The 141,370-nt window shown below is 38.8% G+C and overlaps 6 protein-coding genes and 1 long non-coding RNA gene across 10 annotated transcripts in view; 5 read left to right on the forward strand and 2 right to left on the reverse strand.

Moving 5' to 3' along the window:
• Positions 1-29,478: 29,478 nt before the first annotated feature.
• Positions 29,479-37,317, forward strand: dipk2b (divergent protein kinase domain 2B). 2 transcript variants are annotated; one of them, XM_079464825.1, is made up of 5 exons: positions 29,479-29,862; positions 35,103-35,367; positions 35,608-35,781; positions 35,970-36,258; positions 36,447-37,317. In XM_079464825.1, the coding sequence occupies exons 1-5, from the start codon at positions 29,624-29,626 to the stop codon at positions 36,791-36,793; spliced, it is 1,314 nt and encodes a 437-aa protein (XP_079320951.1). In that variant the 5' UTR covers positions 29,479-29,623; the 3' UTR covers positions 36,794-37,317. The 2 variants fall into 2 exon arrangements, with proteins under 2 accessions (XP_079320951.1, XP_079320950.1); XM_079464824.1 differs by having other exon boundaries at positions 29,542-29,862; positions 35,103-35,361.
• On the reverse strand, positions 36,975-75,393 carry kdm6a (lysine (K)-specific demethylase 6A). Of its 3 annotated transcripts, XM_079464820.1 has the most exons (31): positions 74,916-75,393; positions 74,715-74,778; positions 66,210-66,318; positions 66,080-66,129; positions 64,629-64,687; positions 61,839-61,883; positions 57,026-57,146; positions 53,548-53,602; positions 53,085-53,119; positions 51,529-51,622; positions 50,348-50,474; positions 49,958-50,056; positions 48,572-48,791; positions 48,174-48,308; positions 47,488-47,625; positions 47,322-47,399; positions 47,108-47,212; positions 45,662-46,045; positions 44,793-45,532; positions 43,283-43,412; positions 43,062-43,167; positions 41,145-41,350; positions 40,971-41,032; positions 40,810-40,884; positions 39,995-40,143; positions 39,783-39,897; positions 39,462-39,649; positions 38,745-38,886; positions 38,526-38,652; positions 38,132-38,302; positions 36,975-37,946 (listed from the first exon to the last, which is right to left on the reverse strand). In XM_079464820.1, the coding sequence occupies exons 1-31, from the start codon at positions 75,074-75,076 to the stop codon at positions 37,917-37,919; spliced, it is 4,320 nt and encodes a 1,439-aa protein (XP_079320946.1). In that variant the 5' UTR covers positions 75,077-75,393; the 3' UTR covers positions 36,975-37,916. The 3 variants fall into 3 exon arrangements, with proteins under 3 accessions (XP_079320946.1, XP_079320947.1, XP_079320948.1); XM_079464821.1 differs by lacking the exon at positions 61,839-61,883 and having other exon boundaries at positions 74,916-75,382; XM_079464822.1 differs by lacking the exon at positions 48,174-48,308 and having other exon boundaries at positions 74,916-75,363.
• Positions 75,394-75,616: 223 nt separating this feature from the next.
• Positions 75,617-77,909, forward strand: fundc1 (FUN14 domain containing 1). Its single transcript, XM_079464826.1, has 5 exons — positions 75,617-76,070; positions 76,402-76,564; positions 76,722-76,797; positions 76,877-77,005; positions 77,168-77,909. The coding sequence occupies exons 1-5, from the start codon at positions 76,052-76,054 to the stop codon at positions 77,243-77,245; spliced, it is 465 nt and encodes a 154-aa protein (XP_079320952.1). The 5' UTR covers positions 75,617-76,051; the 3' UTR covers positions 77,246-77,909.
• A 1,175-nt stretch (positions 77,910-79,084) lies between these two features.
• On the forward strand, positions 79,085-90,233 carry efhc2 (EF-hand domain (C-terminal) containing 2; the record flags this gene model as incomplete). The annotated part of the gene is made up of 15 exons (XM_079464467.1): positions 79,085-79,126; positions 79,237-79,425; positions 79,511-79,661; positions 79,748-79,971; positions 80,052-80,303; positions 81,042-81,149; positions 81,739-81,877; positions 82,970-83,135; positions 84,239-84,381; positions 84,511-84,707; positions 84,783-84,916; positions 85,303-85,497; positions 86,807-86,899; positions 86,992-87,094; positions 88,983-90,233. The coding sequence occupies 15 exons, from the start codon at positions 79,085-79,087 to the stop codon at positions 89,133-89,135; spliced, it is 2,289 nt and encodes a 762-aa protein (XP_079320593.1). The 3' UTR covers positions 89,136-90,233.
• Positions 90,234-97,361: 7,128 nt separating this feature from the next.
• On the forward strand, positions 97,362-102,581 carry ndp (norrin cystine knot growth factor NDP). The gene is made up of 2 exons (XM_079464734.1): positions 97,362-97,580; positions 101,467-102,581. Exons 1-2 carry the CDS (start codon positions 97,389-97,391, stop codon positions 101,689-101,691), a joined length of 417 nt encoding a protein of 138 aa, XP_079320860.1. The 5' UTR covers positions 97,362-97,388; the 3' UTR covers positions 101,692-102,581.
• Positions 102,582-105,454: 2,873 nt separating this feature from the next.
• mao (monoamine oxidase) lies at positions 105,455-128,736 on the forward strand. The gene is made up of 15 exons (XM_079464733.1): positions 105,455-105,661; positions 114,180-114,274; positions 114,896-115,033; positions 122,903-123,007; positions 123,218-123,309; positions 123,387-123,528; positions 124,972-125,121; positions 126,506-126,665; positions 126,743-126,839; positions 126,937-126,990; positions 127,097-127,154; positions 127,328-127,425; positions 127,508-127,619; positions 128,153-128,215; positions 128,329-128,736. The coding sequence occupies exons 1-15, from the start codon at positions 105,613-105,615 to the stop codon at positions 128,494-128,496; spliced, it is 1,581 nt and encodes a 526-aa protein (XP_079320859.1). The 5' UTR covers positions 105,455-105,612; the 3' UTR covers positions 128,497-128,736.
• A 10,539-nt stretch (positions 128,737-139,275) lies between these two features.
• LOC306898979 overlaps positions 139,276-141,370 on the reverse strand; it is a 2,331-nt gene continuing 236 nt past the window's right edge. The window contains exons 2-4 of the long non-coding RNA XR_013787159.1: positions 140,234-140,556; positions 140,015-140,140; positions 139,276-139,904 (exon numbers count right to left, since the gene is read on the reverse strand). This is a non-coding gene — a long non-coding RNA (uncharacterized lncRNA). The remainder of the gene's footprint in view (positions 139,905-140,014; positions 140,141-140,233; positions 140,557-141,370) is intronic.

Here is a 141,370-nt window from a genome sequence, read left to right on the forward strand (position 1 = left end):
CTCTCCAGCTCTGAGATAATTGAAGGTGGTACTCCAGGAAGCCCTGAAAGAACTCATGTCTGGGCCAGGGGAGGCCGAGCGCAGAAGGTGGGCGCAGGAGGGCGGAGGGCCTGGGTGTGAGAGCAGGAAACCCCTTTTGGCGTGGAATGGAATGTTTCAAAAGAACACATTCGGAACTTCCAGGGCGTCTGCCTCTGCGCTGCTGGTCACTCTTGCTCTGGAGAGGGGGGCGGAAAAGGGAAGCAGCGGCTCTCCTCTCGCACCCTTTCGCTCGTCGATGGGACAGCCCACACGATATACGTGTGGGGAGGAGCGGATGGGGTCACCGCGGCACAAGGCGGGGGTCCTGCATCCTGAGTTTAGAGGCACAACCCGAGGCGGCAGGCTGGGGTTGACGAGGGCCTGGGTGTGTGTCAGTGCGAGTGAGTAGGGAGTGTGTGGGCAGATGAGGAGAAAATAAAAGACGTGGGCGTTGAGGGGGCGAGCGTAGGCAGAAGAATGCTACAGAGCAACAGACGACCCAGCGGAGGGGGGTGGAGAGAGAGAGAGCGACAATCTTTGCTGCATCTGACACCTTTAAAGGGCCAGCCAAGGTTTTAAGGCTTTAATGGCGTCTTAACCTTTTTCTCACTGTTTCCCACCCCAACATCACCCAAAGCCCTGTAGCATGGGACCGGAAAGCTTAAGATCGTGCTTATCACCAGATTGGTTTATCACTTACGTGATCTCAGATAGAAAATGTTTTCATATTATGTCATACAAACCAGCTTTTTTGTTTGAATTTTTATTCATTAAATGTGTCTTTTACACCCAATTGAAATGCAGTTCAATCCTAGGACAGACAATGGAGAGCGTCGCTTGCATTATTAAAAAGTCGTTGAAGTAAGGTTGTCAACGTTACGGGTTAATTCAGTACAATTTATATTTGAGAAAAATAGCATGATTTGTAAACTCAATGACCTATGGATAAATTTAACATTCGTCTGCACTGTTACCAAAAATGGCCTTTGTGAACATGCCCTCATTAACTCCGTGTTAAAATTTTAATTCAAGATATTTGTAAATGAGTCTTAAAGGGACAAGGAAGTCAATGGCGTCCGATGTTGTTTGGTTACCAATGTTCTTCAAAAGATCTTTTTTTGTTGTTCTGCAGAAGTAAGAAAGTCATACAGGGTTTGAAGGACATGAGAGTGAGTAAATGATAAAATAACTGCTCTATAAAACGTGTTGTGGGAGGCTGAAAAACAGGAGGATGACACAATGGCCAAGTATTACAAAGGCAAAAAAAGTGTTTGATCATATTTTTTAACCAGTTGACAGCCCTATATAAGTATAGCATTTTTTAAGCATCATGTCTCATATTAGCTGCTAAGTCAGACTGGAGTAAAATGTAACACTGTTGGAGAGCGATACCTCTGCATACGGTCAAAACAATTGTCACACAGTTATAAACCACGATTGTACAACTAATCATTAAGAGACCGTCGGTTTCCTCAATAGGAATGTTTCGCATTCCTGAATCAGGGTCAGATTCGCCTCCACTCACCGGCTCAATCCCTCATTGTCTTGTCAGCTATGTCAATCAGATGGTTGGCATGGTTACAAAGTGTCTGGGCGCAAAGTCTTGTGCCTTTTAAAAGCCGCGTCCGCACGCTGGTGAAATGACAGAGGGAGAGCGTGTGTGAGGCAGAATGCAACACAAGCACGCAGCGCTATCTGCAGGCCTATAAAGTCATGCCTCAACTGCATGACAATGACATCACAGCTGCATGTTTTTCTCTGCCTGCCGGCAGCTGGCTGCCACCTAATATAGCCATCTTGTGCCTGGGGCAAGACTTGTAGAAACCATCAGGGTGAGACCTGGCAGGCATGCACACAATCCGCAGAACTACGCTCGAGGAGGAGGGACAGGGTGGCAGCAGTACGTCAACCTGACGTCTCTCACCAGCAGACTAACCAAATTCCATCGTGGCCCAAACTAGCTGAGCACAGTCATGTGGTTTAGGCTCGCTCGCACAAACGAGGGCTATCTGAGCTCACTGTCACCATAAGATCCAGTGTGTCTTTCGATTGATGTGGTCACCTGATGTTGGCCGCTGCTGGAGCCGTTATGTGAATGACCCTGAATGAATCTGAACAGCATGGGTCGTTTTTAATCCACACAGAGTCTGGAGATGCTTTTGTCACTGTTGAGATGATACATAATGAACATTTGTGCATATACGGTTTTGTAAAATATATTTCTGTTTGCGGTGAGTTAAGTATGTCATGCTTTTAAAAATGTAAATACGATTATTTTTAGGGTATTATTTTTAAGTATAATGTCTTATAAACGGTGTGTTTCAATTACATTTGTATTAGAATACTCGTTTTATATACTCATTAAGTGTATAGCTCTGTCTACATTTATTATAATCTCTTTAACTTTTTTAGCTCCGTTTGGATTCTGGTCAAACAGAAATAATTGATTGTGTCTTGAATGCTACGGTATGCTTCACATTCTCACAGACATAAATATTCATATGAAAAATGCAACCTAAGATATAAATTCTTGGCATGAAGATACAGTATCTTGAGGCAAAGTATTCCAATACTTTCAAATATTCGTTTTTTTTCTCCCACCCTTACCATAAAGTGGGAATTGCACTGTTATTCTGAGGCAAGGAGTAATACAATTGATTTGAAACCAGATTGATCTTTCAAAGTGTTTGGCTCATGAATAATTCCAGTCTCTCAGCAGTTGGGGTCAATCATTTCTAAATCTGTCTTGACCCCTATCCTGCATTAGGTTGTAGTTTATCAGACTTTTATCTTAACATTCATGGTGCTGATTTCAGCTATAGCCTACACCTTTTATACAAATGTAATGTGAAGAATTTAAAGTAATTTCTATATTCTGTCTGGTTTCGAAGTCTTTATTATGTGCTTAAGTAATACGCATGTAAGGCGTGACTGTGTGGCTGAAACACACAAGAACATACTTCGTTTTTATAGATTTAGATGACTAAAGAGGTGTTGTTTGTATTTTTTCAAATTATTAGCTTAGTGTAGTTGTTTATGTATTTTGGGTTATTTTCACGTCATTGATAACAGTCTGTGGAAACTGTGGTGAGGTTTTTCCAAATGAGTATTTTTCCACTTCAATGGTTCAGAATTATATACTATGACTATGATTACTTATTCATTCATTTATTACTTAGATTTCTCAGAAAGAAATCCATTAAATAAACTCTATAGTAATAGGTGATCTTGCGCTTTAGAGTTTCTTCAATAAAATATTAAAAACAACTGCATTTTAAAGATTAGAATCGGTTATTCAAATTATTAAAACATTATAATTTGCAAAGTTTAACTCAATTTATAATGTTCAAGAAATGTAATAATTTCCTTGCAATGTTTACAAAATGATAACCTTACTACCCACTTGAATATACTGTATCACAGAGCTGTTGCTCAATCCCAAATTGAGCAGTTTTGTTTATCTAATATGTAAGGTAGCAGTTAAGATCATTCCTTAAGTAGGAGAAGCGTTGTTAAATTCCTCTCTCAAATGTTAGGAGTGGGAAGCACATGGTTGCAACAACAACAAAAATCGCCTCTGCTTGCCCTGTGGTTTCATTTGTGATGCTCCTCCTGAGTCATAAGCTTTCAGCCCACTGACAACAATATGTTTGAGACCAATTTACACAGTTAAATAAAAATGTCAAAGTACATTAACGTGTTCTGATGTGTGAATCAGCATCCTCTTCTATCGGAACACACGCTGTCTGCCCTTTGGTCAAGCTCGGTTTCACCCTGTAGACAGACACAGCTGGAGCTTAAACACACACTGAATGTTGTGTACAGATTGAAGTTAAGAGATGAGCAATATAGGTGTGAAATTTGTACTATAGACAATTCATTTATACAACTGTTCTCACCTTGAGAATGAATCAAATCACAGATCTTTAAGGCTTACGTTTTGACCTTATAGAGATGTGAAAATCTCTAAATAAAATATTAAAACCAATGGGCATCTCAAAGCTTGAGACTACTAATGGAAATACATTTTTCATTTTCCTAATTTGAGAAAATTATACTAGCATATGAATTATAGTGAAAAGTGAAAGTAATGACTATAATTTTCAGAATTCAACAGTATTTGGCAAGTCTCCTTTTTGCTTTGATAACAGCATGCGTCCAAGCTGATATGGACTTCACACGTTGAAGTAAAACCTGTTAATGATATGTGTTATACCAGCATGATATATAAGAAGTTTCAAATAGTAGTTCAAAAAAGCTCATTTGAAACAAAACAAAATCTATATAATATCAATATCAAATTGGTTATCTAAAAATAGAGAAAATTCTAATACTTCTACGGTTTATCATTATACAAAAAATATATTCATTTTCTAAACCACAAAACGTAATTACTTAAAACTGGATTTTTGTCTATAGAGCGAATATCTAGGAAAAATGTAACATTACATCTTACAGTGTTTAAATATAATTTCTAGAACGTAAAACATATTTATAACATATTTTATATATAAATTTAGCTTTAATTGTTGTTTTTTGGCAGATCAAACCACAGCAATGAATCGCCAGATTTAATCTTTCCCATTTTAATAGCATGACTAAGAAATATTTCTCTGAGTCACAGGGGACTTATTCACTTTTCGATTCGTCGTCCTTTCACTGCTCATGACTGAGCCTCATTTGAGCATCCTGTAAAAATCAGTGGTTGAGGAGGCAGTGCGCTGTTGGAGGGGCGACAGCGCTGGCCGACCAGCCGGTGTTTGTGTATTGTAAGGTGGGCAGTAGAGAAGCACAGAGCTGCGCTGTATTACTCAGACGGCGGGGGTAAAATACAGGGCTTGTACGAGCTCCACGCGGTGCGGTCCAGAGCACACGGAGATGACTCACTATTCTTTGGTGACTAACAACTAAAATATGGCAGTTAAAAAGAAGTTTCAGCGGTGCTCTGGTTCCATAGAACTGTAAAGAGTGAGAGGGGCAGGTAGAGATGTCGTTTCTGTCAGCTTTCTATATAGGTCTCTCTTTGGTCTGTCTTTTATTTCATTGGAAAGGTGAAGCTTTGAAATATTAAACAGATGAGTGTCCCTCTGCGGTTTAGGGTTTCCCAAAGCCAAAGAGAATTCAGGTACTTTCTCCTAGATGGAGAGTTGGGGTAGGTGTGTCACAATATATTGATATCGTCAGTAACCGTGTTATTAAAAACCACGATTGATCAATTCCGTTTTCATTTTACACATTCAGGATGATAATATCATACACATTTAATCATTTTTCAAAACAATTTTAACCGATACCGTGATATGCCACCGCGCAGAGCCTTTGTCCATGACGTAAAAATAGGATATTGTGACAGCCCTAGTTTATGGGGATGAAGCAGAATGAGGTGTTGAATTGGACGTAAAACAGACCAATTGCTTGTCTCCTTTTTTATCAGTTTCTATCAAATACAAGCACAGTGTCTAGTAGGAAGATATTTTACTTTGGAACCTGGTATTTTTTATCAAATTGTTTCGTAGTGTTAAATCATAATATTGCCAGCTGTGGGATTTTTTTTATATATACAGTATAATTTTAGAGATTCTCAAACGTTAAAAAGAACATAAATATAAAAAAATTGTTGTATATGCTTAATTATTAGGTATCAAAAATGGTCATCATATTATTAATAAAGTATCTTATAAGTGTTAGATTGGGGTCTCTGAGTAAAGGTTAAAAATCCCTGATTTAGGGTAGCTAAACGGACCAGTTTATGACCATCTTTCATACTGTCACAATACACGTTTGACAGTCTTGAACGAGTTTGGGGAAAATAGTTTTTAGACGGTTTAGTAGAGCAGAATCGGACAGAAATCTTTATTAAAGGACACTGGCTGTTCCTCGGTCACATACGTTTTCTGCTTCTAAAGATCCGAGGAACAGCCCAGGCGTTTTTCACCACGACTGCCGGCATTTCTCTCTCTTCCTCCCTTTCGCTCTCCCCCTGCTTTTTTTCTGAATGGGTGTCCTCTCACTAACCTCTCAATTCACAGCAGCAATGAAATAGGACCTGTCCTGAACACTGATAGGCTGCAGGCGAATCGCTCAGCCCCTCACACCCGACACTATAAGAACTGCGGCAGTCTGACTCCTGTGTATGACTGACTGTTTAGACAGAGAGAGAGACGGTTGCTCGGGGAGAGAGAGAGAGAGAATGAGAGAGTTAGAGATTGTGTGGGAGGGGACGGTAGAGTTTAAAGGCAGCGACTGTGATAACTGATATTATTCGGTCTCTGCTGAAACGGGGAAGCACCTACCACGCGCTTCCTACGTCTCTGTCACTTTAAGACTGTTACTGATTAGTCGCCGAAGAATGCGGGTGGAAAGCGAAAAAACGTGTGGAACTCGTATGGAGAAGACCGATAATGCTGTTGAGCTCAGTGGAGTTTTGTTTTATTTTCCAGCAGTGAGACGTTAGAGAACAGACTACAGCTTCTCTCGACCAGTTCTTTCTCGGCTCCCGAAGAGGCTGGATGAGGGGGAAGTTGGGGACCCCGCACATGCAGGCAGCGCTCAGCCATCAGGAAATGCTCTTTTCACCCAGACTGAGTAAGTCAATGAGAAGGGAAAAAAAGAGCTGTACTAATGAATATCATATGTGGGCTTTAAAACTGAGAAATTGTTTGCAGGTTCTCGATAAGTAGGCTGAGATATTCAGAGGCTTAAATTGACAAAAAAATTAAAAAGTTGTTGAATTTTTAAAGTTATTGTGTGTTTTGAGGGTTTAATGTATAAAAAAATAGCCTACATTTGTGATAAGTGTGTGTGTGTTTTGTGGGTTGGTCTGCCATTCATTAAATGTGCTTTCCTTTTCTATCTGTGTCACATGAATGACTTAAGTTGATGGTTTTTAGACCAGACGAAACGAATTGTTGAGCCGATATTGAAAATACAGTATATTTATATTATATATTAGTGAGATCAATGGGAGAGAATTGCCAATGTGCCTTATGGAGGCTGGGAACATATATTTTGGGGGTTCCCCTGGGACAGCGGTTGTTATGTTCCGTTTTTTTCCCCCCGGAGCGTCCACCAATGAGTGAACACTCTGTTGCGGTTATGGCTAGTGAACACAGAAAGAGGAAGAATTTATAGAGTACCCGCACAATGCTGCTTCTTATGAATGGAGTGTGTGAGTATCTCTTCTGATTGGCCGGCTGCTCTTAGGTAATCAGAGGACACATTCTCTGGTTTGCTGGCTGGCCCACTATTGGCCAGACGGTGGGTGGAATTACCGGTGTTAAGCTTTACCTTTTCTGTCTATTCCACCAGCTGTTACTGCAACATCGGCCAGAGTGCTTGTTTGCGTTAGGATATTTGTCAGTTTTGGGGGCTGATCGGTGTTAAGGAAGTGTAGGTTTCATACACTTAGTCATGAGCCAATCAGAATGGGGTACAGAGAGACACACTGAATTCGGCTCTGTGCCCAGCTGTTGTCCTTGAGGATCTAGTGTACATGTGCGTAGATGACCTTCAAACGCAAAACTTTTGAGTTATGATTGTGACTAGGAAAAAGAGTATTTTTGAAACAGTTCAAAATAAATGTATTTTATTATACAATAGACTTATTTTATAGAGCTAATAAATGTATTGTTGAATATAAAGTGAATAGGTTAATAAAAGGAACAGAATACCTTTCATTTTATTGTGGCTTAACTGTACCTGTGAATGCATCCATTTTCTTGCAAATGAATACAAAAAATGTAATGTAAAATAAAATACAATTTTAATGAAATCCCTTCTAAGTCTGTGGATCAACAGCACACCTCTAACTGAAATACAGTTGGGTAATGCATACACAGGCAGTGTTAAAGTCCCTGAAACCGTCACCTCACACACTAACCTAATTATTTTATTGCCGACTATGCACAGGCGCCTTCCAGAAACTACTGCAAACAATAGCCGCCCTAAATTTAAATCTCAATGCTACCTGCCACCACGTGAGTCTCGCATAGGAAGTTAAAGGATGTTGGGTGTGGAGAGGGTGTGTGCGTGTGCGTGCAAGACTGACGCCTCATACAGCCAAAGGAATGTGCCGGTCACACATTGACCCCTGTGCTTGCTGAAGGGTGCGGCAATAGAACCTACGCCCACCAACATGCTCGTGCATCCTCCATCTCTTTGTTTTCTAAAAGTATACAAAATATACCCCTCCCAGTTCAGCTCTCAGCGGGTGAGTTCTCATGCCCACCCAAGGAAGTTCGGCATAAACTTTATTTTCAGAGTTTGTTGTGAATGTGAAATGCTATGATATAATCCGTTGTGTTCCTCAGACTTGATACTGTTGTCTATTGCATAGGATAGGTTGAAAGACCAGCATTATATATGTGTTTTATATGTAAATATTACATGGCTATACTGGTCCGTAAACTCGACTAGTATCAAACCAGCATGGAAATTCATACTATTCTTGGCTAGTGTTTTCAGCAGGGCGGCAAAAAAGTCTCAACTCATCGAAAGCGCTGTTTTACAGGGAATCAATTGTGAAGTCAACCCTAAAATCAATGCTTTGGTTCGGGTGTGACACTGCTTTGATTTTCTAGGTCAGGCTTTTACAGTAGTTAGGGTTTCAGTGGCAGTTGTGAATCATCAAGTCACTTTTTTTAAAGAATGGAATACTCATTTTTGCACTTGTGCTGTTCGAGACGTCAGACTTACACTCCCTGTGCAGGGAGGGGTGGGAGCGACTCGCTTCAGGATGGAAGGAGAAGGAGCCGCTGGCACGTTTCACTCGTGTCGAGAGTGTTTGGGTAATGAGAGCACTTCAGTATCCATGGGTGTGTACCGGGAAAAGTTATGTCACCACGTGGGACGTTGCCGTGATATAGCCTACCTGCCATAAATGTGCCACAGGGTCAGGTTGCGCAAGCTCCCGCCACAACCCTCGCTCTGCATCTTGTCTTTAATACCAGTTAAATGTTTAGGATCGCTTGACTGAAACGTTTCTCATGATCTTGAAAATCTTCTCTTCTGAAGGTGTATAAGTAGCTCAAATATTCGTTAACCTAAATATTAAAAAAAACGTTTTATTAAATATTCTGCTAAAATACATCATTGTTTTTGGTTAAAAAAAATAAGAAATGATGTAATACAAATTATTATTATACTAGTGTAATTGGTTCATTTTATACAAAAATAAGTATTGATAGAATACTTATTGTTATTATATTATTATAATTAAATGAATACATTATCCTTTAGTTCCAGTTGTGTTAATCTATTATTTTGATGAGTTCACTATAATTGTAAAAACACTTTTGTTTGAGCTAAAAATCTGGTCTTCCTGTGAGAAACTTGCTTTTGTTTCCATGCCCCCCTGCTCCTGATGTAATGAAAGTCGAAGAGTACAGGGAGACAAAATGAGAGGTGTGTGCGTGACGTCCACGCTCAGGTAACGGCGGAACACACACCCAGACCTTTGAGTTCACCGTGCCCATATATGGGCACTGTTTCCTTACCTGGGCAGAGTGCATGCACCACATTGAATTCCAATAAGCAAAGAGTAGTGTACGTGCGCTAACACGTCATGGAAAATGAATATCAATGTAGATCAAACGTTTCCTCTCTTTTAACTCTTTAGGTGAAATTGTTGTTCTGTGTTTATTCTACAATGGCTTTCATAACACGCTCAGTCGATGTTAAGAAACCCAGATCCTGCTGTAGAAAACCTGTGGCCTGACTCTTTGCAATCTGGGATGGAGGTAGTTGGCATATCAGTGGGGCAGTTCACTCTCAAACAGAGTGAATATTTTAGCTATTTTAAGAGCGTTGTGTCGCTCTAATGAAAACACATTTCTTTTATTTAGGTATAACGCTATATTTCTGTGTGCGTCGAGAGTTGAACCCATGGCAGTGGCGGAAAATCAAACATTTGTCTCTCCAGGCCAGCGAGTGTGAGTGGGTGTGCTATGAGCCAGACTTCTTCGTTCTCTCTTGATCCTTCTCACTTTAGTTTGCACTTCTGCCAAAGCCTTGAAAAGCGTCCGTAGGCTCTGTTGTGTGCCAGCTCTTTCCCATCAATACAACCCTCTGGAAAGAGTCTCTCGCCTGTCCTACACAGAGTCCAGCACAGACCTTCCAGTAGGCAGAACGGTCTCTGAATGGCAGAAAAGTGCGTGCATACTTTAAGCTCGGCGTGAGACTTGACCATCCTCATCAGAGCGGTGAGGGATCACCTTTCACTTCAAACCTGACCCATCTGTAGGGCTTCTCTCTAATAAGGACCCCATTACAAAACTCATGAAGAAAATGGACTTCCCAGCTCAGCAGTCAGTCAGAATTTGGCAAACGGAAGACCGCTAGCACGATGGCAGCATGGCAGAAACCTCTCACTTTTCCCGAACTCTTGGAGCCTCTTATTCTGATCCGGCCTCTCGCCGGTTAGCAACGCTTTAGAAGTCGCTAGGAACCAATTACGCTCGCCCTTCTGACGGCCTTATCTGATCTGCCAGCAGCAGGCTAATGGAATTAAACGTTGATTCGGAGAAAGTTGGTCGGGAGATCGCACTCTTCCCTACTCCTGTTAGGGGTGAGCAGGCTTAGGGCAATGAAATGATTAACACTAGGCTTCCCAGATGCTCTCCTTCATCGCATGCGGCTCACCGTGGTTACTTATTCTAAATCGAATTAGACTTAAAAACCAAACTTCATGCTTTCTTAATGACATGAGACCACCTCTTTGTGAAAGTGATAGCTGCTCGCCGCTTGTTGGCTGTATTCACTGGCAGTATTGACAGAAAGCAGTCCAGACTTCTTTAGAAACTTGTAGGTAGAAGGTCAAAGGCAGCGAGCACAAAACGTGGCCAGAGAGTTTAGTAGGAAATAGATTTTACAGTAATTGCGTAAAAAAGATACTCTTTTAGATGATACTTCAAAAATGTCAGCGATTCTCAATTCCCTCTTCAACAAAGTAGTCCTCAGTGGAATTCGTCCAGAACTGATATGTGTGCATGATCCATCACATTTTTTCATCATAGATTCCCCCTGTTCATGACAAAAACGTTTTCTCCCCAAAAACAGAATTTGTATGCACAAATAGAAACGCACACACTTGATCTGGGTTCCCCTCCTCCCCCCGGCTGCCCCACCTCCTATGCTCGAGGCTGGTGTGGGTAATGATTCAGTTCCTGTTTGGTGGCCGACCACGTTGACAGCATTCTGGTCAGGGGCTCGGCTGCTGCTCCTCTCAAAATCTGGATGTGGTCAGTCCAGTCATCTCTCAGGCAGCCAGGAGGAAACCCACATCAACTGAAACTTAATGGGGCTCCAGGAATAGCCCAGCTCGGGGAACCTACCCTGCCAGCTTCCTCTCTTCTCTTTCTCCTCCTCTCCCATCTTCAACCCCCAGATCTGACAGCTCTGGCCCACATATTGTAAACAGTGAGTAGTACAAGAAGGGGCTCATCAGTTCTGGTTTTGGACGTGACTGATATCTGGATCGGCATCAATAAACACAGAGCTTGCTGTGATCTGGGCTTGGTCTGCAGTGAAAGTCTTCATTAGAGATGATTGATAGTTATCATTAATGTTACCGAACATTTGTCATCAAAAAGGAGCTTTTCATTACGGTGCCGAGAGAGGAATTGCTCTCGCTTAAAATATTCCTCTGGAGTTCCCCGCAAGGCTCTGACAAGTCATAACTTTGTTGTCTGTTCAGAAGGCAACCTAAAGGCTCTTGATTTTAAAACAACGTCATGAATTTACCTGTCATGCTTTTAATGTTTGTGTCTTTGATTGATGGCAAAATTATTTCCAAAGCTTGGTTATGTGGCACGCAATATGAGCCTTAGACAACAGGTTTTTAACTCAATCTGTGGTATACATTTTCCTTTTAATATAATTCTAGTTTTGGAGTTCAATGACAGCTATGTTTAAGATATGAATAAAGGGTTCATAAGAGTCTCGGGTTGAAAGACTAGTAGCTCTTTTTTCTGCATTTGGATTATTATGGCCACATTGCTTTACAGCCTTATGGATGTGACATAAAACACTCAAAGAATCTATTTGTTACCAATATACGGAACCATTTGTTTATATTTTACTAAACCCTTGTTGGTAATGTTTAAACATCAGAAAAATATTAGTTTATGGACAAGTTTTCTCTTTTAAAAAAAAGGTAAATAAATGTGCCAAAAAAGGAGAAAGAGGACAAGCTTTGTAGGATATTCTGTCGATTTAAATGCCCAAATCTGAGGCAATAATACCCAGCAAATGCAGAAGGGATGCCTCTTCATAGAACATAATATAGTTGCTTAATAAAAAAAATTCATGTGCCGATTAATGAGGAATATGTACTGTTATGCATGTGACAAACCTGAAAATTTCACTTACCTGACAAGGGAAAATCATGCGCTAAAAATAAAACAAATGCTTTAAAAACCTGAAGAAAGTCGTCACATGGGTATTTGAACCACCAAATGTTAATATCTGTCGTCTTAGTATAGTAAACACCTTTGGTCAAAACTAAAAAAAATTCATGGTAAGGTTTACATTTTCACGGAAGTGCTCAAACAAAGATTCATAAACTCCATTTTTTTCTGCTTACAGGTTTGTTCAAATGGGCTGTTCAGATCCTACAATTCTCCAAATCTTCAGTTCAGGTAGGCACATCTCATGCTTTTGTATCATTTAACACACAAAATGTAGTAGGCCTACATTTTATACATGATGGCATTTGCCAACTTTCTCTGAGTCTTCTCATGTTCAGTCTTGTGGATGCATAAAAGTATTGTGAGAAAATAAAAAAACAAACTCAGTATAACACATTTTAGAGTTGTCAGAACAAGTAAGCGTTAGAATAGATTGAATGCCACAGAGTGTCTAAGTTTCACACAGCGCCTCGGATTCCACAGCAGTATCGACTGCAAAGCTGTTACACTTTAACCGTCAAAATGCACTTTCGGCTGCAGTTGTACAAGAATCTCAGCTCAGAGCGATTTCGAAAGAAGTCTTTTGTGCTGACTAGCAGGCGCATGAGAGAGAAGTAGCTGTGGAAGGTTATGAATGGAATGTGCTGGAATTCTCCTAATGTTTACAGGTCATTCATGTGAAGACTCAGGCTAGGGCTTCTCCTCGGGGGCAGACAATAGAGTTGAAGCAGGAACACATACCTCCCTGAAAAGCTTGCCGGCACAGACAAGAACAGAAAATGATGATGGCGTTAGAACAGAGCTGCGTCACATGAATTGTTTGGTTTACTTAAAGGCGGCTTTAGTGATTGACGTCTTTACAAAGTCTCCATTCGTGCATCCACGCATTTAAGTTTCAAACACAGTTTTCGGTGCTGCCAGATGAAATACAATGAGAGTGGAACAAAACCCGACGGGCCGGAGACACAATATAGCCGTCAATGTCAGCTGTCACTGCCGTAATTAAATACCACCTTTTGACGCAGTTTTAATACATGGAATCCGCTTTATGGCCACCATGGCCGACAAATGCATTGACGTGAATAACATTTTGCGGGTGCTTTATGTAAAATCAGACGCTTATTTCAGCTGCATAATAATAACTCGGCCTACACATATGAGAAAAAACAACTTGGAAATCTTTTAGGGCCCTTATCCGATGACAACTGACTGTTACTATACAGCCAATAAAGCACTCAAAAGACAAATATATATCAGTGACACAGTTCTGATATCAGACCGCCCCAGTCCCATGGCCCGATCACACACAAAAACTGGTGGCAGGAACATAGCACTGGAATTTAGAGAAGGGGAGAGGCCGGGAATTAATTCCCTTAAATGGAAACAAATTGGAATCAAGTGACCATCAGCTGGTCAAAAGTATGTTTGATCAATACAGTCACAAGGTCTACGGTATGCAAAGCTGAAGCTTTTACAGCAGGGTTTAAAAAGAGCCGAAATCATCTCTGGGTGCTCCTGTCAGTCAGAGGCAATAATTCTCTTGTTTTTAATTGTTAAGATAATGCATGTTGTTGCTAAATGGCCTCACGCTCTCCGCATCCTCGTTGGGTTCAAATGGATTCCTGTGGGATGTGTTTTGGCGCTCTGTGTCACTCTCTATTGTGTTAATTTGTTTATCTAGCTGACAATAATTTATTCTAGTCATACTGCGCCTTTCTATCGGCAATCACAACAAATGGCTAATGGTTTTAACAAGCCCGCCACTTCTAATTGATAAGATCTCTCTTATAAAATGGGGATTTCAGAGGAGATCTGAACGATGTCATTGAAATGCACAGCAGTTACAGTGAGAGGAAATATTTTGTGGTCATTCCAGTACAGTGTCTGTTGAATTTTAACACAGTCAAACCTCAGGAGTAACATACGGTCATCCAACAGCAACGTGAAAGACTGACAGCATGACGAAAAAACTATGATAAAAATCGAGAAAGAAAATATTTTTTATATATTTGTACAAATGCGACTGTTGTATTGCTTAAAAACATGTTTTCTTTGCGGTATTTGAGGTCTGAACAAATACAGAGCATCTTTTTCTGTTATTTTGATAATTTTCTGCAAATAAATGCAAATTTGGGAAAAATATTGTTAGTAGTTCACAGAATGAAACAAAAATCATAATTTTACCTAAACATATACCTATAAAAAGTTAATGAGAATCATTTTGAAATATTTTTTCAAGATGAAAAACTGGTAATATTCTACCAGACGTTTTATAGACATTTCCATCAACACTAAAACACATTGCAGTTCAAAATTAACAATAAACTTGAAACAGCTGTTAAAAAAAATACACCTTAACATGAACAAAAATGAAGTGAGTTTCGCTTAAAATAGAAACAAAACCTCAATCGGCTGTATGTACCATTTTTCAATATTTGCACCAATACAATATTATCTTTTGGTATCGCTGAATAAGAGAGGTGCGTGCATTTACATGCGTGCCAAACCTCTAAGTGGATTTGGAGAATCTTAAACCAGGGCATACACTGCCATGATATTTTATGGCATCGACGTGAACCTCAGGATTGCTGTAGCGCTTGTCCTTTTATTCGAGAAAAAACAAAAATCAGGTCTTGTTTGGTTAAAAGGGTGTGATGAGAACACAGATGCCGTTAAAATGCGCTGGAGCCGTGGCTTCTGTCTGCCTGCCGTCTTGCCTGCAGGCTAATGGGAAAGAATGAGAAATATTCGCAAGTGCTAAAGCCAAGCTTAAAAATGCCCATCAGGAGATAAGCTTCCCCTCCCCAGTGCCGCGAGCAAAAAGAAGGCTTGTCGTCGTGTGCAGTCACTTTGATTTTGGGTTGTCTAACTGCTCGCTTCTCTCTCTGTCTTCCTCAGGAAGTGATGGCGGTGACAAACCGAGGATGGCTCAAGTGGACAACGGCTTGTTATTAGGGTGCCCATGAGGTGCTCAGTAGTCAGTGTAGATCCTGTGTTGCAATCAGCAGCTACATCTGGCTACTGGGTCTCTGATGGCATTTTCCACTTCCTGTTGGCACATTCCTTTCATATTGTGTGGTATGTTATCACAATTCGTGCTTCATCCTGTCAGAATGAGACCCGGTCAGTGTCATGAACGTTAAAGAGGGCCGTCGTCTCCTTTCTTACAGACCGTTTCTGCTCTTCATTTATTTTTTTAGACTATTCAAACTACTGTTCTTTGAAAGGATCGGCACGTTGTTTTTTGTTTGACTGCCGAAGATTCAATTTAAGTGATTAGGAAAGAAAGGACAAGGCGAGATGTCATTCTCTTTGTGATTTGTCTGTCACTGTGACTATCTTTGTGCGAATGTTTTCAAGTTGCTGAAGGCTGACAAATAATGAGAGTTAAATTTGAGGACTCTGGAATCTCATTGGCTTTCAAGCATGAAGGATGAATTCTTTTGTGTTGTCATGAACCTGGCATACAATGTAGATTTCTGTGTGGTACAATCTACAGCTACATTGTCTGCTGGGTTTCAAGCCAGCTAAAAAATCTGCTCCGCTCATAAATTGAATAGGTAAGTTATTCGTTTTTTAAATGTCTATGCATGCTTTAAATACTGCATCAAAAATAAAAATAAAAGCACTTCAAATATACATTTGTCGGATTTATTCTTGTAGCCAAAGCATATTCATTGTAGTATTGGTGTTTATTCTGGTTAGGGGTTCAGCTGGATATTTGCAGGGCTGCACTGATTCCATCCAATGAGAGACTGTCAAATTTCACCAGGGATTAAAAAGGCATCCAAGATATTCACAGTACACCCAGAAGAGTGTCTTATCACTATTACCCATCTGTGTCTGAATGCACCCAGCCACAACACACAAACAGTGGAAAAGTCGGGCGAAGAATCAGTATACATATTCAAACAATCCAAAATCACATTTCTACCTGAAATCTACGGTAGTAATATTGCGTACAGTAATATCTTTAGGGACTCGGTCGCATAGACGAACTAATGAAGAACCCAAGAAAACCTAACGCCCTCAGAGAACTCAGTTTATTAAATCTTCACACAATCTGTCTGCAATATTGACAGAAATTGCTCTCAGGAACGCGGTACTGCATTTCTCTCAGTCATGACTTTGTATAGTGTGTTTTTGTAATGCGACAACTGCCCACCACCAGCATATTCCATATTACGGTATAATTATCAATACAGTTAGAGTAATGAAGTCCAGCGAGTAGCTGATTATCCTGAGGTTGCATGTTAATTCCATTCAATTTGATAGAGAAAAATATTCATTATGCTTAAAAGATTCATTATGCATCAAAACTTAACAGCAGGACACAACTCCAGTTTGCACAAAATTATCTTGCAGTAGCTCCTGTAACTGGTAAGCAACGCATGGGTCATGTGTTCGATCCTCAAGGTGTAGACATAATGTAAAGTTCTTTTTTTTTTACCAAAAACATCTGCCAAATCCATAAATATCTTGTTAGACTTAGGTCACAGCGAACAAAGAGTGGAAAGATCGGACTGCAGTTGGGCATACTGTTGGCTGGGCACAGGTCTTCCCGATGATGTCATTTCCCGTTGCACTACTGTTTGGACAACAGGAATATGGAGGCAGGTGGTCATGATCTGCTGTATGTGCTCTATACTGCAAGCGGCTGCCAAAGCAGCGGATACTGGAATCACAACAGGAACAGCGCGAACACACTCGAGCTGCTCCAGGAACAGTCACTTCCCATCTGTCTGCTCAACCCATGAGGAGACAGTCATCATGTGACTGTATTTGCTCTTTATGAAGTGCTAAATTCACACCACTCGGAGGAGGGATGAAACCATTCATTTCACAACACCGCAAAAAAAATCAGTCTTCAGCCTTGTTTTCCAATAAAAGATCAATTAAGATCAGTGTGAAAGCAAATAAATTAATAAGTTGCTGTTGGCAACATGTTTATTGCATCATTTTAAAGCATTTCATTTAGGCAGTGTTAAACGCTCTCATTTGTAAGTCGCTTTGGATAAATTCGTTCGTTTTCAAACTTTTAAATGCCAACGACCACCCCAATTTTTTGCGAGGGACCCCTTTCTAAAACACATATGCTTTTTTTTAAAAGCATCAATGGCCATTTTAAAGAAGCATTTAAACTGTTAGACAAATAGCAAGTGTGATATTATTAAAACAACATATTGTTTGTAGAAATGAAACTGTAATCATCTTTAGCAACCCTTGCTGCCTTTGTTTTGTTTTTTTGATTGGGGGATCCGTTTGAAAAGCCCCTGGGCTAAACAGAGCCGGGTCTAGGGGGGGTGCAAAAATCCAGCTGACAAATTAAATAAATACAAGTTTAATACTTATAATTAAATACTTCCAAAATACTTATTGTATTGTCTATTAAACAATAATCTGTCAATTTAATCACAGAAAAAAATTACAAATTATACATGCAATAATCTATCTTTATATGTCTGCCCAACCAGAATATGTGATAACCCCCCCAGTCGAACCAGCCAAGTATCAGCCTGGTGCTAAATGTAAATTTCTTGGTGTTGATTCAGAAAAACTGAAAATATATACTCTCTATACTCTTATCTGTGTAAACTAACAGCCTTTAAAAAAGCTTTTTTCCACACACAGGAACGCTTCTCTACTTTAAAGGCTGATACTCTGACGTCGTCGTCATTCAGCAAACAAGTTTTCGGAACGAACATTTCCGGGGGGAAAGAGTCCAGCGTGAAAGTATTTCAGTAATGTAAACCTCTGAATGGCGGGTAGTGGAAGTAAAACGCTTCTTTGATATCTTGTGATGACATCAGCGGGGGTCCTTAGGGGGCTCTTGCGGAATGCTAATTGATGCTCTGTCAGGACTTCCCTTGGGTGAAAGCAAGGGCCGATTGGCACGATTAACCACACAAAGCTGTCCACGCATTTATCTTGCCATCGAGATGCCTAGCCTAGCCTCAATACACGTTAACACGGCCAGGATGGGGCAGTTTGCTTTTCCTTAATGGGTTAAAATTGAAGGGCTCAGTAAGGGGTGAGGAGCACGCACAAGTATAAACGGCAGCACTGACGTCATTCATTCATTCATGATATCTCAGATGCGTAGCTATAACATCGACACGCGGCTTTCTGAATAAATAAACACATCGCTTCCACTGAACCTTCACTGCTTTCTCTTGTGTGGCATCACTGGTCATAAATGAGATAGAAATTTTACCGTGACTATAAAAGTACTCAGACAAATTCAGATCTTAAAATTCTCCGCAATTCGGTAGCTTGACAGATCTCTCTTCCGTGAGAAAAACTTTCTTGTATGATGTTTTCTCATGTTTTCGTTAGTCTCGCTGACTCAAAAGTCAAATATAAAGTGCTCAATACCAACTCAAACATTTATCATGATGTTACAGTAAACTATAGCTATACCCTATTCTAATATTTATAGCTCTATAATGCATCGTTTACATTCAGAGAATATATTATCATATATTAATCACAATAAATTGGCTGTGGGCAACATGTTTATTGCATTATTTTACAACATTTAATTCAGACACAATATTAAATGCTCTTATTTAATAAAGGCATCTGCCAAATGAAGGCATTTACTATTATTCATTATATTTAATAGGCCTACGTGTCCGAAGAAACACATCACATCTCAGTTGTTTCATTTTAGTCTCCTCTAAAACATGCGCACACGCCCTAGTGTTGTTGATCTAAAAAGTGTAATACCACATAACCTGCACAGATCATAAAATGAAATGAATCTCAGTCAGCTCTGACCTTTTCAGCCCTCAGACACTGGACTTGGGCAACACAAGAGCTGATCATTTCAGATGTATTAAATTCGCTTCCCACAGTTATTTCCCCTTACAGTGAATTATAATATTGGACTGTAATACAATATGGAAATGCTACAAAAGACTAGGCAAAGCAGGGAGTCGCAAATACAGCCTTGACATCTTATATGGGGTTTTTTTGCACTCGCAAATGTCTTTGCGTTATACGAGACATAAAATGTAGCGTGGAAATTTTCTTCTGCCCTGTGAATGCATTTGCAATAAAACACTGCAGGAGTGCTCGCAGAAGTGCCGTATTCTCTCTTAATACCTGAGTGACTCATAGCAAATCTCTTAATATCAGCACATGAACCTCAGTGCCAGGGGCAGATTAGAAACTGACGAAAGTTTCTGCATTTCACTTAGCGGCATAGATTCGATTCCATCTGCTCACTCGGGTGCCATGGAGACGGGGCCTTGTCTCGAATGTGAGGATTGCTGGACGGAGAGTGTTTGGTGTGAAAACTGCTTCTCTCCAAATTCTCCAAGATATGAGCCAATAACAATTATATAGGCAAATAAATCCTATTTATTAAGAAATGTGTTAAAGCTCCAAAGGTTGTTGTTCATTAGGGGGAAAATCCTCTTAAGATGAAAGTTTTAGAAATACAGCAGCCAATTTGAAACTACTGCAATAAACATAACCGGGTTTGGTAAAACATTGTATGAACATAATCAAGCAAACAAAAGCGTAAATTAAATTTGACGACGTAGATCATTCGCTACGTTTTAAAAACCGTAATCCCAATGTCATCCAACACCAAATCTCAGTGTTATTATTAATGTAGCCCATTGATATCCAAATCCCGGTTTGACGCACCTTCACGTATTGAGCTACGAGTGCGGGTTTGGTGTGACCGTTTGGCACCTCTGGCGGCCCCCTTGTGTGGGTGGGAGCACATTCTGTCAGCATTACTCAGTACTAAGTACCTGTGAATCTTTAACAACATGATACACACCAGCAGCGTGCTGCAAGTCCTGTCCTGCTTTAGGGTTTATGCTTCTCTCCTGTAGGTAACAATGGCTACCTCACGCAGGGTGTACAATACATGCATGTGCTGGTCTCATGATCATGGGAGAATGGGTGGGTGGTGGGTGGAGACTGGGAATGTAAGTAAAGACCACCCAGAGAGCCAAATATGAAGATGCTAAGGGTCATTATCGTGCAAGTGTCAAAACTGTCTTATACTTACAAAGCTATACAGCAATTTGCTAAAATGGTCTGTTCTGCACGACTGACATAAATGAATCTTAAATTAAATTCTTTTCAGAATTTAGCATTGTTCAGCAGCTTTACATACATAAAGATCACAGGAACGCAAGAAATACATAGAAAAACATAGAATACACCGTATTTTTCCAATTGTCTAATAATACAATCAAGTGTTAACCTTTTAGAAGGCACAGCACAGGCATAAGTACCTGTCATCACAATAAAATAATACATTTCATTTTGAGTCAATGTTAAAGTTGTTATTCACAACATTTAACATTATAATCTGCTATATTTTATCCAAAAGATTGCATTTACGTAAGTGCCTCATAAAAGGAAACTATCAGTGCCTTATAAACTAATAAAAGCAGTGCATGATATATAATTTCAGATACAACACATTTAGTCAATTAGTATTATAAGGTTTTAGGTCAAATTTTATAATTGGTAAATACATTTTTGGAGGCAAATTAACTACACTCAAAATGCAGAATAACCAATAATTATTTGTTTTGTTTGTTTATAATATTTCAACAAAGGACATTTTGATTTTCCTCTGCTTCCTTCTTATTTTTTCTGGTTAAAATTATTTATTATGGTCACTTTGGACATGAACTGTTGGGTGCAAAAAAAATGCATTATGAACTGTATATCCCACCTGTTCATAGTGATTCGACACAAGCATCCTGGTCATTTCTCTCCGTCCACGTGTAAACCATAAGCCAAGGAAAATCCCATAAGTCCAGATGCACACAACGGATAGGCTTCTCTTCCTGTTTCCCTCCCTTCCTTCCTTCGCTTTCTGCAACGACCCAAGGTGTGCACATTCCTCACGGCATCCTGCCGATGGAACAAGGTGATGTTAAAAAGATAAACATGGACGTCAAGAAAGATGATCCCTTCATGCAGTCAAATACATTTGATTGTTCAGAACATCCTTATGCACTTGACATAGTTGACTTGATGTTTGCAGTGAGGGGTAAGCAGTATTTCATACGTACTGGTGTGTCTTTTCACTGTTATCATGGTCTTTCTGTGCTGTCTAACCACAGTGTTTCTTCTGATTGAATCATCATTTAAATAAAAAAAACAGTTTTAGGGGAATTTATACTATAATGCAGAACATGTATTTAGCAGCATTATATTGTTTGGATCATAAAAAGCATATGAAAAAAATATATAGTGACAAGATTAGTTTTTCAATTGCTAAACTAGTTGATTTTAATATAATATGTATTTTATATTCAGAAATCAGAGAGTATGAAGACTATTTAATAAGAAATAAATAGAATGTAAGCTAATAAAATATGTTGTTTAACCTGAGGATGACAATGAACATTAATTCCATCTTTCATTCACTTTACGTTTAAAAGAAATGACTTTATTTTGTATCCTAACGTCCTATCTTAAAATAATGTTTAAACATCCATAAAAAAGACTTGTAAAACAAAACATACTGAAGTTAAGTTACTGAGCAAAGTTTTAATTTGCTTTGTCAACTAAAGATTTAGAAAACATCAATGACAAAAGTATCCTAAATGTTTTTCTTTACATAAATACTTTTGAAAAGTGATGTTTAAAAAGGAGGAGAGGAAGTTGTAATGGCCAAACCAGAATGAAACAGAATTCATTCACCTAAAAATAAAAGGTCTGTGATGATTTACTCGTCATATCATTCCATGCTGTTGTTTTCCAATAGAACACAAAAAAGAGGAATTTTAACATTTTCACATAAAGCTCTTTTCAATAGTGTCAAGCTCTTAAAACAAAACAAAAAAACTTCTAAAGCTTTCAATGATGATCAGACTAGATTTTTTTGTGATTTACTAAAAAGCACAAAAGGGAAGATCACTGCATCAGTGAGTAATAACTTAATAACTTAACAAGACTGACATATGGATTTCATTTATGGTACTTTTCTAGTGTGTTTTCTTCAGCCTTTGTGGCCATGATCTGGTGTTGTACAAAAGGAGACTCTAAAAATGTGCACTTTTCCACAGAAAAAAGGTTTAGAACAACGTTTCAAAAAAACGTTTCATTAAATGTTCCAACATATTGGTGACCCGCTCCACAGCAGCACAGTGACAAGACAGTGTGAAACAAGATAAAGCCCTTGTTCACAGCTATGTCTGACCGCATGACCAGTTGCTCTCCCTGATGATCCCAGACACTAGCTCACAAAACCTGGCAGGTCCCTGCACGAGCTTCCGAAGCTCAGCAGACATTAAGCATCCGACCCCGACCAGTGGCATGTGACACGGGTTAGACTTTCACTCATACCCTGAGCCCTGCAGAAAGGAAGCTGTTGTGCAATATGAGGAGGAGGGGAGAGAAGCCATCATTGATAGAAAAAGAGGAAGTGAGCATGACACAAACGAACATCACATGATGGGAGGCCACCATAAGGATATTACAAGGTTTTATTTTTACCATCCACTGAATTCATCTGGCTAGAATTACAGGGCACTGCCTTGCTAATGCCCTCATTGGTCTAATTATATTAAAGAGCACCTGATGCAAGAAAATGCATGAAACAATGGGTGTTTTAAAGGCGCCTGAATCTATGATTTGGAGCTTCTCGCACTTTTACTGTTAGTGAAGAGACCCTCTCCAACTCAGCACACAGCAAGATTTTAAGTGTGTCCTTTTGTTTCAAGTAGCTTAAAAGTAACACTGTTGCCTAGCGACCCCTCTGCAATACAGCATTGCAACACGCACTTTTGTATAAATGTGTCTGTGTTCACATGTATAGGTACTGTATGTACAGCTGATATACCCATTTTTAAGGGTTAATCTATTGATTATCGATTGATTATTGTTTCTCTCAACACACTCACGTAAACATGGGAGACTTTGGACATTACAGCATCTCCAGAACGGAAGGGGGAATTTAAAACATGTTGGACATACTGGACAGATGCCCAGCTTTTCCTAACGAACAAATACTGTAAATATAATACATAGTAAATATTTCATAATGGATATATAATTATCTTTAGTCTTCAAAAAGGTATTTAACATGTATATTATTAAACTGCTTTGAACTAATTGTTTCAATAAAGTTCTGACTACACATGCAAAAGTAAAAGCGCTTCTATGCCACAGAACAACAATTTTTGGCTCTATGGATCCATAAATAACTTTCAACATCCACATAACCTTTCTGCTTCACCAAAGGTTCTTTGGAGTGGAAAAGGGTTTAATAGATCTTGAAAAGGTAAGAAAGAAACGGTTCTTTTAGGTTCTTCTATTGAATTGCTGTAAAAAGGGTGCATTTCATTATTTTACCAAAATTAAAAACCAGAGACATCATGATTAAAGGAAAAGTTCCCTTAAAACTGAAAGTCTTCATTTACTCCAAAACAAAAAAGCTTAACCAGACAGTTCTTGGTCACCATTGAACAATTTGCTTTATACATTTATTTGTTCTGTTGAGCCTAAAAGAAGATATATTGAAGAATGGAGGAGAGCAAGCAATTCTGGGGCACTCTTTGAAAACAACATCTCAAAAATTGCACTTGTGTCACACTTTCGTCATTTGCAGAACCAACTTCCCAATCAATAATTTTGCTCATATTGGCCAACAATTAAAAAAAAGATCACAGCGTGGAATAAGATGTTAAAACATGACATCCCTCCTTTTGTCATACAGTTCTTATTGATAACCAAGACAAACTGGACTTTAAAAGGTTAAAATCTTTGAAACCCGAGATCTGATGAGGAAGAGGAAAGAGAGGGCACGAGAGGAACTTAAGGGGGAAAAAGGGTGAATTTCTTTCTACCCTTCTATCCTTCTAACAGAACTTTAACTTTCAGATGCTCCACAAAAACTTTGCAAAAATGGCATTGGTCATCGTCAACATTGCTGGACTGACAGCGCAACGGCTGCTACACGCCACCCGGCGCAGCAAGACCACAAAGAGATCGGTGTCACTTTCTTGGCATTAAAACTACTTTGAAGACCCCATTTCCTTGGCAAAGCTGAATCAGCCTTGAAAAATGCTACACGGCTGAGTCATACTTCCTCCTGGATATGACAGCGCTTCCTCACAAACCGATCTGTCCTCCCTCCGCTCTCCATATTTCAAACGTTAAAGGGGAACATGGAAGAAGTGAGCCGCGCAATGAGTCCGCTTCAGTCTCGAACGTACGATGAATGATGACAAACCACACCAAATAAGAGACACTGTGGACACTCCAAAACAAAATAACTGACTCAGTCCGCATTTGATTTATATGCACTTCAAAATGTTAAGAATACAATGGGGTTCACATTGAAAGTATGGGTGTTTTCCAGTTCTGGAAATGACCAGAAGGTTTTGGGATTGCCACATTTAAAACAACGTTATAACGTTAAAAAAGAGAGAAACAAAGATTTTGCTCTATTCCTAGTTTAACAATTTAATGTAAGTATTTTGTGACAAAGTTTTCATTGACGCAAACAAGACACTCTTTTTAAGATTTTAAAATGATATTGTAGACCGGTTTTGCCAACACAGAGCAAAGTCTTTAAGGCAAAAATTCTCAATATCATGTACATTATTTCAATTTTAATTTTACTCGAAGTGCTATACTAACAATATGATTTTTTATATTAAATACAAATATATGAAACCGTGCAAAATAGAAGCAGGTTCATTAGTGGTTTCAGACTTCTGCCACCCCCTGTATGCGTGTCTACATGCAGTTGAGGGGGAATTCCATAGATTGATGGAGAATGTTGTACTTCTGCAAAAACACAATCGACCGCAGCTGTCTAAATATGAACAATCATTCAATGATTACAGTATATATTTAACTAACTTAAGCGAAGGGGAAAGTTAATCAGAACATGTGTCTATGAGTAAACAAACACAGTCCCCATACGTCTAACAAACACACACCCTGGTCAAATTATACGTCATTTCTGCAGGTGTCACATATGAGAAGCAGGATCTGTACTCTCTGGTGTGTTGACACAACAGCACAGCCATAAAAGACAACGACAATCGTCAGGTAAGTGACGTTCACATAGTGGATCAACCTTTACCAGATTGTGCCATTGATGTCATTTGGTCATTACTTTACCAGCTTGTTGCTATAATGCAAACTGGCCAGTGAACAAACGATCCACAGCTAGAGCAAATTTAGTTTTCCATTGACACAGAGACACTTGATTCGAACAGGGTCCCAGTTACACCTTTGTGAACTCCACCTACTGTAAGCTTAAAATTCATAAAAGAATTCTGCTCGGATTCAATCTTCTTCCTACAAAAGCCCGAAGCTTTCGTTTTCCTTGAACTCTATCAGGGGGCATTCTAGAAAGAGTGAAAAAGAAATGACTCATATGGAGAGCCGAGGGGAGCCTGGTCGGAAGAAAACAGAAAATATATTTGGGCTTTCGATAACTTGATAGACAACGAGAACGGATTGGGCAGACCTGGACTAGACCGTGAGACCACACTGGAGCCCAGAGGGACCCTGAAGGTGTTTTGTCTGCATGCCAACATTGCCATGCTGATTCATTCACCATGCACCTAAATCCTCTTCCAAATATCAGCATTTCAGTCATGGAGGAAACTATCACCCCAAAGATCAGATTCCTTCCAGATGACGCATCAACCCAGACAAACATTATGATTTTTATATCTGTGCTTTAACATCTATTTATATTTATACATTTGAAATAAAGTTGGTGCATACAAAACAGATGGCAGTAATTCTTAAGGCAGTAATTCATTTTCATATTTTTAGTTAACACATGACAGAAAAATAAAGCTAGAGAGTATTAAACACTGTAAGGGTATATATAAACAAATCTCAATCGTTTTACAATATTTGTACAACTTGAATAGCATCAATTCTACGCTTTGGTTCAGCTTGACCTTTCACCCACCTTTACTTCCTGCCGGTTGATGCATAAGAAACGTCGAAAAGAAAAGTGCCTGAGTAAATATTTGTTCTTTGTTTAAAGTAGCGCAATTGTGTATTGTTAAATTGGGGTAAAACATAATTTGCGATATCATTGTGACGAATAATGGTTCCGCAAAAATACTCGTGTCTGTGTTTGTTCAGCTGTCCAAATTCAGTTGGAGTTGTAAACACCGCCATCGCGTGGCTTTCAAATCCACAAGCCTCAATGTTCTCATTACTATGTTTGGAATATTCGAGTATTGTATTAAATTGTATTTTTGCTTTTACATTGAAATCAGCCAGAACCGCATGAACACCATTCGACTTAAATACGGAAGCCGCGTTCATCATCTTGCGTACCTGACGTACACACGGACGCACAACAGGACGCACGAGGTGTCATCATGACTCCGATGTATTCGTTTTCAACCACAACCAACAAGCTTGACTCCAACAGTATTGTTTTTCTGGCTTGTAACAGGTATCTTATTCAGGAAATCCAAACATCTATTCTGTGCTTTGTAACAGATGTTTTGATTTCTAGAAATTTAAGATATGCATTTAAAGGCAATGAACGCCTGCGAGCATTGTGTGTTATGATAACGTGTGCTCTTTGACATCACAGTGGAGATATAACCTGATTTTACATATGAGTAACATCATCAGTATGAACACTAACACAACTGGTATTTGGGGGAATTTGGTTCTCTGGGGCCATACTGTCCATGCTTATTTCTAAGGTCATTCCGCTAAAGAAAGGAATGTTTTAGTTATATATACACCGAAATATACAGGCAATCTGGCGTTTAATTTGTCGTAGGCTAATTGGTAATATGATGCGATTTATTAACTCAGACGGTGCAATCGTAAGCCTACACTTCCAGATGCAAGCATGCACGAGGTCTTTATTTGTCATAATAAAGCCAACAAGTGTAACCGTTTAGTAAGAGTTGGCTTAGTCACTTAATAAAATGCGTTTCCTCTTGTCCCGGTACTCCACCGAAACAGTGATGATTAACGCGCTGAGTCAAAGGCGCAGTGCACTATTTATGTGCATTATAGAGTCATACGCCATCACTCTCAGTGCAGGGCAAGACAGCTCTTGATTTTATTCCTACGCACAAAATGTAATTTCGTTTATTCATTGATATTTGAACGTTTATGTTTTTTATTTAACAGATTTTTGAGGTAAAAAAATATGAGCCCAGAAAAAGAACACAAAATCAGATATTTTGAAGAATGTTGTCATCAGCCCCCCATTCACTTGCATATAAACGCGAATGAGGGGCTGCTGTTTTGTTGCCAACATTTTTCGAATATATTTTCTAATCATTGTGTGTTCTGCCGAAGAAAGAAACTCATGCAGGTTTAAAATGACAAGTGGGCGTAAATGATGAAAGAATTCCCATTTGAAGGTGAACTACTCCTTTAATACATATCATATTTAATATTCCGAATAAAAAAAACGAGTATTACAATAATAATAAATAACTATTTTAATTTAATTCGAAAAGGGTTAAATAGTTCGCACAATGTGCCTTACATGTCATTGACTTGTATTGACTAATCATAATAAAGTTTTAGAAAATGATTCATAGTCGACTTCAATTTTCTCCACTTCCGACAATAATTGGAGGGTGTTTTCTCTGCGGTCTGGTGACTAGTCCAAAGAAAACTTCCAGAGTTTACTCCAGCATATTAATAATTTCCTCTATTTTTAAATAAACTGTGGTGTTTTCATAAACTCCCTTTACAGTTGTGAATCAGCGTGAGTAAAAACACAGGCATGTTGAACATGTACCATGAATCACGCGCGTGACTAACGCTACAGGAATAAACTTTAATCGTTCAGTGTTTCGAGTCGACTCACCCGCAGAAGTCTCACGACTGACATCTATTGCATGTTTTGTGTCAAACCTCGTCAGTGCGTGCAGTGTCATAGGCAACTGCAGTAGGGTACAATTCTACATCTACACTCTTGATCTTTGTCAGGCTGCATGGTTTTTATAAAATAAAACATTTAACAGACTTATTGACATGCGAACATACTCCTTGAAAGAATAAAAATGACATCAATTTATCATAGAAATAAGCATTGTAGTCATTCAATATTTGCTTGGTTATCTTGGTGAAGGCTTGATTGACTTGAGATGTTTATAGATATGAGGTTTGTAAGCTTCCTTTTAGAGATGCTTGCATATACGAAAACAGTCTGCAAGGCTGCCTCGTGTTTCTGACAAAGACTATAAGTCAAAAATAAAATACACTGTGGTCTTTTGATCTTCACTGGAAATTGAAGGTCATGTTGAGCACATTGCATTGTGGGATACACTATTCAGCACAGTGCTCTGTTGAATAGCACATATTTTGTCTACTTTGGTATAGTAAGGTCATTCTGTGCATGGAAAAAGTATTCCTTCTGTGCACAGTGTACATATTACATATTGCACTCTGTTTTAGACATTTTTCAAGGTTATGTTTATCTCGTGTTATTGTGTTAGTTATCTGTATTTTTGAGTTATTATAGCTTAAATCAAAACAAAGCAACTGCAGTTTGATGAATGAATTAACACGTCAATGTATACTTACTTTAAAATATTTTAATATTGGATTGCAAACGTGTCATTAAGAATTGTCTCTCCATTAACAATAGTCACACTATCTACAAAATAGCTTACAACTTTTTTTGTAAAAATGCATAACCTGAAATGGTAAATCGATATTCTCTTTTAGTCTCTATAAAATACAATCTCCATTGAGTTTGCAGAGGAATCTGAGCCTGAAGGTCTAAAATAAAGTGTGTGAACTGATGCATACTGATTCATAAATATTAAAGGTGTCTTTTGATAAGTAGTTATTAACTGTGTCCTTTGGACAATAAATACAACATGTTGATTGTATACCAGTGTCTCTATACACGTATACACATAAAACATCAGAAAAATTAACCAGCTGCATCCAATATTTCTGTGTAAATTAGTCTCCATAATAACTAAATGAAATTGGATGTCCAGCCTTTGCGTGCATGCATAGCTTTGAAATTAGGCTCTATGCTGGAGGAAGTGTAACCATGACGACAAGGGTTATCTTTGTTTTACATGTGTTTCCTGTCTTAGTGAGAGGTTTAGTGCTGAGGTGTGGGGATGTAATAGGCTACATATCAGCTTACTACCGTAAACATGAGTTGGTACTTCATTGTTTAATATGCTGGTGTGCTTGCGAGGTTTGGAGTTCACGTCTCTCACTCCTGGAGGTTTATGAGCTGTACTGGGGTGTCACTATGGTGCTGTGATCCGAGGGTTAAGGGTACAGCAATGGCAGGGATTTGGTTGAAGGCCTGGACACTGTATCTCATTGTAGCACTTGGTATTTCAGACCCATCACCTTTACCCCAAGGAAAATCCTATGAGTTTAGAAGGAATCTCTTGGGTTTGGATAAATGCAATGCCTGCATTGGAACTTCCATTTGCAAGAAGTTTTTCAAGGATGAAATCAGGTAAACTAGTTTTATTTATTTATTTGTTTCGATGAGCAAATGCTTTTCAAATGTAAATTTAGGAAAAATATATAGTTGCTATGTAAACTAACCAACTAACTCTTCCGGCTTCGCTACTATTCGGACGCTTTTACCTGCGCTCCGTACTAAAAGCGCAACTGCTTTTATGCTTTATCTTATTTAAACAACAGCAGTTCAGCACAGTGCTCAGACTAAACAATAAGGCACTAAAAGTAAAGAATCTTGGAATTACTTCAAAACCTTTGGAATATTCATCAGCCAGGAATTTTTGCGATAGTGGTCTACCAGCCTACTGCCGACAGTTGACATTCTTAAGGATAACACAGCTGCCCACACTGAAACAGGCGAGAAAATGGCTTCTTTTGGACCAACAGCCACCTGCTGCTCAAACTGTGCCACAAATTTCTACAAAAGATTGCAGTTCTCGAAACAAAGTTACTTGCGGGACTGCCGTCCCTGACGGAACACACAGCTGAGCCTCGCTGTGGACCATCTGAGCATAAAGCCGGTGAGTACTGTGAATCTAGTGCTTCTCAACAGATTATAGTGAGCTCGGACAAACCTGCTGTACAAATGCAAACGAATGAAACTGAGGACACAAACCGATGGTATACACAGGGCGCAAGACCTAAAGGTGCTCGTAACATCAGACTGCCACGAGTTTCACAAATTGCTGTAGCCTCAACTACCCCGGATATGACTATAACTCGACTAACCAATGTTGGTGTTCTATCACCCCCTGTGCATCTTGAAAATAGATTTGAGGCACTAATGAGTGTGGATAAAGAATCCCCACCTAAATGTGGTCAGGCAAAAATCAAAGTGGACACTGCAGCTGGCAGATGCTCTGTGTCAAACAGGCTACACCGCTTCGCTCAGAAAGCCGCCAAGCCAAACACTCTGATAGTGGGGAATCTATAATAAGAAACAGTCGTAGCAGGGCTACAAAACATACAGTTTTTCTCAAGCAATGATTGACACAACATAAGTCTGTAAATCGGATTGTCGTTCATATGGGGGAAAATGATATTCGAAAAGAGCAGTCAGAGCTCCTTAAAAGGGATTTTTATGCACTCTTTGAAATGCTTGGAAAGCTGAAAGTTCAGTCATTCATCAGTGGATCTCTTGAGAAACAAATGTTTCCTCGGCTATTCAGTCTGAATACATGGCAGCAAAACACCTGCAACCTGAGAGGACTGAACTTCATTGACAATTTCAATCTCTTCTGGAGTCAAAGACAACAAGAGTGTGCCAGTCCACTCCTGAATGGCACATATACACCTGGCCTCTGTGACCACAGGATTTCACATCAGCAGTTGGACGGACACTTGGATAACACCACTCAGCCACAACAACCATTGCTCACGGTCACCGCTCAGCCACAACAACCACTGCTCACGGTCACCACTCACCCTTGCCCAGTGACATCACATCAGTTGTACTGTGACGCAGACTTAACACCCAAGGACGTTTCTGTGGAAAACAACCGGCAAAGGCAAGACAACATACTTCAGGCTCCAGAAACACCAGACTCACAGTCCCTCTCTCTACCTATTCTCCCCCTCTCTCCGACATCACCTCTTTTGAGCTTCTCAGAGAAAATGGAGGAACTAGTGTTTGCTGGAACAAAGCTCTCCCACTCCATTGTTGCGAGTCCTCAAGTTTCAACTAAAAAACAACGGGCCCTACAACCACCAACGCCTCTGGGTCCAGCTCGCCCACAATTTCGTCTGAGAGACCTCTGGATCACACCAACCCCCATGTGCTAGAGGTGAACAACATAAGACTGGTAACTGATATGCATTGTGTCCCCGCTTGATAGCAGCAACAACCACAAATGTTTAAAGAACAAGTGGGAACCCAACGTTCCTTTAGCTTTCCCTATAGCTGTCCTGATATGTAAGACAAAAACAAATGCCCTTTCCAGTCGTATGGCAGTTGTTCAGCGTGACAAAAATGATGCGATATTGATGAGCGCATGCCCAATGGAGGAAGTTGTATCCCTTCTCCCAAACTTTACTTTTTTAAATGTCTGCAGACGTATTAGGATAGGTGGAGGAGACGTATTAGGATAGGTGGAGGAAGCTGCTCTATTTAAAGATCTCTTTCAATGCAAAGAAGTGTTCATTTGCCGATTGCTCATCCTTTGAATACTTGAATCTTGCCTTTACCCATTAATGCACCCCTTCTAATGCACAACGTGGGTCTAAAAGTATCCATATTCAGTTTCTATATTTTTTCATGCATGGCTGGGTGTTTATTTTGTTTCATCTTTTGAAATTAAAATATTTCACCATTTATTATTCCATGCTCTATGAAATCCATGATTGATTAATATTAGAATATTTATATTAATATTAGAATTTTTCCCAGGATTTTGTGTTTCATCAAGTTTGAACACAAATGACAAAAATGACCCATCGATAGAACAACGATAAAACATAAAGGCAACATTTTGTTAAAACATTCATTTTAGTTATGTAGGCCAACACATTAAACACTTGAAATATATTTATTTGCTACTTTTCACACTTAACTGCTTTTGTGCTCCTGCATCAGGACTAAGAATGACCTTATTTTCCTCATCCTGTTCATCACACAACACCATTTGAGCATTTAATCTAGAATGACTGGGACCAGCCATAATAAAATAAATCACAAGAATATTTTTGAAGGCACATCAAACAGTTGTTCAAGTATACTACTGTTAGACAGAAACCTTGTATGTTGAAAACTGTTACTTTTCAGGAACACTGACAGACATAATAGGTGACATATTGCATTCATTTATGATAAAATAAAAATAAAGAAATATGGAGAGACAAGGCCCAAATTCAACAATATATACTATTCTATTCTGTTTTGTTTGTACAATAGAATATATCAACGGTAAGCTATGTATTTGGATCTCTTTCTCATTTAGTAATAGATTTCAAGGTCAACAAAATCTTAGCCTAACATTCAAATATGATTTCAAGCTATCTTTAAGAATATATGAAATATTTGCTGTGGTTATAAAACATGCATTCATTAAACAAAAGTGTCGAAATGTGTGAGGGGTGAGGCGAAAATATACAAATATCAAAAGTTCCTATATCAGCAATATTTGTAAAATTACAAAAACTGTAGGTAAGAAAGGTAAAGTAAGAAATGAAAAATAAATAATGTCACCTCGGAATTATCACTTTGGAAGGTTCTATACTACATTTTTGTCAAAACAGTCATTCACGTGTTCTTATTCTGTACTTATTTTCACTGTGGTGTTTTTTCTTTCTTTCGTAAATTTTTAATAAAACAAATCATTTCTATCTACGAGGTCAAATTAAATACAAAATCTTTTAATCTCAATATCTCAAAGCTGCTCAGAATGCAGATAGAACCTTATCATTCTAATGTGGCTTAAATTATTGGAAATCAAAATCAAGATATTTAATTAATTCCTGGAATATTAAATGATGACATTTTTCTTTCAAAGATTCAGCAAAGAAATACTCAGCCATGACTGAAATAACGTAAGAAATTAATACGGGTCATTTTAGACCTATGTTGTGCATTAGAAGGGTAGTGTTACAAAACTATTTTTATTTAAGAAAAGTAATAAAGGAAAAATGAAATTAGCAATGTGCGATTATGAAAAACAAGTTAATTGAGGAATACCTGAATAAAACTAAATTATAAAATTAATTCCTTGCTAAAGAAAAGAATCGATCTGGTCATTTTAAGACCCATGCTGTACATCAAAGGCTTAAAAGATGCCCCGCGCATTCTCTTTACATTATTTACAGACCTCCCAAATTCTGCTTGACTTTTCAGAACTACTATCAGCTATTTCTTCTGAATTTCACTGCTTTGTTATAACTGGAGATTTACAAGTGAACGGTTTTAAACTCTTCTGATCTGACCCAGCATGTGCACGGCCCTACACACAATCGTGGACAAACTGGATCTGCTCACTAGCAAAGGTCTAAACATTTCATCCACCTCTGTTAAAGATGTCGCGCTGTCTGATCATTTCTGTATTTTCTTTGACATATCAAATCTGTCCTGCCACTAAAGATAGACCTGTCTCTGAAAAAAAGATTCAGGTTCATAAATGAGAACACCAAGTACAGTATACATGCAGACTCTGTTGATGTTCTCCTCGATAGCTTTAATGCAAAAGTAAAAAATGCTTTTTATGACATTGCTCCAGGAAAGGTCAAGACGATAACTGGCAGGTGTAAAGCACACCGGAGAAACACACCAGCAGTACAAAGCGTGAAAAGAACATGCAGAAAAGCTGTGGATAATGGGCGAAAAACACAACTTGAAGTTCACTATGACACCTATAAACATTTATATTAATAAAGACAGCCTGCATGCCTTTAATGTCAAATTGGCAAAGCTAGACAGACTTTTTTCCTCAAACATTATCACTGCAACATAAACAACACCCGCACTCTTTTTGCTACTGTAGAGCGAATAACAAACACACCAAGTCAAGTTCCCAGGGAAATGCTGTCTGATAGCAAAAAAGTTTGCAACTTTTTTCCTTGAGAAGATAGATTCTATCAGAATGGCACTCAGCAACGCCCCATATAGCACTCAAGTCGGTCTGACTTCATTTCAACAACCTCAATTCCTAAACTCATATGGCTACCAATTATCAGTCAGGATTCCGTCAGCTTCACAGCACAGAGACAGTGCTCATAATGACAATACGATATTCGATTCAATTCTGATTCAGGCAAGGTATCAGTTCTTGTATATTACTAGATCTCAGGGCTGACTTTGACGATAGATCACACATACTCCTTCATAGGCAGGGTGGGGCTTTCTGGTTTGGTCCTTTTTCAATAATTAAATAGGATGTTTTAAAAGTTTTATCTATAGTTTTTTGCTTAATAATTTGCAGAACTCATAGACAGATGTGACTATTAGTAGTTATTTATGCAAAAAACAATAATTATGAAAATGGACATATGAGGTTTCAGTCTGACAGCCTCAAATTAAATCATAGTAGAGTAGATATTTGTTTATTTTTCACTACTAGTACTTGTATGTCTATCTATATGAGACCATTGATGCATAAAAGACCATTGCCTGTTGTAAGAAAAGTAATTTAAGTACCGTTTCAGATCTATCTAAAATGTTTAACCTACAAATTGTTATCGTTGATTTCAATGATCATCTGTAGTCATTTTAAAAGCGAAAGGAAACAACGTTTTGTTGTACCGCAGGTTTGAAGGATGGCTGACACCGCAGTCTAATCTCTCTGTAGCAGACGTGCAGTCAAACGAGGGAAATTACACAGACATCACAGCAGGCTGGAGGTCAGTGGTGCTGTCCCGCTTGATGTCTCCTCACCTACACAAGATATCAGACAATAGCATCTGCAGCTCAGCAGGCAAAGGGAAATCCTGTAGCATTGAAACCGTCCTCAGGGCCACTCCACGCTTCCAAAGTTGCGTCCGTTCCAACCTGCTGCTCCCCAACATGGTGAAGGTCTGCATTTTGTCTCTATATTCTGACATTTTCGAAGCTTTCGAGACTGATGTCTGCAGAGGCTTAGATTTTAAGACCTGAATTGAAATTGGATGCATTTTTGCATTCAAGGTGGCAGATTTCTAATGGTTTTCAGCCTTAATTCTCACTATTTCTTTTAGGTTTTATATATGCACCTCTGTTACGTAAATGCCTGTAATGATTAATTATCCTGTATTATTCATCGAAACCCTTCTCAAGGGTCTGTCCGCCCCAATGCTGCGCTGCCCGTCTCAAAGGCTGCTGGACCGTATTGTGCGACGCTACTTTGAAGTGATTGACGTGGGCAGCGTGCAGATGAAGCACTTCACTGAAAAGGACAAGCTCAGACTTCTTTATACCCTGGCCGTCAATCAACACGCCCTCATACCGCAGGTATAATGACAAGTGAACTGACACAATTATTACAGAATCGCAGTCGCTAAGCATTTCAGAAATTACAATATTATTGTTCCCACATACAGGAATTGGGACCACAAAATCAATATCAAGAATATCTAAACGCACACTTGTGCTCCCTTGCTTCCTGTTTCTCTCCCCTAACTTCAACCTCTCGTCTACAGATGTTTCCAGGCACTGAGGGCTGGCCCTTCCTGCGCTATCACGGCTCCTGTGGAAGGGTGATGGTGTGGGCAGGCAGCACTCCCATAAGGAGATTGTTTTCCTCTTCGTTGGAGCGCCGTGCTGATGTAGCTCATCAGCTCCTTCACATCACACAGAGTCTGAGCTCTAATAGCCTCCAGTTCAACCTCTTCTACACCAAAGTCTCAGAGGATATGTTCGGCACCTTGGATGACAGCAGGGTCTTCATTGTCAACAGTAGTACCATCGGGATCATTGACTTAAAGGAAGGTTAGTTTTGGACGGGGTGAAGAATGCTGAATGCTTATCAGTGAAGCAATGAGAAAGAAAAACAAATTGTGTTTGGTTACAGTAAAGCATTTAAAGTTTCTTTTACTTACCCACATGTATTTTCACTAGACAAAGTGGTCTATAATGTTTTTTTTTAATAATTTTTATTATTAAACTCTATCCTGCAGGATATCCTCCTGATGAAGGTTTACAGACCGAACACACCGATGTCTTCTCCTGTCTCAGTGGATCTTGTGAACAACCTCCCCCATGCGAAACTGTCCGAGGAGCACAGAGTTTTATCCTTCTTTGTCAACATGTGCTCCATAAGCTGCTTGGTCCTAATGATGTCCAGTCTGGTTGGCTTCCCAAAACAGCACTCAGTGAGCTTGCGATCTGCGCTGACCAAACTCAGTCTGACCGGAGAATAATCAGTGCTGCCCAAACCCTGAAAGACATTCTACAGTCTCTAAGACCGTGCAGTTCTCTCTATGGATACAGGTACCCTGAATGCCTCTACAGTGACAAATTCTAAACCACCACAACTAAGACTCATAACTGTATGATGGTTAGAGATTCGTGAGCGGCACATCAGAGGTGCCACTGAAGTGGACAAAAAAAGGATTTTATCAGTGCATATCAAATAAATGGCATATCGCATAAGTAGTTTATATTAACCAAGTACAGGTGGTAAAAATACACAACACAAAACAAGTGTCTGTTCTTTGGAATTATAATTCACTTCTGAGACAAGAATTTGCATCACAAAGGTGGATTTTTTTTAATTACAAAGACAACTGTGATTAGTAACCCATAAACCATATCAATCTTTACGTTTCTGTACAATGCTTGCAAAGCAATTTTATTCTCGTATAGAAAATGTAAAAAGAGCAATGTTCAAAATGACACTACTCCATAAAATTTAATGGCAGGAACTCTGGAAAAAATAACAGCATTCCATCAACAAATATTTTCAAGCAATAAATATTTATAAATAGTGTGAATTTACAACACGATTAGAAAAAACACAAATTAAAGTTTATTCCTCAGTCTATGTGCAACCCATATTTCTTGGTGACTTTGCTACCCCACCCCTAACTTTTTCCTTAAGAAAAAGACAAAACTATTAAAAAACAAAACAACAATATAATAATTCACATTACAATAATCCTTTTACTTTTTTGTTACCTAGAGACGTTTATAACAAAAAAGCCCAGCTACTGTAGTACTTTAAATGAAATGAGATTGAAACAAATATTCATGTATCAGCCCATACATGACATCAAATAGAACAAAAAGTAAAGCAACAGAAAAAAAGGAAATAAAGAATCAGTAGTTTTTGAGTGATTTTGCCATTTGTGGTATATACACAAAATTAGTTTTCCTCAGCAAGTAGTCCATTTGTTATAGTTTGTGTTTCAAAGAGAAGTGGTGCTGAACAAGCTCAAACAGTCCTGAAGATGAAGACAATCCCACTTCATTCCAGTGGGCCGACACTCCATACTTGGCAAGGTTGCATAGACAAACAGCTTCGAACCAGCAGCCTTGTGGGCTTTGCTACAGAAACAAGTGATATGGAACTGGGTCAGATTTCCTGAATATCAGAAAGGGATGTGTTGTGTTCCAGGGTGTTATCCGAAGAACCGTTAATGTTAACGTCAAGATGAAGAGGAGGGCAGGGGCGGGGCCTGTCAAGAAAATGAAAGCAAAGCATGTCAACCATACATCTTTTAAATAAACCATAAGTCTCACACTTGTTGACCTAATAAATACCAGCCTAATCCACACAAATGAGGACGTACCCACAATATGGTTAAGCGGGTACATGTAGACACAAATCTAAAGAAGGTCAATGTAATGATTGATGACTTACTAATGTGAACTGGTCATACACGTGCGTGAGGTGTTCTATTTTGTCCTGCTCTAAAACCACAAAGTTTTCAAAGTTAGGGCTGCATCTTCTAGCGCAGTCCTGGCAGTGCACCACATAAGTCTTGCGCGTGTTGCTCTCACTGGTGACAAACAGCAGGTCAAAGACCTCCACCTGAAGTAGCAAATGGATTCAAGAAAAAATAACAACTGTGCATGAATGGAAAGGCCTTGAACAACAAGAATGTGGCATGCTTCGAAGCTAATTATTTTATATCAAGATTTATGTGCTTATTTATCTATCAAATTCCTCAACCAGTTTTAGTTAACCCACCTTTAAATACTATGTCAAAAAGTTCCCATTTCGAATACAAAATGCTTCCAAGCACTGATCATACCTCACAGATGCTACAGTAATGAGCAGGCTCGTCCTTGGTCCTTCCGTGCCACACCAACTCTTTTCCAGCAGCGAGGAGAGTTTCCCTCAACGTCTGACACTGCTTTAGTGTCCTCAACAGACAGTACCTGAGGAGCAGGACAGAAGAACACGTGTTCAACATCTCCATTTACAAGCATAAAAGAAAACCACAAGCATAAGTGTGTTGCCATACACTCACTTGATCATCTCAAAGAGTTTGTGGTCTGACACTTTGAGGTTCCTGGCCATGTTCCAAGAGAGGTGAATCATGGGAACAATGGATTTGACGCTCTGAAGTTTGTTCCACTCATAGCGCTCGACAGCCAGCTTGTACTGATGCACTAAAAACAAGTCGTTATGATTACACACTTCAGCAGGTTAAAAAATTAAGCTGAATGAATAAAAACTCAACACGACTAGAAAACAGCCTTGTTAATGGTTTCAAACCTTGCAAAGACCACAAGAAAATACGCAGGGTGGTGACAAGGTAATGGAGGAATAGGATAATTATGCAGGTGAGATCTGAAGCTATGTTTAAGGTAAAGCAATCCCAGTCAAAAGCATCCAAGATGGTAGACCTATATGGTCAACTTGGAAAATGTTTAAATGTTAAGAATATAAGGTAACTTCTGGTCGATTAGGACACTTTTTGACATCAAGATGGGTTTCAAACTTCCGAAATCTATTTTACATTCCATATGCTAATGTAAATGGGAATTAATTTTATGTGAAGACTCCTGTTTATTAAATGTCGCTCTGAACAGCACATTTGACAAAGCCGACTGAGCCGCTTGTTAGATATTAGGATGGTTAAGTTGCTGACTTAAGTCATGTGGACTTGAAGTCATGTGGGCAGTAAACAGCAAGGCAACCTTACTCTGAGCAAATTCAACAGCAGTGATGAGATGATTTTTACCAGTGAGCGGTCCAACGTTCCAAGCAATGTTGTTGCACCAGCCAATGGCCTGAACCCAATGTACAGTGCCTGTATTGAGCCACACCAGATCTCCCGGTCGCTGGATAAAACGATACACTGGAACATTGCTTTCATACAGGTCCTCTAGATTTGGCCACCACGAGCCCATTAAATAATTAATATTATTCCTGCAATGCAGAGACAGAGACAAACATATCACATTCACTATACAAATCTAATATTTAAGGACATGCCACATTCATATGGTAAGGTTAGACTAGGGGTAGCTCCATTTTTGTAAAAATACAAAGCTGCTCTTACTTTTCACAGAATTCATTCATGACACCCCAGTATGGCTCATGAACGGCAAACCATTCGCAATCTCCAGGACCGATGTTAATGTTCACAGAGCAGAAGTTGTTATTTTCCTGATGACCTGAATGTGAAAGACAACGTTTAGCCCCTTAATCGACCTCGAGTCTCTTGCTAAACCACAGCAAGACGCATGTGCATGCCAATGAACTGAACTGAACCTGGTGTCCTGCTTCCCGGGACCTTCATATAGAGCTGGACTGTGTTCATGCCGAGAATGGTGTGGCCCACATGACTGAGCAGATTCCCTGCAGACACCACCCGCGCAAACGCAGGCAGCTTACTCAACTCAGCCAGCTGCAGTTTCCACCTACAAGAGCAACAGGACAGAAAGGTCAAATGCAGTGACCTGACAGCTCTTCCTTTTCCATAAAACCTAAGTGCCTAAGACCCAATCATTACAACGTACAACATTTAGGGACTTAATGCCTTTTAAGAAAAAACAATCAGTAAAATTTACAATGAACAATTCAAATAAAGGAGTGGTTGTAATATATGCATAGAATGTTCAAAGTTCAAGTTGGTGACCTTTAAATTCATGTGGCGAAAACATTTTAACAATGGAGAAATTAAACGAGTTCTTTTTTAAATTAACCCAAGTACCTGACATGTCGTGCAGCCCATTTTTGAAGCTTAATTTTGCACAACCTGCCCAACCATTATCATTAAAAAAATTATTGGAATAATTACGAACGTAGTACTATTCAAGTAATAGAGTCAATTACTGCAGACTGTACAACTGTAGGCTGTTTATGGTTGCCAAGCAACGCAACAAGATAATTTTATGATGTGCAATAACAGCATACAATTGCAGTCCGGACACAAGGGTGAGAATATAAAATGTAAAAATGTGCCTCTTTCAACCAAATTTGAGAGCTCCTCTTTTAGAACAATTCATTTCCAAATTTAACTTTTATCTTTAAGGTTGATAAATATGTTTGCATTTTTTTGTTTATTTAGATATAATAAATCATACTTTTTCTCATCTGACAGGTCAATGTTAGTCCCAAACTTAATGTGCTTGAATGGACCTCTCCGTCTCCGCACCACACTGAAATACAAATGCAGATTGCAGTTAAAAATCTTAAAGATTTCAAGCGTTTCAAACATTCAGGCTTTTGTAGCACAATGACTTACTTTTCTGAAGGAGCTGATTCAGTGTCTGAGAGCTCTTTCTGCCCTTTCTTTTCATTCTCCTCCTGTCAGACAAAAAAAGATTAAACTAAAACATTATAAATCTTGGCAAGTAAATTGCAGGAAACTCATGATAACACGAAAAATAATTTGTGTGAGAGAATGATGAGGACAAACCCGCAGGGATTCCTGGAAAGAAGATGCTTGGTACTGAGCATATCTGGCTATTGTGGTGTGAGACCGGCTGCTCTCAAAGCGCCACATCTTCCTGCTGCCCGTCATGTCCCAGTTCTCATCAGTGGGCTGAAATAACTGAGTTCTCACCTCCACCAGGTGGTCTGGGTTGGCCTCCACCAGGGTCCTAGTAGAGAACAGACCTAAATCTGAGATGGAGCAGCAAAAAAGGAGGAGAAACAGAAAAACGCCACAATTTAGAGCAAAACATCAAAATACCAGATTTGAAACCAAAGAAACAAATATGCTAAAGAACACACAGTTAATTTAAAAGGAAATGGGTTTTAATCGTTTTTCTTCTAGTCCTGGGAAATGGCATGCAATAACATATGTTACAATAAAGTAAAAATTCTGTCCAAATGGGTGAATTTCCCAGACAGTCAATTATGATGATATACACAGCACAGTCAGACATTGACTAGGTTTACATGCACACCAATAATGCGATTATTTCCAATAATCAGAGTAAAAACTTCCGTTTACATGAAAGTTTTATTAGTCTGATGATTTGTTATAATACACAGTACAAATGTTTATCTCAGATACAGTACGTGTGTGTTACTGGCGAATTAATATATTCGTGTCAAATGCAAAACACCCGTGTGGACGTATTTTGGTTATTCTGTGCTGTAGAAATATGATGGAAAATGTCTCTGCAACAGTGGTGTACGATGTCATCACATTTGTGCTGTTTCTGTGTGAAGATAAGGAGCAGAAACAGCTGACAGCGAAATTTCAGGCTGTCATGTTTAACACGATTTTGCGCTTAAGGTGTTTGACAGAAGCACATGTGTACCTTTGTCAGAGCAGCATAAATGCGATTAAGGTGTTTACATGCCTTCTTATTGCGATTACAACTGGCCACATATCTTACTCCGATCATGCTTACTGCGATTATGAGCTTAATTGCATTATTTAGATCAAATTATTGGGGATGCATCGAAATGAAAATTCTTGGCTGAAACAAAAAAAGGCCGAAAAGAAATTATGCTAATTATTAGTACCATTGCATTTATGGCTACGACATTGTACTAACTTTACTAAAATTAAGGCATTGCAATTGCATAAATTAATATTTAAGTTTCAAAGAAAATCAATTCCAAATTATGCAAATATTTATTTAGCACATTGCAACAATGCACAGTATAAAATAAAATTCAAACTTTTCTCAGATATACTTAAATACATCCACACGGCAGACAGGCACGTGCAGGTCACGGTTTCTGTTTGCATCATCACAACATTTCGGCCGTATTGTTTCAGTGATAAAAGTCTTTCGGACAAAAAATGAAAATGCACTTTTGGGCCATTTTCGGCTGAAACATTTCAGTGGCTGAATATTCGGTGAATCCCTACAAATTATTACGTTAACATGAGGCAAAGTGTTATTGCAATACTGCCAAAAACCTATTATAATCGCATTAAAGGGTGCATGTAAACGTAGTCATTTATAGGTCATGAGAATTCCATACCACACACACAATGTCTAAAGAACTGCCAATTTTTCCCTAAAATGCTTGCAAACTCCACAGAACAGTTAGCATTAGTACATTTCACAGAGCATTCTACATGTCATTTGAAAAGTTAAAACAGCAGATATATTGGAAGAACCCCGCTGTTATTGCTCTTCATCCGTTGTTAAGATGTGATGACACTTTTAACAAGCAGATGGCGCTGTTGTCACTTATATTCAGTTATTCTAAACCACATGCCAAAACTAACTCTATGGCAGCCTAATTTAAATATCCTGAGTGCTAGGAAGAGTACTACACCACCTTCTCAACCATTTAAACGAGAAGTGTGGCCTGCTAACACACAACAAAGGTATACTCAGACAAGTGCTCACAAACACCATCTCACCTAGCTTGAGTGCCCCGGCCAGGCCACGGATGACAGTAACAGGGTTGGCTGGGTTTGTGCAGAACTGATGTAGTGGTGGAAAGAAGGCATCTCTCTTGTTGTCCAACTGCAAAGGATTTGAGATGCAAATTAAGAACTGCTTAGAGCATACATACATTAAGTGTATAAATGTATATAACCTTGAATTATAAAAAGCAACAATTTGTTGATGTTGTACTTACGTAAATACTAGGGGTGGGAGGATTTAGTCTGTCTTTTGGCAGAAGAGGGAAAGGTGATTGTGGTAACCGTGGAGGTGGACATTTGTCCAGTAAGATGCTGTTGTTGGACACACCGTTTTTTCCAAAATTTCTACACAATAAAAGCAATTATCATTAATTCATGTGTACCCTTAAAATGGCTGGAAAGATTATTAGCTCATTATTGAACTTTTTAAAAACACAGTTACAATAGCTAATATAATGATACGCTCTTAGTGTTTATTTAATATTTTTCTGATTTAAAAAAGCAATAACGTAATTTTTGTAGGCCAATCCGGAAGATAGCGCCACACTGGTTTCCTTGACCGAAAGCCAATGCATTTTTCCCATGGACTTGGAAGATAAAAAAGGTGACTTGTTACTTTTGAAGCCTAAATACAATCTCTAGTATTAAAAAGTTAACATGATGCTATAAACGGACAACACTACGGTAGCATAAAATCAGGGTCACCACCACAAAGCTTCTAACAACTTTATTAAAAACGTGTTCTCTGGCTCTTACTCCGTGAATTAATATCCACCTACGTTTCATCTATGTGTCCATGTTGCATTATTTGTGAGAATTATATGCATGATGACATCTACCGTTCCCTCAGAATGATATAGTCGCTTTTAGCAACTACCCATTTTAAGACACAATAAAGCTTAAACAAATCCAGAGCGGGTTATAACTGGCACGTTTTGTAGATTAAAACATGAAAATATTTTGGTTTTGTTAACCACAGATCTTATTTCAGGCAATTTACCAAAATCCCATAGACTTTGTAGTGATGGAACGGAAGGGCTACCATGCTAACTCGCTTCCGGGGTTTGCATAAAAATATGTGTCATGTGCGCTACTCTATTTCTGCTGTGCGGTTGATCTCAATATCAGGCATATTTAGCACACATGTGCTGACTTTGTAATTTATTTTACCGCTTGGTTTCTGAAATGTTTAGTAGTGTGACTTTCTTTCTGATATTAACAGAATAATATTTGAACATCTTGTTAAAACTTCACATGGAAGGAATAACTGAGAAAGATAAAAACACAGCATTATAAAAAGATTGTATGTCCATTTTTACAAATACTAATAAACTAACACGTTTTACTTTTCAAGAAATATATTCGAGGAATACATTTAATTAATCACTGTTGTAATAAAGTCTAATGTTAACTGTTAGTTCATGTAAATATATGCGAGTAAATTATTTTACATGACTGTACAGTGTTACAGAAAAACGTGATGCATATACTTAAGTTATAAAAAGCCAAAACACTGTATATACACTTTTCTTTGCAAATAGAAAATCTATTCCAGAACAGCAAGAATCATAAAAAAAGACCACACTACACTGCTGTACATTAAACAGACACAACACTGCGTGTACCAAATGTTTCAACAACTACTTTGTTTACATAATATAAAACATTGTGATGCTATATCACTGGATGCAATAAAGCAAGTAAAGGTAAGGATGATAGACCTACCTGCATGCTTTGAGCACCTCACTGGAGCTGGGGTAGATAGAGACAGCAGACCATGGGACAAACGAGGGGCGCATTTGTTTAGGGCAAGCCAGCGGCGATGGCACCTTTAAGGGGCTCTGAGAGTCATCCAGACCTTTGCCGTTGAGCATAGGGCTTTTAAGGCTGTTATGGGTGGCATGGTGATCTGCAGATTTTGGGGAGGGTGTCACAGAACATGGAGAGGCAGCAACAGAGTTTTCCTGCGGCTTAAGACTCGGGTGAATGTTGTTAACTTTTGTGCCGGCAGCCACCAACCCACCATCGTTACTATTATTTCTTTCATTGGCTTTTCCAATCAACAAGGCAGAGAGCTGAGGATTGTCTGAACTAAGTACACCTGGTGAGCGGGGTTTCGCCCCAGCAGCGTCTGCCTGGCCCTGATGGACGTGATTAGGCAGTCCTTCTGCAGTGGCAGTGCTGTCGGGCGTCCCCGCAGAATGCCCGTTTCCTGAAGGCTTGCTCTCTTTGGTGTGCACCGTGCCTTGCTTTCCACCTGAGGTAGCAGAGTGAGAGGGGCTAAGGGAGGGGAGGTGATTGTGACTGGCCTCTTGCGCTAACGTGTGGCTGGCGGTGGCCGGACGTCCGACCTGATTTGGAACGCCAGTGCCGGTTGCCAGGGTAGGCTGGGAAGTCCCAGCGGAAGAGAAAGGCGGCTTGCCGTTAGGACCTGCTAAACATGAACCTGGACTTTTCTGAAGCCCCTAGAACAAAATAGCAAACGCTGGATTAGGTTTTAAATGCAAAAGTTTACAAATGATGTCCAAATTGTCTTTTCCCCATTATGCAAAACTTGAATCCTTGTATGAATTACAAAGGCCATTTCATCTCACCTGAGAGGAGTTGATGTGTTGGCTTTTCCACAATTCATCATCCATGCTGCTGCTGGTGGGGGTTGTGCAGTTATGAGGTAGTGCGTTTTGTCGCGAGTAAGGCACATTTCCGCTGCTCCCCGACGATCCTGGAAGATGATTATTGCCCACAGAGACAGCTTCTGTGTTACCCAGAGGTCCAGCTGTGCTGCATGGGGCGGGGCTTGCAGGTACAGGTCCGTTGGCTATCGGCTGAGCAGCACATCGGGAGTGGGAAGATGGTGTGCGGGACAGGACGATGTGTGACAGGTGGTGTGGGGAGGATGCCGAATTAGAGTTCATAGGCAGTGAGGGGCCAGCAACAGGACCGTTGGGCTGTACCTGACCCATGGCATTCAGTCTCATCTGTTAAGAAAGTGAGAGAGTTCGTTACCCATGTCTACTTGGGTGCCAAATTTGTATATTTCATGCAAATAATAAAGCATCACCTCCAGCTGAACCCTGCCAAGACAGAACTACTCATATTTCCGACACACCCCACTGTGCAACACGATCTCACCATCCAACTTGACAATAACACAATCATTCTTTCAACAGCTGTCCTTCAATGATCAGATTGCAAAGACAACGCGGTCATGCCGATATGCCTTATTTAAAATTAGAAAGGTTAGACCCTATCTCACAGAGCATGCGGCACAACTCCTTGTCCAGGCCCTTGTGATCTCAATTTTGGACTACTGGAATGCTCTCCTTGCTGGTCTTCCTGCAAAGGCTATCAAACCACTCCTGCTGGATCAGAATGCAGGAGCACGCCTCGTCTTCCAACAGCCCAAAAAGGCTCATGTGACACCCCTTTTCATCTCTCTCCACTGTCTACCGGTTGAAGCCTGTATCCGATTCAATTCACTTATGCTTGCCTACAGGACTATCACTGGATCTGCACCGGCATACTTTCACACCCTCCTACTCTCCTACACCCCATCAAGAACCCTGCGTTCAGCAAACGAGTGGCATCTAGTTTTGCCTTCTCAAGAGCAGTAAATCGCAGTTCCTGCTCATTCTCCTTCACAACTCCTTCCAGGTGAAACATTCTTCCTAACTCAGTCCGATCAACCACATCTCCCACAACCTTCAAAAAACTACTTAAAACACATCTCTTCTGTGAATACTTGAGACAAAAAAAACTAACCCTCTCTCTTTCTATCAATAGGTATTGTTCTGGCTTTTGTTGAAACTAGTAACTTTGTATTAGCACCTCTTGTATTATTGCTACTTTATGACATTTCGGTTTTTGCTCCCTGAACTCTGTAAGTCGCTTTGGATAAAAGCGTCTGCTCAATGACTAAATGTAAATGTAAAACAGACTCTTAATTCAGTGTGACATTTGTACAACAATGGATTCAAGTGAAGTGAACGCCACAGAGGAAATATTGAAACTAATTTTAAAGACTTATCGTGTTTATATACCTGTTGATTCTGTTGCATTAGACTGAGCTGTTTTTCCAAATGTTCCAGCATCTGCAGCTGAACCGGCTTCAAACTGGCCCTGTTGGTCCGTAACTGTTCCAAGAGCTGAAGAGGGAAAGAAAACCACATAATATGAACAAGCCTGTTTTGTCAGCTTAATTCATCCATCAATTCAATCCAAAACAATCAGTCACCATATGTAGCAATAGCTAACCTGAAGTTTCTGGGGCGTTAAACTCCAATTGGCTATTTGATGATGACCTGGATCATTTGCTAAGGAATCTGAAGAATTCTGAATGCATGTGCGTAGAAAAAAGAAACCCATAAATATGCATCAAGCATCAAGTCATAATACAAACTAAAATGTTACGCCTCAGTACCCCGGCTGGACTGGCGGTCCTCTTCTTTTTGACTGGGCTGGACTGGTCATCTGTCTGGCCAGAGGGCGTATGGGGAGGAAGAGACTGGCCTGGAATCTGGGACTGGGCTTCGTCGCTCTGATGAGCTTTGCAGGTTTGCTATAGGTAACAGATGAAGAATTGCAACTACTGCAATTGCTCACAGATTCATGCAACATCTCACAAATTTTTTTTAGCAAAACACTCGTTTTATGCATTATGACAATAAAGATTACGTTTTCTCTCTAGAAATAAACAGACCGGAGAGCAAGAAGAAAAAGGTTTAAGCTACCTTTCTTAATAATACGAAGCATATAGAAATTGTATTCAGTTCATTCAAATGGTTCTTTGGATTCAGTGAAACAATGGATGATGTGTGCGGATGAGTGCTATGGTCTAATGAACTAGAGGAAATAACTTTAAACCTTAACAGTTTAAGATTATTCTCCAGAATCAATGTTAGGAACAACATTGTTCTGCATGACTGGAAATTAAGGACCTTTTATCGGTACTTAATCAACATGAAGTCAGGCCTTAGCACACACAGATACACTGCTGTCTTGTGAAAGCATAAATGTCCGACCTACCACTCATAGATCATTCTAACAGTCTAAACCATTAGATGATGAATTAAAGTCTACTGGCTTATCTAGCTGATCTGTTCTCACCTGTTGTGTTGTGTTGAGTGCTCCCTGTCTGGAGGTGAGCTCTGCTGGGATTGGTAGGCTCCACGCCTCCTCAATACTAGGGAGCATTTTACTTTTACTTGGTAAACTACCTTGCTGAGGATTACACAACTGAGCCTAGAAAAAGATTGCGTAGAAAACATGTTCATTGTGGGATTCCCGCTAAGCTTGACTCAATGCAATGGTGGTATGCATCCAATCACAGATGAAAATGACGGCATCATATCGTTCTCACTAATGTAAGCATGTCAGACACAGATGTGTTTAAACAGGAAACAAAACCAGAAGAAAACCAAAAACATGCATGCAATATTCCGGAAAAACAATGACAACATAAAATGCAACGTGTACATCCTCTCAGGTAACGTCACATTCTCTACCTGGAGGCATTTAATACGTGCTGTCAGAGCTGGGATGTTGCTGCAAGATTTGCTGCATGTGGCATTAATGTAGCACTTGATGGCATCCTGCAGCTGGTCACAGGACTCGTAGAGCGTGCCTAGATCCATCCAGGCGGCTGCGTGGCTGTGGTCCAGCTGCACTGCACAAATATACGCCTGCAGCGCATCCATCGGCTGGTTCTGTTGCTGATACAACACACTGTGGACACAAGCACAGCGGAGAGGAGGGGGGGTCAATAAAGAAAACAAAACCCCTCCTGATGTTTGACAAGGGATAGAGGTGGGTAACTGGACTGGACCTGTTTAAAGGAATAGTTCACCCAAATATGAAAATGTTGTCGTCATTTGCTCACCATCCAGTTGTAACAGACCTGTAAACATTTGTTTGTTGTGCTAAACACAACTGAAGTTATTTTAATAAAAGTTTGGATCTAATCCGTTTTGGGTCACCATAGACTCCCGTAGTAGGACAAAAGACTACTATGGGAGTCAATGGTGACCCAAAAAACGTCTTTCCCTAGCACTGCAGAGATGCGTTTAAAAAAAATGCAACTTAAAGTACATCTTCAAATGTTATGCTGATGGTGGGCATATATAAATCATAAATATGGAAATAATCCTCATCTGGACAAATGTAATGAGGTCTCTAACAACATCTTCAAGGCAAACCATTAAGGCGTTATCCCAGCTCTTTTCCCTTTGATAGGGTGGTGAAAAGAAAAAGAAGCCCTGTGTAAAGTTCTGACGTGCAATAGAATGGATTAGCTCAGTTTAGACTCAAGAGCATTTCTTTCTCTCCTTTGAGAAAAAAGGCAAAGGTCAGCATCAGCCCCACAAGACCCCATTTTTAGGGGCCGTTCATATTTTATGTATACTTGTATAAAACTGGAGCATGCGAAACATGGTTTATGCAGTTGCAAAGTAACCAGGAATGTAGAGGAAACACTGAAGTATTGGGTTAATGTGTGTGTGTGTGTGTGTGTGTGTGTGTGTGTGTGTGTGTGTGTGCGTATCCGAGTGCGATTGTTCCCAACACCCCTCACAGCGTTGGTTTGTGTCTTGGCTTGATTCTATCGAACCCTGGTGCGTTTGCATTCATCATACGTCTTAAGGCACATAATAGTAAACAGAACACCGGTCAATTTATTGTGTTTTTATTCACTCTATGCTATTATTCCCCTGAAAACTCTGTTTGTTTAAACACAAAGATATTTGGAAGAATGTTAGCAACTAAGAAATGTATACAGTTTTGGAACAACTTGTGGTTGAGTAATTCATGACAGAATTTTCATTTTGGGTGACCAATCCCTTTAAGACAAGTAACGCAGGAGTAGCTGAATGAGTACTATCAATGTAAGAGCTTACCCAATCGAGCACCATGTATCTGCACTGGCCTCAGACTTATCAATAGACTGTCGGTAAGATATGAAGGCATCTTGAACCTTCCCAATACTTGAGTAGCACCTGCATGAAAATCAGAGCAACTTCAAAACCACATCTAATGAAAACACGCTTGAAAATATAAAGCATCTTATGTCAAATTTGAACAAATAACTAGAACGCAAGGCAAGGCAAATTTATTTATATAGCACATTTCAAAAAAGCACAACTTTTAGAATACAAGACCGTTTTTAATGGATGGCAATAAGCTGAATAATCAAAATTAAATACAAAGTCATAAAAAAATGCGATGTTATATATATATATATATAAGAAAAAGTGAATTATTCGATTGAAAGACAAAACTCTGCTTACCTGCCCAGGAAGTACCAAGACTGTCCCGAACTGGGGTCTGCTTCTAGGGACTTCTGCAGACACTGAATAGCATAGCTGTTCTTGTTGGCTTTGTCTCCCAACTGCTCGACTGTGTGATGCATCCAGCCTGAGGAAACAACAGGAAACATAAGGATCAAAATGCCATCAATAACCAAAAGATCTCCCTCAAAACCAATCCGTAGTGCGCTGAAGAGACTGGCCCTTATAAAACAAGCAAATGGTCTGTGCCTGCCGTCTTAAGGGAAGGGAGGTGGGGGAGTGGGCTGGGTTCTAATACCACCAGCAGCTTCAAAAGGTCCCAGCAGATAACGCTCTGTCTAAACAGCCGTCTCTTCACCATTCCCACCCAGCCAGAGGTTGTTAAGAAGAACGAGACCGTGTGAAGACAAAGAACTTCCCCCATGTGGCCTGGTTTCTCCTAGACACTGATCCCAGCTGAGTTCTTAACACCTGTGGCAAGCGTCTGCTCTCGGGACACGTTGCTACAGCAACCAGACCATAGCCGACAATTGCAGGGGCAACGTGGCAATAGCTTTATTGCAGCTGTTTTTGTTTTCTTTCTGGACTGGTGAAAGAAGCGCAGCGTGATGGAAAACTAAATCTCAGCTTGAGGATTCACACTCAGCACTCCACAGGGTTATTTATGTCTTCAAGATTCATTCTTCAAGCTTTTTAATCCAAGTAACAGACAGAAAGTGACAACCTGAAGTTAGCTGGTCAGTGGTTAGCATTGGTTGTTGGCAAACAACCAATGCATCGGCAGTTCTTGCGCAAGACAAGTTTACACAGCATGGAGAACTGGTATATGTTTGAGAAAAGAGGGAATATACATTTGAGGATGCCATTATAAATGTTGATGTAATAATGTAGTGCACAAAAGTGCTGTTGGAAAAGTTATTACATGCATGCTCTATTATTTTTGTCAAATGCTTTCAGTACTCTTAATCCTGTTTAACAATATCTTAATCCATTCCACACAACTATATTTTCTCAGCAGATTGTGTGCGAAAACTGTTAACATTCAGAAAACTTTCAAAGAACGCACAAGTTTTTTATTGCTTGAAAAACACCATAAGAAAATGCCTACTATTTCTAGGTTTTCCATTATAATGATAGCCCAGTAAAGCAGAACATGTGAACCAGATAAACCAGATACTCACCTAATTGTTGGAGCGTAGTTGCCTTCACCTGTGCAGGAAGATTCTCTGTTTGTAACAGACTCTCGTAAGCTTCCTTTGCAATGCTGTATTTCTTCTGTGGGCAGACAGAAAATGGAGAGATGTTTTACCATACAAAAGGGTCAGCGCTTTTACAGCCCCTCCGGGTGAAGACAAAGGGCCCCGTCAGAATTACCACAATGTACAGTCTAATAAGTGCAGAACAGGACGAAAGAAAAGACTGCAGTGACCAGGCCAGTCATAGGAGACGCCAGACAAACTCATGGCTAGAAACAGGGGGAGGGTCAGTCTAGGACAAACCAGGCCAGACTAGACTTAACAAGTCAGACAAACACAGACATGCTCTGTATGAGTGTAACTTGAGAAGCACTCTCAGTGTTAGTGTTTGTTTTCTTCGGTGACCTTGATGCAGATCTTTAGGGAGCTGATGGCTGACCACCACATCCTCACACAAAAAGGATTTACCAGAGCACCTCAACACATGAGGGTCTAACAACATGATAGTGATCTCATCTGTGTGCTGTGGACTATAAAATTGACTGGTTGTAAAATGCATGCATTGGCGGGCTGGTTAATGTATCTACCAGATGCTTAACTTTTGATATAAAGATCTAAAATGTACATAGATTTGCACAACACCACACAACTGCATCGAGCGTTGTAAACGGTACGATTTAAACAAGGCAAGGTTGGATAGGAACCGTCTTAGAGGGCCGAATCATTCTCGTTGCTTAATCATTACACTCCGTGCCGATCCATGCAAGCCGGTACATAAATGGTTTTATTTTCCAACGGCTGATAATGAACATTTTTAGAATGTTAACACAAACGCGTCACCTGCTGCCTTGGTATCAAGAGACTGAGCTATAACGGCTCTCCGCGCATTCATAAGCACAATTCAGCACGGTTAGACAACAGCGGCTAAAATTCTGAGATGAGAACAGTTTGTAATTGTGCCGTGCTGAACCAGGCTCACGTAGAAACATAACTTTAACCGTTTAAGACTGTGCTTAGAACGGTTTGGCGCGATGGTGGAAAAGCGCTCTTAGTTTAAAGGACAAAACTGACTGAATAACAAGAGGTCATTAATAACCAAAGAGACAAACTAAGTTGATGGAAAACAGAGGTAAGGGGGGAGTGAGTAGAGCCTTAGAAGCAGATCTAGCAATCATGAGGGGATGTTTGGGCAACAGAACTAACTGCGAGCAAAGGAAAAATTTAGGAACAGCAAAATGTACCTGTCACATCCATTACCTGCTTTCTTAATAAACAGAATTTGTACACCAGTTTTTTCACATAAGATTCTGGATGTCCAACAAAAATGTCTCAATATATTTGAGGGATAAGGTTTGGTGAAGCGGTTTCATTCACTCAATATTAACCACAGACTTAATCCAATGGAGAACATGTATGAGAAATTAACTGATGAAAAACAGACCATTGTTATATTTTACAAAACACAGGACAGATCAAATACTTAAAAAATAAACACCAGCACAACATACTTTATGAATAAACCGTTAAAAGAGAACACTCACCTGAATTTCATACACATGAGCAATGTGGAACTGAACTGTGGGAACAAAAGAAGACATTTACAATTATTAATACTGCACATCCTTTTCTGTTGGAAATCTGATTAATTAAACCAGCGTTCGCTGTTTGGGCCTTAGCTTTGAAAAGCTTTCGGGTGTACAGCACACACGGGGAATCTTAGCTTGCCCTTCGTGCCCTTCAAGCATGTCATTCTCGCCAGTGTGCAAGGCAACACGTGGCTGAATCTAGTGATGCAGTTTCCTTGACAACTAGGGCAAGGTGAAAATAGCAATTGAGGAAATATTCAGCTGATCCCTTTCCCATTAAATTTTATCTATCCAGGGCAACACATCCCGTATGATACACTGCTAAAAAACCTGTTCATCAATACATACATAATCAATGTAATGGTCCCATAAAAAGCCTCATTTACTAAAAATAAACATGATTTACAGAGGCACTTACTTTCAGCTTTGGACAAAGTGCAGGGTGTGGAATCAATCAAAGCCAGCTGGAAATGCTGCAAGAAACAAGGCATGGTTTAAAAGGATTAGATGGATTCTAAATATTGACTGTTAGAACTGACATCCTATTGTAAATCAAAACATTTAATAAAAGACAAATGAATAAATAAGGGGAATAAGTGAAGGTGCTGTTTATGTCCACCAACACTACTTCCAAAAATAAATCTGCATCCTGTCATAATGGAATGAGCCATAAAGGGGCACAAAACTAGCATTATAACGACAATAAAATGTGATCAAAGCATCTTTCTGGACCTGTAATAATACAACTAATATAAAAATATGTTTTTTTGGACTTTTAGATGTAGTCTGACATGGACATTAATGAACACCAGCTACTTGTCTTCAAACATTAAGAAAAAAATTATATATATATATATATATTTATATTAATGTTTACATAAAAATTATAAAATGAGTAAACGTTCACATATAGTTTTCATTATATGTTTTCTATGTACATGTATGTGTTTAGAAATACAAACTGTATAAATAGACATGTAAACAAACTTTGATTCTTGATGCGATTAATACATCATTGAACAGCCCTACCTCAAACCCTATGTTTCTTGCATGAAAATGTTCGTACTGACCCCCCTTTGTTCTCAATAGTGTATTGCATAATAAACATTCCCAATTTATTTATGAATAATCAAAAATGCTGTGTCCTATATTAATACCGAAACCCTTTCTAGTCTAGAGATACCAAGAGGAAACTCATAACCAGCATAGCAACAACTGAGGGACGTGGCTATGCATTACAATGTCCTGTTCAGTAGCACACCCAGACCTCTAAAACCGGATGGGAAAAGTAAGCACCCATAACTTTCCTTTATAACAAAATTAAAAGATATTCAAGTGTTAACATTAATACTTTAACATTTCAGAACAAAGCACAGGTACAGACCATGTGTAACCAAGCGAGTGTGTTCTCATAAACTAGCCCTGAATGTCAAATATATAATAAACACATCAAACTGCATGCCAGCAATTTACCTGAAGCAAGAAAAACAAAAAAAGCACACCTATCGACTCCATACAGAGAAAAACATAGAATACTGACCACAGCAAGCCCTTTGTGCTGAGCTGGTCTCCCATGACCAACTGTGCCTCCTACATGCTCTCTCCTTCTCTATGGCTCTCAACTGGCAAGCAGATAATGCAGCAGGATTACCAGTGTCCGTCTCTCTCTCTCTCTCTCTCTCTCTCTCTCTCTCTCTAACAGTGATTACTATTCAAGAGAGAGAGCAATGCCGGCAGCTAAGAGATGACACGCTGCTCTCTCACTTGATATCTCTAAGCATTTTTCACTGCACACACCATACGCCTAACGTGTGCTTCCTCTCTGCAGGAAATCGGTGTGAAAGGCAAAGATGAGGAAATCAGAAGAGGAGGCATCAGATAATTCAGAGGGTGCTAATAATAGAACAGCAACCCAATTTCTGCCATGAGGGTGAAATAAAGTCATGGAGTATGCAAAGATTTCAGATTCTACACAACCACAAAAAAACAAGTGATTCCTGCAACTGCCAACCAAACCATTTCTTACACAGCCATATGTTGACTGGTGTTATTGATTTCTTACCATTTAAATATCAAAGAAACCCAAAAGTTTACGTTTGCAAAGTATCAACATAATTCCAAAACATATGTAATGACAATACAGCACTTGCCCGATAAAGAAAATTACATTCCTGGCTATGAGTCCATCAAAATTTTAAATGATATTTTGTGACTGCTGATTATGAACCAGACAAATGTCAAAGTTTTAACAACGCAGGTACTAATACGGTCATGCTACATAACGGATTGATCAATTCAGCTATAACGAAAACTCTTAACTTTATAAACGCAAATCTTTTGTCATCAACTATATAGATTTTACAATCTGTAATGTCTCACTCTCAATTATAGCTGACCTTTAAAATGATGTATGTATTAAAATATAGTGTCTACTATAGTAGACTTAACATAGGGTTAAAGAGGTGGGTCTGAGCACTAGGCTATGCGGTAGAGAGTGCACACGGTACAGTATGTGTAAAGAGAGGGCTGGTCATCTGCTTTTTTATCATGCCTTATCAGGCAGTTTAGTGCAGATGGCCGCCCAGCATGTGCATATACTCTCAAAAAAAGAAAATGAGTGCATGTAGGGATGCAAAAATAATTTTCTCCTACCACTTATGGCATCAACATGAGAGACTGTTAAATAGGGATGCAGCGATTAAGAACGGAAACGTTGTAACTTGTACAAAATTAAAACAAAGTTACACCAGCGGTGCACCAGCTTAAAGAACCGTACTTATCAGACACACGGAGGCTACAACACATACTAGATTAACTATGGCAGAGAGATCAAACAGCCAATCTAATATGAACATTCACAATCAAGGCTGTAGCGGTGACACTTAGGCTTTCAGAGCAATGTGAACGAACAAACAAAGCGGCATGAAGATTAACGGGGGTCGCACACCGGACAAGCTCATCATTTCACAAACTGAAGGCTATCATTATAGAGTTGTTAGGCTAATAGTTCTATGGTATTATGAGCTTATTTATTAAGATTGCATAGGTAAAAAAACTAACTATACATTATTATTTATTTATGACTTTTTGTGGCGGGCAAGTAACATTTTTGTCAGGGCCAGTAAAATGTAGAAATTAATATATGCATAATTATCGTCTTAATCGTGCAACCGTGATTATTCCTCAGACTATAATCGTACCAACAAAATCTATTATCATTGCATCCCTACTGTTAAATTTATAGGACATAACAGACATACGCTGAAACAAAAATACAAAATGCTATTTTCAAAAAAGGTGACAAGCCATGTAGTACGTTAAGACATTAGCACAGTCTCTGCAATAAACATAATCCATATGTTGACAAATGCTTCCATAGAAAGTCAAAGGGAGCCTACATGAATCTTTCAAGACAAGGTCCATTTATTCAATCGCAAGAAGCACTTTAACCAAATATGAACAGCTTTTTACCCAAGTTTTTAAATAACAGAAATAGATATTTTAAACAAATATTAAGGTTTGCTTTCTTAAAGAAACTTTACTATCATCGCTGAACAATAACCTGCAAACAGCACCAACAATCTGACAAACATTCTTAAGACCAGCATCATGATATTTTTAAATCCTTTAAAAAGGGCTGTTCCTTGAACTAAACCATTTAACCATATTACCAAATCTTAGAAACTAGTGTTTTTAACAATAATAATAAAAGCCTACCATTCAGGATTTTGAGCTCCATAAATTCAATAATTGTGGACTGTACATATTATTATATTGAAACAAAGAATATATGAAAATGTGAAATGTTTAATAATGCCCAACTGTTTATAGTCAAGCTGTGAATTACAAAACCTAGAGAAAGATAGAAAGAAAGCAATCACTATTAACAGACATACCTTGAGGCTTGACTTGTAATCTGTGCTGACTTTAAACATCAGGCCGAGTCGCAGATGGATCTCCTTGGCTCTTGAGAAGCTGGGGTCAATGTAAAGCACCTCCTGAAATGCTTTAATCGCCCTGTAAAAGACAGAAGGGCAAAAGAAACCTTAAAAAACACATAATATACATAATTATCAAACGATAATTTAAACAATTATCAAAAAACAATAAAAAAATCTGTCAAATGACCCTAGGCCCGGTTTCACAGACAAGGTTTAAGGCTAGTCCCAAACTAAAAATAATGTGGGACTGGTCATAACTGAATATAACTTTAACTTTATATAACTATAACTATATATCTTTAAATATATTAGTGGCATTGTTTTGTCTCAATATGCACACCAATAATGTATTCTTCTAAGGCATTTCTATTAAAGCGACAAAAATATCTTAATTCACCTACGGCATAGTCCTGGCTTAAGCTATGGCATGTCAGTGAAACCAGGCCATCATGATATTAATATTCAGTAACAAGAAGCAACACCATTTGATGCTTAGAGCTTGAAGAAAACTGCCAGAAGTAAAAGCATCACTGCCATGGAAACGCTTGTGAATCACTGGTGCTGCATGATAAACTCTGTAGTAACAAGGCTGTATTAGTGCATGGGCATAGATGATGATATTGCAATTTTAAGTACAGAGAGCACACAACAGACTACTACAATCTCGCATCTTTGACAGATTGATTGCAACACAAACAGGCGAACAGGAGTTTTTTCTGAGGCACCGCCCACTGAACTCAAAGGCCCTAATAGCCCCTCCTCTCCCCCAAACATCCTCTTCTTTCTGTACAGCACAGTAATGCACTTAGCACCACACATGAAATAAGGCAAAGCTTTATTATCATTTCCTTCTTTCGAGTCTTTAAATTACTCTCACATAGGATGCACTTTTACAAGACAACAGGCAATCAAGGATTACTAAATATACAAGAGTTTATTTATCCAGTTACCATGTTTACTAACACAGAACTGCCCTTCTTTGATATTTACAAGGCATGATGGGATTTTAATGTGCAATGCAATGCAAAAATACTCTTTTAAAATATGAACCATTGTTTAAATGGCATGTGATAATTAAACAAACAAAAACACATCACTGCAATGTTTTAATTTACTTAAGATTTTACTTTAAAATATTCACTCTAAAGGTTACACAGGAACAACTAGCAGTAAAGTAATCTAGTAGTAGTAAACTAGTCAAATATACCACTTTGTGTAGCTCAGTGGTTAGAGCATGGTGCTAGCAACGCCAAAGTCGTGGGTCTGTGACAGATTCTGTCACATTCCCAGCAATAATATATGTTATCTTGTCCTGCTTCCACACGCATCACTCACAGTGTGTCCTATTTTAATGGGAATTACATCGTCCAGAGTGCAGGTGACTTGGAACAGAGTGGTCTTCTTAAAGACATCACACATGACCCGCGACTAGTAGCCTAGTTTGTGCAACCCCTAGTGCGCAGTCATTTTTTGTTGTTGTGCTAACGTCATAAGAATGCAAAGCCATAGCAATCACGGCTTGTAAAAGTTAAGGTATACAAAATAATACACCTACGGCTCACTTTTACTAAAACCTAAACTAATTCCAACATGACAATCCAACAGCCTATTCATAACCAACAATTTACATTTAAGTCCCAAATGTTTGGGAATAATATCTTTATAACATGCATACTGCTAGAGCTAAGAGAACAGCTCTAAAACAAGTCCACACTAATGGGGTCCAATTTGAAAAATTAACCGAGACGGCATGTTTGTCAAAAAAAACTTTGAGCTTTTTTAAAAAGCTTCTCTAACAGTAAAATGCTTATGAAATAAACTAAGAGCTGTTCTGGAGATTGAGTTCATGTAAGTGAGATGCAGACAAATGCACGAGCATCACACGCGTGTAGTAATGCGTTAAACTGTGCAGCCCATTCACATAGAACAAGCAGATGACATATTTAAAAAGCTGGATGACGCTATTCCTTCCGTTCCACATCACAGAAATCACAGGGCTCTAAATATGATCCTAATGCAGCAGAAAAACACCTCAAATAGTGGTGCACCATTGATTTACATCACACACAAACAAGCACAGCGACAAACACACCTCACACAAACAAGCGACTCAGTCTAAATTACATGCCAAACTGTATCGCACACATGCATCATGGTAATATATTCTTCGCACAGACAGATTTTGTCTGTAGCTGGACATCCCTGGTCTTGTACCTGCAGCAACAACACTACCACATTGTCCCTCCATTTGAAAATAACGGACTTATTTCACGGCAATGTGGAGCAAAGGCAAAGTAAATAAACGTTTGACAGAAATGACAAGATAAGGTTAAGGTTAATGATAAGGTTTACGTCCATGTACTGCACATGAGTTTCCATGTGGATAGGCAGCATTTGGAAAACGCTTGAAGATGCCATTGTGGACAAAGATCGTTTTTAAAACAAAAATTCAATTTTCTAAAGAAAAATAGGCTGCACTGGCTGAGATGAGGGCGGTCAACAACAAATTTAAAAATCCACTCTGTTTGCAAATACCAACTGTGCCTTCAAAGCAATGCAGATGAAAAAAGACTAAAATATAAAACTAAAGACAAGCCAAATTAAAACAAACCTTATTTAACAAAAAGTTTACACATTTGTGGTTTGGACTGAAAACATCATTATAAACTTTAAATAAAACATGCTATTACAATATGGAAAGATCACATCAAATGATTACAAATAAATATATATCTTTAAACCTATCTGGACTTATAAGTAACAATGTAAATGTCCCAAGCATGACCTTCAGGTCATTTATTTATAGTCATTTAACAGACGCTTTTATCCAAAGCGACTTCCAAATGAATCTGAACATCTTAAGTGTTATGGGTTAGAAAGTCGTCCAACACAGTATGGTTGAGGAATGCCTATGGAAGTCTAGAGTGCACACACCAGAAAATACATTAAAATACACATTATCAGCCCTGCCTGCGCAGTTATACACAATCTTTTAACTCGATTCATATAAACCATGCTACTAATCTTGTGACATAATTACAAGCAAACCAATATTTACAAACTCCATCCGTCCAGAAGTTCATCCACATCGCACCCATTCAAAAGAATGATTTACACAAAAAAAATACCTTTGCCACAGTCAAAAATGAAAGCTATAACTATGTTTGAAGCAGAAATGTAAAGCTTGAATTAATTACTCGATATAAATGGATTGTTTTAAGTAAGTCTCGCTGCCATAACCTAATCCAGTGGCTCTTTTTCTTCACAGCAGCGCAACAAGTGCTTTTGGAGAGCATGACTGCATTAGAAACCGTAATGGAAGGCTAAGTCAAGAGTCAGTTTACCACCATATGATATTTTAAACGGCCCTGCAATGGTGTTTCATGCATTTTCACTTATTTACAATGTTAAACGTGTTGTCTTCTCATGCTTGACATGGTCAACTTGTCAAACAATTTGTTGGACGTATGAAGTAGTATTTGAGCTCAATACTCTCCCCCAGTAATCGTACAGGATTGGGAAAGTTTTTTCCGAATATGAAAAATCGTTACGTAACAACTTTTCTTAGTCCCTTAATGGACAATTCTCCTGGAAAAGCATGCGGCTATCTGCTACTGCCAGGGCATTAACTTTCTGTCTAGTTTGACATAGAAGAACAAGTTATAATCATTATTGATTTTATTGCTTATACATGGACTCTCTTTCAACACAATGTGTAAAGTATTTAAAGCACATCTTTAACATCTAAATTATCGTATGCTACTTTTTTCTTTAGCTCAATTGATATAAGGAGAACACAATTAATTTAATATTAGCGAGTGTTTTGGGCCAGTCCTTAAACAGACATCTTTCTTATGCTGCTGTCCCTTTAAGAGCACTCTATACAGATATACGGATCTAATATACTGTGACGTGTTCGTTTTTCCCCCAGCTGAGTTCATATAGCCTATATCTAGAGCCATATCATTTCTGTGATGCGGACACGGAATCCTGCTATTTAAATTTGTCAGCTGCCGGTTCTGCGTGTATGAGTGAATGAGTTGCGAAGTTTAGTTGGGCTCATGGATTTGTACTTCTCACTGTATGAGGACATAAATACAAACATCATGTTCAGAGTTTATTTCATTGTTTAACTGTTTGAGAAAAACAATCGTCACTGAACTACATTCACTGAAACTCAAGCGTATAATGTGGGAGTGTCTTCACAACGACATGTAAAAATAAAACACGTATAGTATCGTATAGTAAAAAACAAAAAACGGTACACTAAAAATGATATGGCCCTAATAACATTACTGTTCTTTGTTGTTAACTAGTCTATTTATGTGATGACCTGCATTTCTGTTTTTAAAGATGATAACAGATCGCTTTAAGAAAGATGTGCTGAAAATATGGCAAAGTGTTGAAAGAGAGTTTACATATACAAGAAAAAATATTAAATCATAAATTATTTGTATTCATTTCCAATTGATTTATGAATGTATTAAACAGATTTAAAAAAAGGTTTAGTGATTCTTTTTTCTTACCTCACCCCATGACTCTGGTGCTACCAAATTAAGTGCTGGTGCCACCAACTGAATATTTTGGTAGCACCATTGCCACCCATCTGAAAAGTTAGTCTAGAGCCCTGCATAAGCATCAAAACAATTTATCAGCATCCTTTAATGCAAGCCAATTAATGCAGAGATTCCTGCTGCGTAAGCGTGCCGAGCATATCTACAGAGCATGTCTTAGGCATACCCTTAAAAAACCAATATGGTATGCCTACCTTCTCTGTCCAGAATGGGCATCTGAGGGGATGCGCTGCACTGCCCTAAGACAAGGAAAGAGGGGACCTCCAGTAGTAAATATAAAAACATACCATCCAAAACATACCATGTATTTGCCAAATAAATACCATTTTCCTATGTACTCTTATGCTATACATTAATATATCCACACATTTTGTCCTTAAAATACTAGTGGGGGTAAAATAAACTATGAAAACTTTGTGGTATCTTTATGATTTATGAATATGAGGTGACCATATTGTGTGCACAAATTAACCAACATATCTAAAGGGTAAAACAAATCCTTTAAAAAAAGGACCCAGCCAGCTAGAGACAATACTTTTATGGCTGCTATCATATACATTTTATTGAATTTGTAATGCAGTATTTGAACAGCATTACTGCATATAACTACATTCAACAAAACCAGATGGGTCTCAAATATATTAACACATAAATATATTTAAATAATGTCAAGTCTCTCTACAAATTAAATTTTTTATGTGCACGCACGCACGCTGGGGTTAGGTCATGAATGTGCTGCTTCTGCCGCTCACTGAACAGAGAAGAGACCGAGAGAGACATTTTTCCCCGCTCACTGAAAGTTAAGGGTTATCCAAAAAATACCCTTTTTTTAAGGCAAAAACTTTGCACCACTGCGCACTTTTGTCTGTATGCATGAACACGACGCAGGGGCTGAGCGACAGATACATCTGCACCACGAGTATCCGCTAACCGCGCATACGTTTTCCAAAACAGACCAGGCACTGTTAAGCTAATGAATGGGAAACACAGGTCCCTTCGCGAGCAGGGATAGTAGCCTATGATCACGCTCTAATGAAGGGAAATGGGGATTACAAATTGCCTTTATTGTAATCCGTCAAAATGCAGACTGCCTTCAGATTTTCCATCAATGACGGAAAATTTTCGGTTAACACGACCTCTGCTCAGATTATTTCAAACATATTATAAATGTCTTTCTTCTGTTAAACACATGGAAAGATATTAGTAAGAATGTTGGTAGTTTTCAGTTCTGGGACATCATCTACAATCATATTAGGGAAAAAAATTGTTTTGTTCTATATGAGATATTTTGAAGAATTTAGGAAAACAAACAGTTCTGGGCACCTTTGACTGCCATTCAATTTTTCAAAGATGTTCCAGAACTGAAAATTGGAAACATTCTTCTAAATATCTTAATCTGTGTTCATCAGAACAAAGAAATGTATAAAGGTATGAAATTACATGAGGGCGAGTAAATTGGTACTCAAGAAACGAACATTTACTCAAGAAACAATCACTCGACCCCTCAGTGGTCAGCAACTACAGACCAATCTCACTCCTGCCTTTCCTTTCTCTCACAGCACGACCTTCTGGACAATCCGGCTTCAAGAAAGGGCATTCTACTCTCCTGTCTGTTGTCGAAAACCTAAGGTAGGCAAGGGCTAAATCCTTGTCAACTGTCCTTATTCTGCTTGATCTCTCTGCTGCATTTGAACTACAAGATCCTGCTGTCCACTATCTTCAAACTGGGCATTTCTTGAACCACACTCAACTGGTTTGACTCTGATCTCAGGCAGATCTTTTAAGGTATCCTGGAGAGGCGAGACATCCAGATCTCACCAGCTGACAACTGGAGTTCCTCAGGGATCAGTTCTTGCTCCTCTCCTCTTTTCTATATATATATATATATATATATATAGCAAACCAATATTTACAAACTCCATCCGTCCAGAAGTTCATCCACAATCGCATATATATATATATATATATATATACCACCTCCCTGGCTCCAATTATTAAGGCACGTGGGTTCTCAAACCATTTTTATGCAGATTATACGCAGCATTCATTTTCTTTTCAGCCAGATTACCCCACCATCTCTGCACATGTCTCTGCCTGCTTTCTGGACGTCTCATCTCTTGGATGAAAAAGCATCACCTACAACTCAATCCTATCCATGACAGAACTCCTGGTTATACTGGCCCACCCATCAATTGAAAACCATTCAGCTCGGATCCTCAACTATAACACCCACCAAATCTACGAGGAACCTAGGAGTGATGTTCGATAACCAGCTGAAATTCACCACTCACATCGCAGCAACCACCCGACTTGCAGGTATGTGCTCTACAACATCAGGAAAATCAGGTCGTTCCTGTCTGAGCATGCCTCTCAGCTGCTAGTCCAACTCTTGTCATATCAAGACTGGACTACTGCAATTCTCTACTGGCCGACATTCCAACCAAAGCAGTAAAGTCCTTGAAAATGATCCAGAATGCAGCTGCACGTCTACTTTCCAAGCAGCATAAAAAAAAACACGTAACACCCCTCCTGATTTCACTTCACTGGCTGCCAGTTGCCACCTGCACCAAGTTTAAATCACTGACACTGGCAGTATTGAGCACAGACATAAATATATTAAAGTCTGTTGCATTTTTATAATTTCCAAAGGCTATGAAACTAAATTAAAATATTTATTCAATAAGCTCTAATACACAGGCCCAACTTAAAATAAATTAAAAACATAAAAATTGATTGTAAAGCTATAGAAAACAGTCAGAAAATGCAGCTTTCACTGTTGTCTTTAAGAACACAAAGTGTTGACTGAATATTTGCAAACAAAGCTATCAAGGGAGTGCAGTAGAATCGAGGCAACCAAATGGAAATTTAATGAATAGTATATAAATGCTGTTATGGATATTTCAACAGTCTGATGGGAAAAGAAAAATCAAAAAACCTTATGGAGCGCATTTAAACCACAAATGCTGCACACAATATGTACTTACCATTGAAAAGCATTGTAATGGAAGTAAACCAAGCCTAGGCCATATAAAAAGGCAGCATTCTGAAAAGAAAAAAAGATGAGTCTGAAACAGCATGAACACACTTAATAAAGCATCACCGTTCAATTAAACTCCTTAAAGGTACAGTTCATCCAAAAATAAAGTTAATTTTTTCCTACTATGGTAGTCAATGGTGGTCGGGAACAGTTTGGTTACAAGCATTCTTCCAAATATCTTTCTCTGCGTTAATCAGAACAAAGAAATTTATAAAGATTTGGATTACAGAGTTGTTATTTTTGGGTAAACTGTTTCTTTAAGTACTTCTTATTCAGAAAATGGCAACAGTGATTGTATGAACATACAATTTTCTTTCAAAAAAAACTTTCCCAGACCTATACGAACACTGGGGAAGTATATCGAGCACAGAAACAGTACTTCATACATCCAACTCGTTTTTTGAAAAGTTGACCATGTCAAGCATGAGAAGACACTGTGAAGTAGTCAGAATGTAGAGCTTTTTAAAGCAGCGGTGAAACTGAAATTTTGACCTTTACCAACAGCCCCCAGTTCAAGTCCATTATATGGAAAAGAACCCTGGAAAGCTTTCCTCTTAGGCCTCAAATTGTTTTCGACAGAGGAAATAAACACACGGTGTGATATGTGGGTGAGTGAATTATCATGAAATTTTCATTTTAAAGTGAACTACTACTTTAAACCCTTTAACAGGCAGTCAAAAATGGTTTATGTGCTTCTGCAATAAATCTATACTGACTCCTACAAAGAATGACAACAACTTGCAGAAAGTATGAAATCTTCCAATTTTCACAGCTCAGTCGGTAATGTTTACATTGGTAAATTTTCCATTACGCCATCCAAGCTAAACAGTGTCAAGGCAAAATATTCTTCATAATACAAATGAGACGCCAGTCTAATAACTCACAAAGACTGTTAAAGACTATTAGCAAATTCTATTAGCTGTATCCTGATGTTTAGCTTCTGAAATGTTAAAATGAATGCCTCTACATTCAAAAACAATATTCAAAAGCACTCCATCATCCACAGAATTTGGTCTGCAATTTAGATTTCACAGCCAATAACGTCACTCTTAACCAATGCACAAAGTGTTGGGAAGCCAGAACTGTCAAAGCCCATAAGTAGCAATTCTCCATCTCATTTCACATTGGCACAACATCAAAAAACATGAATCAAAATTACAGCCAGCTACACCTATCCTCTGATGGAGAACTTTGAAGGCAATTTCCTTAATAATTTGATTGAAATAGTTGTTTCTCGCAAAAATATTGTCCTATCTTAGCTAACCATACTACAATAGAAAGCTTATTTATTCAACAAACCAAAATAAAAAAATTGACCCTTATGACTGGTTTTGTGGTCCAGGTACACATCAATTGTAAATGTGGTCAAAGAGATTTTGGGAATGAAGAATCTCTCACCATCCAGTAGTCTGACTGTAAACTGTAGTATCTCTGGTATGCAGATAATGCTGAGGAAAAAACAAAACACTGATGATCACATTAATAATAAAACGAATAGAGATTAAATTCCAATAAAAGTAATGCTCACCTTTTGGGTACTCTTCCAGTAAAAGGTTGAAGTGACCTAGATGGCAAAATACCTCCGGCTCAATTTTTCCTTCAGCTTTTAAAATATATACGTCATAGCAACGAACAGCCTGTGGAGGAAACAAAGAATATTACACATTAAACATATCAGAATGTCCACCTGAACAAAATCTGTTTAATAAAAACCAGAGTTTAAAATTATTTAATGGCCTTAAACTAGGGCTGAACGAATACTTGCTTTTGTGATGAAATTGCAATGTGAAAAATACAATTCTAACCGCAAAGACTGCAATTAATTATGGGATGGTACAGTTCTGCTCGGAGCTGACCAGTACCATCTCAAAAGCATTAAAAACGCATGGAAAATGCACAGCACGCAGCGTTCTCCCATAATTGCTTGGGACGGAACATTGCTCTTTCGCGGTGACTGCCTGCGACTGCATCGATCTCTATTTCAGCATCTGTATTTAAACCACGAGCCACGTCTGAACAGCATGTTGCAGCACATGCACGCTGCGACTGCGCCCGTCTCTAATTAAGTGCGCTTCCCGCACGTCTGCATTTAAAATAATTAATTTGTACATGGACCTATTGTTCAATGGCCTCGGGCACTGTGGAAACTTTTGTGTAAAAGAGCAACTTGTGTGGGACTATTTTGACTGTTTTGTGTGGATGATGCTGCGCAGTGTCAGGTATTCTGTGTGCTGAGATTAATGCTACCTAAAGGGGCAAAAAAAAGGATGAACGATTTGATATTTGAGAGGTTTAAAACGAAACTAAGGAGTTCAGGAAACGTCATTTATCTGTTGCAAACTTGAAAGAGCGCTTTATCATTTAAAATCCATTCACAGCAAGAACAAACGACAGGTGGATTCTCTTGTTAAGTTTTATTTTTTCGTTATATGTACATGTGTTGTGAACCGGGGCGGACTGGCCATCTGGCGTACCTGACATTTTGCATGCGAAAAACCCTGGCTCTTTTCGTAATGGTCGCACCGGTGCTGATCAACAAATAATATTTGCGTATAATAAATGTAATACACAGAATGTTATATTGCGCAAGCAGTCACTCATTTTCATCTCCCCTCCTTCAACCATTCGCTTATCTATCAGTGCCCTCGCCCCCAAAGAGGTAGTGTATGCTATGCTATAATAGCTAACGAGTGAAGCTTTTAATCTTTAGAATTGAGTTTCTTGGGGTCTGCCGTTACTATTAGAGCGTGATTGACGCGCATTAACATTTGAATAATACAATTCCTGAGTAAACAATTGATCTCCAGTAATGCACAAAGCGGTCACGAACAGAAGGAGGTGCCACTCTAAAGTTCTAGCTTTGCCACCCCTAAATAATTGTGAGTTATGTAATTTGTACAGAAATTCAAGATCATGTTACAATTCTATTTAAAACTTGAAAACGGTGGCATCTTGCGTTATTCTGCACATTCTTGGCACAGAGTGGATAAAGGTGTGTGCATTAACAGGATGACAACTGCATCTTTGCCATTCTTTGTTATAAATGCAGCTTACATAAAATGATGCGGGAGCGATACAAGACCCTTTCCCATCCACTGTAAAAAGTTTTTTCTGCGTACACCCGTCGTCACACTGTTAACTTGTTACCTTGCTACGAGCATGATGATTTATATCACACAGAAATGTGTAATTCATGAATGAAGTGGTGTTTTATTTTCTGCACCTAGTTAGAGATCTGACGGTAGTTTTTAGAGCCCCAGAAAGACGACGGACAGATAAGAGTTAGTTCAGAGTGGTCCGGCTGTGTTATTCATTGTTCTGCGTTCCAAGTAAACAAAAGTGTACCTAGAAGCTCTTTGTCATTTTTCAGACGCGTCTGTATTTTTTATATTCATTTAAATAATGTTGAATGTGATAGATGAACACGAAGTCATGCACAAGAGTTACAGCGCTCGTGCTACTCAGAATGGATGGCAGGGAAACGTCATATCAAAACCATTCCTTCTACTAAAGAATGACTCAGCAGTTGATTGTGACTTATTATATGGATTTGTGGCTATAAATGTTGCAGATTGATCGATTAATGTGTTATTAATTGTAATAACAATAACTTGTCTTCATTCTGCATATTCATTAATTTTATTAACATCTTAATTATTTATTTTAATAATGTACAGTATGTGGTGCTTAGAAAATGGCTAGATATATACACTGAACAAAATTAAACGCAACACTTTTGTTTTTGCCCTCATTTTTCACGAGTTGAACACAAAGATCAAATAATTTTTCTATGTACACAAAAGGCCTATTTCTCTCACATATTGTTCACAAATCTGTCTAAATCTGTGTTAGTGAGCACTTCTCCTTTGCCGAGATAATCTATCCACCCCACATGTGTGGCATATAAAGATTCTTGGTAGGAACTGGAACATGCTGTCGTATACGCAGATCCAGAGCATCCCAAACATGCTTAATGGGTGACATGTCCGGTGAGAATGCTGGCCATGCAAGAACTAGGATGTTTTCAGCTTCCAGGAATCGTGTACAGATCCCTCCAACATGGGGCTGTGCATTATCAGGCTGCAACATGAGGTGATGGTCGTGGATGAATGACACAACAATGAGATGTTTTCTGACAGTTTGTGCAGAAATTCTTTGGTTATGCAAATCCCATGTTGCAGCCGCTGTCTCGGTGGCTGGACTCAGACAATCTTGGAGGTGAAGATGCTTGATGTGTAGGTCCTGGGCTGGTGTGGTTACACGTGGTCTGCAGTTTTGAGGCCGGTTGGATGTACTGCCAAATTCTCTGAAACGCCTTTGGAGGTGGCTTATGGTAGAAAAATGAACATTCAATTCGCAGACAACAGCTCTTGTGGACATTCCTGGAGTCAGCATGCCAAAACTTGCAACATTTGTGGCATTGTGCTGAGTGATAAAACTGCACATTTTAGAGAGGCCTTTTACTGTGGACAGCCTTAGGCACACCTGTGCAATAATCATGCTGTCTAATCAGCATCTTGATATGCCACACCTGTGAGGTGGATGGATTATCATCGCCCAATTTAAATCTAGATTAAAAACGCATCTTTTCAGCCAAGCATTCACTTAATGCAAATATGCTAAATACACCACCAGGAGAAGCTGACATTAGATATTATTTACTAGAATAATTGGATTTATTATATAACACACCTTGTAGTGTGTTTTACCCTTTCTTGGGTTTTTTGTTTTTCCCCTGTAAAGCTGCTTTGGAACAATGCAAATTGTGAAAAGCGCTATATAAATAAAATTGAATTGAATTGAATTATCTCGGAAAAGGAGTAGTGCTCACTAGCACAGATTTAGACAGATTTGTGAACAATATTTGAGAGAAATAGACCTTTTATAGACCTTTTGTGTACATAGAAAAATTGTAGATCTTTTGAGTTCAGCTCATGAAAAATGGGGGCATAAACAAAAGTGTTGCGTTTATATTTTTGTTCAGTATATATATATATATATATATATATATATATATATATATATATATATATATATATATATATATATATATATCCTCATTGGAGGGTGAGGCAATGGGTCCGGACATGACTTGCTACGCCACTGTATTCAGACAAATATGTGGAGGTCTCTGGGCTAAGCCCCGGATGTCCACTCACATTAGAACCGCCCCAGTCTGTACCCAGTGGACACGCCCCCAAAAGTGTGCTGTTCTATGCAGTGGAAAAGCACCATTGGCCTACATTTAATGTAGAGTGTCTGACATTTGTATTACTTGGATTCATTATAATGGATGTTTATAGATTTCGTTCATACACGGTAATGTTTCATAAGTCAGTTACGTTAGCATTGCGGCTAGAGCATTAACGTGGCTTTAATGTACCGTGTTAACGGTTATAGATTTGGGTCCTTTCACTTACATAAGTGTCATTATCTTTATTACACAAATTGATGACATTTTTGTAACCTTAGTATCTTTGAGTACTACTAATCTTAGTGTAAGTTACTAATAAGCCTCCAAGAGCTATAATTTAGTTATGCATCTATGCGGAAAGTCAAATCACAATAGACTGGGGTAGACGCCCAATCGGAGCACAGTGGGCTTGTGGAAGAGAGGGGTTTAGAGAAATTGAATCTTCGAAATGCTTGTAGGGAACCGTTTAGAGATATTTGAGAAATGGTTGATGTTAAATACACATTTCAATAAAATGAAAGCGTTATTTGACCTTGTATGCATTTCAACTAGTTGTTGGGGACTCAAATACAATATTGGGACACAAAAATAGAACATAATGGGCTCTTTCAGAGCCACATAACATGAATTTAAGTGACGCACTTTACTTATCCTGCTGTGTTTACATCTACCCTCTAATAGGTTTTGCTCACAACATAAGCAAGGCCATACGGAATCTGCAGACTAGAGATCGACAGATATGGGTTTTTCTATAACCGATGTTGATGTTTAGAGGTTAGCATCAGCCGATTTTTTTGTTAATTTTTAGGGCCGATATTTTGTCGTTTTCCCCTTCATTTGCGTGCTAAAATGTCACACTAATAATAAGTGGATCACGGATCATCTACGATCTGTTGCACCCCTAACCAATTTTTATTTGCATTACGTTACACAGTTGATGGAAACAAACCCAGATGCGCATATTCTTGAGCTGAATTTTCATTCATGCAAATAGGTTGGATGGAACCCCGGCTATTGTTTGCATCAAACCATGCTTACGAACAAATGGCATACACCGTTTTGGGCTGCTCCATGTTAGGACGGCTCTGTGTTTCCAAACACGGTGCTGTCTGTGAGCGGGGCGGGGTAACGTAGCCCTCAATCATGCGGCAGTGTTTGTGAGAGATGCCGTCTTGTGAAATTCTCCGACCCAGATACAGGAAAAATAAAAAAACAGAACTTAAATCATTGGGGCTAATATGTTAGCAAGCAAGCTGCTGATAGTTTTTGACTACAGTCCTTAAAGTTAACAGCAAGTCAGCAAACATTCAAGGTTTTTCTTTCACTAAGTGAAGCAACACTTTAAAGTTTACAAGTAATATATAGTAAATATATGCCGATAGGACTTTGAAATATCACAATTTAAGCCTTGCCTTTATCTCCCTGGACTGTTGTTGAATCTTCCGAAAGTTTTGGCTTGGGGTCCTTCACATGCGGCGGCAGAACGTTCCACCAGACAAACACAGGGCTGCCTGCGGACGTGGCTGACTTTAAATCGGCGCTACTAAATAGAGATATGGGTCGATGCCGATATAAACAAAAAATGACAAATATCTCCAAAGCAGACTTTTCACGTTAATTCTGCACTAATATTTGGGGGAAATCTGCAGAATAACGTTTGTCCTCAGGCTTACAAAAATCTGTCACAGCAAACAGTGCATCGTAGAAAGCTAATGCATGTTGTCATGTTTATGTTCTTGTCAATAATGCAGGCGCTTATTCCGTGCTGCCTCATCGGGTTCTAGAGAGCAGAGTGTAGAAGGGAGAGCAGAGCGCTGGCACTGACCATGTGGGGACAAAGCCCAGCTAATGGTGTCACGGGTAGGGTTGGGCATCGTTTCAAATTGATTGATTCCGATTCCAAATTCGATTCTGCTTATCGATTCCAATTCCTAACGATTCTTAGTTTCGACTCCAAGGCGGTGAAAAAGCAATAAATGTCAAATGTCAAAAATATTCATTTTGTGTCGTTACTTAAGGTTGAACACACACACAAAAAGTGTCCTGTGTGAGCCTTCCTTTCGAAGCGAGGGAGAAGGGGATGTCACAAATGGCATAATGTGCCAGTGTTCTGTTGAATTGTCCTACCCTGTCAGATTTTCCTACCCCAGGGCAAAACTTTATATAGTCTAAACCCCATCGACAAAATAAACAGGTAGGATGATTTTACAATGCAAAAATACCCTGTCATATAGTCCTACCAATTTACAATAAACTTAATAAAATGTCAATACCCTAAAAAAATTTCCTACCAGTATAAAATAAATATGATAATGATTTAACAACGGAAATACACCATCGGATTTCTGTAGGAGTATAAAATGACATGTTTTTGTTGTGCAAAAAAAAGACAACGTTGATGTGCGCATGACTCCGGCACTGTCCCTGCACAAGTGTTATCGGCGGCTAATGAAGAACACACGAGTCGGCAGTGTGGGCACTCGGGATGCGCAACGCATCAAACAGGGTGCTTTATTGTAATTCGATACGATAAACCAACCGCAGATCCTTTGCCATATTGCTAGTGACACCCGTTTCAACATAATAGTTTGTCACAGAAAATACACTTAGTCTTTTTGTGATTTCGCAAAATGCAGCCACACTTTAGAGCGCCTTCCACGGTCCATCATGTGAACTGACTTAGTTTTCGAGTGAAAGGTCCTTGCAGATGGTTATGACAGGTCAGCTGACTCGGGTCTTGACAGATGTCGTGAAAATTATGTGACTGTGCGGTCCGGAATAGTTAGGTGGAATTTATATATATATATATTTTTTTTTAAAGGATACGATTCTTTTCTTATGGATCGGATTGCAGAATTGGAATCGAATTTTGATTCCCAACCCTAATCACAGTGTTGCACAGCTCCTGCTATGAGGCATGGGAGTCAGGCGCTCTTACGAGGAAAGGCTGCACAGCCTCTAGTCTAGACTGTCGCTAGAGCACCTCCGTTTTTTTGCGACGATTTTATTCGCAGTCTGGAGCCCTGGGCTTACAATGTCTTCTAAAGAGATGGGGCATGTATCTAGGACACCATTTTGCAGGAATAGTAACGCAGTGCCAGACCGCAAGCACAACAACGAAGGGCCAAGTGACACAGGAAGACTACCTCAAGCTGGAGAGCCACCACAGCCTTAAAATGCCAAGAAAGTAACTTAAAAATTAAGTATATTAAATATTTCGCCCTCAAACTCCAAATTTTTACTCTACACACGTCACTATAGACATGATGCAATATACATCATGGATGACCAGAGCAGAAGTGGTTCTATGATTAGGATCAATTGCATCAGTTAAAGAGTTAAAGCAATAAAATTCATTGGTCCTCCAGTGCCAAAACACATTTTAAAGAAATAAAAAATATAATTGTGTACCATTGTGAAAAAATACAAAATATTATTTTTCACTGACAAATGCGTCTCACTAAACTGCTTAAAATTCTACAGGACGGAGACACATCCGATATGACAAAAAAAGACAAAAAGTACCCAGCATTGGCATACTGTCTACAGATAACGTTGCCTGCAACTGCTGCAAAAACCAAGCATATGCATCCTGGCATTTCAAACCAAGTCGACTTGCTTAGCCATATTATAAACCAAATTACTTCCTAAGTATAACCACCACCCTCTTCAAATAAAATCAGCCACGATAAATTGTTAAACCAGATGCTTTGGAATGTTAATTAGTTTATTTTGAGCCCGGGTGATGTGATCAGACTGAAAACAGCCCAGTAAAGTTCATATGAATGATCTCTCATTTGGTTACAGTTGTTCAGCATCAAGCTAATCTGCTAACATGTGGCCAGTGCCGGTTAAATATATTCGACCAGAGATTTACCTATGCTAATGCGTCTTCATAAACTCTACAGAAGGCCAAATAAAGTCAGCAAATAATCTAAATAATTGACAACTTCGTTCTGATCTGATATAAACAGCTCGTCAAGCTAAACTTATAAACTAACTAGCAACACCCTAACAACAGATGTCCCTCCTTGTTCAATTTGAAGCTCAATATTAAGACTTTTAATAATTAACACACACCCTTCTAACTGCTATTCTCTGTAATTGGTTATTCAAATGAATGCAAAGAAAGAAAGAAAAAATACATTTCCATGAAAGGTTAAATGCCCAACTCCTCATTAAAGACCCACAATAACAATGGGGGAAATAGACGAAATAATGTGCAACTGACCTGGCAGGCATTACAATGAAAATTATTTGCATGCAATAGTTGGACCAAGAAAGCAAAGCAAGCTGTCGGATTGTATAAACAAAAAGCAGTACAACACATTTTATGCGTAATGGCTCTGTAAGTCTGCAAAGTGATAAACCCGAATCTCCCCTAAACGTTTTCAAGGCGAAGTCATATTTAAAACTCTGCTAGGAGTTAACCGATAACCCGATCACCGACACGCACTGAGTATCATTTAACGGTGCAACTTATGAATGTATATTATAGCATTTCTCTGTGTTATGCCGTGTATATTGCATCCAGCTATTTTAAAGTATAAAAAGTATATAATCTACTAGTACACATATTGTATTGCTGTGTTTCTGTGGAATACGTGTTTACTTTGTAAACAGAGTTTGATTGCGAGTGCCTGCTGTTACATTGCAATTTCTCTTATGCAATTTAAAAAGTATCTGTCTTTAGACCCCCGTCAGTTCTGTGAATGCTGTATCACCGTAACTGTGTAAGAAGTGTGTATCGTGCAAACTGTGTCTGTCCGCTGTTGCATTTTTATTTTAAATTATGTGTTTATCTGCCTGTAGACCCACATCAGCGTCACACACTCGTACCTTTAACAGCAAGGCCTTCGTTCTGGCGCCATCTTCATGAAGCCTCTGAAATCCAAACAGTGTGCTGCAAATAGAGGACAACACAGGCGGTTCCGTGTTACTTCACCTGCACCGCATTCATTTACACAGCTCTTACACCGGGGTAAGGGTTATAAAAACCAACGGAGGGTGACGATTAGAAGCAACGGGACTTTGTCTGACCTGTCTATGCCTGCTAAGAGCTCCTTTTCTTGCGGCGTAAGCTTCGGAAAGTCCTCCTCGGTTTCACTCGCTTTTCCCGCCGCCATTTTCTTTTCCTCATCACCGCCAGCAGCAGCAGCAGCGCGAGCTACAGCGGCCACCGACACTCCGCACGATTTCATAGACAAAAAACTCCAGCGAAATTATTTACGCACGCAAGCCGAGCCCCTTTTGTGTGGATCCAAACGCAAAAGACTATATGGCAAATCCTCCAGGGACAAATATTTCCTCTAAACACATTCGTTTCACATTGTCCTCGACATTAACAAGTCACAGTTAGCGGGTTAACTAAAATGCACGCAAAACAAGCAATGTTGGGTTTTACGGTGAATTGTTATTTAGTAATATCTGAAACTTCCCCCTAGTCGCCACCTCAAACTTGTTATAATTGTGTCACCCAAGCGAACCCACGCCGCCGCCGTCGGAACGCCTCCTCTGTGATTTTGGCCAATGGCTGTTTTCTGTGATGACCACGTGATTAGCCTGGTCTTGGGATGCTTTTTCCTATAAACTTTCAAGGGGGAGGGTAAATAACAAACCCTTCAACTTTACGCCGAATCTTCGCCTGCTGCAATTGGCTCACCTGGATTTATTTTGATTACGTAACACTTACATGAAACGCATTATTGGACGGTGTATCTGTCTGTTAGATAACACAGGGCATAGGGATGTAGTGCTGCACACAGTCAGTGCATCTTCTCATTCTTTATGATCTTGCAATTATTTATGCGCCAGTGTGACTGAAGCTAGTACAAATCCTTTTAAAAATTGCATTCGTTTTTCGCTTAAATTTCAGCCATTGTAACCAATCTTTCTATTACATCCCGCCCCAGTCATGATGATAATAAAAGTAATTATTTTGACTAATAAATAATTTACAGGACTATGCATTAAAGGAAGGTGTATATGACTCGTGCGGGTAATTCGTTCATTTATTGTAGGGCAAATATTTTTACGTTACAAATTATTTTGAGGAAGTCATTTGAATAGCTGTTTTACGCAGTACCACGGGTCCGTGACGTGTGATCGCACGTAAATTGCGCAGGGTTTTACGTAAAGCGACAGTGGTGGCTAATATTGGAATACTGCCTCATAAAATGGCGGATCGCGGAGAAGGTAAATAAATCGGCCAACCAAACGTTGAAATGAATAGTCTTGACTGACTATGTGCGCATTTAATCCTGTGTGTTATATGTAATGATATTCCATGCGTTTCCAATTTAGCATATATTTGCTATTAGATTATTATGATACCGGGATATCTAAACTGAAACGTTACAGAAATAATGTAAACAATTCAACCACTGTGATTACTTCTGATTCGTGTCTTGCTAAATGCATGTGTTTCTATACTGATATATGTATTCGTGTTTTGGGATCTCGGTGTGTCCCTGTTTTCTATATAAAAGAACACTGTTCATTTACAATGAGTAACTTTTCACCTCAGATGTAGAAGCAGAGAGTGAAGATGAATTGTATGAGGTTGTTAACATCACAGATTATGCCAGGAGGCATCAGTGGTGGAGTCGTGTTTTTGGGACTAGTACAGGACCCATTGCTGAAAAGTACTCTGTGGCTTCACAGATCATGATGGGTGGAGTGACAGGATGGTAAGTGATGGTATAGATGTAAGATCTTATTTCACATGCACTGTATGGTTAGATGATTTGTAAATAGACTCTGTCAGATTCGTTTTACAGTGTAATGTCTGAGATAAAAAAAGAAATGTACACATTAACATTTCCAATCATGCGGCCTGTCCTGTAGGTGTGGTGGTTATCTCTTTCAGAGGGTTGGAAAAATTGTGGCAACTGCTGTCGGAGGAGGATTTCTTTTGTTACAAGTATGGATTATTAAACTGCACTGTATAGCATGTCTATTGTGAAGAATCCGTTATGCTTCCCTTAAATGTTTTCTTTCAGATTGCCAACCACAGTGGCTATGTGCAGGTGGACTGGAGGAAAGTGGAAAAAGATGTCAATAAAGCTAAAAAGCATTTGAAGAAGAAGGCAAACAAAGCATCCCCTGAGCTCAGTTCCTTTGTTGAAGAGGTAGGTATCTATGGTATCTTCCTGTTGACTTTGTGCTTTGTCTGCTTTAGTTCAAGTGTTCCTAGTCTACTATCATGATCATCACACAAGTACACTCTGATTACAGTGTAATTGCAAGTTCTGGTATTGAATTGTAATGTTTACCAACCTTATTGTCTGTAGTCTACAGAATTCGTGAAGAGGAATATTGTTATCTCGAGCGGATTTGTTGGAGGATTTTTGCTGGGTTTGGCATCCTAAATTAAACCTGGACCTACTGCAACTGGTTTAAATTATATTCTCCCTCATTGCAGTATCATGGAGTTAAGACACTGATATTTGATGTGTTATCGACAGTATGGTGTGCAATGGACATTTGAAAACCATCATTGAACATATTACTGTAAAATGTTGTTCCTTACTGTACATAGCTCAAACATCGCAAAAAATATATCCTGTTCCAATAACTTGTTACAAAAAATGTTGTCATGCTAGGTTTTTGTGGTTATGTTCAGTATTTTGCTCACTATTTATTAATAATACTTGAAGTTTGTTACAAATATAACTTGCATAATGTGTCTTATATTTAGCTTTTGTGTAAATTTAAGTGAATAGAATAATACACTTGCCAAAAACGTGTATACGTATATTTCTTTTAGTGGTGTATCTTTATTAATATACTGTGTAATTCACCAATAACATCCATCCACCATCTCTATATGTCTTCCCTGTTGGGGTTGCAGGGAGTTTTGGACTCTATCCCAGCTGTCTCTTGTAGAAGCAGTGAACTGCCCTGGACAGGTGGCCTATACCAATAATATGTATGTGGAACTAATAAAATATGTTTCTGGTTAATTTTTGTGTTTACATGCATTTTACTTATTTGGTGTTTGCCGGTATATTTATTGTGCCTTCCTGTTTTTTTAAGTGCAAATGTCTTTATTTATCTGTGCTTGTGTTCCTCATCTATGGCCTACAATAAGAACTTGTGAAAGTGCAGATTCCCCAGTCATCCATGAGAAAAAGGCTTGAAAGGATGGGTTTGTATAGTGTAATTGTGTAATTTCAACCCCTCAGGAAAATTAGCCATGGTTTTATTATAGTAAAAGTTATGGTGCGCTGATTATCATATAATTTTACTACGAATATCATGGTTAAACTGGATAATATTCTTAAATCACTTTACAGTGCGTCTAATAATATAACCGAGTTCACAGGGAAAAGGTGCAGTTTTTGTATGATTTTTGTAGATGAACACATCTCTTAAAGTGATACTTCACCCAAAAATGAAGATTCTGTCACATCTGAGTTGTTCCAAATCTGTATATACGTCTTTGTTCTGATGAACACAGAGGAAGATATTTGGAAGAATGCTTATAACCAGACAGATCTAGACTCAGATAGTAGGAAAAATACAATGGTAGTCAAAAGTGCCCTAAAACTGTTTGCTGTCCTACATTCTTCAAAATGTCTCATTTTGTGTACAACAGAACAAAGAAAAATTATAAAGTAGTTCATCCTACAATGGTGAAAGATGTCTGCTTATAAGCATTCTTCCAAATATATTTCTCTATGTTAATCATTTTTACAGATTTGTAACAACTCGAAAGTGAGTAAATTATGACAGAAACTCCATTTTTTTGGTGAAGGGTTGTTAACACTTTGTCCCACTGAAGTAAGTACAATTATTAGAAATCGTTCAAGCTAACAGCATTATGATTATGCATAACGCACGTGTCAAAGCTTGATCGATGTGATTGGCAGCATTGGCAACGAAATCAAATCTATAAAGACTTTAAATCGATCAACTAGATACCATTTATGTATAAATTATGACTGTGTGATTTATTCCTGTCTTTATTTCAATTAAGGACCGGATAACGTTATGTTAAAGATTGACCTTGTTGCTGATATAAAATGTTAATGATTAACGTCCCTTTTAAAATCAACGTACAGAAACAAAACACCCCACGTAGCTATCACGTGATCCGCGTTTCGTTGCTAAGCGATAATATTTGCAAACAAATTGCTGCCTTGACAACCAGTTATCCGGTCTGAAGTCCAGAGTTGAGGAAATTACATTATCGCCAGCAACTAACCATGGCGTTGCCGATGCTGCCTGGAAATTCAACCAATAGAAATGTAAGTAGTGTCAAAATGATTTTTTTGTTTTATTTGATAAATTACAATTATTCTGTTAAATAATGCTGAACTGTAAAATATATTTAATTTCTATTTTTACTTTTTTAAAGCTTGGAAGAGACAAATTTCACAAGTCTCAACATTTTGATTATTCAAATGGAGTACCCTTGATGATTGGAGCAGAAAAGCCTGGCATTGGAGGGGAACTGCTTCTGGGGCAGAGGGCAAGACCAAAGTATTCCCTTTATTCTAAGGGAGAGGGTAGTGATGCCCCAGCATGGGTAGCCTTTGACAAACAGGTATGTCATCTGATTAGGATATTCAGTTTTGTACCAAATGCTATCTAAAAACAATATTCTTATAACTTACTTTTCTTACATGAAGGTCCTGTGCTTCGATGCGTATTTCCAAGAAAATGTTCCTCAAAGTAGGGAAGAAAAATATAGAGTACGAAAGTGTAAGATTTACTTCTACCTGGAGGATGACACCATGCAAGTGGTGGAGCAAGAGCTCAGAAACAGTGGGATCCCACAGGGTAAACCAACAAAGATGTAGAGTCCTGACTATTTCACAAGCTATTAACAATCCTGTTTAAAATAATCCCTTTCACCTCCTATGCAGGGACCCTGATACGCCGCCACCGAATTCCTCTCCCACCTCCTAAAGATGACTGCTTCTACAATGTACATCATTTTAAAATCAATCAGGAAGTATCGCTCTATTCCAGGACCTTTATGATTACAGACTGTGACTCCTTTACACACAACTTTTTGAGGAAATTGGGTGTGCGCCTAAAGCCCAGTGTTTCAACGCCAGCTGATCCCTATACCACCCAGCGACAACAGGTGAGCAAGTGTCTCAAATGCAAAAACTGTATTGAAAATGCTGTCACAATGTTCATTTCATGTTTCTTTGAATCTCACAGATGGAGGAGAACATGAATCCATTGCGGCCATATGAACGAATAGATACTCTGAAGCAATTTTTGAAAAATGACTCCAAAGTCTTGCGCTTCAGTTGCTATTGGGATGATACTGAGAGCATGTTTGGAGAGCCACGAGAACTGATCTTGCATTATTTCCTGGCAGATGATACCATAGAAATTTACGAAGTTCACTATCCAAACTCCGGTCGGGATGCTGTTCCAAAATTTTTGCACAGGGGTAGGCTACCTAAGGTAAGTAGGAAAAAGCACCGTATTTTCTCCTGTTTTAGGTCAAATTCTTACCATCCTTAATACTTTGTTTTTCGGAAAATCTCCACTTGCAATTTGTTTGTTTCTTTTTTACTTTTGAAGAAAATGTTATGAGATATATATGCATAAAACAAGTCCAAAAACAACGAGATAAAAGTTAAAGGCCTTCTTTGAAAATAAGTCTTGTTGTTACATTACAAAATGATTTAGTTCCCATGGGTCTTGTTTTAAAGTTAGACTTTTATTCAATGAAAAGAGCTAAATATTACTTATAAAAATAAGTGAGGATTTTGATCTTTCAAAAAGTAAAATAGAAATGAGCCACTGTGAAATGCAGTTTGCACCTTAAGACAAGCTTAAGTGGTTATCAGTTCCTCAGACAAATGTCTTCATCCTCTGTGCCAAGCCTTTATCCAGACTGACAGTGCTGAAGGAACATCTAACTTCCCTAAAGCAATTTTCAGTTTACTTTTGAGTCTAAATTCATTATGACAGAAAAAGGGTTTGTTCAGTTTTGTTCTCCATTTTCTGTTGCTGTGCTATCAGCAAGATTGTTGCCTTTCATTAAATGTCATCCTAAAGGTTTATTGGAATCCCCTAGTGAGAAAATAATTCTGATCCCATTTACAAATTTGATTTGTCCTTGTTATAAATATCATCCGTTGCATCCTGCCCTTTAAGACAGATTGCAATTATTTCTCAATTGTTTCCGCTGAACAGCATGCTCCTACTCCAAAACATCAGCCTGGAGAAATAACCAACCGCACAGTCCTTAATGTATTTGGACCAATTGGACAAGGAGGACGCTATATTTTGGATAGTCTTAAAGTAAGTACAGAGTCAAATAATACTTTCATTTCAAATTAATTTCTTAGATGTTTTAAGTAAGGGATAATCCACAACTAGCTGTGCAGTTAAAGGGTTTTAATGCATGATTTGGAGGCCAAGAAATGCACGGCTAGCCGTGGATTATCCTGCTTATACCATGTTTATTTGCCAAGTTAAAGCTGTTATTGATGTTTACAGCTTTAGATCAAACTAGAGAAAATGACAGATGTTTTCGTCAGTTAATTTTAAATGTAATCAAACTGACTGGAGCTACCCATGCGTTAAATGGTTTTAATGCACACCCTCCAGCCAATCAGAATCCACTATTCAAACAGACCATGGTATAAATTAATTTAAAACTGTAGTTCACCCAAAAATGATCATTTTTAATTTGAATGATTTCTTTCTTCTGCAAAGGAGTATCATTTGAGATATTAAAGAGATCTCACTTGTCATTTACTGAAAAGGAATCTATTTTCACTTGTATATTCATTCTGGTTTTGTATATAACCATTCTGTTATTTCATATAGTATGTAGTATGTATTTTTTAATCGTTGTAATAAAAAAAACTCTGCTGCCGTTTTACAGACTGGAGCTGTAGAAGAGGAATTCTACAAAGACAGTGATTTGACTATCGGTGGCATCATTAACGTGTGGGGTCGTAGGGTGCTGATATGTGACTGTGACAACTTCACTAAAGAGTATTATCGCTCCAAATACGGAATTGGTGAGTTATTTTTCTAGTCACATTTTGGCCCTGAATGAAAAATTAAAATTCTCACATAATTTCCTCACCCTCTTGTCACGTCAATCCTGTATGCGTTTTTCTTTTTTCCGCAGAACACAAAAGAAGATATTTATATTTGCGATTCGGTTATCAACATTCTTCAAAATATATTATCTTGTGTTCTGCAGAAGAAAGAAAGCCAGACAGGTTTGAAATGACAAGAGAGTGACTAAATGATGACAGAATAAAATGTTTTGAGTGAACTATACCTTTAAAGTTGATATTGTTGCTATTATTGGCACTTTTATTATATTTCATAATATATAATTAATGTATATATATATATATATGAAGAGTTATACATAAATGTAGTTATATATCTGGTAATACTCACAGGGCTGTGATCATTCCCAAGTTTCTTTGCGCAAACGTTGTGCAAGAGTTAATGGCCACATGATGTCAGTGTTGAGTTTAGATATTACTCCTACGTCAGTGATATGGTTAAAACAAACTTCTTTACTGTGCAACTTAAAGCTAGTAAAATGAAAATCCAGTTTACATTCGTATTCTCTCTCTGTATGGTCTGAAAAGCTCTTTATCGTTTTCAAAATAATATTTTTCAAGCCTGTGAATAATCGTCATAGCCGCTTGGTTTAGTGTAGACTGATGCAGAAGACTGATCAAGCAGAACTGATTGACACTTCAAGGTTAATCAGTTTTAGACAGAAGATATGAGCAATGGCCAGCCAGCTACTTTATCTTCAAAAGCCTGGACGTGAGGAGCATACGAGCTCTGTGCCAACAGTCACACAACACGGGTGCCTGTACATCTGTCCACGGCTTGTGCTGCGTGACGACGACTGAAGAGAATACAACATTAGTTACACATGAGACTAATGGAGGTTGACACACGTTCCTGATGAAGCACTTTGTCCGCTTTTTGGAGGTCAAGGGGTTACAGATTGAATTTATATGGATAAATCAAACACTACTGTGTCTGGCCTCGCTTTCTTTTCTCCGTATTTGTGTCTGTTTAAATCTCTGGCGTGGATGATCTCTCTTTTGATCTTTTCTTCCTGTGTGATTTCATAGAGGACTTTACACCTGTCTCAAACAAGGCCCCGCCCCCTGCTAAAACATCCGGACAGGTACCACCCTACACTGGATTTGGATCTGAAGAAGACTCGCTGTGCTCCTGTCAGGGTTTGTTGCCCAAGCCTCCGCAGAAAGACTTCAGGAAGCTGATGGAAAAAGACAGGTATATAGTATGCTCAGCCTCAGATGATACATATGATCCATATTGCAAAAGGAATTTTAAAAGTCTGTTTTTTATTGTATTGCACTTTTATCTTCACATACAAATGGTTGCCCTTTATAAATAATCAGACTCTCGAAGGCATCCACATTATACTTCCAGTGTAGAAGATCCTTTTGCAAGGTGGTTTATTATTAACATTGTTATTACATCTTATGTGCTTTTCTGCCAAAAGAAGCAATATCACACTGCAGATTATTCTATTCCTCCTCGGTTTCTTTGGGAAAACACAATGTCAGACTTTGGCAGGAATACAGACTGAGGAGAAACAAGAAAAATATGTTTGTTTAACTTTATCTTAATAAAACTTTAATAAATTGAAATCAAAGCAGCTTTTTCAAAAGGACAGAACTACATCCCCATCTTATAGGAAGAAAGTTTCTTTAACTTTCTTTAAATGAGGACAAACCAAGAAAATCCAACACCAGTCCTGATCTGGTTGCAGTTAGAGAGTCCATTAGCATTGAAAGGAAATGTTGCAGGTGCATATGCAGTTGAATACTTGTGTTACATGCAATAGTCTATAGGGATGTCTCAGGACATGATGAGCAAACAGGAGTTAAGAGTTATAGCTCAGCTGGGCTGGTTTGTTGGCCGTGGCAGGCAACTAAATCAGATGGAGTGTCAGGATGGCTGGACGCTATGTGCTTGTATTAGATGTTTAAAGTTTAAGAAATATGTGCTATCATATCAGCGCTTTGGGTGGAGTAATAGATTTTGTGTATTGACCAAGCAAAGCTCTACGAAAACGTCATGCCATCTTAGCCCTGTGTCAGCCGCCATAGCGATTTGAAAAGTAGTGGGGGGGTGGAGTGAGCCGTTGGTTGCCGTTCGCAACCTCACCACACGATGTTGCTAAATTTAATACACTGGACCTTTAAGGTGAAGTTCGTATTTCTGGTGCCACTAGAATCTTTAAAAACATATACTTTGAAATGATTTTCCGATACTCCCTGTCTTCCATTGGTTTGACAGTCCCACACCACACTCAAGCTAGTGGTTTAGCCTTTGTACGATGGTTATCTTTTGTTTCAACTCTATGTTAGGCAAGGCCTGGTGAGCAACGTGTTGAGATATGTGGGCAAAATGCTAACAGACAGCCCTATCGACATGGACCGTGTTTTCATCTTTTCCTTCTACCTCAGCGATGACACCATAGCAGTTTTTGAACCTCCACAAAGAAACTCAGGTACTGCAGTTCTGTTCGGTTGAATTCAGTTTTTTGTAATGCGGTTCAGTTTAAAACAATCCTTGTTTCAATAATATAAACAAAGTAAAGATTGTGCTGTATGTTCATTTGATTCCTCTTGTTCTGAAGGCATCCTTGGAGGTAAGTTCTTGGAGAGAAGCCGAGTAAAGAAACCAGGACAGGAGCTCTTTAAAAGCGAGATGTCCGAGTATTTCACAGCTCAGGATTTGTACATTGGAGCTAAACTGCATCTGAACAGTCAGCCCTTCCAATTGATTGATGCTGATGAATTTACATTCAGTTATATGGAGCAGCATGCAGAGGAGGTAAAACAAAAATCATCTTCAGTTGTGTGCTTTATCCTCCACAAACGCCCTTCACATGATTTCTCAATTACTTAGTTCCCAATGTCCAACGCTGGCACCATTATAAGCAAGATAAAGTCCATCAGTGAGGAGCAGAAGAAGAAAGTAAAACAGTTTTTCATGATGAGTGATCCAGGCAACACTGGATTTGTTCCATATGAGTCATTCAGGTAAGAAGCTAGCCAAAATACATATATAAAATGAATCTCGGTGTCCCAGTGCAAAGTAATTTGTTGTCACCGCTAAAAGTGGAAATGAGAGTATTGTGACTTTGAACTAATGAAATTTGACTATGGACCGGCTGGCCAGTGTGACACTGCAGAAACAAAAACCCAAAATTTCCTGCGGCTTGTTGTGTTCGTAGCTTGGTAGGACCTGAAATAGATTACTTGTAGTTGACCTCCCAGACACAATGGATCCTAACACACATTATTGTTTTACTGTTTTATTTTTATAAGTCAAAGTAGTAACAATCCCTGTAAACAATTTAGTGTGACAGTGAATACAAACACTTATGTCTTCAGTTAAGTTTCAGTAAATTTTTGTTTATTTACAGGACTCTGCTGGCAGATATGGGCGGTCAGTTGTCCGAGCATGAGATCATGACTCTGGGTCGCACATATTCACTGCGGGAGCAGCCGGAGATGGATGTGGGCCTTATGCTTGCTGTGGCTCAGGATCAGCTGAAAAAGAAACACTTTGAGAACTTCTCAGATGTGGTGCAAGCTTTCACGCATGAGGATCGAGACAGGTTAGGCTTTAAGATTTGATGATGAGCAGTCTCTCACTTTCTGATTCAAGGCCACGGCGTACCTGTCATATTGTGCGCCTGCTAATGGCTAGCTCAAATCTACATTAGTTAAGTTTTCTTTTTTAAATCTATTTCAGTCAGGTCGTCTTTTAAGGATGGAAACCCGGATATGTACTGTATAATCATCTTAGCATTCAATGAAGAGTAAATAAATAGCATTAATCTTTATTCAAAAGACAATAGAAGCCATTATCATTTAAACCTTTGTCCACGTGCTGTCTACTTTTAGGGGTACTGTAAAATTACATCTACATGGCCAAATGTGCACATTATAAAATTTTAAGTTACCATTTGCATAAAAATGCATTCATATCATGCATGCGACACATGTGCTGAAAAATAAAGCCAAACCAATTCGATCCCCCCCTGGTAGCTGGCTGCAGTAGGCTATAGGTTATACAACCCACCCTCTCTATGTGAACGAACGGGAATCCCAACAAACTAAATAATCCCATCGTTTAGAAAAAACCCTAAAATGTATCTTTAAAAATGTTATAAAACAGGGCGTGGTAACATGATTTCTTGTTTACGATTGACTCACCGTGCTCATGCGCAGACTCTGGCTCCAAATGATATCTTTGGCACAACACGTCAGTGGCCATATTTTGGACATTTTGGCTTCACTTTTCTACAGAGGAAGTAGACCGCGTTGTCCAACTTTTTTACGGTCTACAATTCCCCAATGTTCTTTAAAGACAAACCGCCAGGGCTATTCGTAGAGTCATGAAGGCATTGATGTTGATCACAAACAATTCCAGTGAGGTAGATAGACCATCAATCTGCTTTAGATCGAGGAGGCGCGATTAGTTCCAGCTGTTCAAGTGAAGCATTGGAAACAGATGAAGACCTGTGGCATGTTGCAGGCAAGGGAAATAAATGAAGAAGGTTTCCGACAGGTCAATGTGCATGTCCTGTTCACGCGGACGTGTTGAAAGATATTTTCTAATATGTTCTAAATGCCCCGCGAATAATGAGTTCAGAATGTCTTTAGCTTTCTGTAATAAACTCAAGAACAGAAAATTTGACCTATGATGTTATTCTGTTGTGTTTCTGTTGTATGTCATGGTTCTTGGGTCAAAATGTAAAGATGTATATCTTGTATACTAAATATTGTATATTGAATATCTGTCTTTTGTTTCAATTAAGTTAGTTTCCCAAGATCTTTAAAGAATGACTAAATTGCTGATTTGTACCTTCTTTGTATCTTCCTCTATGTAACCCCTTTCTCACCACACAAATGGTGTTGTAGATCAGGACATCTCTCCTCTAAAGAGGCACAGATCATCTGCAAATCTTTTCGCCTGCCCCTTTCCAATGACTTTCTAAGAGCCCTTCTCAAGAAGTAAGTCTCAACTCATTAACAGCAACAACGTATTTACATCTATCACTCAAACATACAAACATAGAATTTTACATTCTCTCGTCTGTTGACAGGTTTCAGGATGAGTCTGAAAAGATAGACTACCACGCCTTCCTATCAGGTCTCAACTGGAGAGAGAACCCCGCCCCTGCTGTGCTGCCAGATGTCACCTTGAAAGTGAGTAACTAGAAGATTTAATCCTGGACAAACAAATGTCACACAAACAGAGAGGGGGTTGTGTGAATGAATATTGTGTTCAATGATATTATTGTTGTGTGTTTGCGTGCATGTCTGTAGTGTTTTAGCACCTGCTGCTTTTCCTTTGGTAATAATAGTGTTAATTTTGCAAAAGCAATTTATACGCCTTCCAACGACAGTTTACCCAAAAATAAAAAAGAAGCTGAAATCATTTATTTATCATTTATCATTTGAACGTCATTCAAAACATGTTAATGACTCTTTCTTCTGTGGAACAGAAATTTTGAGAAAATGTCTCATGTGTCTAATGGAAGTCAATGGGGGGTCAATGTTGTCTGGTTTCCAACGTTCCTCTGAATATATTTTGTGTCAGAAGAAAGTCCAACATGTTTGGAATGACATGAGAGTGACACATGGTCAGGTTAGACTGCTGGTTTGTACATAACTTGCTGAATTTTGTACTAAACACTGCATGTATAGTAAATTGACTATAGATTGTCAAAGTAGTACCAGTGGCCCAAATGGGATGACTACTAACATCAAAAGAGTCCATATATTCTAGTACCAAATACTGTTTCTTCTTTTAGACAGCATCCTTTGTCATTTTCCACATTCATTTCCCTATTAAGAGCGTTTGTGTCAGGGTCCAGGCCCCGTAGAACCTGTGGGCCCCACATGCTTTGAGCACCTCCAAGCCTCATCTCAAGTAAATCAGCCTTGGGAAAAACCCACTCAACAACTACTCTGAAGTGGAGCTTTTATTACAGAGCAGTAATTTAGCATGCCTCCTTGGAGCTTAAACAGAACCAGCTGCTCAGAGACTCACAATGAGAGAAGCTCCAGCTCTGCAGGGTCCCGACCAACCAGCAGGAGGAGTTTGTTTGCATATCGTTTTCCTGGCTTTTATATTTAATTGGGGACAGTTGACACCGACAGTATATAATGATTATAACTCTCATTTTAGAAGAATAATATTTTAGAATTGATTCACCCTTGTGCCATTTAAGGGGCACACCTTCCTTCAATTCACCACAAATTAATACTTTTTTAATAAAATGCTGTCATTTTCCTATATGGGGGTCAACGTGGTGAAGCTCCAAAATAAACTTCCATCCATCATTAAAGTAATCTAAATGACTCCAGTAGGTTCATATACGTATGCGTTCTAATATGAAACGATACATTTGTTGTAGCTTATTTAACGATCATAACCGCGCATGTAAGCATACAGATCTAAATTAAAATATGATGACATGTCGTATTTTAATCTGTAACATCAAATATCTAAATCTTTGGTTCTTGGATGTGTGTTGCCATGAGCACATTATGAGAGAAATATTTGGGCAAACTATTCACTTTTTAAAAAATCCATTAAAAGATCGGATAAAGTACTGGCTGAAAATTACCATTGCATTTTCCTTTATTTTACGGTTAACGCTTAATTGTAATTTAATGGAGTGGAAAATGTAAAATACAGGTAAAACTACTGTTAAAGTGAATATGGAAAATGTTTCTTTAAGCCTTGCGACTATCTGTTGGTGTATTCCAGAGTATTGAGTCTTCATCTTTTTATTAAAACCAGATGAAGTTATGAGCTGCGTGAGAATTATGTATGTTACATATGAGCAATAAAAATCTCATCTGTTGCAGTCCTTTTAAAATGATGATTATGGACCTGATTTACTGAAAGACGGTGAACATTTGTCATCCTTCAAGACATTTACCATGTGCTTAAAAAGTCCAGCCTGATAAATCTCCCTGTGTATTGTAATTTGCAGAGACAGTAAATGAGAGTCCCAGCTAAACTTTTGTGCTCCGAGAACCTCTGAGAGCTGTTTCTCCAACCCTGTTGTGCTGTTGTTTTTAGTTTGATGTCGACTGGAGAGGGGAACCTGCAGGCCCTGCAGTTAAAACCATCAACTACTTGCTATTGCTGGAGGATGTGTTTGGCAGCACCACAACCTTTGAGAACAATCCTGTGGGATCCTCGCTGGCACCACAACCAAAAAGAGAAATTTGATCAACTGTGTGCATTAAATTTGCATTGATGTGCATTGTTGTTTATGTGTTGCATGTTACAATATTACAATCTGACATCCTTCGTTTGTACCTTTCAATTTGCCTTTGAGTTTAACTTAAAACCATGCTAGAACGAGAGCTGTATTTGGACCTGTCCCGTGCACCTGGGGGCGAAGTGAGGTGCAGTTAAAGAGTACGCAGTTACAAGCTAAATCAAACCATATTTCATAGACATTCACAGACAGACAGACAATCATACTCGCCGTGATTGTGTGAATAAAGTTGACAATGAAATATGATGGCTGCTCATTCCCCTAAGACATTATTAAAAGACCTGTTTATTCAGCCTCTCTAATTTATATAGAGCACATTTCCCCTAGTAAAAAGGAAATGGTAGAATAGAGTTGATTGGCTGTTCTCGCTCTCATCTGGCGTGTTATGCAATTGTCATAGTCGGACGCTATATATAAAAAGACAGGTTGAGCGTGTCTGTAATCAGAGCTTTCCGATCAAGGCCTCCATGCCTGGCCAAGACAGAAGAAGCACATTACATCATGCCAGTATTATCAAGTCTTCATTTCTATCCTTCACGCTTACTAAGATATTAGCTTCTGTCTGAGGGACAAAGGCTGACGCAGGGGCTGGCTCCAGTGAATGGGCAATACGTTCCAGAATGAGATGAATTTGGCAATACTTTACTATTAATATTTTGGTTCATATCGTTTCTGTCTGCTGCCTCGCCACATCCATGGCACTCTGATTAAATTCTTAAAATCCAGCATAGAGAGATGTTTTAATTGTAGATGATAGAAAAGCAAAACTAGGTTCTCTTCTCAAACCTAAGTTGATCAAAATTGGACACCCATACGGTCTAGTGGACTTCACGGAACACACTCAGCGTTCATCTTAAGTATACAAAACCGTGAGTGCACATCAAATCTGCCATTTGGGACAGGGCCAACTATTTCATTGCTTTCTGGATTGAGAAACCACTGTTATGCTTTTATTATTTCCTGGATCTTGTTTAATTGTTGTTTATTCAATCTCTGGAGTCTTTTACAGTTTCTGCACAGGAAAGGTAATAAAAGTCTTTGGGGGCAAAAGATCTCCAATGAATTTTTTAGAGGTCCATTGCTGAATACTAGTATAACAGTCAAAGCCACGGAGATGTATCAGGTTATTGAAACACATTTATAAGTGTTTTGTAGTACCCATGCTATTGGGCAGATTGCTGATAAGTAGCTGCAACATGACATTCTGGGATTCGGAATAAATACCCTAAGGGGTTCCATTCCCGTTACATATTTTTCATAGACAGAACAGATCTATCACTAATAGAATATATCACAAAAACTGCCACTTGATTTTGATTAGTAAAGTGTTAATGTGATGGTTAAATATGGAGACGATGATGCTTGGACAGCACTTAAAGATGAAAAATTAATGCCGACATAATGCTTGGCCTTGAGGTACACATGGGTAAACGGTCACCTTCTCCCCCCTTTTACACATAAAAACACCTTTACTGAGCTGATATTATTTCCTCCAATTATTGAATACACACAGAGATCTCAATGAGGCTTGAATTCTTCACCTACTGGATCATTCTGTGTTCCCTTCTTATTTTCATGCAAAAACAGTTATATTAGACGGTTTTGAGTCAAGACCTGGTACAGTGATCAATGTAAGGTTGTCTTTGGCAAGTATTGTTTAGTAAGAGGAAGAAAAGCTTTTCAACACAGGCTGAAATTTAGGACTATGAAACTATTTTGCGTTCCCTGAGGAACTCGTATTTTGAAAGACAGCATGTTGTTTTACAATATAAATCACTCCAAATTATGAGAACTCATTGTCTTGAAGTTGGAAATGAGACTTGAAGAGGATTACAGGATATCAAACCCTGGACTCGAATGCTTTGTGTTCTTCGCTCGAAAAGCATCTGTCTGTTGTTGGTTCGATTTACATTTATATTTTTTAAAAGGAATACAGACATGCCTCTGAATGAATAAATACTGTCAGGGGTGCAGTATAGTAAAAATGGGCTCCTCCAACTGTCCTCCTTAGACCCTAAACACAGACACCATATATTTGTCAATAAAATTATAGTATTTACTAAAAAAAATAGTTGGAAGTCAGGACATAGCTAAACTGATAAATAAAGCCTGTTAATTCCCTAAATACAGTACCTGTGCCCACATCAAATGGCGATACGGTTAGAGCTGAAAGAATAGTTGAGTGTTGAAAGACGTTAGACGCCCCCGGATCCAATAAAAGTATCTGGGCATCCAGAAGAAGCTTTTGGAGGAAATCTCTGCTAAGGCCATTTTGCTCAGGATGACATACCAGGTGAACTCCTGTCCTTTTTTTACCTCTCTTTTTCATAGAAAGGATTCAAAGAAAGGCTTTATTTTTACTCTATGGGTGCAATATCCGTTTGAACACGAACACCTTCCGAAAATACCCTGCTGGTTGTCATGTAATTCAACCCTGTTGTTATGATCAGACCACTTTGGTTTAGCATTGTGTTGATGTACTTCAATTCAGATTCTGGAGTGGTGAGGGTCAGTGTGTGAGCTGAAGCTGTTTGTTGTTAATTATGGTCCTGTCAAAAGGTTGAGAGATAGAAGGTGAGAACATTTCTGAGGTCACACATGTCTTCCAGGTAATTATGTGGACTTTTGACCCCCTACATTTGTAGCACGGCCAGTGCAAGCGTATAACAACATTATCTGATCATAGTTGTTGCAGAAAACAGTATTTTCTGTTTTCTGTTTGGTCAATGTTCTTAATAACCCTTGCATTAAGCCATTTAATTGATTTCTGACTTCTTTTTTACAGATTTAACATCACAGAAACTGCTTGATACAATGTTGGTAAGCTCTGTTTATCATACATTTCTACCAAAAACCTTAAGTTCCCACTTGGATGAAGTCCATGTTTCAGTTAGAGTTTTCGTCCTCTTGTGCCAATATTTGGGGTAATTTAATTTCAACCTTCTCCCCCACCACCATGTTAAAATCACTTGTGTGGAAAACATTTTCTGGCTATAGAAAGACAAACTTTGAGAAAAACTTCAGTCTTTGCTGGATGTTTTCCATCTCAGAGATGTGAAATAATAATTATGCATTCATTGGAAACTCATAATTGCACATCTGTTTTTTATAGGTTTCTCATTTCTCGCTTTATATTCCAAATTCTTGTTTCACCGTATAAGAATTCAAAAACACATTCTTCTGTATAAAGATATACATTCAATACAGCTATCGTGCTACGCGTTTGTGTTATTTTTTTAAGGTAAAGAATTTTTTTCATGTTGTCACAATGTTCATCCATGCTTCAAAATAGCTTCCAGCTGAATTGAGTCACACCTCCCAAATCCTATTGTTGAGTCCCAAAGGTAAAACAAAGCCACCCCAGTGGGCCAATTGTTTTTTTTTCTTTAAACTAACTCCGCTAACAGTTTTATAACCTGTACCTCGTAAAGAGGAGAACCAGACTTTTGGTCAGTCCCCTGATTTTACTGGAATCCCCATTTGCTTGCGAGAGCGTGTTGGTGTGGCAACTGGGGGTCAGTACGTGTGTGTCCCTAAGGTGATATATGGCTGCTGTGTCATGTTCCACATCTGACATCCATCCCGGGATGTACATCATCCATCCTTTCTCTTTTACATGTGATTCCTCCGTAAAAAGGGGTGTGAGTGTAAATCAGAGGGAGGAGGGGAGATGAGAGGGAGGGGGAAGAGTCAGTGCTCACACGGTTAGCGTGCATGAGAGAGAGTGCGTGAGTACAACAGAACCAGAGAGGAAGGAGAAAGCAAGTGAATGAGGGAGAAAGAGATCGAAAGGCAATTGTTGCTTAAGAAATCTCATTTGTGTCCTGGAAGAGGCTGCGATTGGATATTGTGGGTTAAACGTCATCATACTAAAGGTAAGACCGCCATTGTAAAGGTGACTCAGGTCATAGGACTTACTTTGCTGCGAGGTAAATTGCTGTACTTTACTGTCTTAGTATTCACGGTATTGTCTCGTTCCAGCAGTGCGTGCATGCATTACAAATCATTTGCGGATTTTGTTACTAAATGTAGTGAAATATTAATGATTAGTAAATGCGTTAAATGGATTCATCTTTCTAATGATCTTTTTCCAATGCGATCATTGCTTTGCAAGAACTGACAAGCAATGCTCTATGGCTCATAGCAAAAAAGTATTTTACCAGATTTTTTTTATAGCACTTATTGATTTAGCAGATTTTGTGTGTACCATAACAGAAATGTTATGACCGCAAAAGCTAAAGATAGGTATGTTATATGTGTCACAGCTGACAATAGACGTGACGTGAAGTCAGTTGCTAAGGTAAGCCATCATCTCCTCTCCTACAGACAATTCCTTGCTCCATAGATGAGAAATCATGCATATTTCAAGGAACGATTATGGAGCTTGTGGGAGAGATGTGCAAGTCGTGTAACACGCTTCAGCCCTGGTGTGAGATGGAGAAGCAGACTACCAAACCACTGTTACGTGCAATGATTTTGGCTTATTTAAATCAACATCATCCTTTTATGCCAGTAAGGTCTTGCACAAAAACCTGTGAGGATTATATGCAGAAGATGATGACAGCCATCAATTTACACGTTACATTAAATTGAAAGGTTAACAGGACAACACAACATGGCCTCTAATAAATTTAACTCCAAACCCCTACACAGGCTTTGCTATGCACGGACCCATTCATCCTGTGGCATTCCTATGACACCAGCGCTTTTCTAAGAAGTAAATAAAAAGCTAACATTAGTTTAGCATGGGCTCACATGATGCCTTTCTATTGGTGACAAGCTCCGGTTAAACCCACTGTATTAGTCTTATCTTTATCACAGAGGGATATATTTAGTGTGGGGTTTAGCTCTGGCGTAAAGGAGGCGCGGGTTACTGGCGTCTGCAGGCGGTGGCAGTGCCCCTGCTCGGGGCTGGTATGCCGCTTGGGTTGCAAATGGGCAGCGGAGGAGGGCTGCGGGGTGATCCCTGCAGGAATCTGCCCTTTGGTTTATTAAAAGCTGGTGAAACAATAGGGTGCTAAACAAGCAGAAAATAGTGACGTAACCCGTTCACAGGAGGAGGGGGCTTGGGCATGTCAATGTGACTGTGAAGACAATTCAGCTTATTGGCACATACAGTATAATGATAGATACTAGGCGACCATGGGCACCTGACAACTGTGGACTCAGCTGCTGTCAGGCTCTGATCAAGAGCGCCCTTCTGAAGTTTAGATATCCTTGTTAGAATACTCAGGCAATTTATGGAGAACCGTGCTCAATACACCAGCGTGAGTTTTTATTCTGGTTAAGGTGTGTTACTTCCTGTTTGCACAACCACGATGTTTTTATCATGAAAAAATAGTTACAGATGATAAACCACCATGGCTTCTTTGAAACCAAGACCTAGTTAAAAAAACACTAACACACAACATATGCTGGTCTGCCGGTCTTTTCAACAAGGAACATGAACTGATTGGCCACATGTAACTCTATGTAATGCTAATTTGGAACAACCTCAAACTTTATGTTTCAGATCAAGTGTTGCTTCAATAAGATTCCTCTTAAACAGTTTGGTTTGAAGGCATTAGGCAGATTTGACATGAATTACCTAAAACATTGAGCTTTAAATTTAAGTAAACCTGTTTCTCCACAAGAATGTAGAGGAAGCTATAATAACTATAAAGATGCAATTGTCTCCACCCACATAATCCAACCCATTTAATGGCCTAAAATGCATTTCAGTCCAATATCATTTACTCGTCCTCATGTTATTCCAAACCTGTATGACACCAAACAACATTGGCCCCCATTGACTTCCATTGCATGATACAAACTCATAAGACATTTCTCAAAATATATTTTTTTTGTGTTCTACAGATGAAAGTCATACAGGTTTTTAGAGTGAATAAATGATGACAGGTATAACCAATGGTGTTTTATCACAGAGGCCCTGGTGAGGTGAGAAACAGTGCCATACAGCCTGCCATACGGCCCCTAAACTGTGACTGCTTTTGTATGTCAGGAATTTCACAGTCCTAATAACGCAGACACTGAGGCCCCTCTCCCGCCCTGCCACAGAGGATCAGCCATGATCAAAAGATCCGCACTCTCTTTCCACAGCCACCAGGGCCGTGCCTAGGGACAGCTAGTTCCAGGGGTCCTCTCCCTGACTGGCATTAGCCTCCGACAGGACTCCCGGTTGAAGAACAGGCCTTGGGCGATAGTCTGGAAAGGGGAGTTCTGCGCACCAGAGTTCTAGAATGTCTCACCTTGGCTCCTGCCTTCCTCTTAAATCTGTTTATTGTTTTATTTCTTCCCGTGGGATAAAATTTGGCAGTTCGTAAAAATGGAAAATACCTTTGTTTTGTATCTGTAATGTACTCGGAAATAAAAAGTCGAGCATTTTTACAATCAATCATGTTGTTGTTCTTCCTGAGTGTGAGATGAAGAGACACTTTGCTTCAAACACCTCCACAAAAGGTTAATTCAGAGAAAACATAATTATTCAGGGAGTTTTTGGCTCTGCCTCTTGTGCATGAAGGCTAATTAGAGGAAGCGTTTGAGTTCAACGTTGCGTTAGATAAGCTAAGTCAGATTCCAAACCCCAAAAAAACAACGTCAAAGCAAATTTCCCCATTTATTTAAGTTTTTAACCAGAAACAGGGTGTCCAACGCCACAGGACGGAAACATTTCCAAGGGTGAGGTCGAAGGGTAGAGGTGAACACATGTGTCTAAGATGGAGGGAAAGTAGACGTGATGGGCTTTTTTAAAATCTCTAGGGTGAAGCAGGTGTAGATGCCACGGTTTTAAACCTTACCCTACAGCCTTTCTACAGATAAGTTCTGGGGAGCAGTACGCCCTCTATTTTCCTAACTGAAGCCTTGGACGCCCTCGACAGATGAAGCTGCCGTGCATGGTTGTGCCATGAGGTCACACTCTCATTGTTTATGAGCTAAATTGGATCATATTGAGCGGCTGATTGTTAAGCCTCATTACGAGGTCTACAAATCAGCGCAAGAGACGTTCTCTACCAGGTCTGAATGTCAGCATTCATGCCAGGGCACGACGGTGATAACAAGGGCATCTGGAATGCTTGAAATGTTGACGTTAAATAAAGAATGAATCGAGGCGTCCTGTATCCGAAGCATCCGAGGTAAGAACAGACTGTGATGTCTACTTGTGTAAACCCTGCGACACATGCTCTCTAGTGCAGTTAAACATTTCAGAGTATTTATTTAAACAGGCAAATTGATTCTTACATTTCTTACACGAGGAATGCAAAAGTCAAATGATTTCCTTCAGAAAGGAAAACACAAGGAGAAAGTTTTAGATGAACATGACGTGTTTGAGATTTTGGAGCAATTAGAGTTCAAAGTAATATGCGGACAGAACTAGAGACAAATTATGCAGAGCAGCGTTTTAGTCTATGATAATTTCCCCTCTGAGTCTGTTTGGGCTCTCTTTTTCCCCCTCATTACACCAAACCTTATAGCAGTTGTGGCTCATTGAATTTAACTGCCATAGCTCTGGTGTATATATCCATATATATATATATATACACCTTTGTTGGCAGTTATCTCCCTGTCATGAGGGAACTTGCCCGGAGACCAATTTCTTATGAAACATTCATTTCTGTGGAAATTTGCTCTGGGGTGTTAATTAATATATTAGGTTTCTCTGCAGTGTAATAAAAACACAGTGTTTTCGGTGTGGGGATTGTTAGAATAACAGTACAGCGGCCTGCCAGAACTCCTCATGCATCACAGCCCACTTGTTCCTGGCTGGAGACGGAGCAGCAATCACCTTAACCAACTGGCAAAGACACAGCAGACGTCTGTCTCGAGTCATCCATCATCAAAGGGGTTCTCAGGCCGAAAACTCCCACTCACCCCTCCTTTGCACCTTGACTCACCTGACCACTTGCACTGTTAACATCTTAAACTGCCTGGGTCTTTTTTACCACTAACTGGGTTGTCGGGATGGCTGTCTATTGAAAGGCGTTTCTTTGATTTACTAACATTTGCTCAATTCTCTACCCACAGATAGATCCGGAAAGACAGCATACAGGGGGATGGCTGATTTTAAAGAGAAAGCTTACTGCACGTTTCGGTTCACGTATGCGATATCAGAAGTGCAGTGGCGGCCTCTTCCTTGTCTTCAGTAGGAGACGAGTTGCCTTTCTTTTTTTCCTGTGGAAGTTTGTACACTAACACCAGCGGGTATGAGGAACTCAGCCCAAATGAGCCAGCCTGGGATTCTACTTCTTCTGGTAACATGTCCTCTACTGAACATCCTGCATGGTGTCACTTGTAAGGCAGAGAGTGGACACTTGGGGGACAATGACCCTGACAGGTGTATGAGACACCATTTTGTTGAGACCATCACGCATCCCATCTACAAGTGCAATTCAAAGGTAAGAACTTTCAGATCCCTATTGCCGCTTAATTGGTGACATTTTTTGTTTTGTTACTCATATCAGTTTTTCAGGAGGTCTTGTGGTTCTTGAGGTCTTTCTTGTTAGCATCTAACTGAGAGGCACACTGTGCACCAAAAACAACCGAAAATTGAGCTCCCACATTGCTTATTAAATTACAGAAATGGTCTGGCAGGTCAGACGATACATTCTTTCCACCTACAGCTTTCTTGCTAACAAGAACATAAAAAAACAAGTCTCCTGATACATAGAAAGGTTTTTAATTTAAATACCGACCCCAAGGGTGTCCCTCATAATTAGAACCCATGACTTAGACCAAACCTTGTTTTCGTTTAATGAATCGGATACCATGCCTGGCTTGTCTAGTGACCTCTACCTTCAGCTACTTTGACACCTTGGCAAAGCGCACAGCAAACAACCTGTCTGTGAGGCCTAGAATCCTGCCAGAAATAAGCACTCAAGGGGTACATAAAATGTCTGGGAGGTGGCGCGGTTCCAAGGCTCCACACAGTGCTGTGGCTGAGTCATTTTTGGTTTTTGAAACAATACTGTGCCTCAGATTTATCCCTTAAAAATATAGCCATTGATCATAAACACTGTGGGACGTGTTCCAGGCTCTGATTCAGCTTTAACCTTGAAAGAACAGCTTCTCTGTATCTATATCAGATGTGAATTGAGTTTTTCCCTGGCTTACAGGACCAGTTGGGTGCTGTAAGTGAATATTTAAAATTTAAGATGAGTTAGTTGTCCATATCTATGAAGATATATATCACAGATATGAAACATGTTCTAATTTAAAGGGATAGTTCACCCAAAAATGAAAGTTCTGTCATCATTTGCTCACCCTAAGATTGTTTTAAACCTGTGTAAATGTATTTGTTTCTGCTTGACAAAAAGTAAGATATTTGGAAGAATGTCAGTAATAAAACATATCTCATCCCTCACTGACCCATAGTATTTATTTAACCTACTATGGCAGTAAATGGGGGATGAGATCTGTTTGGTAACTTACATTCTTCCAGATATCTTCCTTAGTGTTCAGCAGGTTTGAAACAACCTAAGGGTGATTCAATTATGACAACACTTTCCTTTTTGAGTGAACAACCCTTTTAATTACAAGGCAAATTATGACAATAAACTGAAGGCAATTTGTAAAAGATAGAAAAACTTAAAGGGATAGTTAACCCAAAAATGAAATCTTTTCATAATTGACTCATTTCTTTTCAAGACTCACCGCATCATTCCAAGCCTGTATGACTTTCTTTCTTCTGCAGCATACCAAAAATTATATTTTAAAGGACGTTGGTAACAAAACAACATTGGATCCATTGACTTTCATTGTAAGCCCCTGCGGCATTTCTCAGAATATCTTCTTTTGTGTTCTACAGAAGAAAGTCACATAGTTTTTGAATGACATTAAGGTGAATAAATACTGAAAGAAGTTTTATTTTTGGGGGGTGAACTATCCCTTTAAATGTGGATTTATGAAGTCCGGTGTCCAAATAAACAGCTCATGAATGGCCATGCTGAAAGTACCAGCTGAAAGTAACAGTTTGTAACAGTAAGAAATATATTTAACATTTAACTGTACCCGTCATTTGGCTGATAGGGGATCAACCAGATGGCAGTTAGCTGCTGGCAATGTCAGCCAGAATAATGTGTATCATGAATCTATCCAAAGAGTTAAGCATTTTCTGTACCAAAAACAGTGCATGAAGGACAGGTCTCTGCATACATAGATTAATTGTCTAAAAGCGGAGCGGATCACGGATTAAGCCTGATTTATTCACCCCTATGAAGAAGCTTATTACACATTGCATTAGTTATGGGGATGTCATGTCCATGTAAGCACCACACAATAGGATCCACCTGCGCAATCACTCTGAGATAAATATAGATAGGAAGAGACGCTAACATCTGCTGCTCAGCTTTTGTAACCTTGCCATTGTTCTTTTGATTTTCATCTGCTGTGGGCCACACACCTCCACTGAACCTCCCTCTGTAATCCCCCACAACTATTTTTGATTGGTATACGGATGTAGAAGGTTTAGTTTCAGGTGACATTAAATAATGACATCAGCTCAAAAAAGCAAGCGAATTACATTGTCAGTCATTGACGTCGGACGGATTCTCGTCATGCGTATCGGATGTTTTTTGGCCTCAGACAAGGCTATTGTCCCTTATAGAAAGGGTGACAATCCAGTAACACTAGGCAGCTGACAGACAACATGACATAGGAGTCCATTTACGTAGTGTGCAGGAATGTGACGACCCGTGGTTTGGCCGGCACCTCCTATTCCGAATCAGTAGACCATTGAACTGGGTCACGCTTGCGTCGACCATTGCAGACGATCCTGAGTTCAGAGAATCACATCACTCGTTCACTTTTAATTAGACTGGAAAACGGTGGAGTTTTTGATGAGCGAATCTCTCTTTATCTGCTCGTGAACCTCGGAGTCCAATGATGTAGCCAGGTGGATCGCTGACTTCCATAAATTGGCCCTGCAAAGTGCAAAGCCTTTCATCTGTCACACAACAATCCTCACAAAGCAGATGAGGCAAATTTGTGGGATTGAGGTATTTGGAGGAGTCAAGTAGCAGGAGCATCTAGGTCTGGGAGAGATCAACCACACTCCCATCTCCACGCAGGTGCAAGGTCAAAGTGGGAGAGTACAGACGCTTTCTTTGTTCGGGACTCCAGGCCTTCTCAGGAAGCTTATCTAAGCATGTCCTGACAGAGGGTTCAAATTAGGGATGGCACGAGACTTTAGTTAAAGATATCTGTGCAGGCATTGAAGATGCACAATGGAATCAGTGAGAGGCGCTACACCGGATGCCCACCGGCAAACGGACTTTAAGCTCGAAAGCATGTCACGAACATTCCACATGGTATATAAATATACATTTTGTATATTTAAAAAATAATCTACATTAAAGAAAGTTTAGTTTGTATGGGGACAAAGAAAAATATGGTCAGATTGTTTTTTTATTTACATTTATTGGTGTAGGTCGACAGTGGTGTATCCTATAGGATCTTGCTTAAATCTATTTTATAATTATGTATCTGCTATTTTAGCAGATGATAGATAGGCTATTTCACAACAAGAACAAGAACTATAAAGATAACTATGTCTTTCATTATTATGAGCGCCACACCAACAGACGATAACTTTGTTTAGGTTTATCATAAACTCGTACACTTTTTATGTACGAGCCCTTTAAAATGTAATGGATTTTCATACCCTGGAAAAAATTCACTTTAACAATTATATGTTTTGTCCCTATAGGTTTTTTCAAGAGGTTTCTTGCAACTGGCTGCAAGTCACAAAAAGCAAAGTAATTACAAAAGCTGAGAAAAATGGTGAAATAATGACGACAAGCATTTTATCACTGAACTAATGTACAATGAAAAATTATTCATAATTAAAACAGGAACAGAGTCCATTTTGAATTCTCCCCTCTCAAAAATGGTATTAGTGTTGTAATCTTTTTTGGCAGATTTATTACCAATTGTAGCTATAACCTAAGTTGTACTATTACTGTATCTTAAACTGGTTACTGTAGCAAATCAATGGTTCATTTGTGTAAAATCATGACATCACATAACTTGGCTGCCCATTTATTTATGTTCAGGATTCTTCCCTATAGCTTTCACAAAACAATACAATTTTGACGTGTAGTCTAGTTTTATGTTATATGAAATAATATTTTTGAGCTTGAAAATATTCAAAGCATATTTCTGCTGGGTTACTCAACAACACGATTCTCCATGTCAGCTCTTGTGTCTTTTCAATAATTGAACAAGTGTAAAGACAGAACGACACTACATTTGTCGATTATGGAGCTGATTTTGTTTTCTCCACAGATGGTTCTCCTGGCTCGGTGTGAGGGTCACTGCAGCCACACGTCCCGCTCGGATCCCCTCATTTCTTTTAGCTCCGTCCTGAAGCAGCCTTTCAAAAGCACGTGTTTCTGCTGCCGTCCACACACCTCCAAACTAAAGGCGGTACGCTTGCGGTGCTCGGGCGGGACGCGGATAACCGCCACTTACCGCTACATCCTCGCGTGCAGCTGCGAGGAGTGCAGCTGAACGCATTTGTCACGGAGCAAGACCCTTTGGGTAAAAGATATAAAAAAAATGTACACTTTATTGCTGATGATTCGGAGCATCCATTTTATGATTCATTAGCGCCGCCGAAGCGTTGCCAGCAAGCCATCAAGACTTTAAGAGCAATTGTCACGTGTGGGTTTCCAGATGGTCGCCCTCCAGTTGCGAACGCGCATGCGCTCAGCCAGTCGAATGACTTTATTGCATTCCATTGTTTTGATCACTGCATGTGTAAAATAGCGGATGCCGACAACAACATCATAAATCGTGAGAGAAATTCAATGAAGCTTTTTTACAATGTCTGTCTAGACTTAATACACAGGCCACAGGGATTCTACGCATCAACTTCAGGCAACAGGATGCCAGTGCAGACAAGCCTATACGTTTGATAGTTAATAATGTGTAGAATTCATGCTCTCTGGAATCACCCTCATGTTCCAGTATACATTTTGTGCGCTCCATTTTGTTAGATTCATATTTTAAAAATGGAAAGCATCCTTGTAAAATATAACATTGGAGATCAGACTGTGTAAGTCTGTGACCAAGCGTATATTCCACTGCTTTAACTGTGGGGTTAACACGGATCTATCATGCCAGATCGTATGTGGGACATGTCAGTGTGAAGTCTGTTTATTTCATCATCAAAGTCTTTTAATGGCTCACGAAATATAATAGCGACAAGCTGTCAAGCTAATCATGTACAGTTATGATACTCTTATGAAACGTTATCATTGTGGGATTGTGCAGTAAATATGAAGTCTTTCATATACATACATGTGTGTATATACCGTATGTATATATTGTATGAAAGAAAGAAAATGTGCATTGTACCCCAAATTCCTTAAGTCTATGGTAATAAATTCACCCACCACAAATTCCTTTCTTCTGCTTTCCTGAAACAGTACCGCTGTGAAATTATGACAATTTGCTCGCTGGACAGGTTTGTACTCCACTGCCAAACTGACAGCTTTTTGGGTTCCGCATGAATCTAATAAACAGTACCCTTTTGTTTTTAAAGACTGACTGCCTGCCTTGTGCTAGCTGTCTTGTTACACATACTTCGGCTCCCCAATTCAATGTGACTTTCAGAGGGGCTATAATTAACAGCTAATTTGACAGCATGACAGACAGTCCACATAATAGCTGTCGGTTGAGTTCTCTGTAATTTTGATGGCTGCCCTAAGACATCTTCCTGTTAATATAGACGACACTGGATAAATGAGGCACCTGGTTAAATGTCACCTCATTTTGTTCTGCCATTAATTATTCTAAAACAGTCCATGTGTCGTGCACGTGCGTTTATGCCCTTTCAAACAAGTGATAATTCAAGCAAAACTGAAAGGTGATTAAAACAAAAGCAGTAGAAATAAACCACTTGAAGTTATTCCTTAATCACAGTGTTAGTTTTGGCCCAAGAATGTGAATGTTTCTTCTGCGGTATTCACATGAAATGTAACAATCAAATATACACAAAACGAGTACAAAGAGAAGCAACCTACAGAGATTCATATTCTATATAGGGTTGCCAGCCACAATCCACACATTCTTGCGATCATTATGTCCACATGTACCAATTTATGCATTAGGCGATTTTATCCAATGCAACTTACATTGCATGATTATATACATTTGTATTTGAGTATGTGCAATCTTTGGGATCGAGCCGGCCCTAACTGAGCTACAGGAAAGCTAACAGTGACTTCAATATCCTTTTAATCTCTCCTGTAAGATAACAAATGGAGCTATACATCAATATCAAGCATGAAGGTATTCTGACCTCACAATTTGACTGAAGACAAGATCAGCTGCAATTTTTCAATACTGATATTGGATTGGTTATTTACTCCAATGTGTCTGTACGACGTCAATACGATGTTTTTACTGCCAGGCATCCTTTATGAAAAAACTGTTGTTTCAAAAAGAAGATACAAATAATGATCTTAAAAACAAGCAAAGCATTTGTATCTCAAACACACATGCTGTAAAGAATTCTTATTTCCTTATGTTTGCCTTGGTGCGAAACAATTACTATCCTTTAAATCACTGATATGATCAATATGTAAATATGATCAAAGGTAATTGACTGACCATTTGGAACATTTTTAACATTTTAACATGTTTTTCACTCGGGTTTTCATTTTAACTTATGTAGCAACAACGCCCTCTTGTGGTTTTAGCATAAAGGTAACTCAGTTTCTGGCCTGCGCTTACACTCAAGACAAGAAGAGCACAAATTCTCTCCGTGACCTATGTCTTTGAAAGAGAGTCTTTCTAAACACAAAAGAAAATATTTTAAAAGCATTCAGCGACCAACGGCTTTCACAATCAAAATGTGACAGAAAAATCATTTGATGCCATACAATATCTAAAATCTACAAGATGTTCTCTGCTGTTATGTTCACTTTAGGTGTTGTTAAAGGGAAAGTCAGCAAATGCCATGGTTCTCGCTTCTCAGTTCTGATTACAATTCACCAAAGCCATCAAAAGTACTTTAGGGTATGTAGCGTTATGATTCTTTTTATATGTTATGTTATGTTTATATGTTAAATGTGGAGCTTGACAGACTGTTTGTAACCTTTTTCAACGGTACATTATTTCTGTGCATGTAATCGAAATGAATCTGACCGCAGAGGTGAGATGTAAGATTGTTTTATTCTTCGTAAGGGTCTTGTATGGATTGTCCCCCTCCCCTAAAGAGGCCACAGAGATGTGCTTGCTTTCAGTCTTGGTAACTTACTTATCTAAATTAGATCAACAGTGGATTTGGATTAGTGGTATGCTCATTATACAATATAAAATTGTTTTGAAAAAACAAGGTTAAATGCGTAAGTGATATATTTTTGTGGATGTTTTGCTTGATGGCAATCTTGCAATCAAGAATGACTGAATTTTTCCTTTTAAAAAAGCCCCAAAAACTTGTACGGCCCTAACCAGTATCATTGACCCTTTATGTTCTCATCTGAATGGGAGTATATGCTTGTTGAACAGTTTATCTAAGCACACATTTCAAGGGGGCTTTCGAGATAAAGAATAAAATCCAGCTATTCTCCAAACCAGTGGTTTTCTCTCCAGGGTCGTAGGAAAAAGAGTGAAATATGCTATATGTTTATATTGGTAAACAAATATATATATATATATATATATATATATATATAAAAAGCACATACCAATTCTGTCCACTAGATGGCAGCAAATTCAGATACAGGGGCCACTGATATATATATATATATATATATATATATATATACACACTAAAATATATGTGTGAGCATTAGGTAACAATACATGAAATGCCTTTTATTTTATATTAGAAAAGCACAAGACGTTATGATAATACATTCTACTTTTGATTGAACGAGTGGATGTGAGAAACTGCACAAAAAAGTAAAGAATAAACTAAAGCAAAACTGCTATCAAGCGTTTTCGCGAGACAGAATGTTGCATTTAGTTTTTATAATTATGAAATAATATTTATTTAATGAAACATACCCTAAATAAAAGTAAGCCTATAACATTGTCACAACTACTGCATTGCCTGTATTATCCTCTACAATAATATCCTCCACCCTCATTGACACTTGATATTATATTGTTATTTTTAGCATTAATATACGTATATACGAAATATCACATCACAGCAATTTCATATGTTGCACATACTGTATAGTCTTATTTGCACGACGTTGTACAGGAGCCTATAGAGGGAAGCTTCGGGTTATTTACCCCAGTCCTCTTCAGTTGTGTCATTCCCAATGACAGGAGTCGGGGGGTGGGGCTGAAAGCGCTGCTCTTAACACAGATGCGGAGCGGCTCTTCTGCTCTGAGCGCCACACGGAGAGACGGAAAGAGAGAGAGAGAGAGAGAGAGAGAGAGAGAGAGAGAGAGAGAGAGAGCAACAGCACCATGACCGCGAGCACACACGACGTGATTGTGATTGGCGGAGGCATCTCAGGTTAGTGTGATTAAAATAATGCATAAAACCTTCACATAATCTCACATTTAACGCACTTTCATATAAACTTTATATCACCGTACGTTAGCTAGTGGGCGTGTTATAGCCTACTAATTTCATAGTTATTATAATCGCTATTGAGTTACTTAACCCGACTCGTCGATTTCTACAGAAGGTGTGTGTTTAACACGACAGTCTTCGGTTCGTTTTGTCAGAGTTTCAATTAATTTCCTCGTGATGTCACCTGAGCGCTTTCTTACACTTCCGTGAAATGCTTATTTCATATTCATAACGGCGGATGTGGAGACCGTTAGGCTAAGTGTGTTTCTGACATAAATGATGCACGGCTAGTGCGCGGACGCGTCTAGCGTCGTGTGCGTCCCTGTTATTTCTATTCGAGTATCTGGACGTAAGTGGTTTTGTTTATTTGTGTTCATTGAGTTTGTTTTGTTGCTTCTGGAGTCGTGTGCAGTCTGAACAGTTGAACTGTATCGCGTGAGTCCTGTAAATAGACTTGCTTGTTTGATGCAACAGGTCGAGGCTTACTAGACTACTACACAGGACAACTAAACGTTAGACTGTATCATCAATAGTGGGATTTGAAGGGGTCTGACACACTGTTTACACTACAGCCTGGGTAGGAATTCAATCCATTGCCGTGCTCTTATAACCCAAGGTTAAAGCTTTCAATAAAATTTACTGAGCATATTTATTATCCTGGTGTCAAGCAGAGTTCATACACTTTGACCATCAACCATATATAAACCTTAAAACCACTGCTTCCGTGTAAAAGGTGATTTTGTACTACAATGATACAGTCCCGATTTGAAATATAACGTGCATCATGCATTGTGTGACCTATTTCCACTGTAGAAAACATACTGTAATATAATGCCCCTACGATTTTGACTTGACAGGAAATTCCATCCTGGCCCTGTCATGTAAACGGACTGTATATGCATCATGATATACATGAGAGGGAGTAACCCGCTTACCTGTGTAAGAGCAGAATTCGTGGAAAAACAATCATCCAGAAAACAGAGTCAAGATGTCTTGCTCCCACAGATAATATTTAGTCTGATGTTTTATATTGTTATTTATAAGTGAATAAGAGGTCTTTATCTGGCCGATCTTTAAATGTGGATAAAGAGGTTAGCAGATTGCTAGTCCATGTCTTTAACTCGATGCCCATGTAGACAACTGATTATTCAAACCTGTTATAAAATACCACATAATAATGTGTTTTAATATCCAAAATGCGAATGGTGTTATCGTTCACCATTATATAACAAGAGCACACATGATTTCCCAATGACCGGTCTCACCCAACTCAGACCTATAAAACCATTTATCAACACAAGAGCTTTGATTTCCTGCCAAGGTTCTACAAGAGTCCATGCTGTAGTTTCACCTTTGAACCCTTTGTAACTCTACATGTATGCAATGCATGCAGTATTTATGTATTTCATGCGTAATAGCATGGAGCAAGCCTCCAATTTTATGTATTTATTATCTCCTAGAGATAATAAATGCATCATTGATCAGAGAGGTCAAAACAAGCAATGCAATTCCTGCAATGACACACAGATGTGATTGACAAAAATACATACTGTATATGATACCCAGCATTGCACCGGCACAGACTTAGGATATCATTTTACCCAGTTTTGTGTCACGTACACTTGTTGAATATGTGGATGTTTTTCACCTGTTGAACTTGGAAGAAAATCAAAGTATATATTGCTTGGTAAAGAATAAATGCAATGTTGTTTCTTGGCTGAAGCTGAATATCCAGTAAATTCAATTACTGTTTGTGAGGTGCTCTGGGAGGCGGCACTTTGGCAGAGGTGGTAAACAGCAGTGACAACTCATTTTAATGTGCTCAGGGATTCAAGAACACAGCAAAGTGTATTTGTGTCTGCTGTTAGGGTGCCTCGGGGGCTGTGCTTGGCATATAGAAGTGACAATTGTAATGTCATTCACCTAACCAGCAGAAATCTTACTCTTTGGACTTATTGATCTACTGTATGTGTCACGATTGTCAGCTGGAGTGCCCATGAACTCCAGTAGAGGGCACTCCACTCAGGACTACATTTCCCAGAATCCCATGCTAACCGCCACCAGGTGTCTCATATCACAGACAATCACCACCAGATGATTCCCATTACCACTCCCCTATATATACTGTGTTTGGACTCTCAATCTTGGCGAAGTCTTGTGTCATGAACTGCTCCGAGACTTAGGGTGAGATCCAAATGCAGCTTTACTCTCAGAATGGTCAAACAGGCAGAGGTCATACAACAGCGACAAGGATAACATAGACAGGCAGAATCAAGGTCATCAACAAGGCAGAGGGTCAAAAGGCAGGCGGCAAGGAGTCAAAGGAACAGGAGTAGACACAGGTAATAGACAGGTAAACAGATGATATAAACGCTCAGAAATGTCAGACAGGCTAAACAAGACTTCGCCAAGATTGAGAGTCCAAACACAGTATATATAGGGGAGTGGTAATGGGAATCATCTGGTGGTGATTGTCTGTGATATGAGACACCTGGTGGCGGTTAGCATGGGATTCTGGGAAATGTAGTCCTGAGTGGAGTGCCCTCTACTGGAGTTCATGGGCACTCCAGCTGACAATAGTGACAGTATGGCAGTAACAAACAAAAATACACAAATAGTAAATTTGTCATTTTTTACGCTGCTAGTAACATCGAACATGTTTTCAGACATCCCCCTTCCTTCTGTCCACCATTGTTCTGCATATTGAACCAAGAAAATATTTTCACATTGAAGAAATCAACTCTAAATATACATTTAGGTATATTTTTAGCGATAGCATTAAAATCAGAAACAGACTGACAATTGAAAGAATGAGACATATTTCCGCATTACAAAAACATCTGGCAGAGTTGTTTTAGAGCTTTAGCGTATGTTAACAACAGCACTCATGGGGTGCAGAAGTGGAAGGCAGGAATTCCATATTTAATTGTCGAGGCTTGCTGTTGACACTTGACATTTCCTGGTGAGTGTCATGCTCTTGCTAAGAACTTTGACATTCCGGCTTTGGAAAGCAGCCAGGAAACGCAGGTTGACGGAGACACAGATGTGTGGGGTTAGAAAGTGACACTTTAAAATATCAATTTTTCTGAATATTGGGGAAACTTGTTTATCAACATGGTTTTCTTTTGTGTTTATGGCGGATTTGCAAAGACAACTCTAACGTCTTATATTCATCCTTTTTATGCTTTATGTACTCTTTGCTTGTTTGTTATGTTTTGAGGAAAATGTAAGTTGTGCAAAACTTGCCACGAACAAAGCTTAGCAAGTCAGAAGAGCTCACCGCCATGTCTTCACGATTCATTATACCTCAGCCACTCCTCTATTTGTCTTTGCGATTTTTTTTTATCCGCTTTCATTGTCGGCCAAGTCTGATTGCCTAGAGAAGCAATAGCACACATGGACAAACATTTATTGAGAAAAGGGACCTCTGGACACTGTCAATTGCAGATCACTGCATGTGTGAACACAATTCAACTAAAGGAAACAATGTAAATTCATCACATAAGGAAAACAGCTGTGAATTATTGACAATTAATCCCAACCACAATTGAAAACATTGCTTTTAGCAAACAGCATAAGTAAAATGAAAAGCAAACCAAGATCTAGGTCAACACTGAATAGTACGTCTCCATGATGAGTTTATATAAAGCCAGAATAAAAACTCTGGGTCTGAACTCTATAATGCTGTGTCCTCTTAGCTGATGTAAACAAAAGTAATTGACCTGTTTTCCTCCGGTGAGCTGTGGCTGAGTCTCCAGCTTGACTGACTTTGTGCAATTTAACATAATACTGCTCTGTTCCTCTCTAAGGAAAACAAGTCTCAAGTCATTGGGGTTGCCAGGAGAACATGGCATGTCACTGATCTCTCTGTAATTGCTTTTCAACAGTGTGTCCAAATGTCAATAGCCATCTTTCCACTATCGAGCCAGAAGCGGGCATGTGTTGCAAGGCCAGTCGTGTTTCCACAGTCACTTGATCGTGCCGAGCCGGGACTTACTCAGTGCAAGGGTTTTTTGGCCTGACAAAAACCTGGGGCCAAAGTGAAAACTGAAAACTAAAAACTAAAACCGGAAGTGCTGCTCGACCAGTGTTTGCATCTCGTGAAGTGGTCTATTGTATATGGTATATTGTACACTATACATACATATCTGGCACCTTCAAATTTATTTTCAGTGTTTCTAAATGTGCAAATTATAGATTAGATGTGTTTTCAAATAAAGTCATCATTTTTGTCAAATGTGATACGTTACTCTTGCAGAATCAACAACAGAGTAAACGTCATGTCAGATCCATGTGTTTCATGTGGAGAAAGGGCATGGCATTGTTTTGGTTCATCCCCCTCACCTGTCCACCCAGTTCCCCATTAGTGTTTATCCCTGTCACCTGCCCGTCTCTATCCCCGTGAAATCTCCCCTGGTTTGTGTTTCATATTAATAGTCTCTGTATTCCTTGCCCCATGTCGGTTCATTCCTTCCCGTATCACGTCTAGGTGTTTTCCTGCCCGTTTGTCTAACCCGTGGATTACCCATTTTGATTACTCTGTTCCCTTCGTGTGTTGGACTTGTCAGTTATCTTTACCTTGGACCTTGTTTTATTCCCCTCGAGGAAGTTTTTTTAGTTTTGATTCTTGTTTTTGTTCGTTGTGTTTTCCCCGTTGTGAGTGTTTGTTTTGTTTATTAAAGTTTTGTGGTTGTGTAAAGTCTGCCTGCGCTTGGGTTCTGTCCTCAACCGTGACAGTAATTTCCATTTAATGCTTTTGTGTCTTTAATGACTATATAAAACCCTGTTGTAGGACAAATCGTGTAGGACAAATGATAAATGAGTCGCTTGCCAAAACTGACAGATTAACATTTTAATTAAGAAATTCCCAGAGGGACGAAGGGCAGACTTAAAGGTGGCCACTGCTCGGTGGCTGGTAATGTGGTATAAAAATGTGATTTGCAATTACGATCAGAGCAGACAGAAGTCCCCTTCTAAATGTGATTCTTTTTGCCCTGTAGTGTTAGGTTTTATCAGGGTTGTTATGTGTGTGTGAACAAAGCAGTTGGGTATGGATTGTAATTGATAATCGGGCAGATTAGTCATCCAAATTTATTTTAGATATCTGAGGCTATTTTATAAAAGGCATATCTCCAGTTCAGTATAAAACGGAGGATTGAACACTTGTTGAATTTTTCTACTAAAAACACTTTGTCTTAATGTGGTGGTCTCAAAATCACAACTCTTTAATATTGCACAATTTATACATGCCGCAAATGTTTTTTGCAATAGTAGAGGCGTGTGTTCTTTAGAATCTTACAGAACAAACAAGCGTGCTGAATTGGTATGTTGTGGTTAACTCTCTTTACCTTTATTTTTATGTCTTTTGTAAACCCTAACCTTGTTATGTCTTGTCAATTACAGCAAGAGTGCACAGCAGATATTGTTTCCAGAGGTAATTGCTATAAATTTACCTTTGCCAAGCGACTGCATCTCTACATGTGTTGTTGCCACGGAAACTCCATCCATCCTCTGACTCCCTTTTCCCAATAAATGGGCCCCTGAAAATTCACTGATCAAGAACTGAGGTGTAATATTCAGAAAAAATAAGCTTGATGATGATCATATTCTAGGAAAATTTATTACAAAAAGAAGGCAAAATGGTAGTAATAACAGCCAAAGTCACCACAAAATGCAAGTGAATGGCTGTCAGTCACTAAAATTTGGTCCACTGTAACCTCTTTTAAGTGGCCCTAAAATGGTGTTTCACACAGTCTGAATCGTCTTCTCATGCTTGACATGGTCAACTTGTCAAAAAACGAGTTGGACGTATGATGTAATATTTCTGTGCTCGATACACTCCCCCAATGTTGGTTTTCGCAACAGGTTTCGTAAAGTTTTTTTTCGAACTTGAAAAATTGTTAAGTAACAACTTTTCTTAGTCGCTTATTGGACAATTCTCCCGTAAAAGCATGCGGCACGCCCAAGCATCAACCAAGGAGAGTAGGAGAAGGAGCATGCGCACAAGTCACTTTCACTTGTGTGCAGGAGAGAGAGAGTGAACTTTGTTCTTGAAGTTCAGCTGTGTTTGTCTGTTTACTGCATTTGGGTGATGAAGGATATATAAACGGGGGATGTAATGCTGGATTTGGAGATGATTTGAAACTGATTGATGCAGCGGTGTTCCCCGCCCTAAACGATGCCGGACATGAACCAAACGCAGTAAGTGAAACTGTCTGTTTTGTTGGCAATCTCTGCGCACATGCTAAATAGGTAAACCAGAGGCCAAAAAAGGCATTCCCACATTCCCACACTTTGATCTATTGGAATTTTCGTCTACGAAGGTTTGACCTTTTCTTGTTGCATTTCATTGGGTTTCATCATGTGGCTCAACACTGTGGTGGATGTTATTCTGCTGAAAGCTTAAAACTGAACTCAAATATTTATTCAGTGTTAAAAAACAGAATTAGCTCTGCTAAAACCAAGATGTTTATCTTGAAACAACGAGTGGATACTTCGTTACATCAGTGTTATTTTTGTCATTGATAGACTACTGTATAGTCTCGAAATGCCAAGAAACAGCTAATTCCAGCAGTTGTTGGTTTTTGCTGGATCAGTGTGTTACCCTACTGTTTAGATTAGGACAGAGTGGAATAACAGTTATGTTTCCAGCATTCAAAATCCATTTTTAGAATGTCTTAAATGCTGCCAAAATAGTTGTTAGGACAGTGTAAACCAGCCTTTACCAGACTGTTAAAACATTCCAAGAGCTGACAAACACGAAACATGTTTCAACTGATCCAACATACTGGCATTTGTTGGGGCAGCGTAAAGCTAGGTTTATAAATTTAAATATTTGTTATGTGATTTTACACAGGGTAAAGCCAGGTTAATGAGCTTGACTATTTCTGAGCCTGTGTGTTTGGGTAGCAGTATCGTGATTCAAAGGATGATCTTTTAAGCTTATTTGGCTTAGAGAATTTTAAAAAGATTGCGGCTCTGAGTTAATTGTCAAGATTGTTAGCTGCTGTGTCAATGTGTTTCCGTGTATTTTTTATTTAAAATATTTTTGCTCTTACCTTTTTCTGTTTTGGAAAGAGTAATTCCAACTTTGATTTTCTTACATCAATGAATTATTGATTCACTAAGAAGTTGTTGTATAGTCTTTCTCTGTGTGTGTGCTGTATTTGTCGTGCACAGTGAGCTTCGTTTTTGTATTCCTCACCATCTGTGTTTATGCGGGTTTGCTTGGCAGTCGAACAATTGAGTTAGTGTTGTCTCTGAATGAGTGTCAAAGACCGACTACATTTTGTCTCTGCCAAGTTGCTGAAAACTTTTCAATGTCACGAGGGAAGAAAATCGAAGCTTGCGAGTGTGCTTCCTCAAACATGGCAGATAAGGTCACCGTTCTCCCAAGAGGCCTATTTATGGTCGAAAAATGCATTAAATTCAGTCGAGCAGTTAGAAACAATATGAAACTTCACGTGTGAATAGATCAAACTATTTTATTGTGAGCTGGGTGACTCGGAGCTTTGAAATCTCAGTGTATTTATCCTTGATATAGCATCAGATATGGCAGTATGCAGACTCGTGTGAAATATGAGATTGTATTGAATTGGTCCAGGGAACAATTCCATCCTCCATCTCTTTGGGATAACACTTGAATGCGACCTACTCATGCCACCTGGTTAAATAATCAGGTTTCACTGCATCACATATGACTGTAAGCTCATTTGTGCTGTTCTTAGAGCTTTCTATTCAGTTTTCTTCTGGCTTTATTTAGAAGATAATAATTTCAAACCAGATATGAGAGCTCACAGCTGTGGGCACTCGGCAGGTTTTGTGACCACAAACCTTCAATAATTTATTTGAGGTTGTATGTGTGCTTCTTTTGTTAACATGATATGGTAAATTATATGGTATTGTTTATTATAGTTGCAGAAACCTAAAGATGGTTTGGATATTTTACTGGGTGAGCTGTTTTTCTAGACACCACAAGGCCAGTTTGTGACGTTATATAAGCTTCCAAGGTCATGTTTTGGCCTAGATGTCCTATAACTTTGTCTGTTTGGTCATGTATCCTGACCACACTGAGCAACTGAGATCAACAGTTTTCATGAATTTAGGGCAGGGCTGTCCGTTTGATAGTTTCAGTGAACTGAAGAAGTGTAAATTCAAAAATATTTATATACAATCCTAAAATCATCTCCATATCTGTATGAAAGCTTTGTGTGTAGTCTGCAACTGTTCACATTAGAGAAGTCCTAGTTTTGGTTTTGAATGTGGTAAAAACTCATGACATCGTTAGAAATTCATAAGACCAGTTTCACGTCCTCTGTGAAGAGAGGAAATGTTTGTGTGTTGAGACACCCATGTAAAGTCTTTCTAAACCCATCTTTCTGTCTAGCAAAATCATACCCCATGTATTACAGCTCAGCTCAGAGCCCAGTTTCATCCTTTCTACTTTCCCACCTGACAGGTTTGAGTGCCGCCAAGCTCTTGCTGGAAAGTGGATTAAACCCTGTGGTCCTGGAAGCCAGAAACCGTGTTGGTGGAAGAACCTTCACTGTTCAGGTAAAAAAAGCCCTGTTTACACCTGCTAATAAATCCACAAGTCACATCAGGTGACATTTCAGGTGACGCTAATGCTGGTTTCCATGTTAACTTTACTTGCTCATGTGATCTGTGTTATCACATATTAAAAAAACTGGGGTCTACTGACTGTTGTCTCGATTTTAGGATGCTTAGACGGAAGGGAATCTGCTGTCTTAAAGGAACAGTTCACCTAAAAATAACAATGTAGTCATCATCTACTTACCCAGTTGTTGTTCCAAACCTATATAATTATTTTTCCATTGTGCTGAACCTAAAGAAAGATATTTGGATTGGTTTGTAACCAAACAATTCTGGGGCACTCTTGACTACCATAGTAGAAAGAAAAACTACTATGGTAGTCAAAGGTGCCCCAGAACTGATTGATTCCTCACATTCTTAAAAATATCTTCTTTTGTGTTCAACAGAACCAAGAAATTAGCCTTGCAACTAATTCTGAGTGAATTTTTATTTTTGGGTGAACTGTCCCTTTAATACAAATATGCTTCCACAATCTAATTTGAGTTCCTTTTTGATTTTATTGTTAAAAGTTTATCTAAGTTCAAATGCTTGAAATGACACCTTACAAATTTATTTTTTTAGAACAAGGAGACCAAATGGGTGGATCTGGGAGGAGCATACATCGGTCCCACTCAAAACCGAATCCTGAGGCTAGCCAAACAGTACGGAGTAAAGACATACAAAGTCAATGAAGAAGAGTCTCTGGTTCACTATGTGAAGGTAAACCATAGTGAAAGTCTACACACACACCATCACTGACATACTGAAGGAACCGGAAAAAAATTCAAACAGGACCCATCTCCCTTCCACAAAACCCATCCCTACTCAGAGCTCTAGGGCAAAGCTTGCGCTGATAATTCAGTTTCTTGTTCATGCACACTCATGTCTTAATGCACAGGAAAGCCGGGCCTGGCACGCGCAAGCGAAGAGGCTTGAATACTGAGTCCCTCCTTCGCATTAGTGTGCTGAGCTTGAGCCTGTAGATGCTAATCGCTGCCTGAAGGAAGCCTGTAATATGGTTTCAGCTGCTCAGAGTGGGTAAGAAGGGCAGAACTCAAGACATCAGACACCCCCCTCCTATATCCAATTTTAGTGGACGCATCGCTGCCCTTGGCACATGCACGCTGCATGAGGTTATTAGATTTGGCTATAGTGTCTCTTCTGCTTCCACCTGCTATTACAAGCATAAATCACAGGCTACTTAGTATTGAGCTTTCTTATTGCACAGAAAACTCTTGTGTGATACCGCTTTCTGTGGTCGTAGACCTAAGGGAAAAAACATGATGAATTATCGAGCTGAGATCAATGAGCAGATACGCATAGATGGTGTGCGCAGAGATAAAGGTCAGGATGAAGATGCAGTGGGGTTTTCAGTGTAGATTATGTCAGATGTCAGGATGGACTCTGAATTCAGTTGCCATGGAAAGGGCCCTGTGGCATGTTTTCCATAATCCCACACCAGAATAATTACCCATCTAACGTTACAATGTTAGTGTCAATGATAATTACAGAAAAATACTAAGAGATTGCAACATAGCATGCTTTGCAGTTGTTTTCAATCTTAACATCATAAAGTGATAGTTCACCCAAAATGAAAATTTCTTCATGTACAATTATTGGTTCTGTTGAACACAAAAGACGATATTTTGAAGAATGTGGGGAATCAATCAGTTCTGGGGCACTATTGACTACCACAGTAGTTTTTTTCTGTACTGTGGAAGTCAGCAGTGCACCAGAATTGTTTGTTTACAAGCATTTTTTTTTCTAGTGTTTTACAGATGATGACAGAATTTCATTTTTGGGTGAACTGTCCCTTTAAATCTCTTAAACATAACATTTTGATAATGTTTGATTCATGTAAAAGAACAACACTATCAAGCCATACGATTTCTTTGTGTAAAAAACATACAGTAAGCATGAACAGGTGCAGTATGTTGTTTAAATTAGGTTCCTGTAAAAGCAGACAGAATCAATGCTGTACATAAGAAAACAATCGGCCGTCGTTCAGGCAGTTTGATGGATCAATAACTATAAATTACTGTCAAGCCAAACCCTAACAGGTTTCGTCAGAATACACCCAGAGGCATAAATGCAGAGATATAGCAGATAAATGTAAATATGTAAGACTGTGCACATCACATTTGTCCGATATGATTTTCAAGGCTTCATTTCTGAATAATTCCAGATGTCTGTAGATGACATTTATAGGCATGTTGGTAGTACGTTAAATAAGGTTTACTTAAAGGGATAGTTCACCCCAAAATAAAAATTATGTCATCACTTATTCACCCTAATTGCATATAAAATATGACTTTAGAAACTGTATATGACTTTAGAAACATATATTGAGAAATGTCTGTGTGTCCATACAATGGAAGTCAATGGGGGCCATTGTTGTTTGCTTACCAGTCTACTTAAAAATGTTAGTGTTCTGCAGAAGAAAGTCAGTCAAACAGAATTTTTGACATGAGGGTGAGTAAATGATGACAAAATTTTGATTTTAGGTTGGACTGTCCGAATAATAGACACATTTTTTTGCAATCCTGCTTTAATGGGCTAGTGTCATTTCATTGGAACAAACTTCCTTCCATGTAACTGTAAACGACACGCGTTTACTTATTGGTGCCACGTCACACTGCCACCTTTCGGTTTTATTGTTTTTTGTATGTGTTGTGTTTTTTTAGTGTGTCTTTTTAATGATTAATGAAATTTGTGTTTACCCGTGTGTGTGTGTTTCTCAATGGTCTATCTGCTCTGAAGGAGCTGCCCTCTTTCTCCTCGTGCCATTATCTTCTGATCGTAGCATCCCTTTGGGTAACCATGGCAGCATTCCTCATCAAACGACAATCGCTATTGCATTGAGGGGACACTCTATCTTTCTCTCTGTCTGTCTCCAACGTTTTCTGGCTTTGTCATTGGGAACTGGGGCGTTTCCTTTTCGTCTCAGAACCAGGCAGCTTTTCCGGTTGAGCTAAGAGAATGTTGAGTCAGAGGGCTTCACGTTTATTGTCCTTCTTTCTACAAGCCAGCATGTTCCAGTTAATTGTGAGGGTGGGCAGTATGATTATGTTCGGTATAATCACAATATGATGAAACCAGAGATGGGGACTCGAGTCACATGACTTGACTCGAGTCGGACTTAAGTGGCAAATCTTAGGCCTTGAGACTTGCTTGACAAATATTAATAAAAGACTTGGCACTACAAGGCACTTGAATATTATTGAAAAAATATAAAAAGCCTTTATTTCATCATGGCTTTAATATTTAAAAAGCAGGTGACACACACAAGTTCTGCTCACCTACGGGTTGCAGCTTATGAGCCTTCTTCAGGGTGTGAGCAACCTGGTCACGCTGTAAGTTACAGGACAAGCAGGAGACATCAGTTTCATCTAATAAAAAGAGAACGTATCTCACCCATTATTATATTCCTTGATTTGTATATCTCTGTTCATTTATGATTTTGTTGATTGTCAATTTTGATTTGTATTTAGTTATTTATTTTCTATTTAATTCTATTTCGGGTGAGATTTGTTTTCTTTGTATTAGCTGTACCTTAATACTTTTCATGCTTTTATGTTGGCCTAATTTCAGTTACAATTACATTTTAGGCTATGTCATTTAAATTTTACTTATGTTTAAGTTTTAGATTTTTATTGTATTAACAACTCAGCTGTATGTGGACACCTTTTGAGTAGAAATGCATATAATATTTTTGTTGCAAATAAAACATAAATAGTTCATAACTTCTGTGGTTTTAACTTATTTTAATATATGTATTTAGTTAAATCAACAAACATTTGTATGACTTGCCAGTGACTTGCTTGACCAAAGCTATGACTTGACTTGAATTGCTTGACATAAAGCAGTGATTTTTGAAATTGGACTTGAAGGTTAAAGTCCCCATGAACCGGAATTTACAGTTCCTTTGACAGATTTCCGAGTGAAATGGAATTTCTAATGAGAAAAATATATCGTTGGGCTTGTGATCAGAAGGGTGCCAGCAGGTCATGACTGAAGTGCCCTTGAGCAAGGCACCTTACCCCTGATTGCTCTGCAGTAATGTGCCACTGTAAAAAAACTACTTGTAAGTCGCTTTGGATAAAAGCGTCTGCCAAATGAATAAATGTAAGGGGAGGAGTTAACTGATGCTCCGCCCAAGCTGTCTAACATACGTCATAAACTGGATAGTCATTACAGGAAGTTAGTGCATTTCCAGATTTTAACGTAAGATTATAGGGGCACGTGCATTTTAAAAAGAGAATGACCCACATTGATAAACTATTTACAATAAACGCTGCAATATTTCATGAAGACATTTTTTGTCATTTTAAATTTCACTGGGACTTTAAGACTTGAGAGTTACAGTACTTGTGACTTGCACATGTGTGACTTACTCCCACCTCTGGATGAAACTGTGGAATGAATATGGCAGTCAGGACTGCTCTATAGTTTTGAAGCAGCAATGCTTTAATACGGTCAGTCAGAGTATGCAAACTATGTATTTTGTCTCGATCAAGAACATTTATTTTGTTCAAATTAACAGTTATCATTGAGAATTTGTACAGTAACTAACTATTGATCAATTTTGCTATTAGTTGTGCCACTCTGACACCAAATTATTGCAGTTCCTTTGAGAATAGATATACATAAATACATTCTAACTTAAGTACACTGTGAAAAAATGTCATGTTATTTCACACCCGACATGTAAATCTGCAGTCTGTCTGTGTAATTTGACATTTTTACTGCATTTCAGAAATGATGAAAAAATAATGTCAAAAAAACAGTTTTTACAGTGTAAGAATAGTGTATTAGGATTCTTACATTGCACAATTATTATTTGTTTGCATTTGATGTACTTTATCTAGTCCATTATCATTGTTGCATCAAACATCTGAACATTAGGGTATACTATTAAGAAGTCGTATTAGTGAGCAGCATTAACAATAAGTTTGATCTTTTGTCAAAGTGTTATGGCGTGGATTATTGCATGCATAGAAATGTATTACTTAAATATTACAACACAGACGTGTTCAGGCATGCTGAGTACTTGAGGGCTTCAAAGGGAAACAATCATTGTTGGTAACTTTTCTTTTAGTTGACATCATGCCAAAAACTGCAAACCTGACTACGTGAGAATGTCGTGTTTTTAATGACCTTTGGAGTTAACTTTGAACTTATCTGAAGATTTTACGTTGTGTGTAGTATTGTGAGAGGCACCAATAAGCATTTTATCTTACACTCACGTAGCCAGTGGCATCTGTGTCCGCACACCATTGGCTGAGGGTTTTATGACTGCTTTTACAGTATCACCTGTTACCCAGTATTCATGTGTTGGCCTGGGCCCAGTATTAGCCAATAAAGGGCCTTACAATGAGCAGGCCATTTTATAATTAAGGTAAGCATGCAGCCAAGGCGCCGGTGTAATCAGCTTTTCTATAGCTGTAATCCTAAAGGCCAGACCCAGTTTCCTCTGCCTCGCTTTGTAACATATATACAACTGATCCTTCAGGCAGCTTTAGCATATAGCATTATGATTGTGTTCCAACTGTGATGCAAATAGAATGGCAAAATAATTTACTCACGCCCCTAAAGTCATATCAATGGATGAGAGGTTGACATGACAGACAATGCTACAAAAGATGCTCCTTCATTGGTCAGTTTATGAATGGCTTCGATATTATATAGTGATGTCTGCAGATTAAGATTTTTTATCAGAATATATTTTTATAAAATGACACCGTCATGTGTTATGATTTCTGTAAAATGTATTCTGTTACCTAATAGGTTGCATGGAAACATTATTTATTTTTGATTGAACAGAATGTGTTCTTTGTTCATTGAGACGTGATGGACATCAGTGTGTGGATATAGAGCATTGTGAGGTTAGCAGTAGTGTTGAGGCTTATGTTTGCTCTGCCTAAAAAGGATATCACACGAGATGCACTCCATCTCTCCACCTCACTTCCGTCACCATGGGAACAGACCTGTTGCTGGACGGTGAGCGATCCAATGTCCTCTGTTGCATCGGTCTGGCTGTCTCACAGATGATATGGAAATGTCATCATGGTTCTTTATCCTTCATGTTTTGTTGAGGTAGTCTTATACCTTGTACATTTGGGGTCCCAGAGATCCCAGGGACGTGTGTGTTAAAATAATCTTATTTTACCTTCAAAATCTTTTAATATGTTACCGGTTTAAAAAGTCCTTGACTTTTAACAAACAAGTAAATATCAATTTAGCGTTACTCCTTTATTACAGTGTAGACAAACAGTAGCCTATTCAGAAATGGCAGGCATGCGTTGTAGTTGCATTAGTCAACTTGATACCTGCAAAAAACATTGTCAACAAAAGAAGATTGTAATATAAAATCTGAATAAATAGCAGCAGTAGTGCACAGTTTATCTATGATCTGTGCACGACACACAGAATGGAATCATGTTCAAATTTATCAGAACTCTTTGAGATGCGATCCGTATAATTTGCCTCTCTATCGCCATCTCTGTTCGATCACAAAATAGCATGTTCCTTGACATACTTTATCTGTGTTTTGAAAAACAATTGACATTTCCTGCTTAATCTGACACACAGCTAAAGTTGTGTAAAGCTAATGTTGTTACCTGTGGTAAGGTAAGATGACAGTTTTGTTGAAATAGTGTTATTAATCATTTCTCACAAGATTAGGAAAAGTTGTAAAGTATTGACCTGATTCTTCAGGAATAGTATTAGGAATAGGAATAGTATTTATCTTTATGTATGTATTTCTTATTGTCATTATGGACTTGTGGTTTCTTAGGCCCAAAAACAGAACACCGCGGTTATGTACTGTAGCTAAACATGTACAGCAGGGTCTTGTTTTCCTGTAGACTTAGTCGGAGATCTCAGTGAGAAATACAGATGGCAAAGTCACGTCGAAAGCTCATAAATATGACAACATTTCACATCAGGGATTTCACACAGAGTTCGACCGTTTGCCAGAGAGGCATTATAGGATGACAGATGACATCCACTGAGAACTGCTGACAGTTTATAGTGCTTTGCCATTTGAATAAGTGTTTTCAGCAATTTAACTGTCCAACAAATAGCATCTGGTTCTGTAGGAAAACCTCTCGTTCCACTCAGACGTATTCCGTGAGCGATAAATTACAGGGTTTTTCAAAGTAGTGTATTGAAAATGTTGTGACACGACAAATTGATTTGTCTCTGGCAGGAAGCTCATATATGACTATAGCGTATATATATTTATTACATATGTTGACATATATGTATATGATTCTACTTCCATTATTTGTTAAAGATGTACAGTATGTATATAGTGTGCAAACATAAAAGGGAAAATGTAACCTTATATATAGACTATAGGCTAAATATATAGGCTCTATATGAAGAGTGAGGTTCCAAAATGAGATCACTCCGTTTTTTTTTTTAATGTTTTTAAATGTTTTTTATTGTGCCTTCCAATTAATATCAATCAAACTGCAGTTGTTTGTCTTTGATTTAAGCCATAATAGCTCAAAAATACAGCTAACTAACACAATCAGACCATGATAACATAATAAAAAAACATGATTTTTGACGGAGTTGGAACCAAGCTCTTCATATATTAAAATGTATTTATTGTATAAACCCCTTGAGATGCATCCATACCGTATACGAGATAACATTTCAATCTTAAAGATTACAAACTTGAATCTGAAGTTGAAGTCTCTCATATTCCTCACCTACAGTATATAAAAGGTGTGTTATATTTTAAAATATATGATCCACATATAAATGTGTCGTATGTAGCCAAACGTTTCCATGTTTTGACGTGTAACTCTGCACATGCTTTAGTAGGTGACAGGTGTTTGATCGATTCAGCAGTTCTGACCAGGTTGCTTCATTCTGTAACCTTTCCTACACTAAGACTGTCACTCTGGACTCTTCTTTATCAGAGACTTCATTTTCATGAGCGCAATCAGTAATGGCTTCATGTTGACATGCAGCGCACCGTCCTTTATCTGTGGTCAAACATTAATCAATCTGTGTTCATTTGGGAGCCCCACAGCAACAGAGCAATCCAGGGATATAGTCATGTCTGCTATATTTACCCCATTGGCCTGCCCCGCTGAGTATTATCATACTGGCTAAGCATTTCCACCACAGCTTGTGTCATATAGCAGCTCCGTGCCAAAGACTAATATTGTCATTATGTGTGATTATCATTTTTATGCTTTCATGTATTTGTATATTTATAGATATTCGATCATTATTCCATATGACACCCAAAATGAGCTCACGTCTCCCGTCCTGGTCTTAATGAAGAAGACATTATATAATAAAATCCAAGTTGGATTTGATAAGGTCGACTTGTTTCTGATCTCTCGGTTGTATTAGCACGACTGTGAACAGAAGCCCTGCATGAACTGATTTGAGGCCAAGCCAAGCGAAATGTAGTTACGTATATTTTAGGCAGCGAAAAGTGTTTTCCATTCCAAATTAATTACTTGTATAATGGTCATGATGGCTATGATGAAGACATTATGTCATCGCAATGACAAAACATAAGAATGACACTTTTATTCATTATTTCATTATCGTGTTTCCAAGGGGAAATCGTATCCATTCAAAGGGTCTTTCCCTCCCGTGTGGAACCCACTGGCCTACCTAGACTACAACAATCTATGGAGAACAATGGACAAGATGGGAATGGAGGTACAGGACCTTGTCATATTCATAATGAAACTTCAGTAATTCCATTATACAATAGATTAATAGCTGTTCGAACTGATCTCGTTTGGTCTACCAATCTAGCCTGTGTGCTAGAAAGCTCTTCGTAAGCTAGTAGACCAGCTAGACTAGCATAAACCGGATATGACCGGGAAACCATCTGTTAACAAAACTGTCCTGATTTTTGCCTTTTAGATTCCAAGGGAAGCTCCATGGAGAGCCCCTCATGCTGAAGAATGGGATAAGATGACAATGCATCAGCTGTTCGACAAGATTTGCTGGACCAAGTACGGGGACAGAACCCACTCAATGTAAAATATTGCTGATGGTGTATTGGCTGTTGATGGTATATATGCTTTAACAGGGCAGCTCGTAACTTCGCTACTTTGTTTGTCAATGTGAACGTGACCTCCGAGCCCCACGAGGTGTCTGCTCTCTGGTTCCTGTGGTACGTCAAGCAGTGTGGTGGGACTATGAGAATCTTCTCCACCACCAATGGAGGCCAGGTAAAACGTCTGTCCATCCATCTATCTAACTGCCGATCTATCTATCTACATCTGCACATGCACATTTCTGTGTCTGTAGAAATAGCAGTATGTTAAGAGGTGCAGTGTCAGGCACGTTATTTCAACTGGTTATTTCTCAGAGTTAATTATATAGGAAGTCAACTCCGAAAGCAGCACGCTGACACGTTTACACAGTAGTGTTCATGTGTGTGTCTCCTTGAGTTTTTCACTGCACCAGCGTTCGTGTTTACAGTATAATCAACATCTGTGAGAGATGTGGTGCATAACCTCCGAGCACCATCATTTTTCTAGGAAGCCAGAAAAGCAGGAAGACGAAACAGGAAAGCAGGTGTTTGTTACAGGGATAGAAAGCACTAGAAATAGAAAACTAGTTGATTCAAATGTTCCTGCCAACTGCAGCAGATCTTTAGTTACCCACAGCTGTCCTAATGGGCCATTTCGAAAAAGAAAGAAAAGATTTTCTGTAGGAGAAAGAGAGATGGTTTCATGTCATGGAAATGGAGCAAAGGGTAGATTGGGTTAAAGTAATAGTTCCCTAAAATAGGATTTTTTTTATAAATGTATTCATTCACGTGGTTCCAAATCAGGTTATTTGTTCTCTGTATGGAAATAAAAATACAGTAATAAACATAAAATACCATATCTTTGTATACTGATCATACACACATTTAAGCCATTTCCAATGTAGCTCTTAAATCTCATTAATGCTTCACCATGTTAAAATGTTGCTTGTCACGTCAGGTCTGACGTCACAGATAAATGCTCATTGAAAGAGTATGTCCATTACATAACCCCTAATGGTGATTTGTTTTAAACATTGTACAAAACATTTGGTTCAAAAATATTTGTGAATCTTTTTAAAGTTTCTTTATATATGATAAATTCTTCTAGTGTAAGAAATGACTCAGGTTGACTTGTGCAGTCTTTATCGATTCCTACAACCCCAAACTGATTATATAACCTACCGAAATAGTCACTGGCCACTATGTTTGCATCACATTTTTAGTTGGTCATCCAAGGTTTTTTGGTAGCACGTGTCATCTGATGGTGCCTATAAATTGAAATGTGAAGTATTTAGTTTGTGACACTTTGATAAGTGTTGCATTATTTATCGAAGACTTTGAGATATGGGACAGACACTTGAGGCCTTTTCATCTTTTGTGTCATGTATCTGTCCTAACTGAAATGTGATTTTCACCCAAATGTATCACGATTCTGTGAGATACAGAGACACCTGGTGGTAAATGATTGAGTTGCAGTCTGATAAGTAATGCTCACTTAGATAATGTGCTCCCGCTCTTTACAGCTCATAATAAATGGAACAGAATAATAAATTGAGGCTGCTGAAATAAAATGGCATGCATGACCAATAAAAAGGTGTGACATTCATTTGGTGAGTCTGGAGTTTGTGTCTTATGACAGGAACGCAAGTTTGCCGGCGGCTCTAGTCAGATCAGTGAGGCTATGGCCAGAGAGCTGGGTGACCATGTGAAGCTGGAGAGAGCCGTCTACAGCATTGACCAGACTGGAGACCTGGTGGTGGTCAAGACAGTCAATGAGGAGATATATAAGGTGAGAAGATGCACAAAACTACATTTAGAGAAGTGAACATGGAAAGGAGCTGAGCCAATATCATAAAATCCTTGTAGAGAATTTTGTTATTGGTTAATGTGAAATATTTTGTTGACTTGCAATATTTAATAGCTCATTAAGGCTTACCTTGAAGTTCAAAACGAACATGCACGTTGGTTTAATCCTATCAATTATAAATTAAATATTAGATTATTACGTATTAAACTTGTCGATGAAGTTAAAACTTACTAGCAGTGTTTCATCAATTTTAGCAGTTGGTACCCAGAATAAAAGGAATTTTGCGAAAGACCAATCAAATTCAAGTATTCGAGAGCAGTGGTTCTCAACCTGGGGGCCGTGGTCCCCTGGGGGACCCCAAGATGGATCCTGGGAGACCACAGATTTTGTGTTATTTTATGAAATATTGAAAATGATACATTTTATGCAATTAAACATCAGAAAAATAGGACCACCAACAAGAAATGTTGACATACAACAAATATTGTATAACAGAATTTGTTTTTGGTTTAATGAAAACTGTAAAGTTTAAGATTCTATGTTTTTATTTGGGGGCCCGCAAAGCGATGCACTCACACAAAGGGGACATTACAACGAAAAAGTTTGAGAATCACTGTTCTAGAGAGTTTGTAATAGGGTAAATGATAAACAATATGCCGGGTTGTCTAATAACCTTGCATGTTTTTCAGCGATTTTTCGTCCAGTCGCAATCTAAAAAAATTGTTTTCTTTTATTTTGCGTTAAACTTTGTATATGGTCATTACAAGAAAATAGAATGTCAAGTCGAGAGGATTGCATTCTGGGATGTGGTATCAGCACAGCAGTAGGTCAACTGTAAATTGCATGGACGTACGTAAAATGTGCATTCAGGCGAGATAGTAAAAGTTGTGGCTTAGTTCAGAATCTGCTGGTTTTATTGAAATCTAATGCTCAAGCAACTTATTTGATGCATAAAATTAGAACATATCATTGTATATGTGTAAGCTTGGTGGATTGTTATCAGTAAGCGGGTCTTCATCCCGCTACCCTGGCCGCATCCTCTTTCCTGTGCTGAAAGCTTATTGAAGACTTCTGTCGAGCCGCTTAACCTGCTGAGGTGAAGACACTAGAATAGCACTATTCTACAATCCATTTCTACATCTAAACTCCCACCATTTATATCACAATGTACATAAAAGCACAATCCAATATTTGTTCAAATGGTCACATTTTAACAAGTGCTGCCATATTGCTCCAATTATTACATTAGGACAGAATATAAATAATTCCTAACTGACGCTTTTCTGATGAACTTTGAGCTTATACAGTGTTTATAAAATAAACTTTGTTTGTAGTTTTAACCATCTGCTCTTGTCGTTCCTTGTAGGCCAAATATGTCATACTTGCCATACCACCGGGACTGAACCTGAAGATCCATTTTAACCCTGAACTGCCCCCTCTGAGGAATCAGCTCATTCATCGAGTTCCCATGGGATCCGTTATCAAATGTATGGTGTACTACAAAGAGAACTTCTGGAGGAAAAAGGGTTTGTGCCTGTTCACGTTCTGTTATATTTTAAAGGGTTCACAGCATTGTCTTGAGATAGGCGGTTTTATTGTATAGGATACTGCGGCAGCATGGTGATCGAGGAGGAGGACGTACCTATAGGTCTCACGCTGGATGACACTAAGCCCGATGGCTCCGTGCCTGCTATAATGGGGTACATTCAACTTTGATTTTAATCGTTGGATGAAAGTAAGCAACTAAATAAGCCGGCTGAACTACTTGATGATGAGAGAATGCTTTTTTGTTTACAGTTTTATTCTAGCACGAAAATCCAGGAAGCTGGCAGGTCTGACGAAGGAGGAGAGGTACAGTAGATGTTTCCTCTTCTTCGTATTGGTAAAATACGTGTGTAGCTTAAGATGAAAATGTTGTGCCTGGCTTGTAATGAATGTGTCTTGTCGACGGTTTTAGAAAGAGAAGCATCTGTGAGATTTATTCTCGTGTGCTCGGCTCAGAGGAGGCGCTTCATGTGAGTCTCCATCACTGAAAATGAATGTTTACTACTTGATGTTTCTATCAATGCTTTTAGCGATGATTTATTTATTCGGATAAAATTGCATTGCACTCTTCACTGTTTATCCCAATTGAGTTTGGCACAAAATTTGTCAAGATTATTTCTTTATGGGGGGTTCTCTTCTTCAGCCTGTGCACTACGAGGAGAAGAACTGGTGTGAGGAGGAGTATTCTGGCGGCTGCTACACCGCTTACTTTCCTCCTGGTATCATGACCCAGTTTGGCAGGTCAGCTGATCCTGGATATAGCATAACTAGATAAGAGCATTGTGGACTTTCATAAATGGTTATGGTTGGTTTTTCATTCCAGGGTCTTGCGGGAGCCTGTAGGCAAACTTTACTTTGCTGGAACTGAGACAGCCACCGAGTGGAGCGGTTACATGGAGGGAGCTGTACAGGCGGGAGAGAGAGCGTCTAGAGAGGTGTGTGCTGGAATTTATTGATTTATTTCAGTTTTTCAGTTGCTTTGGTCCATTTCTTAAATCATCCTTAAAATGTACACATGAACCTATGTGCATCGTGCATCATGTCAAAATACCTGCCTGGTGCAGACGCGTCGAAAGGGTTTATGATAAAAGAGACGCGTCAAGACACTCACTTAACATGAAATGAAAAAAAAATGTATACTAACCCTCTTCTCTCAACAGGTATTGGTCTAGCTTTTGTTGAAACTAGTAACTTTGTATTAGCACCTATTGTACTATTGCTCTTTGTATGCCATATCGCTATTTGCTCCCCGAACTCTTTGTAAGTCGCTTTGGATAAAAGCGTCTGCTAAATGACTAAATGTTAACACTTAACTCATTAGACTAAGCGAGAATCTTAATTTGTTCCACGGCTTTACTGTATGTACATTCTTTTTTTATGTTCTATCCATTCATTTTACTTCGTCTCATTTGATTATATCACCATTTAAGGGAACTCTTTTAAAATATTTTTTGCTTCCTCCTTCCAGATTTTGTGTGCAATGGGAAAACTCCCCGCAAGTCAGATTTGGCAGTCAGAGCCTGAATCAATGGTATGAATTTGAAATGCTTTTGTGGTCCTAAAAAGAGTTTTCACGAAAGTGCTTGAACACACCAAGCATGTTTAAAGTCTTGAATAATTTGTGCTCTGAAACCCCGCCTTTAGGATATTCCAGCCCGGCCGTTTGTCACCACTTTCTGGGAGAGAAACTTGCCATCCGTTGGGGGTCTCTTCAAGTTTATGAGCATGTCCTCTTTCCTGGCTCTCGCCACAGCAGCGGGAGTCGTAGCCTACAAGAAGGGGCTACTCCCACGCTGCCCAATCCACTCATAGCCTATTGTATGTGACCTGGCCTTTCATGATTGTGACATTCGACCAATCACCTAATCACAGCCATGACACTGCCAGGGTACGTGGTCGAGTTATTTCTCTCCGTAATTGTTAGAAGTTAACCACATGAAGTGATGTTTTTTGGGAAAATGAGAGGCTACTAATCGTTCACGTTGGGTCGACGTTGTCAAGGAGTATACAAACTGCCCACATTCAAAGAAATAAAGAATAACAGCAACATTACACAGCTGTTCACTGTGTGTGTGTGTGTGTGTGTGTGTGTGTGTGTGGTTGTGTATTTCATCGCTCTTATGGATTACCTCAGCTAATTTCAGGTGCTGTTCTCAGGAACCCCACATCTTATAACTAAAATATTAACATAACAGTACAGAAATTTGCAGTGCATTTCATTCTGCTCTGTTACAGAGACACAGAAGAGGTTTTAGCTTCAGGACAATTCACAATTTCCTTCATATAAGAGAAGTAGAGTCTAATAATATGTCATTTACTTTTTAACAATGCAAACTACAGTGTTGGGTGTAACCACTAACCAAGTAAGTAGTTACTGTAATTTAATTACTTTTCTCCTGTAAAAAGTTAAGAAAGGGATTTCTTGTGCTTTAACGTATCCTACTCACACTTGTACTACTTTGGTCAGTTAATAAGAATACTTTATGTAGTTTTATATTATTTATTTGAATGAATCAAAAGAGCGGTTTCAATCACAACTAACCGAGGTTGATAAAGGACATAGAAAGTCATTAGTAATAAGTAATTGAATACAGTAATCCTATCACCCTATTGAATGTGTGATTAGTAACTAGTAAGTAATAACTTTTTCAGAGTAACTTACCCAACACTGGTTAACTCACTACAGACTGCCTTTAACAAAGTGTCTGGCAGTATAATGACATCAAGTCATAGATCTGAAGGATATCCCAAGAGTTGTTTCTCCCTTCTATAAGCTGCTGTGCATAGTTGTGTTTGGTTGAAACATATGGAAGAATTTTCATGTACATTTACAGATGACATGTTGTATTTGATTTGTTTTTGTAACAGACCAGTGTGTACTTGAAATATGTTGTTGGTTAGGTAGGTAGGTAGGTAGGTAGGTAGGTAGGTAGTTAGGTAGAAAGGTAGATAGATAGATAGATAGATAGATAGATAGATAGATAGATAGATAGATAGATAGATAGATAGATAGATAGATAGATAGATAGATAGATAGACAGATAGACAGATAGACAGATAGACAGATAGACAGATAGACAGATAGACAGACAGAGAGACAGATAGACAGACAGAGAGACAGACAGAGAGACAGAGAGACAGACAAGCTACTTTACAATTCTTTCCAGAAATTTAGAAATGTGTTTGTTAGATTCACCAACTTGTTGTGGGCGTTCATGATGAAACCTCTGCCTCTCACATTATGAGCTAAAATGATATTGCTCCTTCCTGAAGTAGCCAAAATCAGAGAACAGGCCACTCATGACTGTTGAATTACACTATTTAAAATTACTTAATATAATCGTAGTCAAACTCGGTTGTTTCACACACCCTGCTGTCTGTTCAACTGAATTTAGTAACGCAGGTGTGAATTTGTTGTCCTGACATGTTGTTGCCGCCGTACCTCATCTGCTTTGTGTGCTGGTGAACTCTGCCTGTCTGTGTCCTTTGCTAATGCTTCATCTAACTCTGACCACGTGTACCAGACCCAAAGTACAGCTCTTTTCTCTTCTGCTCTAGCCGATCTGCTACGATCAAGCTGATTTTGTGCGTGCGTATGCCATGTCAAAAGTCCTGTAATTGCATTATTTGATCTCTTTGTATGAATTCAACGATAACGTTGATAATAAAAATGTGTGATTTACCATTAGGCCCTGATTATGCACTTCTTTTGATTTTTTTGTATCTGATTTGAGCCGTTGCCCTTTAAAATCACGAGAATGTCTTTTGCCCGGGGTCCTCTAGCAAGGGAAAGCTCATTTTAGCCACAGCAGGGCATGGCTTGCCTCATCTACTGATGTAGATTTTCTTAGGTCACGTAAATATACATGTTCCTTCGTCCTTGTTCTTACAATTTATAAGAGGTATAGACTTGTATTTTAACTTTTCTTTTTAATATAAAAATGCACATATAGGGTTATTTATAGTGTAACCAACAATTGCTCATAAAAATATGAAATACACATCTTTTATTGGGGTCCACAAAAAACAATTGAGTTGTTACCTACAGGGCTGTATGAGGAATATACTCTCTCACTTTTAGCATATATACTAGTAACTGAAATCCAAAAAAGTCCACAAATCTAAGGCAAGAGTTTTTCCCTTGATGTGACCACAAGGGGGAGGCAGAGCATCAGAGATGTATGTCTCACCAGAAGCTGGTCACTTCATCAAATATATATGTGACTCATTTAACCACTGCAAACACGCATCGTTACGTGTGTAGCTATACATAACAAAATATGTTCAATATTATAATATATTAAATGTTCGCAATTGGACTAGCTTACGATTTAACAAGAAGATCTTGTTAAAGGAAAGACAAGACAGGTTAAAGGCAATCCTAACACGTCGTTTGCTCCAGAAGGTCAAAGTACTGGCTCTATTAAAAAAAGAACAAAAGACAAATGTACCTTGTTTGTGTCCACTCAATCTAACACCATTTCCACGTGGTCACGGTCTGCTACAGATCTCAGCATCCAGGCTGCACACACCCACCAGGAGCGCCGATTATCAGTCAAACATTATCACTCCCTGCACTGTTTCTTGCCATCGCTGCCGAAACTTTTTAAACAGCATCGGTGTTGTTTATAGATAAGGGACTCTGGGATATCAAATCACCAAATGATACTTTGAAGTGTTCACGTTGACTTAAGTACGGTAAGAAAAACTGATGCATTTGTGCGATAAGCAATGACTGGATAAGAGCGGAGGGACGAGCAACATCAAACGGGCAAAGCAAATCCCACATTAAAGGAGCACGAGCATGTCCCTGTAGACAACTTAGCGATGACCAGGGATCCACGATTACTTAAAGTAATAATAATATTTATATATTTTAAACTGTGTTAAAAAGAAAGCAAGAATTAGGCTAGTCATTCAAATCGGTATCTAGGATGGACCACTTGACTCGGATGAATCGATCATTTGGACACGGGGGGATGAATCGATTTTCAGGGAGTAGTCCTCAATAACATTTCGGTCGGCAGCCTACTCACGAAGTTCACGACCAACAAAAAGCAATACTATTGTTGTCTCCACCTCCCAGGATGGAGATGAAGCAGACGGAAGAGAACAAGTTCAACATCCGCGCTGAGCTAACTTGAGCTGTTTATTCAGAGCTCGCGTGCAGGTGAGTCTCGTCTGTCATACGCGTTTCATTACATAGCAAATCTTAGGCCCAATGCTGTCGTCACCCATAATATGCTAAAGCTTTGTTTTGAAAAGCGGTGGGGACAAAAACAATACTTTAATAGATTGTTTCTGTAATAACTCGTTGGGAATATTCACGCGCGTCAGAAGCGTGAGAAATGTTGGATGGCTCCTCCTCCAGAAAAGAGTATTAAAGGGGTCATTTGACACCACTAAAACGATTATTGTTGTTTGCTTTAGGTGTAATACAATGTGTATACGCGATTTAAGGTTTAAAAACGCTGTATTTTCCACATACCGAGCATGTTTGTATCAGTGGCGCCCCCCAGAAAACTTTTATAGGGGTGGCCACAAGGAGGCTACAGCAAAATCTTGGGGTGGCACCAAAAACAAACAAAAAAATTCAGTTACTCTCCAAGTTAAGGAAAACTTCAATAAAAAATGCCATTTTTTAATGAATAAACGATATTAAAAGCAGATACTGATGTCTCTGTGCTTTTTAAAACATTAATGATAGACCTTCAAAATTACAGTATAATTGAAAGCTATATCAATTTCAACATTTAAATGGAAAACAACAACTTTTAATTTAAGTGAACACACAACCCCTTATAATAAATGAGATTTACAAGACCACCCACCTTACTTGCGTTTACATTTGGGCGGTCTTAGTCAAATCATTGCACGAGCTGACGTAGATTTGCCGGGGCGTGGTTACACGAGGCGTTTCAGGCAGGTCTGGGTGAGCATTCGCTTTTAGATAAAATACATCTTTTGTTCCGACACTTACATTTTTGGTATTAATGTCTAATACATGCATGGGCAACTTATAACACACCAAAGATAAAGAAAAACTCGTATTTCCAGCTAATCACCCCTTTAATACTTTGCGCTGTTTTATGAGCGGTTTCAGTGTTGTACAGGGATGGATTACTGACCGGGCCCAGGGGCCCTTAAGCAAATAAGCATGATCCCGAGGGGGTCCTGGGCTTCACAGGCTGCTTCCGAAAACTCTAAAATGCTGCCTTCGGAGGCAGGAAGGCATCAAGGCACGTACTTCCTGTCTCCTGAGATACCTCCATGAGGTCGGTTTTTGAAGGCAGCAAAGATGCATCCTTCACTGTCTTCAATGTCCCACAATTCTATGTGTGTGCTCATGCAGGGAATGTGATTGGTCGAACAGGTCGAATCAACCTATTTATTAAAAATATTTAACATTGTGAATTGAATGCTGGCTTTTTAAGAGCAAGGTGTTGTACAAATGATTCATATTTTATTTGCTCACTGAATCAACGGGCAGATGTTGTAGGCAGATTCTGCGAAATAGAAATTCTATTTCAAAATCTAACAATATGTAACCCGTTCTGTAAAAACTCAGCTAAATGAATCATTTTTTTGGAATGCCTTTTTTATATAAAATCACAATGTAAAGAACATTCATGTGATAACCTTGATACCTTTGAAATTGACTGAGTAACGGCATGTCAAACATTGCAATCGTGAAATTAATGGGTGAAGTCAAACTTTGACGCTTGTTCAGAATTAGATTTTGAGACATAAGCCTGAATTTCACAGACCGGGTCACATATTGTCAGAAGTGAAAGGTGTTCAGGAATGAGATAAATATTTAACAAGTCTTCGAAGAGACTAGAGAGGAGTAAATGAGTTTGTTTGTTTGTTTGTTTCAATGCGTGTCTAAGGTCATCATTTTAATTCATGCAAAGTGCACATGCAGAGTCTTGATAATGCAGATCGTCTTTGACAATTACCATCTGCTGTTAGATCAAAGTGTCTGCTGGTTGTTGAGATAAATGGAGGATATTAAATCTAGCTATAAAGCAATAATGTGCTTCAATCCGTTATTTTAATGGCTTCTAAATTATCCATATATAACCTGTCACATAAATGATACCATCTGTGGGGTGAAAATTTTATGAATTATTTTCATTGCTTATAGAATAAAAGTAATCTACATTGTGAACACACCAGTCTGCGGCTCCCTGCCTACCGCACATTTCATTCACTCAAATGATAAAATGACACGTATATCATAATAAAAACATAAAAAAATGATGCATTTGTGAGTCTTTAAGCATGCATTTGTCTTTTATTATTGAGCTATGCTTGTGCAGTTCTGTTCTGAAGTGTAACAAGAGTCTTTGTAGGGCTTGTCGGCTGATCGCTCTTGTGTGTTGTGTCACCGCTCAATTGTTACCCAGCTTTTTCAGAGAAAGCCATCTGTCTCTTCATAAAGTCGATTCAGCTGTGAGCTGTGGTTATTTCCCTGATGATGGCTTTTCTCCCGTCAGTGAGTTGTCTGAATGCTGCTGTCAGTTTGTTTGCTGTGTGACTCTGTGTTCCAGTGAAAAAAGGGGAATATTCAGATGCAGATGCGACATATGATCATTTAAATTTCGATCAATAATTTAAATAACATTTATTTTGCAGACGCCTCTTCCCAAAGTGATTTACAGTAAATTCAAATTACACACATTTTATCAGTGTTTCATTTTTTATTTTGCTCTGCTGATATTCCGCTCCTTCAACTCTGCTTCAATTAATGTATGAATGACTTTTTCATTATGCGCCAAAAGTGGTATAAGATGGGGTTAACAGCTTTTAAATGTACTATATGAATGGACAATTAAATGTCCAGTGTATGAAATTTAGCAGCATCTAGTGGTGAGGTTGATAATTGCAACCAATGGCTTACTCAGCCCCTCCCTTTCGAAGTACTACGGTGGCTGACACAGGACTAAGACGTCATCTTGCTTATGTTTCTTCGCCAAATGAGAAAACATTAATAAAATACTTTGTTAAGCAGTTTGTCCGTTGACATTTGTAGAAATAACACGGCGCATTCCATCCAAAGGGACCTGCGGTGTATGTAGATAGTAAAAGCTCATTCTAAGCCAAGGTAATAAAAACATAACGCTTCATTGCGTAAGGTCTTTATACACCTCTGAAGACAGTTATGTACAGTATATTATATTGCATTTCTATCAATAGATCATCCTTAATATCACACTTTGCAATTTTTAACTATAAATATTACAATGAAACCTTAATCAACAATTTCTGTCCGTGTGTCGCGTCTGGTGTAGACACGGTGTCAGCAGTATATGACATTGCAGTGGCTGTATTAGTCTGTGAGATTTCAGGTAATGTAGGGTGAGTTTGAGTAGTATTTGGGCAGCAGTCAGTCACGTAGAGTCAGATGATTAAAGTCCAGAGTGAGGATTAACATACTGCAGAGGCAGCTTGACTATAAGCCAAAGAAATTATTTCATATTATTAAATAAACATGCTGAAATTGGCTTACGCTCAGATCAAGTTCTTTTCAATAGATTCCTAAAAATATGGATGTAACAAAGATCCATAAAAGGGAAGGAAGGAGGCGGCAACCGGCGAACATTTATCAAACTTTAATTAAATAAACAGACAGTCAAACGAACTTAAAATGCTGGCAGCCACCTCACGGTAGACTGCCGGCCACAAGAACATAAACACAAACGTAACATACGTCCAGGCCGAGTCCTCTCTCGTCTCCATACAACAATGGACATGGTTATTTTTCTCAGTGTTGCTCTTCTAAAAAGTTATTTGACTATAGGATGTGAAGTAATGTGATCTCCTTCAGCAAAGAAGCAAAAATGTGACGACATGTTTGTCCTGTGTCCGCCGCTGTGGTACTTCGAAACGGAGGGGTCGGCAGTGGAGTGAGTCAATGGTTGCAATTTGCCACCTCAACGCTAGAGGCCGCTAAAACCTCCACATTGTTCCTTTAAAAAGTACTGAAGACTAATTTTTAAGATTTCAGTGCAAAATTAGTGTGTGGAAATAGACCACTTAACGTATATTTAAGTGTATTTTATACACTATTGTTCACCCACCTGGTTACAGAAAAAAACAAGACTTTGTTAATGATGTCATAATATACAGCTCTGTATTTCACACAGTTCCAGAACAGCTGGTGTCTTCATGCTGGGTTCTGAATGCTGAGTTCAGTCATAGCTCAGTGACTAGAGGAAATCTCTGCAGCTTCACCAACTGTTCTCTGACTTTACAGACAGGAACTGAGAAATCTGACGTTTATAGTTAGCGGTTGAGCAAATAAATTCAACATTTGAATGAAATTTCACTGCACAAATTATTTCATATGGCACTTTGTAATGAGGTTCAGTATAATCCAGATATAATGCACTGTAAGGGATGTGTTAAAATGTTTTATTGACATTTACGCATTTGGCAGATGCTTTTATCCAAAGCGACTTACATTGCATTATCCTATACATTTTACATAGGTATCTGCAATCCCCTTACCACTGAGCTACAGGAAAGACATTGGGCTATATCAGCCGGATACATTGTCCTAGCCCAGGATCATGTTGTTTATTATGTACGTCGAGTGTTTTATTATCTCTTCTGCTCAGATAATGGTCATCTCTGTGCTGGGTAAGAAGCTTTTCTGAATTACCTCCTCAGCCTGCTCTTTGCTGTCTTCACACACACAAACTTGGATTTTTTTGGACAGGGTCATTCTTAACCCTGAATTAAAGTAATCCTGGATTATCTTGCTCCATTTATCACACTGACTGAGATTTCACATCTGGATATTTTGCAACAAGCTAAACATAAAAATAAAATATTTACTAACTGAAAACAGCTCAATCCACTCCATATACTATGTTGTTTGTTGTGCCAGTTTTGGCATCATGACGTTTCTTAGGTTTTCGGTTCATGTGTCGCACTATATTTTAATATGGTGAAATATTTAATTGGGTTTTTTGTTAGAAAAATACATTTATTTGTGTTTATGTGTAAGTGATGTCATCTTTTTGTTGGCTTTATGTACTGTATAAAACCGTAAGGAGAACACAGTTTATCCCAGCTGTTAGTTTCCCCAAAACATAGTATTTGTGATCAATTGAGACTTTGAAATTAGCCTGAATTGCGGGAGCTGCAATTAAATTTGAGTTTAACTTTCGGTTGGCAGTCTGCCAGCACCGTTCTTCTTCACAACTTGCTCTAAGAGTTGCTATGGAAACTGCTCTCCTCCTTTCTTTCCCTCTTGCTTTTTTCTTCCATTATAGTGTCCCCCATCTCTTATCTTAAAATGAAGGGAGGTGTAAACACAACCGGCTGGGAGCGGTGGCACAGACGGGAAAGGTGAGAACGGGACAAGTGGAATAAATAAAGCCGCCTGACTGCCCATTCTAAAGAGCACATCATTGGCCTGACTGCCTAGCTGATCTTGTCTCTGTTCTCCAGAAGCCCTTGTTGCCACTGACAAGGTGAAACCACTTGGGAAGCGCTGACATTTCTCCATACAATCACCAGACTAGTGCTGGAAATGTCCCCTGAAACACACACAATGGAAAGCACTTGACATTTTGCGGCGATGTTCTGCATAATCAGAAGTTGGTTCTACCATACCCGGTAGTCCTCTCAGGCAGTGAACATTGCAATGACCATACAAGATGGTCTTTGTTGCATTGTGCATCCTGTTTCCCAATGATGTTCTTGTTCACTTGTGTTTTAATCTCTTATTTATGAGGAATGAATGTTAATAAAACATTGATAAAATACAAGTTAACTTCAGTGTGTAACTAAATCAAGGTGTAATGTAAAATACCACCAATGTGTATTAAACGCTTTGAATAATAGGAGAAAAGTGTCACATTGTTAGAAAGACGTTTGGTTATTTATGTTCAATTTTATTTTATTTATATAGCACTTTTCACAATGTTCATTGTTCCAAAGCAGCATTACAGGAGAAAATATGAAAACTGAAAACACAAAAAATGGTCAAACACAGCACAGTACATAGTGTTTATATAACAAGTTAAATTATTCAAGTAAATAATATCTAATAAATGCAGTCTCCCGGTGGTTTATTTAGCATATTTTGCATTAAGTGAATGCTTGGCTGAAATATGTGTCTTTAATCTAGATTTAAATTGAGAGTGTGTCTGACCCTCATATAGTGTCGGGAAGACTATTCCAGAGTTAGGTGCTACTTATGAGAAAGCTCGACCCACTTTGGTGAATTAAGTTTTTCTAGGTGTTATCAAAAGTCCAAAGTTTTGAGATCTTAAGTTTCTGAATTACTGTTTCATTAGAGTTCTTTTGTTTGTCTTTGTGCATGTTTGTGCATGCGTCTTCTTTATCTGAAGCAAAGGTCAATAAATGAATAAATATTGACCATAAAGCACAGTCTTGACTGTTCCAAATGAATTGACCATCAAAGAGTTAAACTTCCAAAGCCATCATCACAGCAGGGTGCAAAATGTTTGACAGTATCTGGCTAGGGAATTTGTCATCAAACACATCACAATCCTAGAGAATCTTGTAGACACCAGTGCAACCACGTGTTGGCCTACTAACTTTCTGTACTTGTTGAGCCAACAAGTGCTTTTGAAACTTTTGTATCCTCATTTTCTAAATTAAATTAAAACTGTTTCTATCTTTTACAGTAGATATGACATTCCCAACAAAGTAATTCAGAAATATGAATAGGGTTTCTATAATTTAAAGATGTGGAACATGATCTTTGTGAGACATGAAAATTAACTCTTGTGAAATCTAGCCGATTTTGGACAGCATGTTGTTGAAGGACTCCAACGATATTTAATATGAGGAAAACAGACGACAAAGATAAATCATGTTTGAAGAGAATTGACATTGGCATGACATTTGTTGCCATTCAAAAACAAACGGTTTTAGATTCCACAATATTAGTTCACTATACAAAATATATAGCAAGGATCTGAACCCTGTTTTATAAAAAAAGAGAGAGTAACCAGCTTGATCTCACAGAAATTCGTAACTATTTTACAAAAGTAGCTAATTTGTGTGAATTTATACAACTATTACTGAAGCCCCTCCCCTAACCCCACCCCTAAACATAACCACTACACTGTAAAAAATTCTGCCGTAATTTGACGGTAAAATACTGGCAGCAGGGTTTCCAGCTGCGGACCGTTATTTTACGGTTTCACTCATTTACGGCTTTCTGTAAATTAACGGTAAAATCCTGGCAGCAGGGTTTCCAGCTGCGAACCGTAATTTTACGGTTTCACTCATTTACGGCTTTCTGTAAATTAACGGTAAAATCCTGGCAGCAGGGTTTCCAGCTGCGAACCGTAATTTTACGGTTTCACTCATTTACGGCTTTCTGTAAATTAACGGTAAAGTACTGGCAATATGGTTTCCAGCTGCGTACCATCATTTTACAGTTTTATTAAATAGCATATTTTCAGTAAAATACTAGCAGCAGAGTTTCTGAATGAATGCTTTTTATTTAAATAAATTAAACAACAGACTGGCAAAGATGAGAAGAGGAACCATAAAATTACCAAACAGATATGTTGTGCATAAAGAACCCAGTCTATAGACATATTTAAACAGATAAAAATTTATTATTATTTCTCCATAAACAGATACTGTGCAAAAAGAACAGTCTATAGACATATTATCTAAACTTCTTAAACAATAGAAAACATTGTATTATTAAACCTTGAATGGGCAAAGAACTTTCCACCATCTGTGACCAACTTCACATGCTGGTAGTCTGAAAGATAGGAAAAAAAACTTTAAGCAGAGTATCTATAGAAGGTATCTCTAACCCTACTCTTGGAAAGCTACAGTCTCGCCACGGTGTTTAAAATGAATGAAATGTGCACTGTGTGTCGATGGTCACGTCAAACAAGTTGCCCCAAAAATAACGCAGACTTGTTGCATGATGATGCTCTGCTCGTGTAACTTGTGAATTTTCGTGTAACAGCCACGACTATGCTGATCCATGAGAAAGACAATGGAGCTCAAAATTATAAAAACGCGGTGTGTTCAGCAACACAGAGTACATTACTTAATAAAACGGCCTGCTTTTATAACAGAATGCAATTCAGTAGAGAGGCAACCTTTGGATTAACTGATGAATATTTTTACTCACCACCTTGCCGGTCTTCTTGGAGACCTTTCCTCTGCAGGTATTGGAGACTCGTTCTGGTTTAATTCCAATTAAGCGTCTAGGTTCAACAAATTTTCACAGAATACAATAACCATTTGTTAATCATTCTGATTGAAGAATTTATATACACTAAACAGTGAAAGGATGGAAAACTCTTAGAGGTCGTACCTTCGAAGAAATTCTTAAGTGCAACAAGCCTCCTCCTGATACTGCAGATGGAAGATGTACACTCAAATATAATACGGCCCTCTAGACTAAGCATCCATCTTACAACATTTGCCTGCCCTCCAATGTCTAAAATGAAAAAAAAAAACATTTACATTATAATTTCAATGAACTGCCTTTGAGATTTCTTCATTTGAACAACCGGTTACCGGTGACACTAACCGAGCATAATCAGACGAGGACTGGCAGGTAGAATGAGTGTCTTCTCAACATCAGATGAAGATGCAGTAATCTGTAGAGAAAACACAATACATGGAAAAACATCAAAAAATTACTTCAATACAGAAATTTTAATAAATTACTAGTGGAAAGAAAATGCATAAAACAAGTCCATCTTCATGTTCCTGAAAACGGGACCGCTGAAGATTGATAAGCAGGTGGGCCATCTCTGTGTTATCCGTCTGGGACAGAAAAGTCTTCATTCCTCCCGTCTCTAATGTGTGATTTAAGGTGCTTATAAAAGGTCCTTCAGAGTTTACACCTGACTTGACACAAAAAAAACATTAGATGTTATATAAGGTCACTGACACAGATCGGATAACAGTGAGTTACTTATTGCAAACAGGCACAATTAAACCTGACATGAGAAACATGCATATGTCTCAGAAATGCAGGTGTAGTACTACATATGTGTCCACAAAGCTTGCAAAATAACATTGCTTATCTTTAACACCACGAAACAGCACAAGTCTGAATTTCATTCATTTATATCTGGAGGGATTTAACGTTACCTCAGGTAATAGTCACTTTACGGCAATTTACCAAGTCTTCTTGGTCTAGCTAACGTACAAAAGCATACCACACATGTAATATATTGCGCTAGCACACACAAAACTGTATTTTTTACTTTATTTGAAGTTATTAAGTAAATTATTATGTTATATATCGACGTTGTACTGCATGCGCTTATCGCCAATTTAACGAAGCAAACCACCAGTCTACTGTACCGTATTTGCAACAGAACGTGTGTGTGGAGACACAAAACTCATTTAATAATCAAACTTGAATCCCATGAATTTCTTCAGACGAGACTTGAAATGAAATGTATGCAGCTACGAAAACCGCGAGGTGTCACACTGACTAGAATTCATTCAGCAGGTCCGCCACTGACTCTTGTGCTGCGGAGTAAGAACCCGAGCGGCGGGGGAGGGGAGAGCAACTAGACTGGTTTAGTTCCCATGATCGACTACCTTGTAAATAGCTTCAATTTGAGATTGAATCTGTAACGTTTCTACTACAACTTTTAGTCAAGGAGTGTCGTTGAATTATCTAACAGTTTCCCCCTTCCGCACCGCTTCT

This window comes from Barbatula barbatula (genome assembly GCF_947034865.1).
Source record: "Barbatula barbatula genome assembly, chromosome: 9".
NCBI classification, from domain to species: domain Eukaryota; kingdom Metazoa; phylum Chordata; class Actinopteri; order Cypriniformes; family Nemacheilidae; genus Barbatula; species Barbatula barbatula.

Bases quoted from the DNA above. Each gene is read 5' to 3' on its own strand.
- dipk2b (XM_079464825.1), top strand. From the start codon at position 29,624: ATGAGCTGTACTGGGGTGTCACTATGGTGCTGTGATCCGAGGGTTAAG. The intron at 29,863-35,102 runs GTAAACTAGTTT...GTTGTACCGCAG, and splicing joins TTTTTCAAGGATGAAATCAG to GTTTGAAGGATGGCTGACAC. The intron at 35,368-35,607 runs GTCTGCATTTTG...ACCCTTCTCAAG, and splicing joins TGCTCCCCAACATGGTGAAG to GGTCTGTCCGCCCCAATGCT.
- kdm6a (XM_079464820.1), bottom strand. From the start codon at position 75,076: ATGAAATCGTGCGGAGTGTCGGTGGCCGCTGTAGCTCGCGCTGCTGCT. The intron at 47,400-47,487 runs GTACTGAGGCGT...ACATGCATTCAG, and splicing joins GGACCGCCAGTCCAGCCGGG to AATTCTTCAGATTCCTTAGC. The intron at 43,413-44,792 runs GTAGGTCTATCA...TTTATTGTGTAG, and splicing joins GAGGTGCTCAAAGCATGCAG to AAATTTTGGAAAAAACGGTG.
- fundc1 (XM_079464826.1), top strand. The intron at 76,565-76,721 runs GTAAGTGATGGT...CCTGTCCTGTAG, and splicing joins ATGGGTGGAGTGACAGGATG to GTGTGGTGGTTATCTCTTTC. The intron at 76,798-76,876 runs GTATGGATTATT...GTTTTCTTTCAG, and splicing joins GAGGATTTCTTTTGTTACAA to ATTGCCAACCACAGTGGCTA.
- mao (XM_079464733.1), top strand. From the start codon at position 105,613: ATGACCGCGAGCACACACGACGTGATTGTGATTGGCGGAGGCATCTCA. The intron at 123,529-124,971 runs GTAAAACGTCTG...GTCTTATGACAG, and splicing joins CCACCACCAATGGAGGCCAG to GAACGCAAGTTTGCCGGCGG. The intron at 127,155-127,327 runs GTGAGTCTCCAT...TCTCTTCTTCAG, and splicing joins GCTCAGAGGAGGCGCTTCAT to CCTGTGCACTACGAGGAGAA.
- ndp (XM_079464734.1), top strand. From the start codon at position 97,389: ATGAGGAACTCAGCCCAAATGAGCCAGCCTGGGATTCTACTTCTTCTG. The intron at 97,581-101,466 runs GTAAGAACTTTC...TTTTCTCCACAG, and splicing joins TCTACAAGTGCAATTCAAAG to ATGGTTCTCCTGGCTCGGTG.